General features: G+C 43.4%; 1 protein-coding gene across 1 annotated transcript; it reads right to left on the bottom strand.

Moving 5' to 3' along the window:
• Window positions 1-4,935: 4,935 nt before the first annotated feature.
• Window positions 4,936-107,547, bottom strand: PYGM (glycogen phosphorylase, muscle associated). Its single transcript, XM_073658348.1, has 20 exons — window positions 107,129-107,547; window positions 99,691-99,792; window positions 99,529-99,607; window positions 96,794-96,897; window positions 90,414-90,545; window positions 89,688-89,799; window positions 38,994-39,076; window positions 36,094-36,237; window positions 35,915-36,007; window positions 25,399-25,545; window positions 24,796-24,959; window positions 24,599-24,713; window positions 21,032-21,133; window positions 16,484-16,631; window positions 15,875-15,933; window positions 13,473-13,614; window positions 10,898-11,105; window positions 9,316-9,450; window positions 9,093-9,159; window positions 4,936-5,506 (listed from the first exon to the last, which is right to left on the bottom strand). Exons 1-20 carry the CDS (start codon window positions 107,369-107,371, stop codon window positions 5,354-5,356), a joined length of 2,532 nt encoding a protein of 843 aa, XP_073514449.1. The 5' UTR covers window positions 107,372-107,547; the 3' UTR covers window positions 4,936-5,353.
• Between the last annotated feature and the right edge of the window lie 36,632 nt (window positions 107,548-144,179).

Here is a 144,179-nt window from a genome sequence, read left to right on the forward strand (position 1 = left end):
GTGTTCTGGCCGCATCCGAGAAATTATGTCCAGTGGCAGTAACAGCTGATCGATGGTGGTGACGGGTGTTGCACCCCAATCATTCAGATATTGATGGGCTATCCTAAGGATAGACCATCAATAAAAAAGTAATGGCCCACTTTTTTAAACTTTCTCAGTAGCACATCGGCACTGGTTATCTGTGATTCTTCTGCTACCAATAATTTTTGAGCCCAAATGTTTGTGCACCCAAACTTTCCCTCTCCTTGTCCAACACATGGGATCTTAGCCTCATTTTATGCATCTCTTATTGCAAATGGTTGATCCTGTGTTATCTACTGTTTGTAGAGGTGATATCAGTCATTGTACAGGAGGGAGAGTAGGTGAGCTGTGACATCACCTATTGTCAATTGTGGATTCTGTGTTATCAGCTGTATATAGAGGTGATATCAGTCATTGTACAGGAGGGGGAGGAGGTGAGCTGTGATATCACCTATTGTGAATTGTAGATCCTGTGTTATCTACTGTATATAGAGGTGTTATCAGTCACTGTCCTTGAGGAGGAGGTGAGCTGTGACATCACCTATTGTGAATGGTGGACCTGTGTTATCTACTGTATATAGAGGTGTTATCCGTCATTGTACAGGAGGAGGAGGTGAGCTGTGATATCACCTACTGTGAATTGTGGATCCTGTGTTATCTACTGTATATAGAGATGTTATCAGTCATTGTACAGGAGGGGGAGGAGGTGAGCTGTGACATCACCTATTGTTAATTGTGAATCCTGTGTTATCAGCTGTATATAGAGGTGTTATCAGTCATTGTACAGGAGAAGGAGGTGAGCTGTGACATCACCTATTGTGAATGGTGGATCCTGTGTTATCTACTGTATATAGAGGTGTTATCAATCATTGTACAGGAGAAGGAGGTGAGCTGTGATATCACCTATTGTGAATGGTGGATCCTGTGTTATATACTGTATATAGAGGTGTTATCAGTCATTGTAGAGGAGGAGGAGGTGCGCTGTGACATCACCTATTGTGAATGGTGGATCATGTGTTTTCTACAGTATATGGAGGTGTTATCAGTCATTGTACAGGAGGAGGAAGTGAGCTGTGACATCACCTATTGTGAATGGTGGATCCTGTGTTATCTACTGTATATAGAGGTGTTATCAGTCACTGTCCTTGAGGAGGAGGTGAGCTGTGACATCACCTATTGTGAATGGTGGACCTGTGTTATCTACTGTATATAGAGGTGTTATCCGTCATTGTACAGGAGGAGGAGGTGAGCTGTGATATCACCTATTGTGAATGGTGGATCCTGTGTTATCTACTGTATATAGAGATGTTATCAGTCATTGTACAGGAGGGGGAGGAGGTGAGCTGTGACATCACCTATTGTTAATTGTGAATCCTGTGTTATCAGCTGTATATAGAGGTGTTATCAGTCATTGTACAGGAGAAGGAGGTGAGCTGTGACATCACCTATTGTGAATGGTGGATCCTGTGTTATCTACTGTATATAGAGGTGTTATCAATCATTGTACAGGAGAAGGAGGTGAGCTGTGATATCACCTATTGTGAATGGTGGATCCTGTGTTATATACTGTATATAGAGGTGTTATCAGTCATTGTAGAGGAGGAGGAGGTGCGCTGTGACATCACCTATTGTGAATGGTGGATCATGTGTTTTCTACAGTATATGGAGGTGTTATCAGTCATTGTACAGGAGGAGGAAGTGAGCTGTGACATCACCTATTGTGAATGGTGGATCCTGTGTTATCTACTGTATATAGAGGTGTTATCAGTCATTGTACAGGAGGAGAAGGTGAGCTGTGATATCACCTATTGTGAATGGTGGATCCTGTGTTATCTACTGTATATAGAGGTGTTATCAGTCATTGTACAGGAGGAGGAGGTGACCTGTGATATCTATTGTGAATGGTGGATCCTGTGTTATCTACTGTATATAGAGGTGTTATCAGTCATTGTCCAGGAGGAGGAGGTGAGCTGTGATATCTATTGTGAATGGTGGATCCTGTGTTATCTACTGTATATAGAGATGTTACTTTTTAGTCTAATCCTGTGTGTGATGAAAATGATACTGCTGTACTGAATAGAAAGTGTGAGTCTAGTGTAAGACCTAGTGGCCTGTGTGACCATTACAGGATTTTTTTATTTCTTTTACGTAGATAGTGGTCCGGAAAATTTAAAAAAAAAACATCAAAACTTTTTTTTAAAATTACCTTTAGCATAAAAACCTGAGTTAAAGAATGTCATTTTCTGCCGACACATTCCTTTTATCAGTCTTTTCCGGACCTTCAGAAAATGGATATTTCATCATGTCTGTCTGTGACTGACTGATGAAATAATGTTATGTTCTCTCGTGCGCTCTCACCTGTAGAAACCTTGTATATGTCTCAATTTTTCTTTTCCCCATTTCTGAGCTGTTGCTGCCATCCTCATCTAGAAGGAATGTCTTATATATTTGTGATGCCATCTTTCTTGCCATAGTTAAAGGGTTAGTACCCAGTTGGTAAGATAGAGAATGAATGGAGCAGAGGTGCGGATATTTGACCTCTTCTCAGGATCAGTCGGAATCCCAGCGGTCAGACTTACCCCTTTAAGACAACCCCTTTAATAACAGTCCCACCTTTTGTTCACTGGATAGTGTGATAAAGACTATTTTTAATGATTTCCATATTTCCTTACATTTCCAACAAACTTAATTGGTATTGACAGGCGCAGACTGACTGTTCTAATTGTTGCAGGGATCAATACAGTCATCGACTGATGAACTTGCTGTATTTTCAGTGCCTCTTACTGGGTCTGATTCAGGCTCCGAGTGGCCATTTTTTCTATCATATATTGTTTTCCACATAATATTGTCACTTCTGACTGCTGACCCTCTTCTTATCCACTTGACAATCGGGAAAAATGCAATAAAATGACAAAAGAAAGATTTCTTACCTACAGAAACTCTCCCACGGCTCCGGTGTTCCCCGACGGTCTTTGTTTACTTGGCTGCAACCAAGAAGTTACATCGACATCCATAACAACCTCAGCCAATCACTGGCCTCATCTGTCACATCTCTGAAGGGGGAGCGATCATTTGTATACAGCAGACGTTATGACTGCAGCCAAATAAACAGAGACCATCGGGGTGCTCACAAAAAGTGGCGGCAAATTTAAAGAGGTTTTTGACTCCTTACTCTAATTTTTTTATAGCATAATCTGTGCTGGATTCTACTAAAAATAGACCCCAAAATGTTTTATTTAATGCTTTTACCTTCCCTTCCTCCACTTTTTCCTTCAATACCACCAGTCCGGATGTTTACATGCTCCTCTTTCTGTTCTTTTCCCTCAATGATACCCATGATGCTTAGCACTGGCCTGAAAACTAGCGCTACCACCTCCCTGCTGATATCCCTGCATCTCTCTCTGCCCACCCACTTCACTCCCCTCCTAGACTGCTTCCAAGAGTGACACAACAATGGCCAAAACAAAATTGCATCTCCTGCGCATGACCAAAAAATTTTTGGTGGTTTCTTTGGAAAGCTTAGGCTTTCAATGGACGTGACATGACAACCATCAGAACAACCGGAATAGGCTCTCAATGGTCATGACGTCAGAACCATCAGAAGAACCGGAATAAGCTCTCAATGGTCCTGACATCACAACCATTGGAAGAACTAGAACAGGCTCTCAATGGCTGTGCCGTCACTACCATCAAACGATCCAGAATAGGCTCTCAATTGTGGTGACATCATAACCATTCGAAGAACCAAAATATGCTCTCAATGGTTGTGACAACACAACCATCTGATGAACCGGAACAGGCTCTCAATACTCTTGACGTCACAACCATTGGAAGAACTGGAACAGACTCTCAATGGCCGTGCCATCACAACCATTGAAAGAACCAGAATAGGCTCTCATTAGTCTTGAGATCTTAACCATTCAAAGAACCAGAATAGGCTCTCAGTGGTTGTGACATCACAACTATCAGAAGAACCGGAATGGGCTCTCAGTGGTTGTGACATCACAACCATCGGAATAATTGGAACAGGCTCTCAATGGTCGTGCCGTCAGAACCATCGAAAGAACCAGAATAGGCTCTCAATTGTCTTGACATCACAACCATTGGAAGAACTGGAACAGGCTCTCAATGGCTGTGCTGTCACAATCATCAAAAGATCCAGAATAGGCTCTCAATGGTGGTGACATCATAACCATTTGAAAAACCAGAACAGGTTCTCAATGGTCATGACGTCACAACCATGAGAAGAACCGGAATAGGCTCTCAATGGTCTTGACAACACAACCATTGGAAGAACTGGAACAGACTCTTAATGATAGTGGCATCACAACCATTGGAGGAACCAGAATAGGCTCTGAATGGTCGTGATGTCACAACTATCGAAAGAACTGGTGCACCATCGAGTTGACATGTGAACAGAAGTTCACAAGAAATTAGCACACGATTGCATGGTGGACGCGCCAAGTGACGACACAGAGCAGAATCCTAACAATAAGTACATTCCTGTAAGGATCTCGAAGGTGGAAGTGGTTTACAAAAATTAATGACTTTATTGCATTTTCCTCATATTTTCTTGATCATGGACAGACCAGTTATCAATCATCAACATTTATCTGCGCTCCGACCTGGTATCAATGTTTTGGAAAGATGAAAACTAATGAAAGTTATTGTATGATGTTTGAGGCTCAGAAAAAAATTGGTTAATTGATGTCCTTCATGTTGACTGAAATAGAAGGAAAAAAAGAGCCAGAATCGGATATACACTTTAGTCCCAAAGGGAAGGGGAGGGCAGGTCTGTGTCAGACTGATAAGGCGAGAAAGAGAGAGGAGAAGGATGAGGGGAGTGGGCAGGAAGGAGCAGTAGAGATGGAGAGGGGTTTTTTTCCACCATGTTAGATGATTACAGACACAGGGCAGGATTATACTACAACTTTATTAAATAAGACATTTCAAACTGCTATCCAAAAATTCAATGCAAGTCATTAGCGCACCCTTACTTTATACACTGACAGTGTGTAGGTGACAGTGAGGGTCTATCTGGCTTCCGTTACCGCGCCCATTAAAAATATTATAAATAGGATATTCTTACATTTTCTTAATTTATTAGTAACTAGAAAATTCAGCTATAACCCGTCACATCCAGATGCTGAAAATCCAAAAATTAGGGTAGAGCGCGGCTGGTAATTCAGCACCAGGATCAGTAGGAGGCAGTATTCAGCTAAACTGGAAGGAAAGCTTATTTATGCTTTCCATATTTTGGGATTGGATTTGAGTAAGGGGGGATGAAAAAGAACAATATGACATTGCGGGGCATCCGATAACTGGAAGGAAGTTATTCGCGTGGAACATCGGGTGGAGGAATTTTTAAGGTGCTGGGCTCGACACCCCATATTTCCCGGGCATACTGAGTAATTGTCCTGTCACTGGAGAACTTTCCTGAGCCAGCAATGTTGTGGATCACTTTGCGAGTCCATTCTTTGGTGTTCTGCATAGGAGAGAAAAAAGAATTAACAAAAAGCTGGAAAATGAAGTGATGTATCAAAGGTTAAAGCAGATCATGCAAGTCATGAAGTATACATCCTCTAGATTAAAGACAACCTGTCATCTGATTAAAGCTGCCCAAACTACGGCCAACATAAATCAGACACTGGCTGTGCTATTACAGTCATGTATGTTTTACTCTGAAACGTTGTGTTTCAGAGAAAATGTACTCCGAAAAACAGCCAGAGACAATGCAGCTAGGATGACAAGTCTGAGGCTGGTCACTGGTGGCTTCTCCCCCGCCCTGCTCCCCTAGACTGGCAGATCTCTCCTTATACACACATGAAAAAGACCTATCAGTCTAGACTAGTGAAGCAGGGAGAATCAGCACCCTGGAAACACACAGAACTGACATCCAGCCCGTATTACTCGGAAGTAAAATCTCACATCCATCCTATATTACTGGGAGAACCGCTCCCACAAGATAAAAAGATCAAACTGCAAAATGCATATTGCTGGATCTGAAAATGTGTGCACTGGCACTTTATTTGTTGTATTTATACATTCATTCTCTTGCACTCTGCACTTTTTTTTACTACTATATTTATAGATAGAGATACCAAGAACTATGCACTTTTTCATCATTAACACGATCGGTAGGATCTTTTGTCTGATTTTGTCTCGGTCACTCTTTACTATATATTCACATCATCATTTTTGCACTGTATTCCTCCACCTTTATTTATTTTATCTTGTCTGTCGTATTGGGTTTCAATTTATGTGTCTAGTCCATTTTGTTTTCAGTAAAGATTATTTTAATATTTCATTATCGGCCTTGTGTTGGATTTGTGCAGGTGTTATTATGGTTCTTTATATTTCCAGATGACTATTGACTGTTGACTATTTACTAGCTCATAATTTATGCTATTACTGTCCTTTGTGTGTATTAAAGGGGTTGTCCAGTCAAAACCGATAAGTCTGCAGTCACTCTGTGTGACTGCAGACTTATGAATTCCCACAGTGCACACACTGTGCGCTGCAGGGATTTGCCAGTTTCAGACCTGGAAACATAGGGTATGTATGAGATATACATACCCCCGGCCAGTGGGCGCGGCCTCACTCCATACACTTGTACGGAGCCAAGGCCGCTCCCTGCCTAGTGACTCGGATGGCTAGTGGGCATGTCAGACTAGAGGGCGGTGCCTCACTCAATACAAGTGTATTGGGAGCGAGGCAGCGCACACTGGCGGGGGTTATATATAACTCATACATACTCGCTGTTACTGGGTCTGAAACCGGCGAATCCTCACAGCACACAGTGCCTGCACTGGGGAGATTCATAAGTCTGCAGTCACACAGAGTGACTGCAGACTTATCGATTTTGACCGGACAACCCATTTAACACATAAAAAGAGACCTATCAATTTAGAGGAGTGAAGCGGGGAGAATCAACACCCTTAATACACACAGAGCTAACATACAGCCTGTATTACTAGGAGGGGCAATCTCACATCCAGCCTGTATTACTGGGAGAAATGCACCCACAAGATAAAAAGATGAGGCTTGGATCAAACTGCAAATTGCAAATCAGTGGGTTTGAAAATGGATAAAGGAATGAAGATTGCGGACAGAAACCTAGTGCAAATTTATTAACTAAATGTAACCACTAACATAAATATATATATATACAGTTAGGTCCATATATATTTGGACAGAGACAACATTTTTCTAATTTTGGTTCTAGACATTACCACAATGAATTTTAAACAAAACAATTCAGATGCAGTTGAAGTTCAGACTTTCAGCTTTCATTTGAGGGTATCCACATTAAAATTGGGTGAAGGGTTTAGGAGTTTCAGTTCCTTAACATGTGCCACCCTGTTTTTAAAGGGACCAAAAGTAATTGGACAGATTAAATAATTGTAAATAAAATGTTCATTTCTACTACTTGGTTGAAAACCCTTTGTTGGCAATGACTGCCTGAAGTCTTGAACTCATGGACATCACCAGACGCTGTGTTTCCTTCTTTTTGATGCTCTGCCAGGCCTTCACTGCGGTGGTTTTCAGTTGCTGTTTGTTTGTGGGCCTTTCTGTCTGAAGTTTAGTCTTTAACAAGTGAAATGCATGCTCAATTGGGTTGAGATCAGGTGACTGACTTGGCCATTCAAGAATATTCCACTTTTTTGCTTTAATAAACTCCTGGGTTGCTTTGGCTTTATGTTTTGGGTCATTGTCCATCTGTAGTATGAAACGACGACCAATCAGTTTGGCTGCGTTTGGCTGGATCTGAGCACACAGTATGGCTCTGAATACATCAGAATTCATTCGGCTCCTTCTGTCCTGTGTCACATCATCAATAAACACTAGTGACCCAGTGCCACTGGCAGTCATGCATGCCCAAGCCATCACACTGCCTCCGCCGTGTTTTACAGATGATGTGGTATGCTTTGGATCATGAGCTGTACCATGCCTTCGCCATACTTTTCTCTTTCCATCATTCTGGTAGAGGTTGATCTTGGTTTCATTGTCCAAAGAATGTTCTTCCAGAACTGTGCTGGCTTTTTTAGATGTTTTTTTAGCAAAGTCCAGTCTAGCCTTTTTATTCTTGATGCTTATGAGTGGCTTGCACCGTGCAGTGAACCCTCTGTATTTACTTTCATGCAGTCTTCTCTTTATGGTAGATTTGGATATTGATACGCCTACCTACTGGAGAGTGTTGTTCACTTGGTTGGCTGTTGTGAAGGGGTTTCTCTTCACCATGGAGATTATTCTGCGATCATCCACCACTGTTGTCTTCCGTGGTCACCCAGGTCTTTTTGCATTGATGAGTTCACCAGTGCTTTCTTTCTTTCTCAGGATGTACCAAACTGTAGATTTTGCCATTCCTAATATTGTAGCAATTTCTCGAATGTTTTTTTTTCTGTTTTTGCAGCTTAAGGATGGCTTGTTTCACCTGCACGGAGAGCTCCTTTGACCGCATGTTTACTTCACAGCAAAACCTTCCAAATGCAAGCACCGCACCTCAAATCAACGCCAGGCCTTTTATCTGCTTAATTGAGAATGACATAACGAAGGGATTGCCCACACCTGTCCATGAAATAGCCTTGGAGTCAATTGTCCAATTACTTTTGGTCCCTTTAAAAATAGGGTAGCACATGTTAAGGAGCTGAAACTCCTAAACCCTTCATCCAATTTTAATGTGGATACCCTCAAATGAAAGCTGAAAGTCTGAACTTCAACTGCATCTGAATTGTTTTGTTTAAAATTCATTGTGGCAATGTCTAGAACCAAAATTAGAGAAATGTTGTCTCTGTCTAAATATATATGGACCTAACTGTATATATATATAATTCCATTGCCTTTTAACAGGATTAGTGTCTGGGTTATCTCTGATATCACAACTTTGATGATGTCCAGATACATTTGCATTCGTGGCCAGCTTTCCCTACGACAAGCTCCTTTAACAGCGATAGGATTTCATTGCTCCCGTACTGCTGCAGGGCGCGTATGGAAGCATATCCATCTATGTGTCATCCCGTTATCTCTGTGCAATGTGTGTCACTGTGACAGTCTGGACCATGACAGTTCACCTTGTAAAGAGCGCTGACAGATTCTTGACTTCTGATATAATCTTCATAATCTGCAAACACTTTGAACCTGAAAAGAATAAGCGAATATTTGTGAGCAAGGAGTTAGGAGAAAGCTGGAAGAACGAGCGGAGGGTAAAGGAATAAAACCTGAAGAGCAGGAAAGACAAGAGGAAAATATGAAGTGTGAGAGAAGAGACAGAGCGAAAGAAAGAAAAATTGGTACCTGTCATGATTCATCAACATGTTGACAATGTCCTTGAAGAGGTCAGGTTGTTTTGGGGAGAAATATCCTGAATTAAGCTGATCAATCACTTGCCTGAGCTCAGGAATCCTCTCATAATACGACCGGGCATTGTAGCTGCGCAGAAATCACAGACAACATCTTAGAGTTATAAGAAGCATTTAAGAAGAAATTCAGGACCGCCTATAAAAATGCACAGTGAACCCAATGCAAATTTCCAGCTTAACCTCTTTTATAGCCAATTTTAGTTTTTGCGTTTTTAATTTTTCCTCCCCCTTCTTCCAAGAGGCATAGCATTTTTTTATTTTTTCCATAGACATAAGCAGTAAGAAAGCTTCTTTTTTTGGAGAATAAGTTGAATGACACCATTCAATTTGCAATATATTGTACGGAAAAATATGAAAAAAATTAGGTATAATGGTAAAAAAAAAAATGCAATTCCGCCAATTTTTGTGGGGTTTCGTCTTTTATAGCGCCCATTGTGCAGTAAAAAATAAGATGATTCTCCATGTGAATACGATCACGGCGATACCAAACTTATAAAGTCATTTTTTTTTACTATTTTAGTGGTTTAAAACAATTTTGAACGTCGTAAAGAAAAATTGTTTTGTGTTGCCATTTTCCGAAACCTGTAGCTTGTTTATTTCTCCATCAATGGGGCTGTACAATGGATTCTTTTTGTGTGCCCTTCTGTAGGTTTTTTGGGGTACATTCAACATTTTAATCAAATTTATTGCATTTTTGCACACAAAAAATGGTAAATTTGGCATTCAAACTTTTTTTTTTCTTTATGATGTTTACCATACGGATTAAACCAATTTTCAGACGTTGGACTTTTACAGATGCGGCAGATTCTATATATCATGCCAATTTTTTTATTTTTAAAATGTATTCTTAATTGGAGAAAAGGGGTGTGAATCAAAATTTTATGTTTTTTAATTTTTTTTTAAAAAAACTTTTTCAACTTTTTTCTTCACCGGTGTAAACACTGCTGTTCTCCTGAATCAAACATTGTTTTTCTTTTGTTCCTCTACGTTCTTAAGATATGGCCCCCTCTCTCTTTTATAGAAATCTTGTCTTTTTAGCCAACTGGGTGTGGTCCTTAAAAAAGACGCCCATAGAGGTGTTGCTGATCATGCCCACTTGGCTAAAAAGTCTAGAATTTATATACAAGCAAGAGGAGGCCATATCTCAGGAATGGAGAGGCGTAGGAACAATAGAAAAACATCGCCGGATTCAGGACAACAGGGGTGTTTACATCATGTAAAACAATTTACATATTCATGGCAAGCGACTGGTGCGGTAGAAATTTAAAGAACTCACTAATTTTTAATAGTTACTATGATTAGTTGGTGTGAATGTTAGCAATCCATAAGCAGAGGCTTGTGCTCTTATTGTAACCAATGTCTGGTACATGACCTAAGCTCTACTAAGTACTGGGAGTACTGAGATGTGTAGTGCTAGTGACCTGATGCACTATACATGGGATAGTCCAACAGTTTCTGTTATTGCTGTGACCTTCATCAGTAAAAAAAAAATAAGACTGAAAATAGTCATCTCTTACCCTTCACGGTCTACACGTTCCACATCAGGTACTCTCATGCCGAAGATGAAGAGGTTGTCTTCTCCAGCTTCTTCAGCCATTTCCACATTGGCTCCATCCATAGTGCCGATAGTCAGAGCACCATTTAGCATAAACTTCATGTTTCCGGTGCCGGACGCCTCAGTGCCAGCAGTTGAGATTTGCTCAGAAAGGTCGGCAGCCGGAACCACTGAGAAGAAGCAAACAAGAAACCCAGCAAGTTATTCTCGGAGAATCTAAACCCCTTCATCAGAAGTATCGATTGGTCAAAGCCTAGATGATGGTACTGAACGACAGAAGGGGTTATTAATCATTGGGAAAAAAGTTATTTTTGTAAGTTTTTGCACTAAAATTTTTGCCAGTCGGTCATCTGAACAATTGTGGAACTGTTTTCTTTAAAGGAAACTTATCAGGTTGTCCTGTACTAACAGTTTTTTAGCCTCTTAAACATTTTTTTGTGCTCTCGTATCACTCCGGCCACCTGGAACACGTAAAAAAATGACTTTATAGATGCCCCATGCCACAAGTAAATCATTGGTGAGTGCTATGATGGATGAGCATGGGCCTATGCGTGTGATTAATGCTGATGAAGTCCTCAACCTCATCCAAATCTAGCAGTAAATCTTGCGTGATCGCCGTTTACCTTGAGGCCGGCGCATGCACATTTTACACTGTTTGGAATCAGCGGTGAATTAAATCTTAGCACAAGCTTTACAACGAGATGTGGATGATCTGGGGGACATCGCCAATATTAATCACAGGCAAAGGAGCTGGATTATCAGGCTGGTGAGAAGTGCCGAGGATGATGTAGGCTCACGTGCACCTGCGCATGCGCCAGCCTTTTGTTGAATGGTGATAGTGCAAGATTTACAGCTAGATGTAGATGATGTGGTAGACATCGTCCACATCAGCCACAGATATCAGGTTGGCAGGAGGTGTTGAGGACGATCTAGGCCCATGTGCACCCGCGCATGTGCCTAACCTTTAAGTGAATGGTGAAAGCTCAAGGTTTACATCTAGATGTGGACAATGTAGGGGACACCATTAACACCAATCACAGGCAAAGGAGCAGGATTATCAGGGTGTGCGAGGTGCCGAGGATGATACAGGCTTACATGCGCCTACTTATGTACCAGCACTTAGGGTGATGGTGGTAGTGCAAGATTTATAGATAGATGTGGATGATATAAGGGACATCATCAACATCAATCATGGACGTCAGGTTGGCAGGAGATGCCAAGGATGATTTAGGCTCACATGAACCAAACCTTTAGGTGAAGGATGATAACTCAAGGTTTACAGCTAGATGTGGATGATGTAGGGAACATCATCCATGTCTAGCTGTAAGGCGATGTGGATTATGTCTTCCACAGGTCAGGTTGACAGGAGATGCCGAGGATGGGCCAGGCCAGCTCATTGGACCACATAGCAATGATTTACATACGGCGCAGGACATAAATTAAGTAATTTTTTATGAAATCTTGAATAGGGGATCCCGTTTTGAGATCTACATTTTAGAAAGAATATTGGAAACTTGGAGTCGGTTCAAAGGCGGCAACTAGATTAATACATGGGATGGAGGCCTCTCCTATGATGAGAGGTTGGAAAAGTTTGATGAAAGGGAAAATCAGCTCACCTGAAGGTTAGGGGTCCTTTCACATTGCGTTCATCCCCATGCTCAGTGGTCCTGTCGAGGCTTATATCTGAACCCCCCGCAAAATGGGATTCAGGCATATGTGCCGAGAGGACCATTGACTATAATGGTGCTGACATAGTCAATGTATGCTCAGTCGTGCATCATTTTGAGTGTATAGGTCCACTGGAGGCGGACACTCAGACGTAGCAGACTGCATCTGAGTGTCCGCCTCTAGTAGGCACACGTTGACTTTGCCGGCACCATTATAGTCTATAAATGCCAAATCCAGTTTTACGGGAGGTTCGGACGTAAGCCCCGACGGGACCAATGTGGGACACAGCACAGTGTGAAATTACTCTAAATATACCAAATGCATGGAAAACTTGTAGTACTGCAAGGTCCAGAAGTAAACAAAAATATCCAGCGAAAAGGAATCCTAAAAAATTCACTTTTATTTAAAAAATATTAAACCCAGAAAAATCCATCCAACATAAGGGAAAAGCGGACACGTTTCAGACACAATCCTTTGCCATTGGTTTAGAAAAGTTGGACTTATTTAGCTTGGAAAAAAAACTCTCATTTCCATGTGTGGTTAATACAAAGATCTAGTACATCCAGGAACCTTACAAAACACCAGGGACATTCATTACGTGTGGTAAAAAAGGAGAATCCGGCAGCTAATTAAGAAAGGGTTCTCTACAGTTAGAGTAGTAACACTGGAATGCTGTAATGGCAGATACTATATCAGCACATGGATACCTGGTGGAGAAAGGCTGAACTTGATGGACCTTTTGTCTTTTTACTACCTATGGAACTACACATGGAATAGCATAAGGAACCTGAGGACTGGTTCCCGTTAATTTAAAGTGCATCGTCATGGGAGGACGAAAGCATGTATATGCTCTAGCACTGCAAACGCACCTTTCTCTGCAAGTGAAACACGATAGTTCTCCAAGAATATAAGTTTGAGCCTGTCTCCCACCGCGGGGTCATTGTTGATGACGTCTCCCACAGATGTGATCAATTTGATGATCATCTTGGCCATATGATACCCAGGAGCAGCCTATCAATGAATGACAGAGAGACCAATGATACAAGAAAGAAGAAAGGAAAACTGAGAACGTGAAGGAGGGAGGGAGAGAGAATAAATAAGACAGTGATGGATGAAAGGGGATACACTGCATGAAAGTAAGAGCGTAAACAGAGAGATGGATAGAGATAATAAATGTACACATCTGTAATTGTGTTGCTCTTTGCATTATCATATGTCGACATCTTTAGCCCTCGTGTTGCTAAATATTAAGTCAATTAATAACAAGTGACAAACTCTCTGCTGTAGCACTTGCATATGGAGAACATAAAACATCCTCGTTGTATCACAGTATTTACACTCATGTATAATGTGCGGAATGGATTTCCTGGCTCTGAAATGAAGGAGCATTGGAAATCCAAAAAGATTCTCGTGACCACATGACAGTAAAAAAAAAAAGAGACATAATTGCTTTCATGTAGATTAGAAATTCCTGATGAGATAATATAATCACAAAATGATATCATAATATATATTTAATTTAAAGGGCCGATTTAATTTTCTTGATATCAAGTATTTTACACTGTGGAAAGGATTTACCGACCTACAGCTTAAATCAGGTTTTTATATTAAGTGTATTTTTTTATTATTATTTTCATTTTTCATCACTATCTACATCAATAAAAAAAAACTTGCAACGTTCACACTGACCACTAGAACTTATATCAGACTATTACTTCCTGTTCTTCACATTGATTTTAGCAGCAATAGACTGACTCAGAGCCTACTTCTTAGTATACGAGCTACATCTAAGCATGCTGTAATCTGAGCAAATGTCATTGTGTAGAGAGGGGGAGGAGGTGAGCTGTGACATCATCTATTGTGAATGGTGGATCCTGTGTTATCTACTGTATATAGAGGTGTTATCAGTCATTGTACAGGGGGAGGAGGTAAGCTGTGACATCATCTATTGTGAATGGTGGATCCTGTGTTATCTACTGTATATAGAGGTGTTATCAGTCATTGTACAGGAGGAGGAGGTGAGCTGTGACATCACCTATTGTGAATGGTGGATCCTGTGTTATCTACTGTATATAGAGGTGTTATCAGTCATTGTACAGGAGGAGGAGGAGGTGAGCTGTGACATCACCTATTGTGAATGGTGGATCCTGTGTTATATACTGTATATAGAGGTGTTATCAGCCATTGTACAGGAGGAGGAGGTGAGCTGTGACATCAGCTATTATGAACGGTAAATCCTGTGTTATCAGTCATTGTACAGAAGGGGGAAGAGGAGAGCTGTGATATCACCTATTGTGAATTGTGGATCCTGTGTTATCTACTGTATATAGAGGTGTTATCAGCCATTGTACAGAGGTGGAGGAGGTGAAATGTGATATTGCCTATTGTGGATCGTGGATCCAGTGTTATCTACTGTATACAGAGGTGTTATCAGCCATTGTACAGAGGTGGAGGAGGTGAGCTGTGATATTGCCTATTGTGGATGGTGGGTCCTGTGTTATCCACTGTATATAGAGGTTTTATCAGTCATTGTACAGGAGGAGGAGGTGAGCTGTGATATCACCTATTGTAAATGGTGGATCCTGTGTTATCCACTGTATATATAGGTGTTACCTCTCCTGCTCTGATGATAATGAGATTGCTGAGAAGTATTCTGTACAGAATAGGAAGCATGAGCCTAATATTAAGTTTAGTGGGAGGCAGAAAGAATGCAATATTTCTGATTTTTTTTTATATAGATAGTGATATAAAAAAATGAAAACAACAATATCAAAAAATGTTAACTCCTTAATGAACTGTGATGTAAAAATATTCGTCGATGGCCACGTGAGGGTGTATGGCAGAGACTATGAAGCTGAGGTTGCTCCATACTGAGCAGATACTGCCTGTGACAGCAGCGTTTAAATGGAGCAGTTACCGGTGCACTGTCCCTCACTGACCTCCCAATAGTTTACCATGGCATCCACTGAATGATACCATAAGGCCACGTTCACACGTTCAGTATTTGGTCAGTATTTTACATCAGTATTTGTAAGCCAAAACCAGGAGTGGAACAATCAGAGGAAAAGTATAATAGAAACACGTCACCACTTCTGAATTTATCACCCACTCCTGGCTTTGGCTTATAAATACTGATGTGAAATACTGACCAAATACTGAAGGTGGGAACATGGCCGAAAAAAAACAGCCAAGATATGAGACTGTTCACCCACTGCCTGCGGGAGCATTGCACCCACTGCATTACCGTAAGCTACAACCTGGGAGTACTCACCTTTCCTCCAATCATCACTGTCCTGGGTACCCACTGCTTGCTTGGATCCTTCTTTATGCCTAGAAGATTGATAAATCCCCATCATTTCCATTCCATAAACCAAATTTCTTAAAATTTCAGTAGGTCACAAGTTGCCGTTTTTTTGCTCCATATTCTTCAAAAAAGGTGCAAGCAATTCATGAATTTTGCGTAAAATAAATAATGCTTTTTATTTTTGTCTTTACCCTTTTCCTTAACTTTTTAAGTGTCAAAAGTTGCATCTTCCACCAAAATTTTGCAAAATTTGCATAGAGTCTAAAATGACTCCATGGGTGACCTGGAGTACATTTGGAGAAAAATATTGCTTCTTTTTAAAAAAATTTAATTGATGAATATCTTAACCACAGTACACAATGATGAACAAGGCAAACACATATAAAAAAAAGACTTTAAAAAGGGCGCAAATTAAGAGAATAAGGTGCAAATGATAACCAGGCGAAAACTAGACCAAAAACGTGGAACCAACCCCATGCGTTTTCTATCTCTTGGGCCAATTATAAGTGAAAACCAGCAAGAGTTTCACTAATGTGCACCTGTATGCCAGAGCACCATCCACATATATTTACTCACGGTTGTATAAGGTGATCACGTGCAGGCAGTTCAGCAGCTGCCGCTTGTATTCATGGATTCTCTTCACGTGGACATCAAACATCGAGTTTGGATTAATCTTCACTTTGTATTCATTCTCCAAGTACCGTGCAAACTTCAGCTTGTTTTCCTGCACGAGAGAGATCGCGAGTCTTATGGGGTTGGGGGATTAGAGATATTCTTCGCAGACATCACTTTTAAATTGTATAACCCCAAACGTCTGTACGTTTCACTCTCTGTTCACTCTACAACAAGGCTGTAATGAAAGCTGATGCCAGAAACTTCACCGGCAAAGGCAGAATGTGTTAATCACCGTGTTATGGCTTCACAATGATTTTGTCAATTTTCTCTGATTCGGGAAAAGTGGCTCATTAAAATACCTGAGAAAAAAAATGATTAACCGTGCTAACGCTGGAAAGTTCTTAAAAGTAGAGTGCAATTTTTTGATACCCACAAAAAAGTATGGAAAATAGGTTTGTGTGATCCAGTGGCCCAGAGGTTGTGATCACAATATGTAAGGCTACGTTCACACGACAGTATTTTCGGTCGGAGTGTTTCCCATGGAAAAATCGGACTTTACACGGACTGCACTCGGATCAATGTAATTCAACAGAGCAGTTCAGATGACCGGTCTTTTACATGGACTGAATGTTCGAGTAAAAAAAATAGCAGCATGCACTAGTTTCCTCCATACTTTGGGTCAATTACACGTGAAAACCCACAATAGCTTCACTAATGTGCACCTGTACACTGGAGCTCCCTTCATATATATTTATTTAGAAATACACTACAATAAAGCTGGCCATTCATGAAATAGCATGTTTGACCTGGTGCGTTTTCTTTCACTTGGTTCAATTACATGTGAAAACCCACAATAGCTTCACTAATGTGCACCTGTACGATGAAGCTCCCTCCATATAAATTTACTTAGAAATACACTACAATAAATCTGGTCATAAATGAGATAGCATGTTTGGCCTGGAGCATTTTCTTTCACTTGGACCAATTACACTTGAAAACCCACAATAGCTTCACTAATGTGCACCTGTACGGTGGAGCTCTCTCCATATATATTTACTTAGAAATACACTACAATAAAGCTGGCCATTCATAAGATAGCTTGTTTGGCCTGGCGATTTTCTTTCACTTGGACCAATTACACCTGAAAACTGACAATAGCTTCACTAATGTGCACCTGTACGGTGGAGCTCCCTCCATATATATTTACTTATAAATACACTACAATAAAGCTGGCGATACATGAGATAGCATGTTTGGCCCGATGCATTTTCTTTCACTTGGACCAATTACACATGAAAACCCACAATAGCTTCAGTAATGTGCACCTGTACGGTGGAGCTCCCTCCATATAAATTTACTTAGAAATACACTACAATAAATCTGTTCATACATGAGATAGCATGTTTGGTCCAGGGCATTTTCTTTCACTTGGACCAATTACACTTGAAAACCCACAATAGCTTCACTAATGTGCACCTGTACACTGGAGCTCCCTCCATATATATTTACTTAGAAATACACTACAATACAGCTGGCCATTCATAAGATAGCTTGTTTGGTCCGGCGATTTTTCTTTCACGTGGACCAATTACACGTGAAAACTGACAATAGCTTCAATATGGACAATATGCTGGAGCTTCCTCCATATATATTTAATTAGAAATACACTACAATAAAGCTCAGACAGGTATCTCTCCTGACTCCTCTTAAGGACTCGTTCACACATATCGTATTTTCATCCGAACTTCAGATAAAAAAGTCAATGCAAGTCTATGGGTCCATGAAAAAAATTGACGGCACTCGGATGATATCTGAGTGTGATCCCATTTTCACGGACTGTCAGAAAGGAGACGGTGTAAATTTTTTTTTCCTCCACGTACAAGAAAAACTTATGCCACTCAGACTAAACACTGATCAAAATAAACAGTCTGTTTTTCTCATACGTGAGAAAATTGGATGTGTGAATGAGCCCTTAGGCTCACTGAGCGTTCCTGTGTTTTCATCAGAAAGTAAGAAATATTTAGCGCCCAGACACAAATTTCAACTGCTCGTTCCTTCTCTCCTTCGACATCATCTGTCAACAGAGAGCACTATTTCTGCACCTATAAAGTAAAATACGTTAATTGCATTTTTTTGAACGTACGCAGTGTAAAAACCTGACCAAAAACTCATTGTGGGAACGTAGCCTTACACACTGCGATAAAACGCCAAATGCATAATTTCCCATATTCACAACAGACTGATCTACAGTGCTGGCCAAAAGTATTGGCACCCCTGCAATTCTGTCAGATAATACTCAGTTTCTTCCTGAAAATGATTGCAATCACAAATTCTTTGGTATTATTCTCTTCATTTAATTTGTCTTCAATGAAAAAAACACAAAAAGAATTGTCCTAAAGCCAAATTGGATATAATTCCACACCAAACCTAAAAAAGGGGGTGAACAAAAGTATTGGCACCCTTTGAAAAATCATGTGATGCTTCTCTAATTCGTGTAATTAACAGCACCTGTAACTTACCTGTGGCACCTAACAGGTGTTGGCAATAACTAAATCACACTTGCAGCCAGTTAACATGGATTAAAGTTGACTCAACCTCTGTCCTTTGTCCTTGTGTGTACCACATTGAGCATAGAGAAAAGAAAGAAGACCAAAGAACTGTCTGAGGACTTGAGAAACCAAATTGTGAGGAAGCATGAGCAATCTCAAGGCTACAAGTCCATCTCCAAAGACCTGAATGTTCCTGTGTCTTCCGTGCGCAGTGTCATCAAGAAGTTTAAAGCCCATGGCACTGTGGCTAACCTCCCTAGATGTGGACGGAAAAGAAAAATTGACGAGAGATTTCAACGCAAGATTGTGCGGATGGTGGATAAAGAACCTCGACTAACATCCAAACAAGTTCAAGCTGCCCCGCAGTCCGAGGGTACGGTACAACAGTGTCAACCCGTACTATCCGTCGACGTCTGAATGAAAAGGGACTGTATGGTAGGATACCCAGGAAGACCCCACTTCTTACCCCGAGACATAAAAAAGCCAGGCTGGAGTTTGCCAAAACTTACCTGAGAAAGCCTAAAACGTTTTGGAAAAATGTTCTCTGGTCATATGAGACAAAAGTAGAGCTTTTTGGGAAAAAGCATCAACATAGAGTGTGCAGGAAAAAAAAAGAGGCATTCAAAGAAAAGAACACGGTCCCTACAGTCAAACATGGCAGAGGTTCCCTGATGTTTTGGGGTTGCTTTGCTGCCTCTGGCACTGGACTGCTTGACCGTGTGCATGGCATTATGAAGTCTGAAGACTACCAACAAATTTTGCAGCATAATGTAGGGCCCAGTGTGAGAAAGCTGGGTCTCCCTCAGAGGTCATGGGTCTTCCAGCAGGACAATGACCCAAAACACACTTCCAAAAGCACTATAAAATGGTTTGAGAGAAAGCACTGGAGACTTCTAAGGTGGCCAGCAATGAGTCCAGACCTAAATCCCATAGAACACCTGCGAAGAGATCTCAAAATGGCAGTTTGGAGAAGACACCCTTCAAATATCAGGGACCTGGAGCAGTTTGACAAAGAAGAATGGTCTACAATTCCAGCAGAGCATTGTAAGAAACTCATTGATGGTTACCGGAAGTGGTTGTTCGCAGTTATTTTGGCTAAAGGTTGTGCAACCAAGTATTAGGCTGAGGGTGCCAATACTTTTGTCCGGCCCTTTTTTGGAGTTTTGTGTGAAATGATCAATGATTTGATTTTTGCTTCATTCTCTTTTGTGTTTTTTCCTTGCAAGCAAATTATATATACTGTATACACTATACATAGGGTATATACATATAGGCCTGTGTAACATTGAGGCCGTGTTTGCATGTAACGGAAAAGCTACATTTTTTTCTGCTTTTTTTTTATCTGCTTTTATTTTTTGCAGGTGTCAGCACCAAAATACACAATAATAATCCTCTGCATTTTTGGTGCAGATTTGAAGCAGCGATCTTTTAATGTGTTTTTTTTAGTACAGAAAAGCTTTGATTTTGCACTTAAAAATGCGACTGCATTTTTTTCCATGCGTTTTTCAGGGTCCTCACAAAAGTGAGAGAAAAAAAACTGCTCCAAAAACACTCAACGACGTTTTTAGTTCTCATGAAATCACATCCACTTTTCATGGATAGATAAAAGCAGCAGACTTTTTGCAAAAAAAAAAAAAGAGGAGAGGAAAAAAATTGCTGTATTTACGCTACGTGGGAATATGGATTTATGTCTGTAAGCTCTGGAGTCTAAGGGGTAAAGTTTCTCCTTGTGGAGAGTGCCATGCCGACCCTGGCATGTCAGAGTGAGGAGACTTTTAGGCCATTCATGCTCCTTTGGGAAATTAAATATGCAAATTGTCCCTCCAAAGAGGAAGAGGACTAGAACTCTAGCGCCATCTGTTGGTGTGTAATATCAAGGAATTGGACAGTTTGTCAAGGATCACAGAAGTGTGAGTGCTCGTATTGTGATTATTGCCGACTGTTTTTATTTTTTACCAACCTGCTTGACTTTCGCAACATCTCTGATGAAAGCATCATCGTTGACAAAGTTCAGCAGCTTCTTCAGCAGGTCGAGATTAGTGATATAATCCTCTCCAATGCGCTGGAAAAAGAAAGGTGATCGGAATAAATACCAGCATTACACATGATATTATTACATGGTATCTGCACACAGGACATATATCCGGGAGATATTGGATTTTTGCAGAATTTTTCTTAGCAGAAACAGAGCAGAACCTCCACATTTTTGAAGAGTTTTTGAGATTTTGAAAACCACTCGAAAATCTCCGTGTGCATTTAGCCAATCCATCCCAATTTTCCAGATGTTGTAGGTGAGATTTTACAAAGAAAAAAAAATATATATATATATCTATATCTATATGGATATAGATATATACACATGTGGTTAAAATTGTTGGTACCCCTCGTTTAATGAAATAAAAACCCACAATGGTCACAGAAATAACTTGAATCTGACAAAAGTAATAATAATAAATTAAAAATCTATGAAAATGAAGAAATGAAAGTCAGTCATTGCTTTTCAACCCTGCTTCCACAGAATTAAAAAAAAAATTTAACTCATGAAATAGGTCTGGACAGAAATGATGGTACCACTGAAAATAATGTGACAAAAGGGACATGTTTAATCAAGTTGTGTCCACTCTATTAGCATCACATGTGTCTACAATCTTGTAATCAGTCAGTGGGCCTGTATATAGGGCTACAGATACTCACTGTGCTGCTTGGTGCCATGGTATGTACCACACTCAACATGGACCAGAGGTAGCAAAGGAAAGAGTTGTCTCAGGAGATTAGAAAGAAAATTATAGACAAGCATGTTAAAGGTAAAGGTTATAAGACCATCTCCAAGCAGCTTGATGTTCCTGTGACTACAGTTGCACATATTATTCTGAAATGTAAGATCCATGAGACTGTAGCCAACCTCCCTGGATGTGGCCTCAGGAGGAAAATTGATGACACATCAAAGAGACGAATGGTAACAAAAGAGCCCATGAAAACTTCTAAAGAGATTAAAGGTGAACTTCAAGCTCAAGGAACATCAGTGTCAGAACGCACCATCCGTCGTTGTTTGATCCAAAATGGACTTCATGGGGGACGACCCATTGTTGAAAAAAAATCATAAAAAAGCCAGACTGGAATTTGCCAAACTACAAGCCACAGATCTTCTGGAAGAATGCCCTATGGACTGATGAGACAAAAATGGCAGTTTTTGGCAAGGCAGATCAGCTCTATGTTCACAAATGGGAAAATGAAGCATATCAAGAAAAGAACACTGTCCCTACTGTGAAACATGGTGGAGGCTCTGTTATGTTCTGGGGCAGCTTTGCTGCATTCGGCACAGGGTGTCTTGAATCTGTGCAGGGTACAATGAAATCTCAAGACTATCAAGGGATTCTAGAGAGAAATGTGCTGCCCAGTGTCGGAAAGCTTGGTCTCAGTCGCAGGTCATGGGTCTTGCAACAGGATAATGACCCAAAACACACAGCTAAAAACACCCAAGAATGGCTAAGAGGAAAACATTGGACTATTCTGAAGTGGCCTTCTATGAGCCCTGACCTAAATCCTATTGAGCATCTTTGGAAAGAGCTGAAACATGCCATCTGGAAAAGGCAACCTTCAAACACGAGACAACTGGAGCAGGTTCCTCATGAGGAGTGGGCCAAAATACCTGTCGAGAGGTGCAGAAGTCTCATTGACAGTTACAGGAATCGTTTGATTGCAGTAATTGCCTCAAAAGGTTGTTCAACAAAATATTAAGTTAAGAAGAACCATCATTTCTGTCCAGGCTGATTTCATGAGTTTCATTTTTTTGAAAAATTCTGTGGAAGCAGAAAAGCAATGTCTGACTTTCATTTGTTCATTTTCAAAGATTTTTAATTTATTATTACTTTTGTCAGATTCAAGTTATTTCTGTGACCATTGTGGGTTTTTCTTTCATTAAACGAGGGGTACCAACAATTTTGACCACGCGCTGAAGTGGGATTTGAAATCTGCAGCATAGCAATGTATAGAGCAGATTTCACTGCTGATTTCCCCAATGGACATGCAAAGTTTTTTGCCGTATGTTTTGTAATGTGGATCTGCTCTAAAATCCACATTAAATACTTTTTTTTACAATAAGCTTCCTATTGATTTCAATGGGAAATCCATATGTCTGTTCACAGAGTTTTGAAAACTGTACCAAGGGATACAGTGACAGTGACGCCGGTGCCCATAGGGGTCACGTGTCACAACAACAGCACGGGAGCCCCGGGAAGAGCGAGTGCTGACACTGCGGGAACGGCGCCGGCGCGGGAGGTGAATGTAACCTTTTTTATTTTATCGGTGCCAAACATTTAGATCAAGAAGGGATTGTCCTAGTAGTGGACAACTCCTTTAAGTATAGAGAGTGGGCAGATTCCCAGTGGAACCAGCCCGAAGAATTAACATGTCACTTCTTTAACCACTTCAGGGTTTCCAAACCACAGGTTGATGTTCTGCTACATCATGTGGTCAACAGGTCAACAAGTTTTCAACTTTGGTAAAGTAGACGTTTAGGACCTTTTATCCTGCGAAAATAAAATGTCAGATGAGGACAGAAGCTTTTTAGTGAAAAGTGGGTATAGGATGAGGCCATAGTCATCTGGACTGTTACGATTCCTCCGCTCAGTGAGTGATTGCTTTGCTGTCCTGTGGAAACTGGGTCATGCTGAGTTGTCAGTGTTTTGATTGACAGCTCAGCTGTCCAATCGTGTGATGGGGGTGCTGAGATGTCGGTGCTTTGATTGACAGCTCGGTTGTCCAATCTGGAACTGGGAGGTGCGGTTCTTTCTCCAGGTGTTCTCTGTTCTGGAGATTACCCTGGCTATTTAACTGAGCTGTCTTCTAGTGATGAGTGAGCATGCTCGTTGCACGAGATTTACGAGCATGCTCGGGCGAGCACCTATTATTTTCAGCGTGCTCGGGCGTTAAGTTTTCGTCACTCCATGAACATGAATTGCGACTGTTTAACAGCTTTAATACATGTGAGGAATGCCTGTTTTTCCAGCATTCCTCACATGTATTAAAGCTGTCAAACAGTCACAAATCATGTTCACAGAGCGACGAAAACTTAACCCCCGAGCACGCTGAAGATAATAGGTGCTCGCCCGAGCATGCTCGTAAATCTCGTGCAACGAGCATGCTCACTCATCACTACTGTCTTCCTCTGATCCCTGCCAGACATAGTTTGTGCTTCCTGGTGAGTGTTTGCCTGATTCTGCTGTTCTGAGTTCTGATCTTCTGCTGCCTGACCCTTGGACCGTGTTCTGACTATCCCTTTGTCTTGTCCCTTTGCTTTGATCCTCTTTCTCCTGGTATTTTGACCCCGGACTGTGACCTGACTTATGCCTTTGTCTTTTCCCTTGGTTTTCTACATGCTCTCTTGGGACTGACCCCGGATCGTGTGTCTTCTCTGCCTCACGGTCTGTCCGTGAGCAGTGACTAGCATTGCATGGATGTTGTATGCCCATTAGATGACTCCTTGGCGCACATGTGGTTGCACAGAATACTCCCTCACACTCCTTACCTCTGCAATGACTTCGGCCAGGCCTGGGTTACAAAGAACCAACCAGCGCCTGGGAGTGATCCCGTTAGTCTTGTTCTGGAACTTATGAGGATCCATTTCGTAGAAATCATGAAAGCTGAAAGCATAAAAGACTAAAGTGAAAACGAAAAAGTCGATTAATGAGGGAAACATGTCGTGCGCCCGGCACGCATACTCACACGGTGTCTTTTATGATATCGGAGTGAATCTGAGCGACGCCATTTACTGCATGTGACCCCACAATGCACAAATGAGCCATGTTAATCCGCTTTACCGAGCCCTCTTCAACGAGGGACATCCTGCGCATGCGGTCTATGTCTCCAGGAAACAAGGAAGAGACTCGCTGCAGCGGAAAGGACAAGAGAAGTGTTAGGTGTGAATGTAGCAGGACAAAAAAAAAACGAAAGTGGGGCAGAAAAGAGAGGGGTGGTCTGGTGACAACTTATTGATTGGTGATGGTCCAACTGCTGGGGCACTTTTATCTACTAGAATGGAGCAGCACTGCACATGCTCCATTTATTCCCTATATTGGTGAACTTGGCTTTTTCTGGCAGCCTTCTAGGGAATGAATGAAGCAGCAGTCAGGTGTGCAACTCTATTTTGTAACAAAGATAAAAATTATTCGTTCTGCCAATCGGAGCGAGTCCCGGCATTTGGACCTTCACCAATCAATGATTGGATAAGTGATTACTTGTTTTTACCGGACAACCCCTTTAAGTAAAAAACTATATATATGGTAGCATTCAAAATACGTTCTATACATATTTCAAATAAGATCGTACATTGAGGTGTCTCAGATTAATTTCATAGATGATATCCAAGTGTCTTGGGAGCAAATTCTGCAGCAGATGAACCGGCCAGCGCTCTAAAGCCTCGGGCAGCACCGTGTGGTTGGTATAAGCGCAGGTCCGGACAGTCAGGTCCCAGGCCTAAAGTACACAAGGGAAGAAGAGAATTCTGTTTAGTATCATCACATGAACATTAATGATTCTCAGTGGCAAAATATTTGAAGGCAAATGCAGATTTTCCACCCGGATGTGCGTGCAGAAAATCCACAGCATCAGACAGTCCCGGATAAGTAAGTGAGATTTACAAATCTCGTCAACAAGTTATGGATTTTTTTTTCCCATGTGTGTAAACTGATCTTTTGGATATCGAAATCCACAGGATGTGAATTCTTTCATTATTTTGCAAAGCATAGGGTGGAATATGCAAAAAAATCTATGACCAAATATGTGCATGCAAATTTAAATTTAAATTTGATATATACATATATAAATATAATTTACTTATGCTTCTATATAAAAATACACTGCGTAGTTTTGTTAAATGAATGATGAAATGTTGCCTGTACATAGTCAACCAAGTGTATTGTGCCAAATACTGCTCATGTAGGAGAGAGGGGCCCACTGGGTATTCACCCGTTCTCCTGTGGACCAGTCCAAGCCTGTTTGTATCCCTGCAAATTGGTAGCTAAAGAAAGAGTTAAGTGAGAATCCTTCAATGAGCTCATATTGATGGGCAGTTTGCTGCTATTCTGTCTTTGGGCTCGTTCATACAATCATATAACCGCTCCATGTGCTATCTGTGAACGTTTTTACATACGGACCGAAGATCGACATGTAAGAAATCACAGCATGTACTACTTTGATCCATTTTTTTTAATCAGACTCGCCCATTATAAGTCAATGAGTTCTCAAAAGAGGGATCACATATGGGCTACCATCCATATGTCAAGTGTTATTCACAGATCTATCGTAATTATTAACATAGGAAACTGTATTTAGCCTTTTATCATGGTTTAAGGTGTTGATATAAAAAATGAATGAAATACAAAGCAAGAAACTGATAAATGTATGACAATGGGGATGAAAATATATAATTTTTCACACTCTCATCTGAACTCAGATCCACTAAATTGATTCCTGATAAAAGACCACATCAGTGTTAAGCTGAACTTTGATCTGGTCATAAATCGCAGAGAAGCTCACAAAAAAATAGATAGTGTTACAAACTCTCCATCAGCAAGAGCTCACTAACTAATTCTCAGTTAACTCATTCTGCCATCAGATATGTGCAAGGGAACAAACTGTCCATATACTTTAAATCCTGGTTGCCAACCAAGTAGTTTGATTATAAACAAAGTGTGAATAAGGTGCTACATGCAAACTGTTTAGGTCCGGTAGGTTCTTTTCTTGGTATCTCTGTAATCAGATTCTTGCAGTGGTATTATTTCAGCTTTATTTAGCCGTATTATTTTGGCAATATATTGTGGGGTGGAAGTACAAGGAGCAGGTAAGGCTATGTTCACACGTTGCATTTTTGCAATGTTTTTTAATGCAAATATAAAGCTGCTTTTTTTCAGCACCCGCAAAAGTTACGAAATTTGAGAAATTCATTTTAACACATCGTGTATTGGAAAATGGGAGAAAAATTCTAAGCGGGTAGAAATTGTGAGAGAGAAAAAAAATGCAATTCTGACATTGTTTTATGGGAATTATTTTTATGGTGTACATTGTGTAGTAAAAGTGACCTGGCAATATGATTCTCCTCATCAATACAATTACGACAATACCAAACCTGTCCAGTTTTTTTTTATTTTAGTGTTGAAAAAAATCAGAAGTTTGCAAAAAAAAAAAATTGGGGGGGTTGTGTCGCCATTTTCCGAGACGGGTAACATTTTTATTTTTTGGTCGATGTGTAGCGCCCCGAGGGTTCGGTCGCTACAGGGGTATTGCACCTCAACCAGAGGTGTGATATCCCACTCCCAGGTAAGGATGGTGTGTGGACCCGGACTCAGTTAGCTGCATACAGCACACACACCCCATTTCCGGGGGACAGCTCAACAGTGCTCCCATTAGTACAGTAATGCAGGCACGACAGAACATGTCCCTGGCTAGAGTGGGGAGGGGGGAGGAAAACCCAGTGATGTAGGAGCAGGAGGGGACGGTTTCTGGGCATAGGTAGGAGCCCATTGGTTGCAAGTCACCTGGGTTCATACACAGAGAGAGAGGTATAAAAGGTGGGCACCATCTTAGTTCAGGGCAGAGAGTGCAGAGAGTTGGAGAAGAGAAGGAGTTCAGCCAGAGAGGGCTGACAGGGAGCTGTGGCTCAGTCTGGGCCCAGCTCCACGAGGCAGGCCTGGAGTGGAGGCCAGAGCCAGAGGAGAGGAACGGAAACAGAAAGGAACAGAAAGGAAAGTAAGAAGGAACAGAACACCAAGAGAGGCCCAGAGACACGGAAGCAGAAGGAACCCTAAGGACCCAGGAGATTGCGGGTTACGGGTTGGCAGGACAGGGTACCGGATCCCAAGTTGGTGGAGGCGACTAATCCTCAGCCAAGGACCGGCGGTCGTGACCATTTACTGGTGCGACCCCTCACTACAGCTACTAGAAAGGCACACCACATAGAGTCAGGGAAGTGGGCACCCAGCCTCCCAAGAGAAGACCCGAGGCAGCTGGACAGAAGTAGTGTCACTGGTGGGGCACGGCTGACGAAAGGATAGAAGGGAGTCCTGAGCCACACTCCGGAATTACCTGGGGGTTGACCGAGCCCCCTGCCTGGTGGATGCAGCACGGCTCGGGCGGTCCTACCTGCGCATAAGTGACCTGGATGAGAACTGTGAGTAAAGAACTTGAACTGCAATACCTTGTCTCTGTGCTTTCTCACCGCATACAGCACTACTAGTGCTGGGACGCCCGCACCATCACCCCCACCATCTACTACAATGCCCTGGGGCTGCACTCCTCCCGTGGGGAGTTATACGACCTCAGCTGCATACACAATCAGCCCCAGAGGTCTGCCTTGTAGCGGCGGTTCGCACTGACCGCAATCCACGGGTGGCGTAGTTAGACATTAAACCACAAAAACCCCATAAATAGACTGCCACTGGTTTGACCACCCTGAGCCACGGGACCGGGTCGCCGCCACGGTGACTACAACCCCCAGCGTCCACAAAAAGGGCCCGGCTCTGGGTTCCCCACTTGGCCCAGGGGGCGCGTCAACTTTTGGCGTAGTCAGCAGGAGCGTTACCAACCCGCCACAAAAGGGTATTGCACGCCTGAAGAGAAAGAGACTGTTTAATCGAAATTGACTGTGTTGAAAAATGGCGCCCGCCCAAGCAGAACGGACGCCATAATGTGCGCGCCAAAAGACAGCAGGAAGCCACCTCCCATTGTGGGCCAGGTCCCAGAATGGTGCCAAAGAAGGAGCCCGCCCCCAACAGCCATGAGTGCGGCTGTAGAGATGTCCATCAACGTGGGGGGGCTGCCCCTGAAAGTGATTGTCAGCAGATGGCCCCAGGACCACCCCCAATGGGGGCGGACAGGAAAGAAAACTGTGGGGCAGGGTGCGGTCTGGATCAGTCTGGACAGGCCGCACCCGGGAATGGAAGGAGCACCGCACACCCTGGCCCATAGTCTGCTGCAGGCTGAGCCACCATGCAGCCTAACAGAGTTGCTGGCACAGCTTCCCAGAGACCCGGAGCGTGCGCAAGCCGCGCTAGAAGACCTGGACCGGAGGATGGTCCGGGCGCAGCGGGACGTGATCGCCGGGTGGAAGGAGGAGTTGGCCTGGCAAGCCGTGACCCGACCGCAGGAGGCGCTACCACCGCCCAGCCGCACGCCTGCCTCCGAGGGCGGTGAAGGTGGACCGGAGTCCGGCGACGACGCCACGGAGGAGACAGCAGCAACCGAGGCAGGTAACGGGGACGTCACCACCCCCAGCCCTGAAACCGCGAGCATACCTCAGCCTCCCGTTCCAAGGCCCGAAGCCCCGGGAACCGCACCTGTCGCCATGCCTCCGCCGCTACTAGCTAGGCCTCAGGCTGCAAGCACTGCTGTCGTGCCCCGCCCCGCGCCGTGCCCTTTAACCCCGGGCGCTGCTCCTCCACCGGGGCCCCCTGCCATACTGCCCCTGGGCGCGGATCTATTCGCCCAGCACACCGGCCCGGACGGACTGCCCCTGGTATGGCCGGCCGACCTGATCAGCAGCCGCCAATGGAGAGACCAGCCCCCGCGCGAACCCCTGATACCAGCTCCGGAGCCCAGAGAGATAAGCCATCCCTCACTGGAGGACGCCCAGTTCGAGTGGGACCCCACTGGAGAAAACCTGATGGGGTTCACCAAGGAAACCCGGGCGGACGCAGCCCGTCGACTGGAGTCCTGCCGCCAACAGCTGGTGACATTTGAGAGGGAGCGGCGGGAGCGACGTGTCAGGGAGGAGCGGCTCCAAACACGGAGTGCGGAGCAGAAGAGAAGAGCCCGACAGAAACCCCGAGCTGCCAGCGGTCCCAGAGTCACCGGGACCGTGGTGAAGTTTCAGATGGATCGCGGTTGGGGCTTCATCAAGGACCCTGAAACCACAGACGACGTCTTTGTGACCTGCAGGGACGTCGAGAGCCACCTGCCAGAGGGACATTGCGGACGAGATTTATACCCTGGCGACGTGGTCACCTACACCCGGCACGAGGGTGCAAAAGGATTGTACGCCCTCCACGTCCATAGAGTGGTAGGAGAGGAGGAGCAGTACCACTCGGACCCCGAGTACCCAGAGGGCCAGGACGGGCCTGAAGACTACCCGGAAGAAGGTGCGCAAGGAGGACACCGCTACTGAAAAGTGGCAGCGCACAAAAGTATATAGTTACCCGTCAGGGTATAAGAACTGATGTTTGAAAGTTATCCCCTATATCCCTAACCTGGCTGGGGACGGAGAACAGCCATCCCTTTTCCCTAATCTGGCTGGGGACTGAGAACAGCCATCCCCTTCCCTACCTGGCCGAGGACTGAGAGCGGCCGCCCCTGTAAATAGTTGCGCTTCCTAAAGCGCCCCCTACTGGTTTTATAAAAAGACTGCAACGTCTCCCTCAAGACAAATTTACTGGACTGTTGCACCTTTAAGAAGAAAGAACACCTGGTCGCAAGTTGGACCGCGGCCAGTACCCAAGAATATGTTTTACTTAAGAATGTTTTATACTGAAAAGTTTTATATGCTGCTAAAAGAGTTTTATGGTATTTTATATGTGTTAAGAAAGTCTTGTAATATTTGTTAAAAGAGAAAAGTGTACCAGTAACGTTAAAGGAGAAAAGTGCTTCCCATAAAGGGATGGGTTAAATGGTTATTGTCTTATATGCGAATGCATTCTAAAAATTTTGTATGTTTCTGAATTGTCTTTGCTCTTTTCCAGCCCGAGGACGTGCTGTGGTTTACCAGGGGGGAATGTAGCGCCCCGAGGGTTCGGTCGCTACAGAGGTATTGCACCTCAACCAGAGGTGTGATATCCCACTCCCGGGTAAGGATGGTGTGTGGACCGGGACTCAGTTAGCTGCATGCATCACACACACCCCATTTCCGGGGAACAGCTCAACGGTGCTCCCATTAGTACATTAGTGTATGGGCTCATACACAGAGAGGGAGGTATAAAAGGTGGGCACCATCTTAGTTCAGGGCAGAGAGTGCAGAGAGTTGGAGAAGAGAAGGAGTTCAGCCAGAGAGGGCTGACAGGGAGCTGTGGCTCAGTCTGGGCCCAGCTCCACGAGGCAGGCCTGGAGTGGAGGCCAGAGCCAGAGGAGAGGAACGGAAACAGAAAGGAACAGAAAGGAAAGTAAGAAGGAACAGAACACCAAGAGGGGCCCAGAGACACGGAAGCAGAAGGAACCCTAAGGACCCAAGAGATTGCGGGTGACGGGTTGGCAGGACAGGGTACCGGATCCCAAGTTGGTGGAGGCGACTAATCCTCAGCCAAGGACCGGCGGTCGTGACCATTTACTGGTGCGACCCCTCACTACACCTACTAGAAAGGCACACCACATAGGGTCAGGGAAGTGGACACCCAGCCTCCCAAGAGAAGACCCGAGGCAGCAGGACAGAAGTAGTGTCACTGGGGGGGCACGGCTAACGAAAGGATAGAAGGGAGTCCTGAGCCACACTCCGGAATTACCTGGGGATTAACCGAGCCCCCTGCCTGGTGGATGCAGCACGGCTCGGGCGGTCCTACCTGCGCATAAGTGACCTGGATGAGAACTGTGAGTAAAGAACTTGAACTGCAATACCTTGTCTCTGTGCTTTCTCACCGCATACAGCACTACTAGTGCTGGGACGCTCGCACCATCACCCCCACCATCTACTACACTGCCCTGGGGCTGCACTCCTCCCGTGGGGACTTACACGATCTCAGCTACATACACCATCAACCCCAGCGGTCTGCCTTGCAGCGGCGGTTCGCACTGACCGCAATCCACGGGTGGCGTAGTCGGACATTAAACCACAAAAACCCCATAAATAGACTGCCACTGGTTTGACCACCCTGAGCCACGGGACCGGGTCGCCGCCACGGTGACTACAACCCCCAGCATCCACAAAAAGGGCCCGGTTCCGGGTTCCCCACTCGACCCAGGGGGCGCGTCAGCTGCATATAGTAAAAATCACAGTCTCCTTTGAAACCCGACCATAGGCTGGGTTTCAAAGGAGCTCCGTAATGACAAGCATGGGGGTCTTCAGCAGACCCACGGCTGTCATAGCAATCCATCGTCAACTCCCGATCACTTCACAGGCACATGGAATGATGAGTCCCCATGCCAGTGTGTGTTAAATACCTTGGGGTGCTGGCTGTAAAACACAGCCATCACCTGTTGGGTATGGGCGCTCCATACATTTGCTTCTGTACATGTACAGCACAAGTCATAAAGGGGTTAAAAATATACTGTAGACAAATTAGACTTATGATCTGCAGCAAAACTTTCTTTTTGTAAGTAGATTTTTTTTTACTGCCAAGAGAGCAAGTTTTGCCTGCAGGAAAAAAAAACACAGCAAAAGAGCAACATAGTGAACAAAGCCTAAACCTCATCTCATAGCCCAGAGCAATTTCCAACAAATGGGTTCAGAGAACAAGTCCCGAAAACGGATCTGTACAACTTTTATACAACTTTTATACTAATATAATAGGACTTTTGTGGTGAACTCAAAATCTTACCAATAGTATAAGGACCGGTAATAGTGCAGAGACGAGATACGGTGGACTATAATGACTTTTCACTGACACCCAGAGAAAAATTATTATTTCTCAATAAATCGTCCATGTACGGCGCATGTCATAAAGGGGTTAAACATGTACTGTAGGCAAACAAATGACACATATGATCTGTTTTTTATAAGTAGCATTTTTACTGCCAAGAGAGCAAGTTTTGGTGGCAGGAAAAAAAAAAAACACAGCAAAAAAGCAACATGGTGACCAAAGCCTAAACCTCATCTCGTAGCCCAGAGCAATTTCCAACAAATGGGTTCAGAGAACAAGTCCTGAAAACAGATCTGTACAACTTTTATACAACTTTTATACTGATATAATAGAAAGGACTTTTGTGGTGAATTCAAAATCTTACCAATAGTATGACGACCGGTAATAGTGCAGAGACGAGATACAGGGACTATAATAGTGCAGAGACGAGATACAGGGACTATAATAGTGCAGAGATGAGATACAGGGACTATAATAGTGCAGAGACGAGATACAGGGACTATAATAGTGCAGAGACGAGATACAGGGACTATAAAAGTGCAGAGATGAGATACAGGGACTATAATAGTGCAGAGTACAGGGACTATAATGGCTTTTCACTGATGCCCGGTGAAAAATTATTATTATTTCTCAATAAACCAACTAATTAACGTTGGTGATGGCCACCGTAGATCCGCCATGACGCGCGCTGCCTTTCCTCCCGCGTCTTCGCTCGTAGACTATACACACTGTTACTAAACGCGGTGATTACTTATAAAGGGATCATTTACAACCATCTGTTTAAAGGAACGGAGTGAATGATATTAAATGCTGCTGATTACTTCTGTGAATTGCAGCCAGTCTTTGGATTCTCAGATCCCATATGAACTGTCACAAGATATTTCGGTTATGAATGTCTCTGCTTATTACTCGGCGTACTTGATTTGATTAATGTAAGGACGGGAGTTATGGAGAGAGCACGCTGCGGAAGAAAGATCTACCGAGATGGGAAAGACAGCAGGTAGCTAATGATGACAAAGGACGATCGGCAGATAAAAGACAAAAGAAGAGAAAATGTATGGCCGAATAAATGACGATTCTGGAGAGGTATAGCGGTTATATGACACGGAAGGGTTGGGCGCTTTTATCGGCACGCAGAAACCCTGCAACGTTCAGCCGTCATATTAAAGATTCGGTTGGGCTTAATATATTTTCACCTAGCGGCGTCATTCAGCCCTGCTTACCATAAGCGTTCAGATAAATCAATATTCTATATTAGGTCTCATTTTTCTTTTTCACGCTATCCAATAGTCTACTCTTAAAGGGACAGTGACAATAGTCATTACAACTCTGCAGACCAGAATATGTTAAAGATACTGGTTATCAAAGATTTTATTTAGTTATTTTTCCATAAATCAATACTAATACGTAAAAATAAGAAACTATGACTTTCATAAAACTGAGATAGGAGATGACAGTTAATGCTCATCTGTGGAGAGGGAAAAAGTATGCACATCCTGCTGCACAGCAAGGAACAGGGTCAAGGGTCCTTGCTCCAAAGCAATTGTCCCAGAGGTCTCACAAAGCAAAAATCTTTAAAAAAAATGAAACTGGTTAATGTTAAGTAAATGTTAACGAAGTACTAGTTTTTTTCCGTGTATTAATATTTATTTACTTAATGCAGTTTGCATACGCATTTTCTTTTATTCTAGGCTTTGTATGTTGATGACCACAACGGATTTATGTGCACCTGTATATTGCACTTGTACTAGCTGATGGGTCACCCTTGTTTTTGGTTTTACTGAGATAAGAGGTGACAGTTGGTGCTCAAAGTTTTATGGAATGTGCAATAGAATGTCTGTGTCTGCCTCCAGCTCCTCCCCCTCTCCATAGGATTTTAAAAGTACCAACTGTCACCTCCTATCTCAGTAATGGGAAAATCTGTCCTCAGCGAATATACATTATACCCATGAATTGAGAATGAAGATCAGTGCAAGAAAAGAAGCTGATACCTCTGATAAGATATATTACAAAGTTTTTCATTTTCATGTGCCCTATTGATTTATGAAATAAAAATTAAAATGAGGGTGACTTTTTTGGCAATGCACGTCTATGGAGAGGGAAAAAGCATGTACAGCAAGGAATGGGGATCAAGGGCTCCTTATCCTAAGCAATTGTCCCAGAGGTTTCACACAACGCAAAGATCTTCAAAAAGGATTAAAATGGTACTTTCTATTGATAACACCACAGTGGCTCAGTAGTTAGCATTGTATTGTGGCTCAGTGGTTAGCACTGCTACTTTGCAGCTCTGGGGTCCTGGGTTCAAATCCCATAAAGGTCAACATCTGCAAAGAGTTTGTATGTTCTTCCCGTGTTTGCGTGGGTTTCCTCCGGGTTCTCCGGTTTTCTCTTACACTCCATAGACATACTGATAGGGAATCTAGATTGTGAGCCCCAATGAGGACAGTGATGATGATGCTTGTAAACTGTTGTGGAATATGGCTATATAAGTGAGTATAAATAAATGAATTACATACCCCGGGTTATAGTTGTACACAAGAATAACCCAAAATCTGAAATCTACATAAACTGTACACAAACATATGGCAAATGCCAGACTCCGAAGTTTTGTAATGAATAATTAGTGTAAAATCTCCTTGTCAGAGCATTTCTGGAGACGATGATTTATCTCTGTTGTTTCAATTGTCTCTGCACCCATAGATATGGGAGAGGTGATTAATATGACCAAATAATATAGAGGTGACAGTAAAGGCTGAAGCTAGAATAAGTGGCGTGATGAAACAAAAGGGGATCGATTCATTATTACATTTGCGCTGTTTTTTGCCTATTTTTAATTTGCATCTTATTTTTCTTTTATTTTCCACCTTTTTTAGCATCTATTTTATGTTCTTGTCTATTTTTTATATTCGTCGTTGCCGGCGAGTTTTAGGGTAATGTCTATTTTTTATGTTTGTCGTTGCTGGTGAGTTTCGGGGTTTACAGATGTTTTCGGCTGATTTATCAATTACAACATTTTAAAAAGTTTCAACATTTTTTACACAAATGTGCTCCAGGTTTTATGTAGTTCAGAAAAAAAAAATTGTGCAAATGTTGCAACATTTTAGACTTCTCGTACTAAAAAGTCACAAAAAATGGTTAAAGACGAAAAGAAAGAACTTTTTTTTTTGCACCAAAATACGTACGCCATTTTGATGCAAAAAAAAGGCAACGTACACAAGACAAGAAAAGAAAAGTGAATTAAAAAAAAAAAATCAAAAAATGATAAATCAGGCCCGATATTTCATTACCTTATCCCAATCCAGCTTTTCAACATCCACGAACAATCGCATAAGTTCAGGGATGGCCAGAGATGGGTGAGTGTCGTTAAGTTGAATGGCCACCTAAAAAAATAAATAAAATAAAAAAACAGTAAAAAATGAAGTTGGAGATTACTGAAAAAGACAAACGCAGGAGTAAAGAAGTTTACCTTATCGGGAAATGCTTCAAAGGATGTGCGGACTGCATCGCGGCACCCAAATTTAGAGGATTTAAAGCGCCTGATGATATCCTGAAGGGTAGCGGCCACCACAAAATATTCCTGCTTGAGACGCAATTCTTTACCTTCAAAGAACTAGAAAAAGAAGAGCTTGAGAGCAATAGAAATTTAGAGAGAAAAAAATGTAATCTTAGCAAAAGAGCTATAGAATCCAATCTAATCCCAGTGGTATATGTGCAGTGATTATGTGGAGTAGCGGCACAAGATTATTATGCATCAGCCATGACCCTTAAAACATTTTTTTTCAGCAAAGTTAATATCGTCTTCATAAAATGCTAATCTAACCAAAATTTCCAGGTTGGGGTTAATGCACGTGTTCTTTCATGGAGAATGCTGCAAAATAATCCATGCAGAGATGTTTTTCCAAAAGAAATGTTCTGTTAAATCTGTGCTGAGCTCTGCATACTAAAACATAATTCTGCAAACTTCTTCACTAATATAAACTTCTGTAAAGCTTAAAGGTAAGGTCGGTCTTTGCAATCTTTTTAGGTGTTCCAATAATGCACATAAGAAGAAAAATAAAGCAATTTTTCAAATACTCTTCCTCAAAAAAAAATTGCTTTCTATTGTCCCTCCACAGCTCCTGTAAAGACTCTGAATTTCCATGGTAACAGACTACAAACAAAACCAGTGTAGTCTGATCTATCAAAGAAACTATCTGCTCCTTACTTATTACCAACCTATATACTGGAGGTCCGCATGGAATAGGGAACAATACCAATAAAGTATAGAATATTAATTGTGAAGATGTATATAAATCTTAAAGCTAGGAATGTAGATAGAATAATTCTGAATTTAATGAATAGCGAGAAAAAGTCCATTTATAGTGAATATTAAAAAATGTTTAATTTTCCTTGCAAAGCAATTTAAAGTATGTAGAGATACAGTATGATCTCTGGAAACTATAGATTATTGTTGATCAGTTACTTATTTGCTGACCGGCAGTGTAATTGCCTGTGTCGACAGGCAGACTGCGATTCCTATACATACGGAAACGATTAGTAATAGATTGTTCAGTGCAAGTATGCTGTCATTGTTCTCGGCAGCACAAATCCTGTTTACACAGGATGATGCGCTGCTGAGAATGATGATCTTTCGTGCAAAACAAAAAAAGTCATTTCACCCGACAAACGAGCTTATTGTTCATTTGTCAAGTGATTAGCAGCCTGTTTACACTTCCCGATTATTGGGAAAAGAGCGTTCCTAGGAATGATTGTCATAAACTATCATTCCAAGGAACACTCCTTTCTCGATAATTCAGCAGTGTAAACAGAACGCTAATCACCCGACGAATGAGCAATACACTTGTTCGTCGGGTGAAATTATTTTTTTGCTTTGTTGAGTGATTAGTGGCCTGGCTCAAATCTACTTTCAAGGTGCGTTAACACTATATGGTTGTCATAAACTAGCATTGCTTGGAACGCTCATTTTCCAATAATCTGGCAGTGTAAACAGGCCGCTAATCACTCAACAAACAAGCAACAAACTCGTTCGTCGGGTGAAATGATTATTTGGTTTGCTGAGTGATTAGCAGCCTGGTGCAAATCTAATTTCGAGATGCGTTTACACTGTAAGATTGTCATAAACCATCATTCCTACAAACACTCGTTTCCCAATAATACAGCAGTGTAAACAGGCTGCTAACCACCCAACAAACAAGCAATGCGCTCGTTCGTAGTGTGAAATGATTTTTTTTGTTTGTTGAGTGATTGGTGGCCTGGTGCAAATCAAATTTTAAGGAGTGTTTACACTGTAATGTTGTCATAAACTAGCATTCTTAGGAATACTCATTTCCCGATAATCTGTCAGTGTAAACAGGAAACAGGATGCTAATCACCTGACAATACACTCGTTCTTCGGGTGAAATGATTTTTTGCTTTGCACAAAAGATCATTGTTCTATTGTTCTCAGCAGTGCATCGTCCTGTGTAAACAGAACTTGTGCTGTCGAGAACAATGGCAGCTTATGTGCACTGAATGACCTGCTATAAAGTCTTGTGACCTGTGTAAACGACAGCAAAAAATTAAAACCTTACTGAGTTCCATCGCTGGAAAATTTAAAAAGTTATATGTCTCATAAAATGGCGACACAATTTTTTTTTCCCATCTCTTACATAAAAGACAAAAAAAAAATATTCATGTTCGGTATCGCCAGAATTGTACTGACCTGGGAAATCATAACACCAGACCACTTTTACTAAACAATGAAACTCCATAAAAAAAATGGTGGAATAGTGGGCGGAGTGGTGGGAATTTTGCCATTTTACTGCACTTGGAATTTTTTCCCATTTTCTGGTACATTGTAAGGAGAAATGAATAATGTCATACATAAAAAAACCAAATGGCTATGGTAAAGGAAAAAATTAAACATTTATAACTCTTGGAAGAAGGAAAAAATGGAAGGGCAAAAATGAAAAATCGCCCGATCGTGACGGGGCTCAGGGGTTAAGCAAGTCAACCTATTTTAATTGGATTTCCATCAGTTGTAAATGTTCATGTCGTTATCAGGGATACTTATACGATCCTTGGGAATGCCCCAAAGAGCTAGTAATGGTCACTACAACGTAATGGCCGCTCTTCACCGTGAGCGCAGCGATATACTACTCTGCCTTCGAGCAGATAGAATCTCTGTTGCAGGCATGTCGTCCTCTGGGGAGTTTAGCTGATATATGCAGTAATGATCATTGCTAGAAGAAATTGTTTCTTCCAGGTAGATACCCATGAGAAAAATACAGTGACTGCAATACATTTGTATATAAAGGGTTTACACAAACTCGTCCTGGATATTTATTATTGCATACAGAATCAGCGTCACGGATAATTGCTACTCACATTATCATTTGGATAGAGGACACGTGAGATGTTCTCGGCAAGGTTACGATCTAACACAGCCTGGATGTAGCCACCCACATTGACTGAGGAGTGAAGAATTATAGGTAAGAATTGGGACTTAACACATTGTATCAATTTCAGGGTAAAAGTTCTGAAAGATGGAATCCATGGGAGAGGAAATGTAGGAAGAAAGTAAGAGCGCCAGCAAGAAATGTAGAAATATGAAGAAATAAGAAAAATAAAATTTGATTTAAAGAGGTAATTTTCTAATGACATATTCCCTTTTTATGTGAATGTGTCATTAGAAAATGACCTATTTAAATCAAATTTTATTTTTCTTATTTCTTCATATATATATTTGTTTTGTTTTAAATCACTATATAAAAAACAAAAAACAAATCTTGTAATTTTCGTATTGGCCCCTAGACTTAATATTAGACCCCTACTTCCTGTTCTTCACATGGACATTTGCAACAATAGGCTGACTCAGACCCTATTTGTTTGTACAGGAGTAAAAATTGTGCATGATCTAATCAGGGTCACTATACATGAGGGGGAGGAGGTGAGATGTGACATCACCTATTGTCAATGGTGGATCCTGTGTTATCTGCTGTATATAGAGGTGTTATCAGTCTTTGGACAGGAGAAGGAGGTGAGCTGTGACATCACCTATTGTGAATGGTGGGTTCTGTGTTATCTACTGTATATATAGGTGTTATCAGTCATTCTACAGGAGGAGGAGGAGGTGACCTGTGACACCACTTATTGTGAAAGGTCGATCCTGTGTTATCTACTGTATACAGAGGTGTTATCAGTCATTGTACAGGAGGGGGAGGTGAGCTGTGACATCACCTATTGTGAATAGTGAATCCTGTGTTATCTACTGTATATAGAGGTGTTATCAGTCATTGTACAGGAGGAGAAGGAGGTGAGCTGTGACATCTATTGTGAATAGTGGATCCTGTGCTATCTACTGTATATAGAGGTGCTATCAGTCATTGTACAGGAGGAGAAGGAAGTGAGCTGTGACATCTATTGTGAATAGTGGATCCAGTGTTATCTACTGTATATAGAGGTGTTGTCAGTCATTGTACAGGAGGAGGAGGAGGTGAGCTGTGACATTACGTATTGTGAATAGTGGATCCTGTGTTATCTACTTTATATAGAAATGTTATCAGTCATTAGACAGGAGGGGGAGGTGAGCTGTGACACCTATTGTGAATGGTGGATCCTGTGTTATCTACTGTATATAGACGTGTTATCAGTCATTGTACAGGAGGAGAAGGAGGTGAGCTGTGACATCTATTGTGAATAGTGGATCCTGTGTTATCTACTGTATATAGAGGTGTTATCAGTCATTGTACAGGAGGAGGAGGTGAGCTGTGGCATCACCTATTGTGAATGGTGGATCCTGTGTTATCTACTGTATATAGAGGTGTTAACAGCCATTGTACAGGAGGGGAGGAGGTGAGCTGTGATATCACCTATTGTGAATGGTGGATCATGTGTTATCTACTGTATCTAGAGGTGTTATCAGTCATTGTACAGGAGGAGAAGGAGGTGAGCTGTGACATCACCTATTGTGAATGGTGGATCATGTGTTATCTACTATATATAGAGGTGTTATCAGTCATTGTACAGGAGGAGGAGGTGAGCTGTGACATCATCTATTGTGAATGGTGAATCCTCTGTTATCTATTGTATATAGAGGTGTTATCAGTCATTGTACAGGAGCAGGGGGAGGTGAGCTGTGACACCACTTATTGTGAATGGTTGATACTGTGTTATCTAATGTATATAGAGGTGTTATCAGCCATTGTACAGGAGGAGGTGAGCTGTGACATCTATTGTGAATGGTGGATCCTGTGTTATCTACTGTATATAGAGGTTTTATCAGTCATTGTACAGGAGGAGAAGGATGTGAGCTGTGACATCTATTGTGAATGGTGCATCCTGTGTTATCTACTGTATATAGAGGTGTTATCAGTCATTGTACAAGAGGAGGAGGTGAGCTGTGACATCACGTATTGTGAATAGTGGATCCTGTGTTATCTACTTTATATAGAGATGTTATCAGTCATTGTACAGGAGGGGGAGGTGAGCTGTGACATCACCTATTGTGAATGGTGGATCCTGTGTTATCTACTGTATATAGAGATGTTATCAGTCATTGTACAGGAGGGGTAGGTGAGCTGTGACATCACCTATTGTGAATGGTGGATCATGTGTTATCTACTGTATATAGAGGTGTTATCAGTCATTGTACAGGAGGAGAAGGAGGTGAGCTGTGACATCACCTATTGTGAATGGTGGATCATGTGTTATCTACTATATATAGAGGTGTTATCAGTCATTGTACAGGAGGAGGAGGTGAGCTGTGACATCATCTATTGTGAATGGTGAATCCTCTGTTATCTATTGTATATAGAGGTGTTATCAGTCATTGTACAGGAGCAGGGGGAGGTGAGCTGTGACACCACTTATTGTGAATGGTTGATACTGTGTTATCTAATGTATATAGAGGTGTTATCAGCCATTGTACAGGAGGAGGTGAGCTGTGACATCTATTGTGAATGGTGGATCCTGTGTTATCTACTGTATATAGAGGTTTTATCAGTCATTGTACAGGAGGAGAAGGATGTGAGCTGTGACATCTATTGTGAATGGTGTATCCTGTGTTATCTACTGTATATAGAGGTGTTATCAGTCATTGTACAAGAGGAGGAGGTGAGCTGTGACATCACGTATTGTGAATAGTGGATCCTGTGTTATCTACTTTATATAGAGATGTTATCAGTCATTGTACAGGAGGGGGAGGTGAGCTGTGACATCACCTATTGTGAATGGTGGATCCTGTGTTATCTACTGTATATAGAGATGTTATCAGTCATTGTACAGGAGGGGTAGGTGAGCTGTGACATCACCTATTGTGAATGGTGGATCCTGTGTTATCTACTGTATATAGAGGTGTTATCAGTCATTGTACAGGAGGGGGAGGTGAGCTATGACATCACCTATTGTGAATGGTGGATCCTGTGTTATCTACTGTATATAGAGATGTTATCAGTCATTGTACAGGAGAGGGAGGTGACCTGTGACATCACCTATTGTGAATAGTGGATCCTGTGTTATCTTCTGTATATAGAGGTGTTACCTGTCATTGTACAGGAGGAGAAGGAGGTGAGCTGTAACATCTATTGTGAATGGTGGATCCTGTGTTATTTACTGTATATAGAGGTGTTATCAGTCATTGTACAGGAGGAGGAGGTGAGCTGTGATATCACCTATTGTGAATTGTGGGTTCTGTGTTATCTACAGTATATAGAGATGTTATCAGTCATTGTACAGGACGGGGAGGTGAGCTGTGACATCACCTATTGTGAATGGTGGATCCTGTGTTATCTACTGTAAATAGAGGTGTTATCAGTCATTGTACAGGAGGAGAAGGAGGTGAGCTGTGACATCACCTATTGTGAATGGTGGATCCTGTTATCTACTTTATATAGAGGTGTTATCAGTCATTATACAGGAGAAGGAGGTGAGCTGTGACATCACCTATTGTGAATGGTGGATCCTGTGTTATCTACTGTATATAGAGGTGTTATCAGTCATTATATAGGAGAAGGAGGTGAGCTGTGACATCTATTGTGAATGGTGGATCCTGTGTTATCTACTGTATATAGAGGTGTTATCAGTCATTGTACAGGAGGAGGTGAGCTGTGATATCACCTATTGTGAATGGTGGATCCTGTGTTATCTACTGTATATAGAGGTGTTATCAGTCATTGTACAGGAGGAGGTGAGCTGTGATATCACCTATTGTGAATGGTGGATCCTGTTATCTACTGTATATAGAGGTGTTATCAGTCATTGTACAGGAGGAGGAGGTGAGATGTGGCATCTATTGTGAATGGTGGATCCTGTGTTATCTACTGTATATAGAGGTGTTATCAGTCATTGTACAGGAGGAGGAGGTGAGCTGTGACATCACCTATTGTGAATGGTGGATCCTGTGTTATCTACTGTATATAGAGGTGTTATCAGTCATTGTACAGGAGGGGGAGGTGAGCTGTGACATCACCTTTTGTGAATAGTGAATCCTGTGTTATCTACTGTATATAGACGTGTTATCAGTCATTGTAGAGGAGGAGAAGGAGGTGAGCTGTGACATCTATTGTGAATAGTGGATCCTGTGCTATCTACTGTATATAGAGGTGCTATCAGTCATTGTACAGGAGGAGAAGGAAGTGAGCTGTGACATCTATTGTGAATAGTGGATCCAGTGTTATCTACTGTATATAGAGGTGTTGTCAGTCATTGTACAGGAGGAGGAGGAGGTGAGCTGTGACATCACGTATTGTGAATAGTGGATCCTGTGTTATCTACTTTATATAGAAATGTTATCAGTCATTAGACAGGAGGGGGAGGTGAGCTGTGACATCACCTATTGTGAATGGTGGATCCTGTGTTATCTACTGTATATAGACGTGTTATCAGTCATTGTACAGGAGGAGAAGGGGGTGAGCTGTGACATCTATTGTGAATAGTGGATCCTGTGTTATCTACTGTATATAGAGGTGTCATCAGTCATTGTACAGGAGGAGGAGGTGAGCTGTGGCATCACCTATTGTGAACGGTGGATCCTGTGTTATCTATTGTATATAGAGGTGTTATCAGCCATTGTACAGGAGGGGAGGAGGTGAGCTGTGACATCACTTATTGTGAATGGTGGATCATGTGTTATCTACTGTATATAGAGGTGTTATCAGTCATTGTACAGGAGGAGAAGGAGGTGAACTGTGACATCACCTATTGTGAATGGTGGATCATGTGTTATCTACTGTATATAGAGGTGTTATCAGTCATTGTACAGGAGGAGGAGATGAGCTGTGACATCATCTATTGTGAATGGTGAATCCTCTGTTATCTATTGTATATAGAGGTGTTATCAGTCATTGTACAGGAGCAGGGGGAGGTGAGCTGTGACACCACTTATTGTGAATGGTTGATACTGTGTTATCTACTGTATATAGAGGTGTTATCAGCCATTGTACAGGAGGAGGTGAGCTGTGACATCTATTGTGAATGGTGGATCCTGTGTTATCTACTGTATATAGAGGTGTTATCATTCATTGTACAGGAGGAGAAGGATGTGAGCTGTGACATCTATTGTGAATCGTGCATCCAGTGTTATCTACTGTATATAGAGGTGTTATCAGTCATTGTACAGGAGGAGGAGGAGGTGAGCTGTGACATCACGTATTGTGAATAGTGGATCCTGTGTTATCTACTTTATATAGAAATGTTATCAGTCATTAGACAGGAGGGGGAGGTGAGCTGTGACATCACCTATTGTGAATGGTGGATCCTGTGTTATCTACTGTATATAGATGTGTTATCAGTCATTGTACAGGAGGAGAAGGAGGTGAGCTGTGACATCTATTGTGAATAGTGGATCCTGTGTTATCTACTGTATATAGAGGTGTTATCAGTCATTGTACAGGAGGAGGAGGTGAGCTGTGGCATCACCTATTGTGAATGGTGGATCCTGTGTTATCTACTGTATATAGAGGTGTTATCAGCCATTGTATAGGAGGGGAGGAGGTGAGCTGTGACATCACCTATTGTGAATGGTGGATCATGTGTTATCTACTGTATATAGAGGTGTTATCAGTCATTGTACAGGAGGAGAAGGAGGTGAGCTGTGACATCACCTATTGTGAATGGTGGATCATGTGTTATCTACTGTATATAGAGGTGTTATCAGTCATTGTACAGGAGGAGGAGGTGAGCTGTGACATCATCTATTGTGAATGGTGAATCCTCTGTTATCTATTGTATATAGAGGTGTTATCAGTCATTGTACAGGAGCAGGGGGAGGTGAGCTGTAACACCACTTATTGTGAATGGTTGATACTGTGTTATCTACTGTATATAGAGGTGTTATCAGCCATTGTACAGGAGGAGGTGAGCTGTGACATCTATTGTGAATGGTGGATCCTGTGTTATCTACTGTATATAGAGGTGTTATCAGTCATTGTACAGGAGGAGAAGGATGTGAGCTGTGACATCTATTGTGAATGGTGCATCCTGTGTTATCTACTGTATATAGAGGTGTTATCAGTCATTGTACAAGAGGAGGAGGTGAGCTGTGACATCACGTATTGTGAATAGTGGATCCTGTGTTATCTACTTTATATAGAGATGTTATCAGTCATTGTACAGGAGGGGGAGGTGAGCTGTGACATCACCTATTGTGAATGGTGGATCCTGTGTTATCTACTGTATATAGAGATGTTATCAGTCATTGTACAGGAGGGGTAGGTGAGCTGTGACATCACCTATTGTGAATGGTGGATCCTGTGTTATCTACTGTATATAGAGGTGTTATCAGTCATTGTACAGGAGGGGGAGGTGAGCTATGACATCACCTATTGTGAATGGTGGATCCTGTGTTATCTACTGTATATAGAGATGTTATCAGTCATTGTACAGGAGAGGGAGGTGACCTGTGACATCACCTATTGTGAATAGTGGATCCTGTGTTATCTTCTGTATATAGAGGTGTTACCTGTCATTGTACAGGAGGAGAAGGAGGTGAGCTGTAACATCTATTGTGAATGGTGGATCCTGTGTTATTTATGTTAGAACCTTGCTGTTAGGTTTTTTTTCCTTTGCTGGTCACATGACCTTGTTGGCCTATTTAATCCTGCTCCGCCCTTCTGGCTTTGCTGGACTTCATTGTAGTCTGATCTATCAAAGAAACTATCTGCTCCTTACTTATTACCAACCTATATACTGGAGGTCCGCATGGAATAGGGAACAATACCAATAAAGTATAGAATATTAATTGTGAAGATGTATATAAATCTTAAAGCTAGGAATGTAGATAGAATAATTCTGAATTTAATGAATAGCGAGAAAAAGTCCATTTATAGTGAATATTAAAAAATGTTTAATTTTCCTTGCAAAGCAATTTAAAGTATGTAGAGATACAGTATGATCTCTGGAAACTATAGATGATTGTTGATCAGTTACTTATTTGTGACATCTATTGTGAATAGTGGATCCTGTGTTATCTACTGTATATAGAGGTGTTATCAGTCATTGTACAGGAGGAGGAGGTGAGCTATGACATCACCTATTGTGAATGGTGGATCCTGTGTTATCTACTGTATATAGAGATGTTATCAGTCATTGTACAGGAGAGGGAGGTGACCTGTGACATCACCTATTGTGAATAGTGGATCCTGTGTTATCTTCTGTATATAGAGGTGTTACCTGTCATTGTACAGGAGGAGAAGGAGGTGAGCTGTAACATCTATTGTGAATGGTGGATCCTGTGTTATTTACTGTATATAGAGGTGTTATCAGTCATTGTACAGGAGGAGGAGGTGAGCTGTGATATCACCTATTGTGAATTGTGGGTTCTGTGTTATCTACAGTATATAGAGATGTTATCAGTCATTGTACAGGACGGGGAGGTGAGCTGTGATATCACCTATTGTGAATGGTGGATCCTGTGTTATCTACTGTAAATAGAGGTGTTATCAGTCATTGTACAGGAGGAGAAGGAGGTGAGCTGTGACATCACCTATTGTGAATGGTGGATCCTGTTATCTACTTTATATAGAGGTGTTATCAGTCATTATACAGGAGAAGGAGATGAGCTGTGACATCACCTATTGTGAATGGTGGATCCTGTGTTATCTACTGTATATAGAGGTGTTATCAGTCATTATATAGGAGAAGGAGGTGAGCTGTGACATCTATTGTGAATGGTGGATCCTGTGTTATCTACTGTATATAGAGGTGTTATCAGTCATTGTACAGGAGGAGGTGAGCTGTGATATCACCTATTGTGAATGGTGGATCCTGTGTTATCTACTGTATATAGAGGTGTTATCAGTCATTGTACAGGAGGAGGTGAGCTGTGATATCACCTATTGTGAATGGTGGATCCTGTTATCTACTGTATATAGAGGTGTTATCAGTCATTGTACAGGAGGAGGAGGTGAGATGTGGCATCTATTGTGAATGGTGGATCCTGTGTTATCTACTGTATATAGAGGTGTTATCAGTCATTGTACAGGAGGAGGAGGTGAGCTGTGACATCACCTATTGTGAATGGTGGATCCTGTGTTATCTACTGTATATAGAGGTGTTATCAGTCATTGTACAGGAGGGGGAGGTGAGCTGTGACATCACCTATTGTGAATAGTGAATCCTGTGTTATCTACTGTATATAGACGTGTTATCAGTCATTGTAGAGGAGGAGAAGGAGGTGAGCTGTGACATCTATTGTGAATAGTGGATCCTGTGCTATCTACTGTATATAGAGGTGCTATCAGTCATTGTACAGGAGGAGAAGGAAGTGAGCTGTGACATCTATTGTGAATAGTGGATCCAGTGTTATCTACTGTATATAGAGGTGTTGTCAGTCATTGTACAGGAGGAGGAGGAGGTGAGCTGTGACATCACGTATTGTGAATAGTGGATCCTGTGTTATCTACTTTATATAGAAATGTTATCAGTCATTAGACAGGAGGGGGAGGTGAGCTGTGACATCACCTATTGTGAATGGTGGATCCTGTGTTATCTACTGTATATAGACGTGTTATCAGTCATTGTACAGGAGGAGAAGGAGGTGAGCTGTGACATCTATTGTGAATAGTGGATCCTGTGTTATCTACTGTATATAGAGGTGTTATCAGTCATTGTACAGGAGGAGGAGGTGAGCTGTGGCATCACCTATTGTGAACGGTGGATCCTGTGTTATCTATTGTATATAGAGGTGTTATCAGCCATTGTACAGGAGGGGAGGAGGTGAGCTGTGACATCACTTATTGTGAATGGTGGATCATGTGTTATCTACTGTATATAGAGGTGTTATCAGTCATTGTACAGGAGGAGAAGGAGGTGAACTGTGACATCACCTATTGTGAATGGTGGATCATGTGTTATCTACTGTATATAGAGGTGTTATCAGTCATTGTACATGAGGAGGAGATGAGCTGTGACATCATCTATTGTGAATGGTGAATCCTCTGTTATCTATTGTATATAGAGGTGTTATCAGTCATTGTACAGGAGCAGGGGGAGGTGAGCTGTGACACCACTTATTGTGAATGGTTGATACTGTGTTATCTACTGTATATAGAGGTGTTATCAGCCATTGTACAGGAGGAGGTGAGCTGTGACATCTATTGTGAATGGTGGATCCTGTGTTATCTACTGTATATAGAGGTGTTATCAGTCATTGTACAGGAGGAGAAGGATGTGAGCTGTGACATCTATTGTGAATCGTGCATCCAGTGTTATCTACTGTATATAGAGGTGTTATCAGTCATTGTACAGGAGGAGGAGGAGGTGAGCTGTGACATCACGTATTGTGAATAGTGGATCCTGTGTTATCTACTTTATATAGAAATGTTATCAGTCATTAGACAGGAGGGGGAGGTGAGCTGTGACATCACCTATTGTGAATGGTGGATCCTGTGTTATCTACAGTATATAGATGTGTTATCAGTCATTGTACAGGAGGAGAAGGAGGTGAGCTGTGACATCTATTGTGAATAGTGGATCCTGTGTTATCTACTGTATATAGAGGTGTTATCAGTCATTGTACAGGAGGAGGAGGTGAGCTGTGGCATCACCTATTGTGAATGGTGGATCCTGTGTTATCTACTGTATATAGAGGTGTTATCAGCCATTGTATAGGAGGGGAGGAGGTGAGCTGTGACATCACCTATTGTGAATGGTGGATCATGTGTTATCTACTGTATATAGAGGTGTTATCAGTCATTGTACAGGAGGAGAAGGAGGTGAGCTGTGACATCACCTATTGTGAATGGTGGATCATGTGTTATCTACTGTATATAGAGGTGTTATCAGTCATTGTACAGGAGGAGGAGGTGAGCTGTGACATCATCTATTGTGAATGGTGAATCCTCTGTTATCTATTGTATATAGCGGTGTTATCAGTCATTGTACAGGAGCAGGGGGAGGTGAGCTGTGACACCACTTATTGTGAATGGTTGATACTGTGTTATCTACTGTATATAGAGGTGTTATCAGCCATTGTACAGGAGGAGGTGAGCTGTGACATCTATTGTGAATGGTGGATCCTGTGTTATCTACTGTATATAGAGGTGTTATCAGTCATTGTACAGGAGGAGAAGGATGTGAGCTGTGACATCTATTGTGAATGGTGCATCCTGTGTTATCTACTGTATATAGAGGTGTTATCAGTCATTGTACAAGAGGAGGAGGTGAGCTGTGACATCACGTATTGTGAATAGTGGATCCTGTGTTATCTACTTTATATAGAGATGTTATCAGTCATTGTACAGGAGGGGGAGGTGAGCTGTGACATCACCTATTGTGAATGGTGGATCCTGTGTTATCTACTGTATATAGAGATGTTATCAGTCATTGTACAGGAGGGGTAGGTGAGCTGTGACATCACCTATTGTGAATGGTGGATCCTGTGTTATCTACTGTATATAGAGGTGTTATCAGTCATTGTACAGGAGGGGGAGGTGAGCTATGACATCACCTATTGTGAATGGTGGATCCTGTGTTATCTACTGTATATAGAGATGTTATCAGTCATTGTACAGGAGAGGGAGGTGACCTGTGACATCACCTATTGTGAATAGTGGATCCTGTGTTATCTTCTGTATATAGAGGTGTTACCTGTCATTGTACAGGAGGAGAAGGAGGTGAGCTGTAACATCTATTGTGAATGGTGGATCCTGTGTTATTTATGTTAGAACCTTGCTGTTAGGTTTTTTTTCCTTTGCTGGTCACATGACCTTGTTGGCCTATTTAATCCTGCTCCGCCCTTCTGGCTTTGCTGGACTTCATTGTATATCTACTTTCTAGCTAGCCTGTGCTCTGTATCTAGCTCTGTTAGTTTGCTTGGTCTACGGACCTCTATGTTCTATCTATTTTGTTTGTTCGTCTGTCTGCTACTATTTCTGTTAGGAGGTGTCCCATATTCCTCCCAGTCCTTAGTACTTGTAGGGATTCTCTCCCCACATCTATAGGTCTCCGTACAGACTAGATTAGGACTTTAGCAGGTCTGATCGCAGGATCAGGTTCCCTGTTACATCGTAGGGATTCAGCTGAGTCCTATAGTAGGGACAGATCTCCTCTCTTTCCTTAGCTTTGGTAGCAGAACATAACAATAAGTCCAGCCTGCAAATTCTCTAAGGAAAGATTTTTTTTTTTTTTTTTTTGTTCCATCATGGTGTCGGTTCAGGATTTGGCTAAACACCTGCAGGGACTCTCTCTGGAAGTGGCCGAGCTCCGTCAGCACGTGAGTAACTGTCCTGGAGCATATTTCTTGGAGCCTAAGGTATATTTGCCGGATTTATTTTTTGGTGAACATCGAGAATTTTTTTCATTTAAAAATGCTTGCTTATTGTATTTTCGTTTGAGACCCAAGTCCTCTGGGGATGAATCCCAGCGCGTAGGGTTCATAATGTCACTTTTGCGCAAAGAGCCTCAGGAGTGGGCCTTTTCTTTGCAACCTAGTGATACATGCTTCAGATCAGTGGATAGTTTTTTTTCTGCTTTAGGATTATTATATGATGATCCTGACCGTGTGGCATCAGCTGAGACTGAGTTGAGACGTTTAAAACAAGGATCAGGTAATGTGGAAAAATATTGTACTCATTTTCGTCGTTGGTCCACTCAAACAGGGTGGAACGATTCTGCTCTGAAAAGTCTATTTCTTGCTGGGCTCAGTGAAAGGGTTAAAGACCTGCTAATTGCTTATCCTACACCTGAGGATTTGCAACAGGCTATGCAATTAGCTATACGGGTGGATAGAAGACTGCGTGCTAGGGTTAATGAGAGCAAATCCTCTGCTATGTCAGTTTCTGGTTATGATAATGTGTGTACTAACAGTGGTGAACCGATGGAGATTGGATCGGTGGCACCTCGCTCTCAAGAAAAAGACCGTCGTTTTTCGGAAGGCTTGTGTTTCTATTGCAGAAAATCTAAAGACTACTTTGATAGGAAACGACAGGAGATTTTGTTCGCTGTTGGTGACATGGTTTGGTTGTCCTCTAGGAATCTGCGGTTGAGGATTCCTTCTAAGAAATTGGGTCCCAAGTTTGTAGGGCCCTTTAAGGTGCTTCAGGTTGTCAACCAATCTGCTGTTAGGTTGGAGGTTCCTACCTCCTGGAGAATTAATCCGTCTTTCATGTCTCTCTGTTAAAAAAAGCTGTTGTGTCGGATGGTGACGCCTCTGCCTCTGTTCCTTCGGTGGTGGAGGACGGGGAATATGAAATTTCTCGCATCCTTGACTCTAGACGGTATAGAGGTAGTTTGCAGTATCTTGTGGCCTGGAAAGGTTTCGGACCCGAGGATAACTCTTGGGTGAGGTCAGATGATGTTTCCGCGTCCAGACTTATCAGAGCGTTTCACAGGAGATTTCCTGATAAGCCTGGTCCTAGGGGATCCGGAGGATCCTCTTAGAAGGGGGGGTACTGTTAGAACCTTGCTGTTAGGTTTTTTTTCCTTTGCTGGTCACATGACCTTGTTGGCCTATTTAATCCTGCTCCGCCCTTCTGGCTTTGCTGGACTTCATTGTATATCTACTTTCTAGCTAGCCTGTGCTCTGTATCTAGCTCTGTTAGTTTGCTTGGTCTACGGACCTCTATGTTCTATCTATTTTGTTTGTTCGTCTGTCTGCTACTATTTCTGTTAGGAGGTGTCCCATATTCCTCCCAGTCCTTAGTACTTGTAGGGATTCCCTCCCCACATCTATAGGTCTCCGTACAGACTAGATTAGGACTTTAGCAGGTCTGATCGCAGGATCAGGTTCCCTGTTACATCGTAGGGATTCAGCTGAGTCCTATAGTAGGGACAGATCTCCTCTCTTTCCTTAGCTTTGGTAGCAGAACATAACAATTTACTGTATATAGAGGTGTTATCAGTCATTGTACAGGAGGAGGAGGTGAGCTGTGATATCACCTATTGTGAATTGTGGGTTCTGTGTTATCTACAGTATATAGAGGTGTTATCAGTCATTGCCCAGGAGGAGGAGGAGGTGAGCTGTGACATCACCTATTGTGAATAGTGGATCCTGTGTTATCTACTGTATATAGAGATGTTATCAGTCATTGTACAGGAGGAGAAGGAGGTGAGCTGTGACATCACCTATTGTGAATGGTGGATCCTGTGTTATCTACTGTAAATAGAGGTGTTATCAGTCATTGTACAGGAGGAGAAGGAGGTGAGCTGTGACATCACCTATTGTGAATGGTGGATCCTGTTATCTACTTTATATAGAGGTGTTATCAGTCATTATACAGGAGAAGGAGGTGAGCTGTGACATCACCTATTGTGAATGGTGGATCCTGTGTTATCTACTGTATATAGAGGTGTTATCAGTCATTATATAGGAGAAGGAGGTGAGCTGTGACATCTATTGTGAATGGTGGATCCTGTGTTATCTACTGTATATAGAGGTGTTATCAGTCATTGTACAGGAGGAGGTGAGCTGTGATATCACCTATTGTGAATGGTGGATCCTGTGTTATCTACTGTATATAAAGTTGTTATCAGTCATTGTACAGGAGGAGGTGAGCTGTGATATCACCTATTGTGAATGGTGGATACTGTTATCTACTGTATATAGAGGTGTTATCAGTCATTGTACAGGAGGAGGAGGTGAGATGTGGCATCTATTGTGAATGGTGGATCCTGTGTTATCTACTGTATATAGAGGTGTTATCAGTCATTGTACAGGAGGAGGAGGTGAGCTGTGACATCACCTATTGTGAATGGTGGATCCTGTGTTATCTACTGTATATAGAGGTGTTATCAGTCATTGTACAGGAGGGGGAGGTGAGCTGTGACATCACCTATTGTGAATAGTGAATCCTGTGTTATCTACTGTATATAGAGGTGTTATCAGTCATTGTAGAGGAGGAGAAGGAGGTGAGCTGTGACATCTATTGTGAATAGTGGATCCTGTGCTATCTACTGTATATAGAGGTGCTATCAGTCATTGTACAGGAGGAGAAGGAAGTGAGCTGTGACATCTATTGTGAATAGTGGATCCTGTGTTATCTACTTTATATAGAAATGTTATCAGTCATTAGACAGGAGGGGGAGGTGAGCTGTGACATCACCAATTGTGAATGGTGGATCCTGTGTTATCTACTGTATATAGAGGTGTTATCAGTCATTGTACAGGAGGAGAAGGAGGTGAGCTGTGACATCTATTGTGAATAGTGGATCCTGTGTTATCTACTGTATATAGAGGTGTTATCAGTCATTGTACAGGAGGAGGAGGTGAGCTGTGGCATCACCTATTGTGAATGGTGGATCCTGTGTTATCTACTGTATATAGAGGTGTTATCAGCCATTGTACAGGAGGGGAGGAGGTGAGCTGTGACATCACCTATTGTGAATGGTGGATCATGTGTTATCTACTGTATATAGAGGTGTTATCAGTCATTGTACAGGAGGAGAAGGAGGTGAGCTGTGACATCACCTATTGTGAATGGTGGATCATGTGTTATCTACTGTATATAGAGGTGTTATCAGTCATTGTACAGGAGGAGGAGATGAGCTGTGACATCATCTATTGTGAATGGTGAATCCTCTGTTATCTATTGTATATAGAGGTGTTATCAGTCATTGTACAGGAGCAGGGGGAGGTGAGCTGTGACACCACTTATTGTGAATGGTTGATACTGTGTTATCTACTGTATATAGAGGTGTTATCAGCCATTGTACAGGAGGAGGTGAGCTGTGACATCTATTGTGAATGGTGGATCCTGTGTTATCTACTGTATATAGAGGTGTTATCAGTCATTGTACAGGAGGAGAAGGATGTGAGCTGTGACATCTATTGTGAATGGTGCATCCAGTGTTATCTACTGTATATAGAGGTGTTATCAGTCATTGTACAGGAGGAGGAGGAGGTGAGCTGTGACATCACGTATTGTGAATAGTGGATCCTGTGTTATCTACTTTATATAGAAATGTTATCAGTCATTAGACAGGAGGGGGAGGTGAGCTGTGACATCACCTATTGTGAATGGTGGATCCTGTATTATCTACTGTATATAGACGTGTTATCAGTCATTGTACAGGAGGAGAAGGAGGTGAGCTGTGACATCTATTGTGAATAGTGGATCCTGTGTTATCTACTGTATATAGAGGTGTTATCAGTCATTGTACAGGAGGAGGAGGTGAGCTGTGGCATCACCTATTGTGAAAGGTGGATCCTGTGTTATCCACTGTATATAGAGGTTTTATCAGCCATTGTACAGGAGGGGAGGAGGTGAGCTGTGACATCAGCTATTGTGAATGGTGGATCATGTGTTATCTACTGTATATAGAGGTGTTATCAGTCATTGTACAGGAGGAGAAGGAGGTGAGCTGTGACATCACCTATTGTGAATGGTGGATCCTGTGTTATCTACTGTATATAGAGGTGTTATCAGTCATTGTACAGGAGGGGGAGGTGAGCTGTGACATCACCTATTGTGAGTAGTGAATCCTGTGTTATCTACTGTATATAGAGGTGTTATCAGTCATTGTAGAGGAGGAGAAGGAGGTGAGCTGTGACATCTATTGTGAATAGTGGATCCTGTGCTATCTACTGTATATAGAGGTGCTATCAGTCATTGTACAGGAGGAGAAGGAAGTGAGCTGTGACATCTATTGTGAATAGTTGATCCAGTGTTATCTACTGTATATAGAGGTGTTGTCAGTCATTGTACAGGAGGAGGAGGAGGTGAGCTGTGACATCACGTATTGTGAATAGTGGATCCTGTGTTATCTACTTTATATAGAAATGTTATCAGTCATTAGACAGGAGGGGGAGGTGAGCTGTGACATCACCAATTGTGAATGGTGGATCCTGTGTTATCTACTGTATATAGAGGTGTTATCAGTCATTGTACAGGAGGAGAAGGAGGTGAGCTGTGACATCTATTGTGAATAGTGGATCCTGTGTTATCTACTGTATATAGAGGTGTTATCAGTCATTGTACAGGAGGAGGAGGTGAGCTGTGGCATCACCTATTGTGAATGGTGGATCCTGTGTTATCTACTGTATATAGAGGTGTTATCAGCCATTGTACAGGAGGGGAGGAGGTGAGCTGTGACATCACCTATTGTGAATGGTGGATCATGTGTTATCTACTGTATATAGAGGTGTTATCAGTCATTGTACAGGAGGAGGAGATGAGCTGTGACATCATCTATTGTGAATGGTGAATCCTCTGTTATCTATTGTATATAGAGGTGTTATCAGTCATTGTACAGGAGCAGGGGGAGGTGAGCTGTGACACCACTTATTGTGAATGGTTGATACTGTGTTATCTACTGTATATAGAGGTGTTATCAGCCATTGTACAGGAGGAGGTGAGCTGTGACATCTATTGTGAATGGTGGATCCTGTGTTATCTACTGTATATAGAGGTGTTATCATTCATTGTACAGGAGGAGAAGGATGTGAGCTGTGACATCTATTGTGAATCGTGCATCCAGTGTTATCTACTGTATATAGAGGTGTTATCAGTCATTGTACAGGAGGAGGAGGAGGTGAGCTGTGACATCACGTATTGTGAATAGTGGATCCTGTGTTATCTACTTTATATAGAAATGTTATCAGTCATTAGACAGGAGGGGGAGGTGAGCTGTGACATCACCTATTGTGAATGGTGGATCCTGTGTTATCTACTGTATATAGATGTGTTATCAGTCATTGTACAGGAGGAGAAGGAGGTGAGCTGTGACATCTATTGTGAATAGTGGATCCTGTGTTATCTACTGTATATAGAGGTGTTATCAGTCATTGTACAGGAGGAGGAGGTGAGCTGTGGCATCACCTATTGTGAATGGTGGATCCTGTGTTATCTACTGTATATAGAGGTGTTATCAGCCATTGTATAGGAGGGGAGGAGGTGAGCTGTGACATCACCTATTGTGAATGGTGGATCATGTGTTATCTACTGTATATAGAGGTGTTATCAGTCATTGTACAGGAGGAGAAGGAGGTGAGCTGTGACATCACCTATTGTGAATGGTGGATCATGTGTTATCTACTGTATATAGAGGTGTTATCAGTCATTGTACAGGAGGAGGAGGTGAGCTGTGACATCATCTATTGTGAATGGTGAATCCTCTGTTATCTATTGTATATAGAGGTGTTATCAGTCATTGTACAGGAGCAGGGGGAGGTGAGCTGTAACACCACTTATTGTGAATGGTTGATACTGTGTTATCTACTGTATATAGAGGTGTTATCAGCCATTGTACAGGAGGAGGTGAGCTGTGACATCTATTGTGAATGGTGGATCCTGTGTTATCTACTGTATATAGAGGTGTTATCAGTCATTGTACAGGAGGAGAAGGATGTGAGCTGTGACATCTATTGTGAATGGTGCATCCTGTGTTATCTACTGTATATAGAGGTGTTATCAGTCATTGTACAAGAGGAGGAGGTGAGCTGTGACATCACGTATTGTGAATAGTGGATCCTGTGTTATCTACTTTATATAGAGATGTTATCAGTCATTGTACAGGAGGGGGAGGTGAGCTGTGACATCACCTACTGTGAATGGTGGATCCTGTGTTATCTACTGTATATAGAGATGTTATCAGTCATTGTACAGGAGGGGTAGGTGAGCTGTGACATCACCTATTGTGAATGGTGGATCCTGTGTTATCTACTGTATATAGAGGTGTTATCAGTCATTGTACAGGAGGGGTAGGTGAGCTATGACATCACCTATTGTGAATGGTGGATCCTGTGTTATCTACTGTATATAGAGATGTTATCAGTCATTGTACAGGAGAGGGAGGTGACCTGTGACATCACCTATTGTGAATAGTGGATCCTGTGTTATCTTCTGTATATAGAGGTGTTACCTGTCATTGTACAGGAGGAGAAGGAGGTGAGCTGTAACATCTATTGTGAATGGTGGATCCTGTGTTATTTATGTTAGAACCTTGCTGTTAGGTTTTTTTTCCTTTGCTGGTCACATGACCTTGTTGGCCTATTTAATCCTGCTCCGCCCTTCTGGCTTTGCTGGACTTCATTGTAGTCTGATCTATCAAAGAAACTATCTGCTCCTTACTTATTACCAACCTATATACTGGAGGTCCGCATGGAATAGGGAACAATACCAATAAAGTATAGAATATTAATTGTGAAGATGTATATAAATCTTAAAGCTAGGAATGTAGATAGAATAATTCTGAATTTAATGAATAGCGAGAATAAGTCCATTTATAGTGAATATTAAAAAATGTTTAATTTTCCTTGCAAAGCAATTTAAAGTATGTAGAGATAAAGTATGATCTCTGGAAACTATAGATGATTGTTGATCAGTTACTTATTTGTGACATCTATTGTGAATAGTGGATCCTGTGTTATCTACTGTATATAGAGGTGTTATCAGTCATTGTACAGGAGGAGGAGGTGAGCTATGACATCACCTATTGTGAATGGTGGATCCTGTGTTATCTACTGTATATAGAGATGTTATCAGTCATTGTACAGGAGAGGGAGGTGACCTGTGACATCACCTATTGTGAATAGTGGATCCTGTGTTATCTTCTGTATATAGAGGTGTTACCTGTCATTGTACAGGAGGAGAAGGAGGTGAGCTGTAACATCTATTGTGAATGGTGGATCCTGTGTTATTTACTGTATATAGAGGTGTTATCAGTCATTGTACAGGAGGAGGAGGTGAGCTGTGATATCACCTATTGTGAATTGTGGGTTCTGTGTTATCTACAGTATATAGAGATGTTATCAGTCATTGTACAGGACGGGGAGGTGAGCTGTGATATCACCTATTGTGAATGGTGGATCCTGTGTTATCTACTGTAAATAGAGGTGTTATCAGTCATTGTACAGGAGGAGAAGGAGGTGAGCTGTGACATCACCTATTGTGAATGGTGGATCCTGTTATCTACTTTATATAGAGGTGTTATCAGTCATTATACAGGAGAAGGAGGTGAGCTGTGACATCACCTATTGTGAATGGTGGATCCTGTGTTATCTACTGTATATAGAGGTGTTATCAGTCATTATATAGGAGAAGGAGGTGAGCTGTGACATCTATTGTGAATGGTGGATCCTGTGTTATCTACTGTATATAGAGCTGTTATCAGTCATTGTACAGGAGGAGGTGAGCTGTGATATCACCTATTGTGAATGGTGGATCCTGTGTTATCTACTGTATATAGAGGTGTTATCAGTCATTGTACAGGAGGAGGTGAGCTGTGATATCACCTATTGTGAATGGTGGATCCTGTTATCTACTGTATATAGAGGTGTTATCAGTCATTGTACAGGAGGAGGAGGTGAGATGTGGCATCTATTGTGAATGGTGGATCCTGTGTTATCTACTGTATATAGAGGTGTTATCAGTCATTGTACAGGAGGAGGAGGTGAGCTGTGACATCACCTATTGTGAATGGTGGATCCTGTGTTATCTACTGTATATAGAGGTGTTATCAGTCATTGTACAGGAGGGGGAGGTGAGCTGTGACATCACCTATTGTGAATAGTGAATCCTGTGTTATCTACTGTATATAGACGTGTTATCAGTCATTGTAGAGGAGGAGAAGGAGGTGAGCTGTGACATCTATTGTGAATAGTGGATCCTGTGCTATCTACTGTATATAGAGGTGCTATCAGTCATTGTACAGGAGGAGAAGGAAGTGAGCTGTGACATCTATTGTGAATAGTGGATCCAGTGTTATCTACTGTATATAGAGGTGTTGTCAGTCATTGTACAGGAGGAGGAGGAGGTGAGCTGTGACATCACGTATTGTGAATAGTGGATCCTGTGTTATCTACTTTATATAGAAATGTTATCAGTCATTAGACAGGAGGGGGAGGTGAGCTGTGACATCACCTATTGTGAATGGTGGATCCTGTGTTATCTACTGTATATAGACGTGTTATCAGTCATTGTACAGGAGGAGAAGGAGGTGAGCTGTGACATCTATTGTGAATAGTGGATCCTGTGTTATCTACTGTATATAGAGGTGTTATCAGTCATTGTACAGGAGGAGGAGGTGAGCTGTGGCATCACCTATTGTGAACGGTGGATCCTGTGTTATCTATTGTATATAGAGGTGTTATCAGCCATTGTACAGGAGGGGAGGAGGTGAGCTGTGACATCACTTATTGTGAATGGTGGATCATGTGTTATCTACTGTATATAGAGGTGTTATCAGTCATTGTACAGGAGGAGAAGGAGGTGAACTGTGACATCACCTATTGTGAATGGTGGATCATGTGTTATCTACTTTATATAGAGGTGTTATCAGTCATTGTACAGGAGGAGGAGATGAGCTGTGACATCATCTATTGTGAATGGTGAATCCTCTGTTATCTATTGTATATAGAGGTGTTATCAGTCATTGTACAGGAGCAGGGGGAGGTGAGCTGTGACACCACTTATTGTGAATGGTTGATACTGTGTTATCTACTGTATATAGAGGTGTTATCAGCCATTGTACAGGAGGAGGTGAGCTGTGACATCTATTGTGAATGGTGGATCCTGTGTTATCTACTGTATATAGAGGTGTTATCAGTCATTGTACAGGAGGAGAAGGATGTGAGCTGTGACATCTATTGTGAATCGTGCATCCAGTGTTATCTACTGTATATAGAGGTGTTATCAGTCATTGTACAGGAGGAGGAGGAGGTGAGCTGTGACATCACGTATTGTGAATAGTGGATCCTGTGTTATCTACTTTATATAGAAATGTTATCAGTCATTAGACAGGAGGGGGAGGTGAGCTGTGACATCACCTATTGTGAATGGTGGATCCTGTGTTATCTACAGTATATAGATGTGTTATCAGTCATTGTACAGGAGGAGAAGGAGGTGAGCTGTGACATCTATTGTGAATAGTGGATCCTGTGTTATCTACTGTATATAGAGGTGTTATCAGTCATTGTACAGGAGGAGGAGGTGAGCTGTGGCATCACCTATTGTGAATGGTGGATCCTGTGTTATCTACTGTATATAGAGGTGTTATCAGCCATTGTATAGGAGGGGAGGAGGTGAGCTGTGACATCACCTATTGTGAATGGTGGATCATGTGTTATCTACTGTATATAGAGGTGTTATCAGTCATTGTACAGGAGGAGAAGGAGGTGAGCTGTGACATCACCTATTGTGAATGGTGGATCATGTGTTATCTACTGTATATAGAGGTGTTATCAGTCATTGTACAGGAGGAGGAGGTGAGCTGTGACATCATCTATTGTGAATGGTGAATCCTCTGTTATCTATTGTATATAGAGGTGTTATCAGTCATTGTACAGGAGCAGGGGGAGGTGAGCTGTGACACCACTTATTGTGAATGGTTGATACTGTGTTATCTACTGTATATAGAGGTGTTATCAGCCATTGTACAGGAGGAGGTGAGCTGTGACATCTATTGTGAATGGTGGATCCTGTGTTATCTACTGTATATAGAGGTGTTATCAGTCATTGTACAGGAGGAGAAGGATGTGAGCTGTGACATCTATTGTGAATGGTGCATCCTGTGTTATCTACTGTATATAGAGGTGTTATCAGTCATTGTACAAGAGGAGGAGGTGAGCTGTGACATCACATATTGTGAATAGTGGATCCTGTGTTATCTACTTTATATAGAGATGTTATCAGTCATTGTACAGGAGGGGGAGGTGAGCTGTGACATCACCTGTTGTGAATGGTGGATCCTGTGTTATCTACTGTATATAGAGATGTTATCAGTCATTGTACAGGAGGGGTAGGTGAGCTGTGACATCACCTATTGTGAATGGTGGATCCTGTGTTATCTACTGTATATAGAGGTGTTATCAGTCATTGTACAGGAGGGGGAGGTGAGCTATGACATCACCTATTGTGAATGGTGGATCCTGTGTTATCTACTGTATATAGAGATGTTATCAGTCATTGTACAGGAGAGGGAGGTGACCTGTGACATCACCTATTGTGAATAGTGGATCCTGTGTTATCTTCTGTATATAGAGGTGTTACCTGTCATTGTACAGGAGGAGAAGGAGGTGAGCTGTAACATCTATTGTGAATGGTGGATCCTGTGTTATTTATGTTAGAACCTTGCTGTTAGGTTTTTTTTCCTTTGCTGGTCACATGACCTTGTTGGCCTATTTAATCCTGCTCCGCCCTTCTGGCTTTGCTGGACTTCATTGTATATCTACTTTCTAGCTAGCCTGTGCTCTGTATCTAGCTCTGTTAGTTTGCTTGGTCTACGGACCTCTATGTTCTATCTATTTTGTTTGTTCGTCTGTCTGCTACTATTTCTGTTAGGAGGTGTCCCATATTCCTCCCAGTCCTTAGTACTTGTAGGGATTCCCTCCCCACATCTATAGGTCTCCGTACAGACTAGATTAGGACTTTAGCAGGTCTGATCGCAGGATCAGGTTCCCTGTTACATCGTAGGGATTCAGCTGAGTCCTATAGTAGGGACAGATCTCCTCTCTTTCCTTAGCTTTGGTAGCAGAACATAACAGTAAGTCCAGCCTGCAAATTCTCTAAGGAAAGATTTTTTTTTTTTTTTTTTGTTCCATCATGGTGTCGGTTCAGGATTTGGCTAAACACCTGCAGGGACTCTCTCTGGAAGTGGCCGAGCTCCGTCAGCACGTGAGTAACTGTCCTGGAGCATATTTCTTGGAGCCTAAGGTATGTTTGCCGGATTTATTTTTTGGTGAACATCGAGAATTTTTTTCATTTAAAAATGCTTGCTTATTGTATTTTCGTTTGAGACCCAAGTCCTCTGGGGATGAATCCCAGCGCGTAGGGTTCATAATGTCACTTTTGCGCAAAGAGCCTCAGGAGTGGGCCTTTTCTTTGCAACCTAGTGATACATGCTTCAGATCAGTGGATAGTTTTTTTTCTGCTTTAGGATTATTATATGATGATCCTGACCGTGTGGCATCAGCTGAGACTGAGTTGAGACATTTAAAACAAGGATCAGGTAATGTGGAAAAATATTGTACTCATTTTCGTCGTTGGTCCACTCAAACAGGGTGGAACGATTCTGCTCTGAAAAGTCTATTTCTTGCTGGGCTCAGTGAAAGGGTTAAAGACCTGCTAATTGCTTATCCTACACCTGAGGATTTGCAACAGGCTATGCAATTAGCTATACGGGTGGATAGAAGACTGCGTGCTAGGGTTAATGAGAGCAAATCCTCTGCTATGTCAGTTTCTGGTTATGATAATGTGTGTACTAACAGTGGTGAACCGATGGAGATTGGATCGGTGGCACCTCGCTCTCAAGAAAAAGACCGTCGTTTTTCGGAAGGCTTGTGTTTCTATTGCAGAAAATCTAAAGACTACTTTGATAGGAAACGACAGGAGATTTTGTTCGCTGTTGGTGACATGGTTTGGTTGTCCTCTAGGAATCTGCGGTTGAGGATTCCTTCTAAGAAATTGGGTCCCAAGTTTGTAGGGCCCTTTAAGGTGCTTCAGGTTGTCAACCAATCTGCTGTTAGGTTGGAGGTTCCTACCTCCTGGAGAATTAATCCGTCTTTCATGTCTCTCTGTTAAAAAAAGCTGTTGTGTTGGATGGTGACGCCTCTGCCTCTGTTCCTTCGGTGGTGGAGGACGGGGAATATGAAATTTCTCGCATCCTTGACTCTAGACGGTATAGAGGTAGTTTGCAGTATCTTGTGGCCTGGAAAGGTTTCGGACCCGAGGATAACTCTTGGGTGAGGTCAGATGATGTTTCCGCGTCCAGACTTATCAGAGCGTTTCACAGGAGATTTCCTGATAAGCCTGGTCCTAGGGGATCCGGATGATCCTCTTAGAAGGGGGGGTACTGTTAGAACCTTGCTGTTAGGTTTTTTTTCCTTTGCTGGTCACATGACCTTGTTGGCCTATTTAATCCTGCTCCGCCCTTCTGGCTTTGCTGGACTTCATTGTATATCTACTTTCTAGCTAGCCTGTGCTCTGTATCTAGCTCTGTTAGTTTGCTTGGTCTACGGACCTCTATGTTCTATCTATTTTGTTTGTTCGTCTGTCTGCTACTATTTCTGTTAGGAGGTGTCCCATATTCCTCCCAGTCCTTAGTACTTGTAGGGATTCCCTCCCCACATCTATAGGTCTCGTACAGACTAGATTAGGACTTTAGCAGGTCTGATCGCAGGATCAGGTTCCCTGTTACATCGTAGGGATTCAGCTGAGTCCTATAGTAGGGACAGATCTCCTCTCTTTCCTTAGCTTTGGTAGCAGAACATAACAATTTACTGTATATAGAGGTGTTATCAGTCATTGTACAGGAGGAGGAGGTGAGCTGTGATATCACCTATTGTGAATTGTGGGTTCTGTGTTATCTACAGTATATAGAGGTGTTATCAGTCATTGCCCAGGAGGAGGAGGAGGTGAGCTGTGACATCACCTATTGTGAATAGTGGATCCTGTGTTATCTACTGTATATAGAGATGTTATCAGTCATTGTACAGGAGGAGAAGGAGGTGAGCTGTGACATCACCTATTGTGAATGGTGGATCCTGTGTTATCTACTGTAAATAGAGGTGTTATCAGTCATTGTACAGGAGGAGAAGGAGGTGAGCTGTGACATCACCTATTGTGAATGGTGGATCCTGTTATCTACTTTATATAGAGGTGTTATCAGTCATTATACAGGAGAAGGAGGTGAGCTGTGACATCACCTATTGTGAATGGTGGATCCTGTGTTATCTACTGTATATAGAGGTGTTATCAGTCATTATATAGGAGAAGGAGGTGAGCTGTGACATCTATTGTGAATGGTGGATCCTGTGTTATCTACTGTATATAGAGGTGTTATCAGTCATTGTACAGGAGGAGGTGAGCTGTGATATCACCTATTGTGAATGGTGGATCCTGTGTTATCTACTGTATATAAAGTTGTTATCAGTCATTGTACAGGAGGAGGTGAGCTGTGATATCACCTATTGTGAATGGTGGATACTGTTATCTACTGTATATAGAGGTGTTATCAGTCATTGTACAGGAGGAGGAGGTGAGATGTGGCATCTATTGTGAATGGTGGATCCTGTGTTATCTACTGTATATAGAGGTGTTATCAGTCATTGTACAGGAGGAGGAGGTGAGCTGTGACATCACCTATTGTGAATGGTGGATCCTGTGTTATCTACTGTATATAGAGGTGTTATCAGTCATTGTACAGGAGGGGGAGGTGAGCTGTGACATCACCTATTGTGAATAGTGAATCCTGTGTTATCTACTGTATATAGAGGTGTTATCAGTCATTGTAGAGGAGGAGAAGGAGGTGAGCTGTGACATCTATTGTGAATAGTGGATCCTGTGCTATCTACTGTATATAGAGGTGCTATCAGTCATTGTACAGGAGGAGAAGGAAGTGAGCTGTGACATCTATTGTGAATAGTGGATCCTGTGTTATCTACTTTATATAGAAATGTTATCAGTCATTAGACAGGAGGGGGAGGTGAGCTGTGACATCACCAATTGTGAATGGTGGATCCTGTGTTATCTACTGTATATAGAGGTGTTATCAGTCATTGTACAGGAGGAGAAGGAGGTGAGCTGTGACATCTATTGTGAATAGTGGATCCTGTGTTATCTACTGTATATAGAGGTGTTATCAGTCATTGTACAGGAGGAGGAGGTGAGCTGTGGCATCACCTATTGTGAATGGTGGATCCTGTGTTATCTACTGTATATAGAGGTGTTATCAGCCATTGTACAGGAGGGGAGGAGGTGAGCTGTGACATCACCTATTGTGAATGGTGGATCATGTGTTATCTACTGTATATAGAGGTGTTATCAGTCATTGTACAGGAGGAGAAGGAGGTGAGCTGTGACATCACCTATTGTGAATGGTGGATCATGTGTTATCTACTGTATATAGAGGTGTTATCAGTCATTGTACAGGAGGAGGAGATGAGCTGTGACATCATCTATTGTGAATGCTGAATCCTCTGTTATCTATTGTATATAGAGGTGTTATCAGTCATTGTACAGGAGCAGGGGGAGGTGAGCTGTGACACCACTTATTGTGAATGGTTGATACTGTGTTATCTACTGTATATAGAGGTGTTATCAGCCATTGTACAGGAGGAGGTGAGCTGTGACATCTATTGTGAATGGTGGATCCTGTGTTATCTACTGTATATAGAGGTGTTATCAGTCATTGTACAGGAGGAGAAGGATGTGAGCTGTGACATCTATTGTGAATGGTGCATCCAGTGTTATCTACTGTATATAGAGGTGTTATCAGTCATTGTACAGGAGGAGGAGGAGGTGAGCTGTGACATCACGTATTGTGAATAGTGGATCCTGTGTTATCTACTTTATATAGAAATGTTATCAGTCATTAGACAGGAGGGGGAGGTGAGCTGTGACATCACCTATTGTGAATGGTGGATCCTGTATTATCTACTGTATATAGACGTGTTATCAGTCATTGTACAGGAGGAGAAGGAGGTGAGCTGTGACATCTATTGTGAATAGTGGATCCTGTGTTATCTACTGTATATAGAGGTGTTATCAGTCATTGTACAGGAGGAGGAGGTGAGCTGTGGCATCACCTATTGTGAAAGGTGGATCCTGTGTTATCCACTGTATATAGAGGTGTTATCAGCCATTGTACAGGAGGGGAGGAGGTGAGCTGTGACATCACCTATTGTGAATGGTGGATCATGTGTTATCTACTGTATATAGAGGTGTTATCAGTCATTGTACAGGAGGAGAAGGAGGTGAGCTGTGACATCACCTATTGTGAATGGTGGATCCTGTGTTATCTACTGTATATAGAGGTGTTATCAGTCATTGTACAGGAGGGGGAGGTGAGCTGTGACATCACCTATTGTGAATAGTGAATCCTGTGTTATCTACTGTATATAGAGGTGTTATCAGTCATTGTAGAGGAGGAGAAGGAGGTGAGCTGTGACATCTATTGTGAATAGTGGATCCTGTGCTATCTACTGTATATAGAGGTGCTATCAGTCATTGTACAGGAGGAGAAGGAAGTGAGCTGTGACATCTATTGTGAATAGTTGATCCAGTGTTATCTACTGTATATAGAGGTGTTGTCAGTCATTGTACAGGAGGAGGAGGAGGTGAGCTGTGACATCACGTATTGTGAATAGTGGATCCTGTGTTATCTACTTTATATAGAAATGTTATCAGTCATTAGACAGGAGGGGGAGGTGAGCTGTGACATCACCAATTGTGAATGGTGGATCCTGTGTTATCTACTGTATATAGAGGTGTTATCAGTCATTGTACAGGAGGAGAAGGAGGTGAGCTGTGACATCTATTGTGAATAGTGGATCCTGTGTTATCTACTGTATATAGAGGTGTTATCAGTCATTGTACAGGAGGAGGAGGTGAGCTGTGGCATCACCTATTGTGAATGGTGGATCCTGTGTTATCTACTGTATATAGAGGTGTTATCAGCCATTGTACAGGAGGGGAGGAGGTGAGCTGTGACATCACCTATTGTGAATGGTGGATCATGTGTTATCTACTGTATATAGAGGTGTTATCAGTCATTGTACAGGAGGAGGAGATAAGCTGTGACATCATCTATTGTGAATGGTGAATCCTCTGTTATCTATTGTATATAGAGGTGTTATCAGTCATTGTACAGGAGCAGGGGGAGGTGAGCTGTGACACCACTTATTGTGAATGGTTGATACTGTGTTATCTACTGTATATAGAGGTGTTATCAGCCATTGTACAGGAGGAGGTGAGCTGTGACATCTATTGTGAATGGTGGATCCTGTGTTATCTACTGTATATAGAGGTGTTATCAGTCATTGTACAGGAGGAGAAGGATGTGAGCTGTGACATCTATTGTGAATGGTGCATCCAGTGTTATCTACTGTATATAGAGGTGTTATCAGTCATTGTACAGGAGGAGGAGGAGGTGAGCTGTGACATCACGTATTGTGAATAGTGGATCCTGTGTTATCTACTTTATATAGAAATGTTATCAGTCATTAGACAGGAGGGGGAGGTGAGCTGTGACATCACCTATTGTGAATGGTGGATCCTGTATTATCTACTGTATATAGACGTGTTATCAGTCATTGTACAGGAGGAGAAGGAGGTGAGCTGTGACATCTATTGTGAATAGTGGATCCTGTGTTATCTACTGTATATAGAGGTGTTATCAGTCATTGTACAGGAGGAGGAGGTGAGCTGTGGCATCACCTATTGTGAATGGTGGATCCTGTGTTATCTACTGTATATAGAGGTGTTATCAGCCATTGTACAGGAGGGGAGGAGGTGAGCTGTGACATCACCTATTGTGAATGGTGGATCATGTGTTATCTACTGTATATAGAAGTGTTATCAGTCATTGTACAGGAGGAGAAGGAGGTGAGCTGTGACATCACCTATTGTGAATGGTGGATCATGTGTTATCTACTGTATATAGAGGTGTTATCAGTCATTGTACAGGAGGAGGAGGTGAGCTGTGACGTCATCTATTGTGAATGGTGAATCCTCTGTTATCTATTGTATATAGAGGTGTTATCAGTCATTGTACAGGAGCAGGGGGAGGTGAGCTGTGACACCACTTATTGTGAATGGTTGATACTGTGTTATCTACTGTATATAGAGGTGTTATCAGCCATTGTACAGGAGGAGGTGAGCTGTGACATCTATTGTGAATGGTGGATCCTGTGTTATCTACAGTATATAGAGGTGTTATCAGTCATTGTACAGGAGGAGAAGGATGTGAGCTGTGACATCTATTGTGAATGGTGCATCCTGTGTTATCTACTGTATATAGAGGTGTTATCAGTCATTGTACAAGAGGAGGAGGTGAGCTGTGACATCACGTATTGTGAATAGTGGATCCTGTGTTATCTACTTTATATAGAGATGTTATCAGTCATTGTACAGGAGGGGGAGGTGAGCTGTGACATCACCTATTGTGAATGGTGGATCCTGTGTTATCTACTGTATATAGAGATGTTATCAGTCATTGTACAGGAGGGGTAGGTGAGCTGTGACATCACCTATTGTGAATGGTGGATCCTGTGTTATCTACTGTATATAGAGGTGTTATCAGTCATTGTACAGGAGGGGGAGGTGAGCTATGACATCACCTATTGTGAATGGTGGATCCTGTGTTATCTACTGTATATAGAGATGTTATCAGTCATTGTACAGGAGAGGGAGGTGACCTGTGACATCACCTATTGTGAATAGTGGATCCTGTGTTATCTTCTGTATATAGAGGTGTTACCTGTCATTGTACAGGAGGAGAAGGAGGTGAGCTGTAACATCTATTGTGAATGGTGGATCCTGTGTTATTTACTGTATATAGAGGTGTTATCAGTCATTGTACAGGAGGAGGAGGTGAGCTGTGATATCACCTATTGTGAATTGTGGGTTCTGTGTTATCTACAGTATATAGAGGTGTTATCAGTCATTGCCCAGGAGGACGAGGAGGTGAGCTGTGACATCACCTATTGTGAATAGTGGATCCTGTGTTATCTACTGTATATAGAGATGTTATCAGTCATTGTACAGGACGGGGAGGTGAGCTGTGACATCACCTATTGTGAATGGTGGATCCTGTGTTATCTACTGTAAATAGAGGTGTTATCAGTCATTGTACAGGAGGAGAAGGAGGTGAGCTGTGACATCACCTATTGTGAATGGTGGATCCTGTTATCTACTTTATATAGAGGTGTTATCAGTCATTATACAGGAGAAGGAGGTGAGCTGTGACATCACCTATTGTGAATGGTGGATCCTGTGTTATCTACTGTATATAGAGGTGTTATCAGTCATTATATAGGAGAAGGAGGTGAGCTGTGACATCTATTGTGAATGGTGGATCCTGTGTTATCTACTGTATATAGAGGTGTTATCAGTCATTGTACAGGAGGAGGTGAGCTGTGATATCACCTATTGTGAATGGTGGATCGTGTGTTATCTACTGTATATAGAGGTGTTATCAGTCATTGTACAGGAGGAGGTGAGCTGTGATATCACCTATTGTGAATGGTGGATCCTGTTATCTACTGTATATAGAGGTGTTATCAGTCATTGTACAGGAGGAGGAGGTGAGATGTGGCATCTATTGTGAATGGTGGATCCTGTGTTATCTACTGTATATAGAGGTGTTATCAGTCATTGTACAGGAGGAGGAGGTGAGCTGTGACATCACCTATTGTGAATGGTGGATCCTGTGTTATCTACTGTATATAGAGGTGTTATCAGTCATTGTACAGGAGGGGGAGGTGAGCTGTGACATCACCTATTGTGAATAGTGAATCCTGTGTTATCTACTGTATATAGAGGTGTTATCAGTCATTGTAGAGGAGGAGAAGGAGGTGAGCTGTGACATCTATTGTGAATAGTGGATCCTGTGCTATCTACTGTATATAGAGGTGCTATCAGTCATTGTACAGGAGGAGAAGGAAGTGAGCTGTGACATCTATTGTGAATAGTGGATCCTGTGTTATCTACTTTATATAGAAATGTTATCAGTCATTAGACAGGAGGGGGAGGTGAGCTGTGACATCACCAATTGTGAATGGTGGATCCTGTGTTATCTACTGTATATAGAGGTGTTATCAGTCATTGTACAGGAGGAGAAGGAGGTGAGCTGTGACATCTATTGTGAATAATGGATCCTGTGTTATCTACTGTATATAGAGGTGTTATCAGTCATTGTACAGGAGGAGGAGGTGAGCTGTGGCATCACCTATTGTGAATGGTGGATCCTGTGTTATCTACTGTATATAGAGGTGTTATCAGCCATTGTACAGGAGGGGAGGAGGTGAGCTGTGACATCACCTATTGTGAATGGTGGATCATGTGTTATCTACTGTATATAGAGGTGTTATCAGTCATTGTACAGGAGGAGAAGGAGGTGAGCTGTGACATCACCTATTGTGAATGGTGGATCATGAGTTATCTACTGTATATAGAGGTGTTATCAGTCATTGTACAGGAGGAGGAGGTGAGCTGTGACATCATCTATTGTGAATGGTGAATCCTCTGTTATCTATTGTATATAGAGGTGTTATCAGTCATTGTACAGGAGCAGGGGGAGGTGAGCTGTGACACCACTTATTGTGAATGGTTGATACTGTGTTATCTACTGTATATAGAGGTGTTATCAGTCATTGTACAGGAGGAGGAGGTGAGCTGTGACATCACCTATTGTGAATGGTGGATTCTGTGTTATCTACTGTATATAGAGTTGTTATCAGTCATTGTACAGGAGGGGAGGAGGTGAGCTGTGACATCACCTATTGTGAATGGTGGATCATGTGTTATCTACTGTATATAGAGGTGTTATCAGTCATTGTACAGGAGGAGAAGGAAGTGAGCTGTGACATCTATTGTGAATAGTGGATCCAGTGTTATTTACTGTATATAGAGGTGTTGTCAGTCATTGTACAGGAGGAGGAGGAGGTGAGCTGTGACATCACGTATTGTGAATGGTTGATACTGTGTTATCTACTGTATATAGAGGTGTTATCAGCCATTGTACAGGAGGAGGTGAGCTGTGACTTCTATTGTGAATGGTGGATCCTGTGTTATCTACTGTATATAGACGTGTTATCAGTCATTGTACAGGAGGAGAAGGATGTGAGCTGTGACATCTATTGTGAATGGTGCATACAGTGTTATCTACTGTATATAGAGGTGTTATCAGTCATTGTACAGGAGGAGGAGGTGAGCTGTGGCATCACCTATTGTGAATGGTGGATCCTGTGTTATCTATTGTATATAGAGGTGTTATCAGCCATTGTACAGGAGGGGAGGAGGTGAGCTGTGACATCACCTATTGTGAATGGTGGATCATGTGTTATCTACTGTATATAGAGGTGTTATCAGTCATTGTACAGGAGGAGGAGATGAGCTGTGACATCATCTATTGTGAATGGTGAATCCTCTGTTATCTATTGTATATAGAGGTGTTATCAGTCATTGTACAGGAGCAGGGGGAGGTGAGCTGTGACACCACTTATTGTGAATGGTTGATACTGTGTTATCTACTGTATATAGAGGTGTTATCAGCCATTGTACAGGAGGAAGTGAGCTGTGACATCTATTGTGAATGGTGGATCCTGTGTTATCTACTGTATATAGAGGTGTTATCAGTCATTGTACAGGAGGAGAAGGATGTGAGCTGTGACATCTATTGTGAATGGTGCATCCAGTGTTATCTACTGTATATAGAGGTGTTATCAGTCATTGTACAGGAGGAGGAGGAGGTGAGCTGTGGCATCACCTATTGTGAATGGTGGATCCTGTGTTATCTACTGTATATAGAGGTGTTAACAGCCATTGTACAGGAGGGGAGGAGGTGAGCTGTGACATCACCTATTGTGAATGGTGGATCATGTGTTATCTACTGTATATAGAGGTGTTATCAGTCATTGTACAGGAGGAGAAGGAGGTGAGCTGTGACATCACCTATTGTGAATGGTGGATCATGTGTTATCTACTGTATATAGAGGTGTTATCAGTCATTGTACAGGAGGAGGAGGTGAGCTGTGACATCATCTATTGTGAATGGTGAATCCTCTGTTATCTATTGTATATAGAGGTGTTATCAGTCATTGTACAGGAGCAGGGGGAGGTGAGCTGTGACACCACTTATTGTGAATGGTTCATACTGTGTTATCTACTGTATATAGAGGTGTTATCAGCCATTGTACAGGAGGAGGTGAGCTGTGAAATCTATTGTGAATGGTGGATCCTGTGTTATCTACTGTATATAGAGGTGTTATCAGTCATTGTACAGGAGGAGAAGGATGTGAGCTGTGACATCTATTGTGAATGGTGCATCCTGTGTTATCTACTGTATATAGAGGTGTTATCAGTCATTGTACAAGAGGAGGAGGTGAGCTGTGACATCACGTATTGTGAATAGTGGATCCTGTGTTATCTACTTTATATAGAGATGTTATCAGTCATTGTACAGGAAGGGGAGGTGAGCTGTGACATCACCTATTGTGAATGGTGGATCCTGTGTTATCTACTGTATATAGAGATGTTATCAGTCATTGTACAGGAGGGGTAGGTGAGCTGTGACATCACCTATTGTGAATGGTGGATCCTGTGTTATCTACTGTATATAGAGGTGTTATCAGTCATTATATAGGAGAAGTAGGTGAGCTGTGACATCTATTGTGAATGGTGGATCCTGTGTTATCTACTGTATATAGAGGTGTTATCAGTCATTGTACAGGAGGAGGTGAGCTGTGATATCACCTATTGTGAATTGTGGATCCTGTTATCTACTGTATATAGAGGTGTTATCAGTCATTGTACAGGAGGAGGAGGTGAGATGTGGCATCTATTGTGAATGGTGGATCCTGTGTTATCTACTGTATATAGAGGTGTTATCAGTCATTGTACAGGAGGAGGAGGTGAGCTGTGACATCACCTATTGTGAATGGTGGATCCTGTGTTATCTACTGTATATAGAGGTGTTATCAGTCATTGTACAGGAGGGGGAGGTGAGCTGTGACATCACCTATTGTGAATAGTGGATCCTGTGTTATCTTCTGTATATAGAGGTGTTACCTGTCATTGTACAGGAGGAGAAGGAGGTGAGCTGTAACATCTATTGTGAATGGTGGATCCTGTGTTATTTACTGTATATAGAGGTGTTATCAGTCATTGTACAGGAGGAGGAGGTGAGCTGTGATATCACCTATTGTGAATTGTGGGTTCTGTGTTATCTACAGTATATAGAGGTGTTATCAGTCATTGCCCAGGAGGAGGAGGAGGTGAGCTGTGACATCACCTATTGTGAATAGTGGATCCTGTGTTATCTACTGTATATAGAGATGTTATCAGTCATTGTACAGGACGGGGAGGTGAGCTGTGACATCACCTATTGTGAATGGTGGATCCTGTGTTATCTACTGTAAATAGAGGTGTTATCAGTCATTGTACAGGAGGAGAAGGAGGTGAGCTGTGACATCACCTATTGTGAATGGTGGATCCTGTTATCTACTTTATATAGAGGTGTTATCAGTCATTATACAGGAGAAGGAGGTGAGCTGTGACATCACCTATTGTGAATGGTGGATCCTGTGTTATCTACTGTATATAGAGGTGTTATCAGTCATTATATAGGAGAAGGAGGTGAGCTGTGACATCTATTGTGAATGGTGGATCCTGTGTTATCTACTGTATATAGAGGTGTTATCAGTCATTGTACAGGAGGAGGTGAGCTGTGATATCACCTATTGTGAATGGTGGATCCTGTGTTATCTACTATATATAGAGGTGTTATCAGTCATTGTACAGGAGGAGGTGAGCTGTGATATCACCTATTGTGAATGGTGGATCCTGTTATCTACTGTATATAGAGGTGTTATCAGTCATTGTACAGGAGGAGGAGGTGAGATGTGGCATCTATTGTGAATGGTGGATCCTGTGTTATCTACTGTATATAGAGGTGTTATCAGTCATTGTACAGGAGGAGGAGGTGAGCTGTGACATCACCTATTGTGAATGGTGGATCCTGTGTTATCTACTGTATATAGAGGTGTTATCAGTCATTGTACAGGAGGGGGAGGTGAGCTGTGACATCACCTATTGTGAATAGTGAATCCTGTGTTATCTACTGTATATAGAGGTGTTATCAGTCATTGTAGAGGAGGAAAAGGAGGTGAGCTGTGACATCTATTGTGAATAGTGGATCCTGTGCTATCTACTGTATATAGAGGTGCTATCAGTCATTGTACAGGAGGAGAAGGAAGTGAGCTGTGACATCTATTGTGAATAGTGGATCCAGTGTTATCTACTGTATATAGAGGTGTTGTCAGTCATTGTACAGGAGGAGGAGGAGGTGAGCTGTGACATCACGTATTGTGAATAGTGGATTCTGTGTTATCTACTTTATATAGAAATGTTATCAGTCATTAGACAGGAGGGGGAGGTGAGCTGTGACATCACCAATTGTGAATGGTGGATCCTGTGTTATCTACTGAATATAGAGGTGTTATCAGTCATTGTACAGGAGGAGGAGGTGAGATGTGGCATCTGTTGTGAATGGTGGATCCTGTGTTATCTACTGTATATAGAGGTGTTATCAGTCATTGTACAGGAGGAGGAGGTGAGCTGTGACATCACCTATTGTGAATGGTGGATCCTGTGTTATCTACTGTATATAGAGGTGTTATCAGTCATTGTACAGGAGGGGGAGGTGAGCTGTGACATCACCTATTGTGAATAGTGAATCCTGTGTTATCTACTGTATATAGAGGTGTTATCAGTTATTGTAGAGGAGGAGAAGGAGGTGAGCTGTGACATCTATTGTGAATAGTGGATCCTGTGCTATCTACTGTATATAGAGGTGCTATCAGTCATTGTACAGGAGGAGAAGGAAGTGAGCTGTGACATCTATTGTGAATAGTGGATCCTGTGTTATCTACTTTATATAGAAATGTTATCAGTCATTAGACAGGAGGGGGAGGTGAGCTGTGACATCACCAATTGTGAATGGTGGATCCTGTGTTATCTACTGTATATAGAGGTGTTATCAGTCATTGTACAGGAGGAGAAGGAGGTGAGCTGTGACATCTATTGTGAATAGTGGATCCTGTGTTATCTACTGTATATAGAGGTGTTATCAGTCATTGTACAGTAGGAGGAGGTGAGCTGTGGCATCACCTATTGTGAATGGTGGATCCTGTGTTATCTACTGTATATAGAGGTGTTATCAGCCATTGTACAGGAGGGGAGGAGGTGAGCTGTGACATCACCTATTGTGAATGGTGGATCATGTGTTATCTACTGTATATAGAGGTGTTATCAGTCATTGTACAGGAGGAGAAGGAGGTGAGCTGTGACATCACCTATTGTGAATGGTGGATCATGTGTTATCTACTGTATATAGAGGTGTTATCAGTCATTGTACAGGAGGAGGAGGTGAGCTGTGACATCATCTATTGTGAATGGTGAATCCTCTGTTATCTATTGTATATAGAGGTGTTATCAGTCATTGTACAGGAGCAGGGGGAGGTGAGCTGTGACACCACTTATTGTGAATGTTTGATACTGTGTTATCTACTGTATATAGAGGTGTTATCAGTCATTGTACAGGAGGAGGAGGTGAGCTGTGACATCACCTATTGTGAATGGTGGATCCTGTGTTATCTACTGTATACAGAGGTGTTATCAGTCATTGTACAGGAGGGGGAGGTGAGCTGTGACATCACCTATTGTGAATAGTGAATCCTGTGTTATCTACTGTATATAGAGGTGTTATCAGTCATTGTACAGGAGGAGAAGGAGGTGAGCTGTGACATCTATTGTGAATAGTGGATCCTGTGCTATCTACTGTATATAGAGGTGCTATCAGTCATTGTACAGGAGGAGAAGGAAGTGAGCTGTGACATCTATTGTGAATAGTGGATCCAGTGTTATCTACTGTATATAGAGGTGTTGTCAGTCATTGTACAGGAAGAGGAGGAGGTGAGCTGTGACATCACGTATTGTGAATAGTGGATCCTGTGTTATCTACTTTATATAGAAATGTTATCAGTCATTAGACAGGAGGGGGAGGTGAGCTGTGACATCACCTATTGTGAATGGTGGATCCTGTGTTATCTACTGTATATAGACGTGTTATCAGTCATTGTACAGGAGGAGAAGGAGGTGAGCTGTGACATCTATTGTGAATAGTGGATCCTGTGTTATCTACTGTATATAGAGGTGTTATCAGTCATTGTACAGGAGGAGGAGGTGAGCTGTGGCATCACCTATTGTGAATGGTGGATCCTGTGTTATCTATTGTATATAGAGGTGTTATCAGCCATTGTACAGGAGGGGAGGAGGTGAGCTGTGACATCACCTATTGTGAATGGTGGATCATGTGTTATCTACTGTATATAGAGGTGTTATCAGTCATTGTACAGTAGCAGGGGGAGGTGAGCTGTGACACCACTTATTGTGAATGGTTGATACTGTGTTATCTACTGTATATAGAGGTGTTATCAGCCATTGTACAGGAGGAGGTGAGCTGTGACATCTATTGTGAATGGTGGATCCTGTGTTATCTACTGTATATAGAGGTGTTATCAGTCATTGTACAGGAGGAGAAGGATGTGAGCTGTGACATCTATTGTGAATGGTGCATCCAGTGTTATCTACTGTATATAGAGGTGTTATCAGTCATTGTACAGGAGGAGGAGGAGGTGAGCTGTGACATCACGTATTGTGAATAGTGGATCCTGTGTTATCTACTTTATATAGAAATGTTATCAGTCATTAGACAGGAGGGGGAGGTGAGCTGTGACATCACCTATTGTGAATGGTGGATCCTGTGTTATCTACTGTATATAGACGTGTTATCAGTCATTGTACAGGAGGAGAAGGAGGTGAGCTGTGACATCTATTGTGAATAGTGGATCCTGTGTTATCTACTGTATATAGAGGTGTTATCAGTCATTGTACAGGAGGAGGAGGTGAGCTGTGGCATCACCTATTGTGAATGGTGGATCCTGTGTTATCTACTGTATATAGAGGTGTTATCAGCCATTGTACAGGAGGGGAGGAGGTGAGCTGTGACATCACCTATTGTGAATGGTGGATCATGTGTTATCTACTGTATATAGAAGTGTTATCAGTCATTGTACAGGAGGAGAAGGAGGTGAGCTGTGACATCACCTATTGTGAATGGTGGATCATGTGTTATCTACTGTATATAGAGGTGTTATCAGTCATTGTACAGGAGGAGGAGGTGAGCTGTGACATCATCTATTGTGAATGGTGAATCCTCTGTTATCTATTGTATATAGAGGTGTTATCAGTCATTGTACAGGAGCAGGGGGAGGTGAGCTGTGACACCACTTATTGTGAATGGTTGATACTGTGTTATCTACTGTATATAGAGGTGTTATCAGCCATTGTACAGGAGGAGGTGAGCTGTGACATCTATTGTGAATGGTGGATCCTGTGTTATCTACTGTATATAGAGGTGTTATCAGTCATTGTACAGGAGGAGAAGGAAGTGAGCTGTGACATCTATTGTGAATAGTGGATCCAGTGTTATCTACTGTATATAGAGGTGTTGTCAGTCATTGTACAGGAGGAGGAGGAGGTGAGCTGTGACATCACGTATTGTGAATAGTGGATCCTGTGTTATCTACTTTATATAGAAATGTTATCAGTCATTAGACAGGAGGGGGAGGTGAGCTGTGACATCACCTATTGTGAATGGTGGATCCTGTGTTATCTACTGTATATAGACGTGTTATCAGTCATTGTACAGGAGGAGAAGGAGGTGAGCTGTGACATCTATTGTGAATAGTGGATCCTGTGTTATCTACTGTATATAGAGGTGTTATCAGTCATTGTACAGGAGGAGGAGGTGAGCTGTGGCATCACCTATTGTGAATGGTGGATCTTGTGTTATCTATTGTATATAGAGGTGTTATCAGCCATTGTACAGGAGGGTAGGAGGTGAGCTGTGACATCACCTATTGTGAATGGTGGATCATGTGTTATCTACTGTATATAGAGGTGTTATCAGTCATTGTACAGGAGGAGAAGGAGGTGAGCTGTGACATCACCTATTGTGAATGGTGGATCATGTGTTATCTACTGTATATAGAGGTGTTATCAGTCATTGTACAGGAGGAGGAGATGAGCTGTGACATCATCTATTGTGAATGGTGAATCCTCTGTTATCTATTGTATATAGAGGTGTTATCAGTCATTGTACAGGAGCAGGGGGAGGTGAGCTGTGACACCACTTATTGTGAATGGTTGATACTGTGTTATCTACTGTATATAGAGGTGTTATCAGCCATTGTACAGGAGGAGGTGAGCTGTGACATCTATTGTGAATGGTGGATCCTGTGTTATCTACTGTACATAGAGGTGTTATCAGTCATTGTACAGGAGGAGAAGGATGGGAGCTGTGACATCTATTGTGAATGGTGCATCCTGTGTTATCTACTGTATATAGAGGTGTTATCAGTCATTGTACAAGAGGAGGAGGTGAGCTGTGACATCACGTATTGTGAATAGTGGATCCTGTGTTATCTACTTTATATAGAGATGTTATCAGTCATTGTACAGGAGGGGGAGGTGAGCTGTGACATCACCTATTGTGAATGGTGGATCCTGTGTTATCTACTGTATATAGAGATGTTATCAGTCATTGTACAGGAGGGGTAGGTGAGCTGTGACATCACCTATTGTGAATAGTGGATCCTGTGTTATCTACTGTATATAGAGGTGTTATCAGTCATTGTACAGGAGGGGGAGGTGAGCTATGACATCACCTATTGTGAATAGTGGATCCTGTGTTATCTACTGTATATAGAGGTGTTACCTGTCATTGTACAGGAGGAGAAGGAGGTGAGCTGTAACATCTATTGTGAATGGTGGATCTTGTGTTATTTACTGTATATAGAGGTGTTATCAGTCATTGTACAGGAGGAGGAGGTGAGCTGTGATATCACCTATTGTGAATTGTGGGTTCTGTGTTATCTACAGTATATAGAGGTGTTATCAGTCATTGCCCAGGAGGAGGAGGAGGTGAGCTGTGACATCACCTATTGTGAATAGTGGATCCTGTGTTATCTACTGTATATAGAGATGTTATCAGTCATTGTACAGGACGGGGAGGTGAGCTGTGACATCACCTATTGTGAATGGTGGATCCTGTGTTATCTACTTTAAATAGAGGTGTTATCAGTCATTGTACAGGAGGAGAAGGAGGTGAGCTGTGACATCACCTATTGTGAATGGTGGATCCTGTTATCTACTTTATATAGAGGTGTTATCAGTCATTATACAGGAGAAGGAGGTGAGCTGTGACATCACCTATTGTGAATGGTGGATCCTGTGTTATCTACTGTATATAGAGGTGTTATCAGTCATTATATAGGAGAAGGAGGTGAGCTGTGACATCTATTGTGAATGGTGGATCCTGTGTTATCTACTGTATATAGAGGTGTTATCAGTCATTGTACAGGAGGAGGTGAGCTGTGATATCACCTATTGTGAATGGTGGATCCTGTGTTATCTACTGTATATAGAGGTGTTATCAGTCATTGTACAGGAGGAGGAGGTGAGATGTGGCATCTATTGTGAATGGTGGATCCTGTGTTATCTACTGTATATAGAGGTGTTATCAGTCATTGTACAGGAGGAGGAGGTGAGCTGTGACATCACCTATTGTGAATGGTGGATCCTGTGTTATCTACTGTATATAGAGGTGTTATCAGTCATTGTACAGGAGGGGGAGGTGAGCTGTAACATCACCTATTGTGAATAGTGAATCCTGTGTTATCTACTGTATATAGAGGTGTTATCAGTCATTGTAGAGGAGGAGAAGGAGGTGAGCTGTGACATCTATTGTGAATAGTGGATCCTGTGCTATCTACTGTATATAGAGGTGCTATCAGTCATTGTACAGGAGGAGAAGGAAGTGAGCTGTGACATCTATTGTGAATAGTGGATCCAGTGTTATCTACTGTATATAGAGGTGATGTCAGTCATTGTACAGGAGGAGGAGGAGGTGAGCTGTGACATCACGTATTGTGAATAGTGGATTCTGTGTTATCTACTTTATATAGAAATGTTATCAGTCATTAGAGAGGAGGGGGAGGTGAGCTGTGACATCACCAATTGTGAATGGTGGATCCTGTGTTATCTACTGTATATAGAGGTGTTATCAGTCATTGTACAGGAGGAGAAGGAGGTGAGCTGTGACATCTATTGTGAATAGTGGATCCTGTGTTATCTACTGTATATAGAGGTGTTATCAGTCATTGTACAGGAGGAGGAGGTGAGCTGTCGCATCACCTATTGTGAATGGTGGATCCTGTGTTATCTACTGTATATAGAGGTGTTATCAGCCATTGTACAGGAGGGGAGGAGGTGAGCTGTGACATCACCTATTGTGAATGGTGGATCATGTGTTATCTATTGTATATAGAGGTGTTATCAGTCATTGTACAGGAGCAGGGGGAGGTGAGCTGTGACACCACTTATTGTGAATGGTTGATACTGTGTTATCTACTGTATATAGAGGTGTTATCAGTCATTGTACAGGAGGAGGAGGTGAGCTGTGACATCACCTATTGTGAATGGTGGATCCTGTGTTATCTACTGTATATAGAGGTGTTATCAGTCATTGTACAGGAGGGGGAGGTGAGCTGTGACATCACCTATTGTGAATAGTGAATCCTGTGTTATCTACTGTATATAGAGGTGTTATCAGTCATTGTAGAGGAGGAGAAGGAGGTGAGCTGTGACATCTATTGTGAATAGTGGATCCTGTGCTACCTACTGTATATAGAGGTGCTATCAGTCATTGTACAGGAGGAGAAGGAAGTGAGCTGTGACATCTATTGTGAATAGTGGATCCAGTGTTATCTACTGTATATAGAGGTGTTGTCAGTCATTGTACAGGAGGAGGAGGAGGTGAGCTGTGACATCACGTATTGTGAATAGTGGATCCTGTGTTATCTACTTTATATAGAAATGTTATCAGTCATTAGACAGGATGGGGAGGTGAGCTGTGACATCACCTATTGTGAATGATGGATCCTGTGTTATCTACTGTATATAGACGTGTTATCAGTCATTGTACAGGAGGAGAAGGAGGTGAGCTGTGACATCTATTGTGAATAGTGGATCCTGTGTTATCTACTGTATATAGAGGTGTTATCAGTCATTGTACAGGAGGAGGAGGTGAGCTGTGGCATCACCTATTGTGAATGGTGGATCCTGTGTTATCTACTGTATATAGAGGTGTTATCAGCCATTGTACAGGAGGGGAGGAGGTGAGCTGTGACATCACCTATTGTGAATGGTGGATCATGTGTTATCTACTGTATATAGAGGTGTTATCAGTCATTGTACAGGAGGAGAAGGAGGTGAGCTGTGACATCACCTATTGTGAATGGTGGATCATGTGTTATCTACTGTATATAGAGGTGTTATCAGTCATTGTACAGGAGGAGGAGATGAGCTGTGACATCATCTATTGTGAATGGTGAATCCTCTGTTATCTATTGTATATAGAGGTGTTATCAGTCATTGTACAGGAGCAGGGGGAGGTGAGCTGTGACACCACTTATTGTGAATGGTTGATACTGTGTTATCTACTGTATATAGAGGTGTTATCAGCCATTGTACAGGAGGAGGTGAGCTGTGACATCTATTGTGAATGGTGGATCCTGTGTTATCTACTGCATATAGAGGTGTTATCAGTCATTGTACAGGAGGAGAAGGATGTGAGCTGTGACATCTATTGTGAATGGTGCATCCAGTGTTATCTACTGTATATAGAGGTGTTATCAGTCATTGTACAGGAGGAGGAGGAGGTGAGCTGTGACATCACGTATTGTGAATAGTGGATCCTGTGTTATCTACTTTATATAGAAATGTTATCAGTCATTAGACAGGAGGGGGAGGTGAGCTGTGACATCACCTATTGTGAATGGTGGATCCTGTGTTATCTACTGTATATAGACGTGTTATCAGTCATTGTTCAGGAGGAGAAGGAGGTGAGCTGTGACATCTATTGTGAATAGTGGATCCTGTGTTATCTACTGTATATAGAGGTGTTATCAGTCATTGTACAGGAGGAGGAGGTGAGCTGTGGCATCACCTATTGTGAATGGTGGATCCTGTGTTATCTCTGTATATAGAGGAGTTATCAGCCATTGTACAGGAGGGGAGGAGGTGAGCTGTGACATCACCTATTGTGAATGGTGGATCATGTGTTATCTACTGTATATAGAGGTGTTATCAGTCATTGTACAGGAGGAGAAGGAGGTGAGCTGTGACATCACCTATTGTGAATGGTGGATCATGTGTTATCTACTGTATATAGAGGTGTTATCAGTCATTGTACAGGAGGAGGAGGTGAGCTGTGACATCATCTATTGTGAATGGTGAATCCTCTGTTATCTATTGTATATAGAGGTGTTATCAGTCATTGTACAGGAGCAGGGGGAGGTGAGCTGTGACACCACTTATTGTGAATGGTTGATACTGTGTTATCTACTGTATATAGAGGTGTTATCAGCCATTGTACAGGAGGAGGTGAGCTGTGACATTTATTGTGAATGGTGGATCCTGTGTTATCTACTGTATATAGAGGTGTTATCAGTCATTGTACAGGAGGAGAAGGATGTGAGCTGTGACATCTATTGTGAATGGTGCATCCTGTGTTATCTACTGTATATAGAGGTGTTATCAGTCATTGTACAAGAGGAGGAGGTGAGCTGTGACATCACGTATTGTGAATAGTGGATCCTGTGTTGTCTACTTTATATAGAGATGTTATCAGTCATTGTACAGGAGGGGGAGGTGAGCTGTGACATCACCTATTGTGAATGGTGGATCCTGTGTTATCTACTGTATATAGAGATGTTATCAGTCATTGTACAGGAGGGGTAGGTGAGCTGTGACATCATCTATTGTGAATAGTGGATCCTGTGTTACCTTCTGTATATAGAGGTGTTACCTGTCATTGTACAGGAGGAGAAGGAGGTGAGCTGTAACATCTATTGTGAATGGTGGATCCTGTGTTATTTACTGTATATAGAGGTGTTATCAGTCATTGTACAGGAGGAGGAGGTGAGCTATGATATCACCTATTGTGAATTGTGGGTTCTGTGTTATCTACAGTATATAGAGGTGTTATCAGTCATTGCCCAGGAGGAGGAGGAGGTGAGCTGTGACATCACCTATTGTGAATAGTGGATCCTGTGTTATCTACTGTATATAGAGATGTTATCAGTCATTGTACAGGACGGGGAGGTGAGCTGTGACATCACCTATTGTGAATGGTGGATCCTGTGTTATCTACTGTAAATAGAGGTGTTATCAGTCATTGTACAGGAGGAGAAGGAGGTGAGCTGTGACATCACCTATTGTGAATGGTGGATCCTGTTATCTACTTTATATAGAGGTGTTTTCAGTCATTATACAGGAGAAGGAGGTGAGCTGTGACATTACCTATTGTGAATGGTGGATCCTGTGTTATTTACTGTATATAGAGGTGTTATCCGTCATTATATAAGAGAAGGAGGTGAGCTGTGACATCTATTGTGAATGGTGGATACTGTGTTATCTACTGTATATAGAGGTGTTATCAGTCATTGAACAGGAGGAGGTGAGCTGTGATATCACCTATTGTGAATGGTGGATCCTGTGTTATCTACTGTATATAGAGGTGTTATCAGTCATTGTACAGGAGGAGGTGAGCTGTGATATCACCTATTGTGAATGGTGGATCCTGTTATCTACTGTATATAGAGGTGTTATCAGTCATTGTACAGGAGGAGGAGGTGAGATGAGGCATCTATTGTAAATGGTGGATCCTGTGTTATCTACTGTATATAGAGGTGTTATCAGTCATTGTACAGGAGGGGGAGGTGAGCTGTGACATCACCTATTGTGAATGGTGGATCCTGTGTTATCTACTGTATATAGAGGTGTTATCAGTCATTGTACAGGAGGGGGAGGTGAGCTGTGACATCACCTATTGTGAATAGTGAATCCTGTGTTATCTACTGTATATAGAGGTGTTATCAGTCATTGTAGAGGAGGAGAAGGAGGTGAGCTGTGACATCTATTGTGAATAGTGGATCCTGTGCTATCTACTGTATATAGAGGTGCTATCAGTCATTGTACAGGAGGAGAAGGAAGTGAGCTGTGACATCTATTGTGAATAGTGGATCCAGTGTTATCTACTGTATATAGAGGTGTTATCAGTCATTGTACAGGAGGAGGAGGAGGTGAGCTGTGACATCACGTATTGTGAATAGTGGATCCTGTGTTATCTACTTTATATAGAAATGTTATCAGTCATTAGACAGGAGGGGGAGGTGAGCTGTGACATCACCAATTGTGAATGGTGGATCCTGTGTTATCTACTGTATATAAAGGTGTTATCAGTCATTGTATAGGAGAAGGAGGTGAGCTGTGACATCTATTGTGAATAGTGGATCCTGTGTTATCTACTGTATATAGAGGTGTTATCAGTCATTGTACAGGAGGAGGAGGTGAGCTGTGGCATCACCTATTGTGAATGGTGGATCCTGTGTTATCTACTGTATATAGAGGTGTTATCAGCCATTGTACAGGAGGGGAGGAGGTGAGCTGTGACATCACCTATTGTGAATGGTGGATCATGTGTTATCTACTGTATATAGAGGTGTTATCAGTCATTGTACAGGAGGAGAAGGAGGTGAGCTGTGACATCACCTATTGTGAATGGTGGATCATGTGTTATCTACTGCATATAGAGGTGTTATCAGTCATTGTACAGGAGGAGGAGATGAGCTGTGACATCATCTATTGTGAATGGTGAATCCTCTGTTATCTATTGTATATAGAGGTGTTATCAGTCATTGTACAGGAGCAGGGGGAGGTGAGCTGTGACACCACTTATTGTGAATGGTTGATACTGTGTTATCTACTGTATATAGAGGTGTTATCAGCCATTGTACAGGAGGAGGTGAGCTGTGACATCTATTGTGAATGGTGGATCCTGTGTTATCTACTGTATATAGAGGTGTTATCAGTCATTGTACAGGAGGAGAAGGATGTGAGCTGTGACATCTATTGTGAATGGTGCATCCAGTGTTATCTACTGTATATAGAGGTGTTATCAGTCATTGTACAGGAGGAGGAGGAGGTGAGCTGTGACATCACGTATTGTGAATAGTGGATCCTGTGTTATCTACTTTATATAGAAATGTTATCAGTCATTAGACAGGAGGGGGAGGTGAGCTATGACATCACCTATTGTGAATGGTGGATCCTGTGTTATCTACTGTATATAGAGGTGTTATCAGTCATTGTACAGGAGGGGGAGGTGAGCTATGACATCACCTATTGTGAATGGTGGATCCTGTGTTATCTACTGTATATAGAGATGTTATCAGTCATTGTACAGGAGAGGGAGGTGACCTGTGACATCATCTATTGTGAATAGTGGATCCTGTGTTATCTTCTGTATATAGAGGTGTTACCTGTCATTGTACAGGAGGAGAAGGAGGTGAGCTGTAACATCTATTGTGAATGGTGGATCCTGTGTTATTTACTGTATATAGAGGTGTTATCAGTCATTGTACAGGAGGAGGAGGTGAGCTGTGATATCACCTATTGTGAATTGTGGGTTCTGTGTTATCTACAGTATATAGAGGTGTTATCAGTCATTGCCCAGGAGGAGGAGGAGGTGAGCTGTGACATCACCTATTGTGAATGGTGGATCCTGTGTTATCTACTGTAAATAGAGGTGTTATCAGTCATTGTACAGGAGGAGAAGGAGGTGAGCTGTGACATCACCTATTGTGAATGGTGGATCCTGTTATCTACTTTATATAGAGGTGTTATCAGTCATTATACAGGAGAAGGAGGTGAGCTGTGACATCACCTATTGTGAATGGTGGATCCTGTGTTATTTACTGTATATAGAGGTGTTAATCGTCATTATATAGGAGAAGGAGGTGAGCTGTGACATCTATTGTGAATGGTGGATCCTGTGTTATCTACTGTATATAGAGGTGTTATCAGTCATTGTACAGGAGGAGGTGAGCTGTGATATCACCTATTGTGAATGGTGGATCCTGTGTTATCTACTGTATATAGAGGTGTTATCAGTCATTGTACAGGAGGAGGTGAGCTGTGATATCACCTATTGTGAATGGTGGATCCTGTTATCTACTGTATATAGAGGTGTTATCAGTCATTGTACAGGAGGAGGAGGTGAGATGAGGCATCTATTGTGAATGGTGGATCCTGTGTTATCTACTGTATATAGAGGTGTTATCAGTCATTGTACAGGAGGAGGAGGTGAGCTGTGACATCACCTATTGTGAATGGTGGATCCTGTGTTATCTACTGTATATAGAGGTGTTATCAGTCATTGTACAGGAGGGGGAGGTGAGCTGTGACATCACCTATTGTGAATAGTGAATCCTGTGTTATCTACTGTATATAGAGGTGTTATCAGTCATTGTAGAATTGGAGAAGGAGGTGAGCTGTGACATCTATTGTGAATAGTGGATCCTGTGCTATCTACTGTATATAGAGGTGCTATCAGTCATTGTACAGGAGGAGAAGGAAGTGAGCTGTGACATCTATTGTGAATAGTGGATCCAGTGTTATCTACTGTATATAGAGGTGTTGTCAGTCATTGTACAGGAGGAGGAGGAGGTGAGCTGTGACATCACGTATTGTGAATAGTGGATCCTGTGTTATCTACTTTATATAGAAATGTTATCAGTCATTAGACAGGAGGGGGAGGTGAGCTGTGACATCACCAATTGTGAATGGTGGATCCTGTGTTATCTACTGTATATAGAGGTGTTATCAGTCATTGTATAGGAGAAGGAGGTGAGCTGTGACATCTATTGTGAATAGTGGATCCAGTGTTATCTACTGTATATAGAGGTGTTGTCAGTCATTGTACAGGAGGAGGAGGAGGTGAGCTGTGACATCACGTATTGTGAATAGTGGATCCTGTGTTATCTACTTTATATAGAAATGTTATCAGTCATTAGACAGGAGGGGGAGGTGAGCTGTGACATCACCAATTGTGAATGGTGGATCCTGTGTTATCTACTGTATATAGAGGTGTTATCAGTCATTGTATAGGAGAAGGAGGTGAGCTGTGACATCTATTGTGAATAGTGGATCCTGTGTTATCTACTGTATATAGAGGTGTTATCAGTCATTGTACAGGAGGAGGAGGTGAGCTGTGGCATCACCTATTGTGAATGGTGGATCCTGTGTTATCTACTGTATATAGAGGTGTTATCAGCCATTGTACAGGAGGGGAGGAGGTTAGCTGTGACATCACCTATTGTGAATGGTGGATCATGTGTTATCTACTGTATATAGAGGTGTTATCAGTCATTGTACAGGAGGAGAAGGAGGTGAGCTGTGACATCACCTATTGTGAATGGTGGATCATGTGTTATCTACTGTATATAGAGGTGTTATCAGTCATTGTACAGGAGGAGGAGGTGAGCTGTGACATCATCTATTGTGAATGGTGAATCCTCTGTTATCTATTGTATATAGAGGTGTTATCAGTCATTGTACATTAGCAGGGGGAGGTGAGCTGTGACACCACTTATTGTGAATGGTTGATACTGTGTTATCTACTGTATATAGAGGTGTTATCAGCCATTGTACAGGAGGAGGTGAGCTGTGACATCTATTGTGAATGGTGGATCCTGTGTTATCTACTGTAAATAGAGGTGTTATCAGTCATTGTACAGGAGGAGAAGGATGTGAGCTGTGACATCTATTGTGAATGGTGCATCCTGTGTTATCTACTGTATATAGAGGTGTTATCAGTCATTGTACAGGAGGAGGAGGTGAGCTGTGACATCACGTATTGTGAATAGTGGATCCTGTGTTATCTACTTTATATAGAGATGTTATCAGTCATTGTACAGGAGGGGGAGGTGAGCTGTGACATCACCTGTTGTGAATGGTGGATCCTGTGTTATCTACTGTATATAGAGATGTTATCAGTCATTGTACAGGAGGGGTAGGTGAGCTGTGACATCACCTATTGTGAATGGTGGATCCTGTGTTATCTACTGTATATAGAGGTGTTATCAGTCATTGTACAGGAGGGAGAGGTGAGCTATGACATCACCTATTGTGAATGGTGGATCCTGTGTTATCTACTGTATATAGAGATGTTATCAGTCATTGTACAGGAGGGGGAGGTGACCTGTGACATCACCTATTGTGAATAGTGGATCCTGTGTTATCTTCTGTATATAGAGGTGTTACCTGTCATTGTACAGGAGGAGAAGGAGGTGAGCTGTAACATCTATTGTGAATGGTGGATCCTGTGTTATTTACTGTATATAGAGGTGTTATCAGTCATTGTACAGGAGGAGCAGGTGAGCTGTGATATCACCTATTGTGAATTGTGGGTTCTGTGTTATCTACAGTATATAGAGGTGTTATCAGTCATTGCCCAGGAGGAGGAGGAGGTGAGCTGTGACATCACCTATTGTGAATAGTGGATCCTGTGTTATCTACTGTATATAGAGATGTTATCAGTCATTGTACAGGAGGGGAGGTGAGCTGTGACATCACCTATTGTGAATGGTGGATCCTGTGTTATCTACTGTATATAGAGGTGTTATCAGTCATTGTACAGGAGGAGAAGGAGGTGAGCTGTGACATCACCTATTGTGAATGGTGGATCCTGTTATCTACTTTATATAGAGGTGTTATCAGTCATTATACAGGAGAAGGAGGTGAGCTGTGACATCACCTATTGTGAATGGTGGATCCTGTGTTATCTACTGTATATAGAGGTGTTATCAGTCATTGTACAGGAGGGGGAGGTGAGCTATGACATCACCTATTGTGAATGGTGGATCCTGTGTTATCTACTGTATATAGAGATGTTATCAGTCATTGTACAGGAGGGGGAGGTGACCTGTGACATCACCTATTGTGAATAGTGGATCCTGTGTTATCTTCTGTATATAGAGGTGTTACCTGTCATTGTACAGGAGGAGAAGGAGGTGAGCTGTAACATCTATTGTGAATGGTGGATCCTGTGTTATTTACTGTATATAGAGGTGTTATCAGTCATTGTACAGGAGGAGGAGGTGAGCTGTGATATCACCTATTGTGAATTGTGGGTTCTGTGTTATCTACAGTATATAGAGGTGTTATCAGTCATTGCCCAGGAGGAGGAGGAGGTGAGCTGTGATATCACCTATTGTGAATGGTGGATCCTGTGTTATCATCTGTATATAGAGGTGTTATCAGTCATTGTACAGGAGAGGGAGGTGAGCTGTGACATCTATTGTGAATGGTGGATCCTGTGTTATCTACTGTATGTAGAGGAGTTATCAGTCATTGTACTGGAGGAGGTGAGCTGTGATATCACCTCTTGCGAATGGTGGATCCTGTTATCTACTGTATATAGAGGTGTTATCAGTCATTGTACAGGAGGAGGAGGTGAGATGTGGCATCTATTGTTAATGGTGGATCCTGTGTTATCTACTGTATATAGAGGTGTTATCAGTCATTGTACAGGAGGAGGAGGTGAGCTGTGACATCACCTATTGTGAATGGTGGATCCTGTGTTATCTACTGTATAAAGAGGTGTTATCAGTCATTGTACAGGAGGGGGAGGTGAGCTGTGACATCTATTGTGAATGGTGGATCCTGTGTTATCTACTGTATATAGAGGTGTTATCAGTCATTGTACAGGAGGAGGAGGTGTGCTGTGACACCACCTATTATGAATGGTGGATCCTGTGTTATCTGTTGTATATAGAGGTGTTATCAGCCATTGTACAGGAGGGGGAGGTGAGCTGTGACATCACCTATTGTGAATGGTGGATCCTGTGTTATCTACTGTATATAGAGGTGTTATCAGTCATTGTACAGGAGGAGAAGGAGGTGAGCTGTGACATCACCTATTGTGAATGGTGGATCCTGTGTTATCTACATTATATAGAGGTGTTATCTGTCACACATGTAGATGGCACACATGGTTCGTGGACCCACTGTGCCACAGGGCCGGGCTTGCAGAGGAGGGGCATAGCTAAGTGGCTAGAGTACAGGGAGGGCAAAGGAAGCGAGTACCTAGTGGTCTACACCTCACAGTTCCCTCTAGTTTCTATACACTGCCATACACAAGGCATAGAAGTGGTGACAAAGTGATCATTTGTAATAAAATACTCACAGTCCTTCAAGTTGAATTCATTGGGGGCTTTTGCTGACCACAGTCTCATGGTGTTACATGTGTTATTTTTATACCCTGGAACAGGGGTATCATATGGAAGAGCAAGAACAACCTGTAAGAAAAAAAAACAAGAGAAAAAAATGAATAAAAATAATATATCATAGAAGAGTAATAGAAATACATAATAAACCAAAAAATAAAAATAAATAAACTATAACTCCCTATACATTTTCTCTGGGAGATAAGTTGCCGGCAGAGGCGACTGCCAGCGGCTTACTCCACTTTACCCATCGAGAACACATGCCCATTCAGCTGAGCCTGCTATATACTGTATTTGTGTAGGGAAGATGTCGGCTGATTGCGATTTAAGGTGTATGGGCATTTTTAGTGTTTAGAGGTCATGTAGTCAAAAGGTGCCCCGCAAGAGAAGTTCTTATGAGTGAAAAAGAGAAGAAGCAGAAAAATGTTCAATCTGAAAAATTCAGAATGTGAAAAATTGAAGGACAACTAGGATTTTGATTTCCATGTTTTGTGAGATAGGAATTGATCTTAAAATTCTAACTTTAAAACTCAGATGGAAAACATCCAGAAAGGATTGTAGAGTCCTCGTGACGTGGATTTAAACATCGATTTATTCATGTATGCAGTTTGCATTGTAAAGTCTAGTGACCGATCCTCTTTAATTCCCAATATTGTTAAAATAGGACTGAAATTCATTTTCCTCACCTGGGTATCCACCCACTCTACACCTTGTGGGGTGTGTTGAACTTTACCAAAGAAGTGTACAGGAATCATGTACTCTGGTCGAGCCTTTTCCCATGGGTTTCCATACCTCAACCAGTCATCAGCCTCTTCCACCTGTAATAAATGAAGGCACTGGTGATAATAACACTTTTTGTACTTGGAGCTGGCATTTGCACACTGGCACACAAAGTTGGCATCAATAGCAAATACAGTATAAGATCTATATAAATTAAAAAGCTGGAAACTAAGACCAATTCCCGGTCACATCCAGATATGTCTGTCTCGCATAATACGTGTAGCTACCGGAAGCCATGCAAATTTAGAGACCAACCATCCTGGAAGACAATGACTTTGGGCGCCCACACATCTTAGATATTTGTATATAAAAAAAACAAAAAAAAAACACAAGATGTAGGCACCTTCAAAAATGCGTCGATAATGGATAATCTAGATAGTGATAGTAATAGTTGGATGGTAGGAGCTCACTCCAATTCCCGTATGCTCTCTAATTGGAGAGGAGGCTACTGCTGCTCTTCCTGGAATTTTCACCTTCACGATGGTGCGGTCTTCTAGGGTCAGAATAAATGGTGGAACGAAGTCCAGTTCAAACTTCTTTTTTAATTCCAGTTTTCGGCTCCGGTTTGGAGTCTTCATCAGGCAGTGAGATATATACATAAAGGTGTAAAGATCATCAGTCTTGTTTTCCATTTTGTACATGTCTCACTGCCTGATGAAGATTACGAACTGGAGACAGAACCAGCTTGCTGTGATTGAACGTACCTACGATTTAGAAAGAAGTTTTTCTGTAATTCATACATCTAAGATCGCTGTCTGACAAATACTCATTTGGTCAACAAGATTAACTTGAAAGAGGCCCTGAATATTCGGTAATAAGTCTTGTTAGGATGAGGCAATCTAACCGAAATGCGCAACGTTCTCCTCGGTATATGGAGCTTTGAACAAGACAGGATGACCTCTCGTCGGAACGATGAGGTAGGCACCAGACTGCTGTTGAGATGCTTAACCTCCATTTGTGACTTCCGGGTGCATACTGAAATACCTTTCAGAGAACGCTCTAGTTGGCCAACTGGGCTTTGTGTCCTCTATCAAGAGCGGAGTCTGGAGAACAAAAGGGATGGTGCATTTGAAATAAATCTACCCAATCCTTATCTTCTACCTCATTTGTCAGCAAGGAGTCAAGGAGGTCCTTATACACATCAGAAGATCACCTAAATTGGTGGATTCGGCCAACTTTAATCTACTGTGTATAGGTGTCTTTATTTCCAGTCTTATTGAAACATTTCCTCCAAGAGACTTTTTTTTTATCAAATTATGTGCCTGACTTTTACAAAAACACAAGTACAAGTTTAGTAGTGTGAGCACACTTCAACTTTTTGATGCACCTTGTCGAATTTAGACCTTTTTATTATGTGCTCACTCAAAAGGAGGGCATGGCTTAATTTTTGAGGGGGTGGCTTAGCTTAAAGTGGCATGGCTTAAATGGTGCCAATATTTAAACAAAATTAGTCTAAAAGCAAACTAACTAAGAGGTGGTGTAAAGTTGGACAATGTGCCAAATGTATTATTCAGAAGGAGATCTTAAGAAACGCAGATGAATAGTTGCCTTTTCAGACCCTACGCTATTGCTTTCTAATGCCACGGAGAGTCTCTATGCATTAGAATCAGGATACATTTAGCAGGCATTCATTTATTCAGCTGCTTCATTACTGGAATATCACAGCCTTTAATTTCCAGAGTCCTTAATTGACATTACAGAAAGAATGAATGTTTTTTTTTTCATGTTATGACGAGACCACAATACTTAGTGATTCAGATCGGATCTGATATCCACCCACAAAGCAGATTTTAGTAGGAAAATCTAGAGAAATAAAAATCACTGAATACAAAAAACCTGAAACTTAGTGTTTCTAGAATCCCAGGCTGATTCATCATTGCACAATAAAGCACATTCATAAACCATTTTTGCTAGATTTTAAATGGTAAGAGACATATAACCCAGAGCCGGTGCATAGGCAAAAGGAATCCCCGCAGCTCTGGACCTTGGAGCCGCGGATGATCCATGTGCCATAATATGAAATCATGGCCATACAGAGGTAGAGCAGAACCTTGTAGACTTCTGTACTTCAAACAATCTCTTTCTACAATCAACAACCTTTTTCTTAGTTCTATTTTTTGTTTGAAAAAATGGGTCGTCCACTTTATCGTTGCAAACTTTATCTATTTTCAACAATTTTATTGGGGACAAGATTTTGTGCCACTTACTGATCTACAAGTATTACAGGTTCTCTGCCCATATCCTTTTTTTTTTAATCAAATGTGTTTGGAACAAAGTGAACAATCCCTTAAATTGACATTAAATAAGATTTACAGGTCCTACAAGGGTCATTACTTAGCTTTTCTAGCAGCAGAAAGAGAACTTAAAGGGATTGTATGTGCACAAGGCGCGCTGTCAGGATTCTACCGTGCTGAGAGGGTGAGGTCATGTGACCGCAAGTATGTGATTTGCATACTTCCGGCCACATTCCGACTAGACGTGTCCATCTTCGCTCAATACACTCATATTGAGTGAGGCTGTGCATGTCTAGTTGGCATGTAACTGCATGTATGCAAATCACATACTTGCAGTCACATGCCTGCCTACTCCCGGCACTGGACAATCCTAAAGGCGTGTACTGTGCCTGCTGTGAGGATTCATAAGTCTGCAGTCACACAGTGACTGCAGACTTCAACCCCAAGCCTGGCCAACCCCTTTAATGTTTCTAATAACTTGGTTTTTTTTTAATTTTAGGGGTGAAATGCTTTATAACCATCTTTAGCTCTACTTTTTAATTTCTGTAGGTAGAAATAAAAGTTTTTTTTTAAACTGTAGTGATAGAGACATAATATCTCACTGTTAGGGCGCAGTCAGACGGTGGAATAAATCAGACCGAGATTGGAACACAATGCTCAGGCTGGCTGGCAGCTCTCCCAACCTGAACGTTACAACTTCATATACAGTATTTCTATGCAGCTGTCATGTCGGGTGGGTAGAGCCGACGGCCAGTCTGAGCATTGTGTTACGATCTCGGTCCGATTTATACGGCCGTCTGACTTCGCCCTTAGACGGTTACCTATCATGAAAATGGCATCCTGTCTCTTGCTGCTGGAGAATGAGACGCTGGTAGTGGCGCCATGTTTGGATCCCTCTATTCACTTCTACTAGAGTTCCCAAAAATAGTCAAGAGCACGTGTGACCCGCATCTGTCAGACATTTATGGCATATCCTGTGGCTATGCAATTAATGTGTGAAATGGAAATACTCTTATCTAATATAATGTTCTCTTTTGGAATGTCTCCATGCTTCACTAGTAAAATTAAGAAGGCAATGCTATACCTTAAAGTCACTTATAGGCTAGCACTAGATGGCAACGTTGGCCGCAAGACAGGACTCTCGGCAAAAAATCGATCTGTGCAGCTGTCACAATGCAGCGACCCCCAATGTATCATGGCCATGATACGCAAATTGCAAAAACTCAGGACTAGTTGGAGTTTTTAAAACTTGCTTATGGCGGTCGTGGTACCCTAGGGGTCACAATGCAGCCCCATTCATCGGCATTGCGCTACAATGTAGCAGCTGACCCTGTCTTACATTGGTGTGGGTTGACTATAATGTTTCTGTGAATAAATGGATCCAAATTATTCCCAAAATGCATAACTGTATTTAATGCTGAGAACGCTTCTTACATATATAAATTATATATTACGTTTCGTATATGTAGATCTAGCATAAAGCACAAGATAATAGCTTTTTTTATATATAAATTGTAGTGGACAAGTAAAAAAAAATGATTGTCAATGGTTACTATGGTTTCAGTGCCGATGTGCACCTTGGGGGACATTTCTGCAAACTGCTTCATAAAAAAAAGGAATATTATAATCCAATAATCCATAGCAACCAATGGAATTCCCACTTTAATTTTCCTAGAAAGGCTTAAGAAACAAAAGCAGATTTGTAAACTGTTTCCATTGATAACAGTCTTTTTTTTTTTTAACTGTGCACCAATTCTCAAGGATGTTCTCAATGTATTACTGCTAATTTACCCTGCGGTATATTTGTTAAGCTGGGATCGATAAATCTTCCTCCGGCCAATCTCATGATCTCGTAGACTCTGCTGCAAAAGTCAAATTACATTTGGAGATCCAGGTCTACTGATTTTACAGCAGAACTATGCAGCCATTAAATAATCTAAAAAATACTTGCTAGAGGAGGAAGGTGGACTCTTGCCGGTTAGGCTGTTGCTATTATTATGTTGGGCTCACTACCCCTATAATTTTGCAATGTTATTTTGCATTGTATTCATTTCTAGGCCACAGCATTGCCAAAGTAAGATGAGGACCTGTGAGATTTGTGTGCTTCCAGCCCTCACATGGACACATGTTCAGTGTCTAGATTTTAATTTTCTGTTCATTTCCAGCAATGCATTCAGTGTGTGTGCTGGATGCTCTTGAGTAGTGCTGAGTCGTTCTAATGCCGCAACAGTATAGGAATAAAAGTCTGGTGCCATAGAGAAGCTGGGCAGAGAATGAGTGATAGAGGTTATTTAGGGGTTGGCTTCTCTTCTCTTCAGTCTGTGTCAGTTGCAGAGTGTCTGTGTCAGTTGTAGAGTGTGTGTGTCAGTTGCAGAGTGGCTGTGTCAGTTGCAGAGTGGCTGTGTCAGTTGCAGAGGGCCTGTGTCAGTTGCAGAGGGCATGTGTCAGTTGCAGAGGGCATGTGTCAGTTGCAGAGGGTGTGTGTCAGTTGCAGAGTGCGTGTGTCGGTTGCAGAGGGTTTGTGTTGGTTGCAGAGGGTGTGTGTCAATTGCAGAGGTTGTGTGTCGGATGCAGAGGGCGTGTGTCAAATGCAGAGGTCGTGTGTAGGTTGCAGAGGGCGTGTGTCAGTTGTAGAGTGCCTGTGTCAGTTGCAGAGTGCGTGTGTCAGTTGCAGAGGTCGTGTGTCAGTTGCAGAGGGCGTGTGTCAGTTGTAGAGTGCCTGTGTCAGCTGCAGAGTGCGTGTGTCAGTTGCAGAGTGCGTGTGTCAGTTGCAGAGGTCGTGTGTCAGTTGCAGAGGGCATGTGTCGGTTGCAGAGGGCGTTTGTCAGTTGAAGAGGGCGTGTGTCAGTTGCAGAGAGTCTGTTTGGTGAGCAGGAGCTATAGTGCTGAATAGTGACTGGCAGATGAGTAGTGGAAACATCTGCAGCTTTCTGTGCCAAGGCAGGTTGCAAAGAGGAGATTGTCTCTGTGACTTGTTTTGGGTGTAGAAGGACGTATATTATACAGAGACATGAGGTAAATGTCACCGCAAGGGCTCGTGCAATCATCAAACATCGACTTGAACTTGGACCAATGTTAGTCTATGGGGCAGATTCCATCTGAGACAAAAATTGCAGCATGTTCGATTTGCATCCGATATTCGGATCGCACTCAGCCATACAAGTCAATGAGCGCGTGGAAAAAATCGGACTGCACTCGGATGACATCTGAGTACAGTCCGATTTTCACAGACTGATAGAATGGAGACGATGGAGACATTTATTTTTCCATCTTCTCCTCATCCGAGAAAATTAGATTGCACTCTGATGACACTCTGATCGGAAGAGAGAAAATACGGTGGTGTGGCCCTAGCCTAAGCCCATGATTTTTCCCATTTGCTCAACCGTTTGTAAGCAACTGGCCATCCATCCAAAAGAATGATTATTAACCAGGAAGTTGTTGAAAATGTAATGCACCATGTTGGATTCTTCTGCAGATAGTTAATCACTTATGCCAGAAATGGCCAATTAATTGGAATCTGTCAGCAGGTGTTTGATACCTCATCTAAAAGCAGCATGATGTAGCCAAAGAGAAGCTGAATCCAATGAGGTATCACTTAGTTTATTGTGTGCAGCAGTTGTGACACAACCAAAGCTCTTAGATTTGGAAATGCAGCAGAGCTGAGAAAGCTAGCCCCGCCTACACCAGGCTCTGTATGTATATTGACTATAGACAGTGAGGTGCTTATCAGAGTCGGACTAGCAACCATGATAGTCACCAGGTGATAAAACCTTCATTGTAAGTAAACAGCAGCACACAGCCTGATAAGTGACGCATCATTGAAATCTGTGCTTTAACCCCTACCTCATGCTGTCCTCAGATTAGATAGCAAAAACCTGCTGACAGATTCCCTTTAACATATTAAAATAACATGATTGGAAGACATCCTACCTGCTCCGCTATCTTCCAATTATGGGACAGAAAAATGGAATTCCTAACGCAGATGGGATCAGAGACCTGGTAGAATAAATAACTGTCTAGGTTTATTGCAAACATCTAGGTATCTCACAAACCTGCCAGCCATTTACTATCTTCTGGTTGAAGATTCCAAACTCATATCGGATTCCATAACCGTATGCCGCCAGTCCAAGGGTGGCCATGGAGTCCAGAAAACAAGCTGAGAAAAATATGGATAGTACATTAATAATTCAGAAGAAATATCTCCAATGATAAATATGTTCACGATGCAGATTCTCGAAAGCCGTGACGGTAAGAGATCCTGATGTCACTATTATGTTTATTAAGAGTCGCGATTTACTTCTGTCTGGTAAGGAAACATCAGGGATTTGGGCTCAGCCACTGGACGTGTATGAGTAATCCATGATTTGCTATTTGTTCTGCTAGAAAACTATGAGAGCAGCACCCTAATATGGGGAAGCTCCTGGAGAGCTAGAGGCTTTAATGGGGTATTCTCATCTCATAAAGTGATGGCATATTGCTAGTGACGCGCCCCTGGGCCTGTGTCGCGCTGCGTTGCGCACGCGGGAGCTTACCCGGAGCCGGATCTCTTGAGGGTTGTAGTCTCGTGGCGGTGATCCGGTCCGTGCCCAGGGAGTCAAACTGAGCGGCGATGTATCAGCGGTAGATGTTGGACAACTACGCCACCCGTTGAGTACAGCTAAGGAGCTGCTGCTGCAGGGCAGACCGCTGAGGCCGGTGGTAGGATTGTGCAGCGTGATAGTATAACCCCCAACGGGAGGGGTATGGCCTCAGGGCAGCCGACGTGGATGATGGGGGTAGCAGGAACCACTCAGAGACGATGCGTGTAGTTCAGGGTCTTTACTGGTGACAAAGATAGACCCTCCCGGAGTACTTGCTAGCGATCGGGGCCTGGTCAGTCCTTGAGCAGATGGGATCTCCCCTGGCCAGGCGGAGTTGTAGGCCTCCCAAACTGACTGTACTCTTCTGGCTACCTTGCTAGAGGCGGGTAAAAGTAGCCCACGTCCCTGAGTGTACCGTGTGGTGCTCATCCGTATGGCCGGTGACTCGGGGCCTTCTAGTAGCTTCCGCTCCACGACGGCGGTGCTGGTCCCACGCGTGTGACCGTGCCTTCGGGTTTCTGGGCCAGAGGACCTGCAATCCCCTGCCGGTCGGTTTCTGCTGCTGGATAGGAGTTAGTCCCCACAGCCTCGGACTCCGGGTCCGGTGATAACTTCTCAGTCAGGGCGAGCTCTGCAGCTGCCAGCCCCTGACTCCTTGTAACACTGCTCCCACAGAGCTCCTGTTGTTTCTTCCTATATTTGCTTCTTTTCTCTGCTTCTTCTCTACTCACTAACCCTGCCTCAGCCCTAGGTTCATATAGGGGAAGTTCTTCCCCTCCCAGGACTGGGCAGGAGGTGTGGCATGCATAGGATCCCTGACCAAGAGACCTCCCACCTGCTCTCAGACATAACATGGCTGTTACTGTGGAAACCAGACCCCTGGGGTGCCACACTAGTATAGGCCAATACTTTAAGATTGGTGGGATCCAACATAGTGGAAAGGTTTTGAGTGTATAATCGTGTATCAATAATCATTCACAGCAAAAGAAAGAAAATTTTATTGAGGAGTCTGAGGACACATTCACGTATCGAATTGCCAGACTCTGCACCAAAATCAGAGTCAGACTACAGTCCGTATTCTAAACAATGAGATTTTTGCAGCCCTGTTTACATACAACAGAAAATTTCTAGGCAGATTTCTAGCATGTGCTACCTATTTTGAATGGAAGAGCAGAGGATTGGCTCCATTAGTAGTACATTTTGTGCAGAGCTGTGTGTTACAAACCTGTCCCGAATCCAGGCTTTGCTTCTCTCCCCCTGGTTTGCTTAACTCTGTTGTGCTCACGTTGACCTTTGCAGATGGCCCAGCAAGATCCCATGTGATCATCTGCCTGGGCCTATATAAGGCTCACCAAGACACACACCTGTAAGCTGGTATTAAGACTTTAAGTGCTCTGGAGTCATGTCTGCCCACAGTCTACATGACCTCTGCTACCTGTTCCTGGTTTACTGTCCACCTGCGGTCTCCAGGACCTCTTCTACCTGTTCCCGGTCTCATGTCCACCTGCGGTCTCCAGGACTTCTACTACCTGTTCCCGGTCTCCTGTCCACCTGCGATCTCCAGGACCTCTTCTACCTGTTCCCGGTCTCATGTCCACCTTCGGTCTCCAGGACTTCTACTACCTGTTCCCCGTCTCCTGTCCACCTGCGGTCTCCAGGACTTCTACTACGTGTGCCCGGTCTCCTGTCCACCTGCGGTCTCCATGACCTCTACTCCCTGTTCCCAGTCTCCTGTCCGCCTGCAGTTTCCAGGACCTCTGCTCAGTGCTCCTGATCTCCTTTCCGCCTGCAGTCTCCAGTACCTCTTCTACCTGTTTCCAGTCTCCTGTCTGCCTGCGGTCTCTAGGACCTCTGCTACCTGTTCCTGATCAGCTGTCCACTTTCCAGTCTCCAAGACTTCTGCTACCTGTTCCTGGTCTCCAGTTCCCCTGCAGTCTCAAGGAAATCTGCTACCTGTTCCTGGTTTCTGGTCCTCCTGCGGTCTCCAGAAACTCTGCTACCTGTTTCCCGCGTGCCTCACCTGCCTGCTGCACTGACGCCCGTGGCCCTGTGCCCACAAGGACTTTGGGCTTGGTGGATCCACCTCAGCAAGTGAGACTAACACTATTACAGAAATCCAAGGATAACCCTCCAGTTTTCTGTTGCGAAAATACATGTTGGCTTTTACATAGGTGTGTGAACATACCCTAATAATCTGTCCTACTCACCTGCCAGTCTTCCCAGACCACCATTTCCAAGACCTGCATCTTCCTCAATTTCCTCAAGCTCCTCCATGTCCAGTCCCAGCTAAACAGAAATTGGAGAACACCATTATATCTCCATCATGTTAGCATGCGGAGTATTCAGATTGCTTTCATCATGATCGGTACCTGATATGTAGCCTCATCACAGGCATTTTGAAGACCCAAATTTACCATGGTATTCTGGAGAGTACGACCCATATAAAACTCCAGGGAGAGGTAGTAAATTCTCTGCAAAACAAAATGCAATGTAAAAAGTCGTGAAAAACATTCTACTTATTCTGATGGTTAGAATAGTGCGCTACCCTATCCAGTATAAAAAATGGCTAACTTGACTGAATTGTAACTAGACATGAGTAGATCGTTCTGTGAAGGATCGAGTTTGAGTTGAATTTCCTGAAATTCTCTGTTCACAGTGAATTCAAACACTTTATGATTCAATTCGCAATTCACAAAAAAAAATGCTGGCCACCATTTTGGTAACCACCATTTAGGATCGGCGATTGGTAAAAAAAAATAAACAAAAATAATTCAACTCACCTTTCCTGTCCACCCCACTGCTCACTCCCCACTAGTCTTATTATTTTTACAGTCACGCACCGCATCTCAGGCCTCTGCACTATGGGCCAGGACTTCCTTCCAGAGGCAATCTGGAATTCCTCGTCCATGGGGGTATCATAAGATTGTGCTGTGTGTCACGACCTTACAATGCAAAAGTGACTGGCTGGAAGTCCTGGCTTATCATGAAGAGGACGGAGATACGGTGTCCAACAACAAACGGAAGAAGATCAGATGGCTGACAGTGAGCAGCAGGAGAGGTGAGTGGTGACTGGGTGTGTATTCGTTTTTTTTGTTTTCCACATTTTACATTTATTATGCTTTGGGGTCTATAGAGACCCCAGAGCATAATTAGGAATGTTCAATTTGTGGCAAATTTATTTCCTTAGAATTGAATCTTCTGGGAAAATTTGGCAAAGCCAAATACCAACTGATCCACTCATCAATAATTGTAACTCATAGGATGTGTGCAGATGTTTGTTGGGTCATGTACTTTTTCCCCTGCCTCGGGCTAACCAATCATAAACAGGCAACAACATACAGGGGAAAAAAATGAACACACCCTCCACTTCCAAATATCATCTCATGGCAGTCAGTGTGTGGGTAAGGTGAGAGCTTACAGCTCTGTGAGATGAGATCTGAAAGTGTTTGTAACGATACATATCTCAGCTCAAGAGAGGAAGTCGTGTTCTTTTCTCCCTTCTGTGTTACTGACTGCTTATGGTTGGTCAACTTCATGCAGGGGAACAATTACACACCCCCAGAGACAAATCTCTGGTAACACCTAGATGAACTATAACATAAATTATAACCTAAATAGTGATGAGTGAGTATGTTTTGTTAACCCTTTCGACGAGCATGCTCAGGTGCTCGCCGAGTATCTTCAGCGTGCTCAGGTGTTATGTTTCGGTCACTCCGTGCTCATGATTTGCGACTGTTTTTGACAGCTTTAATACATGTGAGGAATGCCTAAGAAACAGGCATTCCTCACATGTATTAACGCTGTCAAACAGTCGCAAATCATGAGCACGGAGTGACCGAAACATAACACCCAAGCACGCTGAAGGTACTTGGAAAACACTCGAGCATGCTCGTAAATCTCGAGTAATGAGCATGCTCGCTCATCACTAAACCTAAACTTTACAAGCTAATATCTCTCCAACAGAGAGGAGAAATTAAAAAATAAAAACTATGTTTTATTCAGCTCTGCAGCTACTATTCCATGGTGTTGCCAGTTTAATATGCTCAGACTGATAAAAGGTTCTTTTAAGCCCTGGATATGCCTATAAAATATAGAGGTATTTAGGGACACCTTTAGTTAAAAAGGATATGTCCAAAACGGAGAATTTGGCTTCCGTTCCAGTCCATTTGGAATCCATTTTTGTCCCGTTTACATGGTGTCCTTTGTATTCAGTGCTGCAAATTTAGTAATAATTTTATACCAGGAATATCAGACAAACAACACAATGCAACCATGTAAGAAAAAAGATTCTCCGGGGTTGATATTTCATAGGAAATTCAAGTATTTACTAAAACACATTTCAGGAGAGCTGCCAGATCCTCTTTAACTATGTATAACCTTTAATGAACGAGCTTGAGGCATGGGTGAGATAAGATCCCGTCATTAAGATCTCTTTACTGCTAATAAAGCACATGCACGGCACGAAACGGGAGAAAAACAAAACCGTTCTAAACGTAGGATCAAAACTTATTCCGGTGCTTGAAATGACAGTATAACGTATGAAGGAGCACGTCATGGAGCCCGGGTCTAGCGTTCTCTACTGAGATCTCTAAAGCGATGTCTGTAAACGTAGCATCGACAGACAGCATAAATTGTTTTGTTCGGATAAACCTCTGCCTGGCTTATGCAGTCATTGCCTAATCCCGGCTCCCTGTTTGTCATCACACACAAAGCTCTGATCAAACTGGAGTGTGAAAAGGATGAATTACCCTGACAAGTGATTTTAAGACTTAAGACTTGCTTGGTATATTCAAGCTTCGAAAAAAAAACTCTTCACAGATTCACTTAATTCAGTCAAAGCAAATCTGGGGATCTGAGGCCTATGTGACTAACTATGATTGGAGTACTCGTCTTAGTTACGTCTATACAGATTTTTTTTTCTTAAAAATGGCAAACAACATGATGAGGTGACCCAGCATCTAATACATTTCCTTACTGAAAAATACAGGACTGATTAGTAAGATGAAAAATTTCACAACTTCAAACTATTAAATATCAAAATCATCGATGCGGTAAAATTTTTATTCTAACACAATGGAGCTGATTTTCTAAAGCGGTCTTAACTTTTAGACTAGGCAGTAGAGTTGATCAGAACTATTCTTGGTCCAGTGGCCACTTTGGAAGTCCATGAGCCCTGCGAACCTTAATCTACCTTCTGGCATGCCAGGGCCTCTTCTGACTAGTAGACTTGGCGGGATGCCATCGTTGCGGTGTGATGCCCGCATGACGTCACAATGGGCTGGGGATACCAGAAGTCGAGCAGGGGGATTCACAGGGCTCTGATCCAGCGGCCATGGACTTCTGACTTTTTCAAATTTTTATTTACAACTCTACTAGTCAGTCTGAAAATGTGACAAATTTATCAAAATGACTCATGCTGTTTAAAGAGGTTGTCCACTACTTGGACAACCTCTTCTCAATCCCTATGTTTCCTCCTTGTAAAACTAAACTCCGCTCCGGAGCCAGCGCTGTTCCAGCAGTTTCGGCACTGGCTCTCCCGGGGATCGCATCACATTGATATGCCACGCGGTACCTGTGGCCATCCGGAAGAAGTCAGAGCTGCAGCTCTCTCACTTCCTCCGGATGTGTGTGATTCTTCCAAAGGCCGGGGAGAGTGAAACGGCTATAAAGCTATAATGCTGCAGATTTTTTCAACATCTCCCTGGCAGGAGAAACGCATGCGGATTTTACATGCGTTTTTCCTGCCAGGTAGAAGCGTTTTTGCATGCATTTCCGCATGCGGGTTATCAAGCGCTTTTCCAAGCGATTTTAGCATCACTTGGAAAAGTGCTTGACTACTTGGTCACACTTTATAAATCCATGCAAAAGGCATGGATTTATATAGTGAGACCAAGTAACAGTTAAAAAAAAGAATAAAAATGGTAAAAAATTAAAAATAAACATATACTTACCTTCCGATGGCCCCCGGTGTTTTCTCCAATACGTCTGGTCTGCTCTGCGTCTCGCAGTGGTCTGAAAGGACCTGTGGTGATGTCACTTAGTCATGTGACAAGTCACATGACTAAATTACGTCACCGCAGGTCCTTTTAAACCATCACGAGACGTACAACAGACTGGACGTAGCGGAGAAAACACAGGGGACCATTGGAAGGTAAGTATATGTTTATTTTTTATTTTAAATTCTTTTTTTAAAAGGTAATATGGTACCTGGGTCTGGAGGAGAGTCTCCTCTTCTCGAGACCCGGGTACCATCCGCGCATTGAACCGTATGGTATCCGTATGGGCACATGTGCCCATGCAGATATTATGCAATTCAATGCAAGTCAATGGCTTCAATTACGCTGCATGTCCACAAAATTAATGGACATGCTGCGTATTTTTCCGCAATGATAATCCGCAGCGGAAATTTCCGCAGCATGTGCACAGCACATGTGGATTATCATTGGGGACCATGGGGCAAGTATTGCCAAGCATTTTTTAAGCGTTTTTGCTGCAGAAATTCTGCTGCAAAAACGCTTGAAAAATGTATAGTGGGCACACAGCCTAAGTGTTATAAGTGAGTATATGAGTTTTAATATTTTTCCAAGGGGAAAGTTATGAATTGAGAAGGGGTTGTCCGAGTAGTGGTCAACCCCTTTATTTAACTTAGTGCCTCATTAGACTGTCTAGTTGGGTCCGTTTACATTACTCAACCAGGGGTTGTTTAACATCCAGTTTTCACAGACAGCTCGCACTTCCGATGCACAATGAACGATCTGTAATAGAGCATAGGCTGCCATTGTTCTCGGCAGCACAGGTACTGCTCACACAGGTGCTGCCGAATAAGATGATCTTTTATGCAGCACAAAAGATAATTTCTCCCAACAAACAAGCGTTTTGCTTGTTTGATGGATCGGCATTCTGTTTAGACTACATGATTATGTGGAAACGAGCGTTCTTAGAATAACCGTGCAGTGTTACAGAGACGATGTGTTGCTGAGAACAATGACCTTTTCTGCAGCACAAATAATCATTTCACCTGGCGAACAAGCGTTCTCATTTGTTGAGTGATCGTCATCCTGTTTAAACTGCATGATATTGGGGAAACAAGCGTTCCTACGATAATCATACAGTGTAAATTGACCTTACAATTGCAACATCCAATTAGTTGGTTTTCTTTGGTTTGCTAAGTTACACCAAATTGTAGCACAATTTTTGACATGTGAGATTTCAATTTACACAATGTCAATTTCCCTGCACGCTATCCGATGGGTCCGACACCTTTGTTGCACATGGCAAAAAAGTGTATAAGACCTCATTCAGATGTCCACTTTTATTTTGCATATAATAGAAACATTTTTCATCATTGTGCCACATTTTGGTCTGTATGTCCGTCTTTACCATTTTTCTAATAAAAAAAAAAAATCCAAGTGATGGCTTATTTAATACTATCCCATTTGATTCATTAGGTTATGTATCCAAGATGAGCTTTTAGTAAGTTTTTGATGTTAGGTTACTTGCACTTTTTTTCGAAAATACGCAACGTAAAAAAACAAAACAAATACTCATTGTTGGAACTTAGCCTTACATCATTCAAAAGGGAATATATAAATAAATAAATAAATATATATATTTCTTAATACTGGTAAATGTTTCTGTGTCTTGCTATTGCTGTTGCATACATGTGATGGCGCCCTCTGGTGTTTGATTCACTCTTACAATGTGTACAGTGGACAAACACTGGGGGGCGCCATAGCAAGTTGTCTACACAGGAGGATTATTGTGGGACAAGAATAATAGTAAAGTAATAATATAAACCATACAGTATATATAAATTTTATTTTAAATATATATTCACCATATATTATAATAATTTATTCAATTCATCATTCTTTTTCACTATCCTTTATTGAAAAAAAATAAACAAAAATCTCAAAAATAAGGCGATCCAAGAGTGTCCTGCAGGGAAAGTCAGAGATCAGATGTAATCTGTACGGACACTGCAACAAGTGTGGACTTTTCCAGCAGCGCCACCACAGGAGGACTCATCAGCTGCCATATAATGTACAAATGTGCTGGGGTCCTAAATACAGGGAGAGCTAAATGAATGAACAAGAATGCCCCATAATAGGTTTTCCTTAATTATAAGGATATTATAAGTTGCTGTGGAGTTCTGTGCCCACATGACAAAACAGGAAAAATGTGTTACTGAAGTCTAAAAATCGTTGATATTTTATGACTTCAGAACAAGTTGACCTACAGCACATACATCACTTCTGCTGCATATAGGATTATTTTGATTAATTATTTACATAATATTGACAATAATAGGCCTATAATCTACTATTGGTTTGGATATTTACAGTACAAAATTGGAGAATTGCAAATTGCTTAGTTTTCTAACATATCTTGATTATCTGAAAAGTTCCTTCTAATACCAGGATTAGATGCCCCATGAAGAACATATACTCCATGGTGGTTCCTGGATATTGAAGGTGGTCTACTGTTTGCAATGTGGCCCACAGGATACACACAAAGGCAAGCTGCAGAGACTTAAAGGGTTTGCACCAAGTTTTAGGGCGCAGTCAGACGGCCATAAAACAAAGACGACAATCGCGTCGTAGTGTATGGACTGGCCGGCAGATCTCTCGATCCAAGCGTGACAGCATGCATTTCTATGCAGCTGTCGCGCTCCGGTCAGGAGAACTGCCAGCCAGTCCGAGAATTGTCGTCCGTGTTATATGGCCGTCTGACTGCGCCCTTAAAGTTATATCCTATCTGCATCTTCACGATCGCCAGGGTCCATCCACCAGGATCTCCACTGGTTCTGAGAACAGAATGGAGTGGTGGTTGAGCATGGGCACCTTCACTACATTCAATCGCCATGAGACTGTCGGGGATAGCCTGGAGCTGTACTCAGCTTTTTCTGGCAGTCCTATATAGAATAAATCGAGCGGTGCTGCGCATGCTCAACCAACGCTCTATTCGGACAGGCTCTGTTCCCAGGACCAGTGGGGGTCCCAGAAGTTGGACCCCTTGCAATTGTGAAGTTGTTGATTAAAACTTGGCTCAATTCCTTTAAGGCACATGTCCAAGGGCAGATTTCTCAAGCACAGCTAGTCGATATGACTCGATTAAAGAACCCATTACACAGGCTGATGCAAACTATATAGGGACGAAAAAACATTAATACAATGGTTTGGATGCGTTTGCATATTTTCGGCAGCAAATTCCCTGTCTATACGGGAGATGTGCTGCCGAAAACACTGAACAATTATGCACAATCCTATTTAAAGAGCATCTATCACGAGGTCAGAAGTTACTTGTATTTTATTCTCACTGCTCTCCCAAGTATGCAGTTGCGTTTTTTTTTTAAGATCTGCTGTTTGGTTCCAAAGTTATGGGCCTTTTTTTTACCAAGGGGTGTGGCTCACATGAGAATAATCCATAAAATCCTAAAGACACACCCCCAAAGAATCCTATGAAACATGCCCTCTTGGTTAAGACAATCAAATGTAGCACTTAGTAAAAAGAACCTTATCTGTGGAACCGTTTGGCTGATTTAAAAAAGACAAAAAATTAATTAATCAGGGGAGCAACGGGAATAAGATAAAAGCAAAAAATGGCCACTTTTGACCTAGCCATAGTTCCTCTTTAAAAGTATGTTTAGCCTTTTTTTTGTTATTTTGAAGGTAACAAGTAAAAAATATGTGCCCCAAGTGATCATGAATTAAAGGTCTTAAAGGAGCACACAAAGTTTTTACAAGAGCCAAACTACAGACATCTTGCATCTTTTTGCCGGATGTCTTAAGGTGTTTGACAACTCACCTTTGGGTCATGTTCATAGTAGTGCTGTTGTGTTCGGATCCACCGACCCACCAGGTGATCACGGACCGTGTGCCCGAGGGCAAAGTAGTAGTCACGGGGATTGGCCACATTACGATCTTTCACGAGGGTGAAGTGTAAGTGACGGTTAAAGTTCTTCTTCAGGTCAGAAACATTTTCTGCTCCTGCCAAACCCCGGACACTGATCTGCTTTCTCTTCTCCTGGTCAGTAAGGGGTCTAGACATGGTAAAGGGGAAAAACAAAGTGAAAAGGAAAAAAAAAAGAAGAGAAATAAAAGAAAAGGAGCAAAGTTGGAATGGTGCTGGTGCAGAGGGAGAGTGGAGGTGACAAGACTTCGGAGTGCCGCACTGACTCAACTCATCTCTTCCAAAAAGCACACCCTTAGCCAACCCCTCCTACAATACCAAATAGCCAAAGGGCTGGACCACAGGAGGCAGGGTATACAGAAGGTTAAGAGGTGGTGGGAGGAAAGTGGATTGGGTATACATGGAAGGTTAGCCAAATGTGCTCGTTCCACTAATGCATTTTACATTCTTGACATGATCTTGTAAAGGTGAAGGTTACGGAAAGTGTTAGCGTCTACATTCAGGTACCAGGTGCACCGTGAGAGCAGAGCAAGGCAGCGAGACAGAGGAGGAAAGAGGCTGAACACTAGTTCCAATAGTTTTCTAGCAGGGGGAAACACATGGGTTAATTTGGATATGGGAGATCGTATTTAGTCTGTCCCTCTGGTGTTTAAATATAGTGGTGACCTTCAGCTGGTAGGATATATGTGTTACAGGGCAGAGAGCAGGGGTGACACAGAAGACAGCCCCATGTAACTCTCAGTTGTCCAGGAATATATGCAAAAATCTACTTACAGAAGTACTTAAATGAGACCATAATTAAAGGGAACCTGTCTTAAAGAAAATGCAGGCACCATGTTATAGAGCAGATGGAGCTGAGCAGATTGATATATAGTTTTGTGAGAAAAGATTCAGTATAACCTGTTTTTTTCATCATTTAAACCTTTGCTTTTTCTGGGATTTTTGCAGTCCAGTTCGCGGTCCTATCTCTGACTGACAGCTAACTACGTATGCACACTGCAAAAACACTAGTGCACACCCTCATCATCTCCCGCCTTGACTACTGCAACCTCCTGCTCTGTGGCCTCCCTTCCAACACTCTCGCACCCCTCCAATCCATCCTAAACTCTGCTGCCCGACTAATCCACCTGTCCCCCCGCTATTCCCCGGCCTCCTCTCTGTCAATCTCTTCACTGGCTCCCCATTGCCCAGAGACTCCAGTTCAAAACCCTAACTATGGCATACAAAGCCATCCACAACCTGTCTCCTCCATATATCTCTGACCTACTCTCCCGCTACATACCTGCACGCAACCTCTGATCCTCACAAGATCTCCTTCTCTACTCCCCTCTTATCTCCTCCTCCCACAATCGCATACAAGATTTCTCCCGTGCTTCCCCTCTACTCTGGAACTCTCTACCCCAACACATCAGACTCTCGTCGACCGTGGAAACCTTCAAAATGAGCCTGAAGACCCACCTCTTCCGACAAGCCTACAACCTGCAGTAACCACCACTCCACAAATAATGCTGCACGACCAGCTCTACCCTCACCTACTGTATCCTCACCCATCCCTTGTAGACTGTGAGCCCTCGCGGGCAGAGTCCTCGCTCCTCCTGTACCAGTCGCCGTCACATTGTGTTCAAGATTATTGTAATTGTTCTTGTACAGTATGTATACCCCTTCTTCACATGTAAAGTGCCATGGAATAAATGGCGCTATAATAATAAATAATAATAATAATATAAGACATATTTTCAGTTGCTTCACACTTTTTTGTTAAGTATATAATTCCACATGTGTTAATTCATAGTTTTGATGCCTTCAGTGTGAATGTACAATTTTCATAGTCATGAAAATACAGAAAAATCTTTAAATGAGAAGGTGTGTCCAAACTTTTGGTCTGTACTGTACATGACATCTATATGTGCATGCAGGTCATAGAAAGCTGAATAAAATGATACCTTCATATCTGCAATATGACTTATTATTCCAGAGAAATCAGCATTTTTCTTAATATGTAAATGAGCTGTTAAGATCTGTGGGAGGGACATAGATCTCCCTGAGAATCTGCCTCCAGAGATTAAGTTAAAGAGGTTGTCCACTAATTTTTCACTGATGACCTAGCCTTAGGATAGGATATTAATGTCTCATCGACCTGGGTCAGACACCCGGCACCCCCGCTGATCTGCTGTTACCGGTGGCGGACACTGGCCAGAAACACTCACTTGTGGAGTTGGCCGTTTTCTGATAGTGGCCCCCGCAGGGTACTACACATCCACCTCCTACTTATTTTAATAGGAGGCGGATGTGTAGTACCCTGCCACGGCCACTACATGAAGACGGAGCAGCTCCGCAAGTGAGTACTTCCGGACAGCAGCCACCGCCACCAAGAAAAGCTGATCGGCGGGGGTGCGGGATGTCGGACCCCGGTTGATAAAACGTTTATGACCTATCCTAAGGATATGTCATCAATCAAAAAGTAATGGACAACCTCTTTAAATGAAAGGCGTCATGTCTCACACTGGTAAAGCAACCTTTTATTTAAAATAAGCTCTGGAGGCAGATTCTAAGGGAACCATAACTTTTTTTTCCATCAATATAACTGTATGAGGCCTTGTTTTTTTGTGGGACTTGTTATTATTTTAAATGACTCCATTTATTTTACTATATCGTGTACTAAAAAATGAGGGGAAAAATTCCAAGTCGGGTGCAATTGTGAAAAAAAATATAATTCTAGTATTATCAGGTTTTATTTTTATAGTGTTCATGGTACAGTAAAAATGGCCTTGGCAACATAACTCTCCAGATCAATATGAGTACGGCGATACCAAAGTTATATTTTTTTTTATAATTTAGGAGTGAAAAAAAATATATATTTGTGTCGCCATTTTCTGAGAATATCACAGTATTGTAGCATATAGTATAAATTACGGTCTCTTTTGAAGCACAGGATATAGCTGAGTTTTAGAAGTACCAAGATAGCAGCCACACAAGCCTTCAGCAAGCTCGAGCTAGTGCGGTCACCAATTTTCTCCCTGCAGTCGAGTTGCGGGAGACCAATGGGAGCTGGTGATAACATGCACCAGCGTTAGTGCTTTTTAAATGCTGCAGTCAGTCATTGGCAGCTCTGTTCACTGCTGTTACAGACAGATGCTGGCTGTGTATTTCATCTTCTGGGTACGTTGCGGCCTCACCTTCTGAGCCCGCTTCATACATGCGTATTCTGTCTCATACAGTTATTTTTGCTTGAAGGGGGTTAATGGTTGGAATTTTGGGTACATACGTTGTTTCATTCACTTTTTTAAACAATGCCATTTTGTTGGGGTTTTTTTGCTTTACGACATTTACCATATATATAAAATAACATTTGATTTTGATAGCTCGAACGTTTATAGACGGGGTAAAGGTTTTTTTTTGTTTTGCTTTGTTTTACTGTATTTTAAAATAGGAAAAGGAAGATGGGTGATGATTAAAATGTTTGGGGTTTTTTTACTTTTATTTTCGATTTCACTGTAATTTTTTTTTAGCCTTCCTATGGAACTTACATATCCGTTGCCATCCCCTTTATGGCAGTCCATGTTTGTCATGCAGAAGGAAAGTGTTAAAAAAATGCTCAGCTTTTAAAATAACATTAACCATTAATCTGCCAAGTAGCCAAACGGTTAATTAGAGAGGTACAGTATCACCCCTGTATCCAGCGAACCCAGCGTTGACTGGGTTTGTACTTCTGCCAACAGCATCAACCTAGGTCATCATGTAACTTTCCTCCAATGAGATCCGAGCACGATCAATACCTTTAATTGCAATGCAGTAAATAATTTGTTTGCTTCCCATCTTATCAATGTGTGGCACCCCAGGGGTCTGGTTTCCACAGTAACAGCAATGTTATGTCTGAGAGCAGGTGGGAGGTCTCTTGGTCAGGAATCCTATGCATGCCACACCTCCTGCCCAGTCCTGGGAGGGGAAGAACTTCCCCTATATAAACCTGGGGCTGAGGCAGGGTTAGAGAGTTGAGAGGGAGAGTTCAGCCAGGAGGGCTGACAGGGAGCTGTGGCTCCGGCTGGGCCCAGCTCCTGGGCCATGCCAGAAGTAGAGAAGAGAAGCAGCATAGGAAGAAACAACAGGAGCTCTGTGGGAGCAGTGTTACAAGGAGTCAGGGGCTGGCAGCTGCAGAGCTCGCCCTGACTGAGAAGATTTCTTACCGGACCCGGAGTCCGAGGCTGTGGGGACTAACTCCTACCCAGCAGCAGAATCCGTCAGGCAGGGGATTTCAGGTCCTCTGGCCAAGAAACCCGAAGGCACGGTCACACGCATGGGACCAGCACCGCCGTCGTGGAGCGGAAGCTACTAGAAGGCCCCGAGTCACCGGCCATACGGGTGAGCACCACACGGTACACTCAGGGACGTGGGCTACTTATACCCGCTTCTAGCAAGGTAGCCAGAAGAGTATCGTTAGTTTGGGAGGCCTACAACTCCGCCTGGCCAGGGGAGATCCCATCTGCTCAAGGACTGACCAGGCCCCAACCGCTAGCCAGTACTCCGGGAGGGTCTATCTTTGTCACCAGTAAAGACCCTGAACTACACCGCATCGTCTCTGAGTGGTTCCTGCTACCCCCATCATCCATGTCGGCTGCCCTGAGGCCATACCCCTCCCGTTGGGGGTTATACCATCCACGCTGCACCATCCTTCCACCGGCCTCAGCGGTCTGCCCTGCAGCGGCAGCTCAATAGCTGCATTCAACGGGTGGCGTAGTCGTCCATCATCTACCGCTGATACAGCGCCACTTAGTCTGACTCCCTGGGCACGGACCGGATCACCGCCACGAGACTACAACCCTCAAGAGATCCGGCTCCGGGTAAGCTCCCGCGTGCGCGATGCCGCGCGACGAAGGCCCAGGGGTGCGTCAACTTCATTTGTAGTTCTCCATACTACATCATTCTTCACCCTCTTTTTTTTTTAACAAATTCTAGATTTAATGCAAAGGTAAAGGTTGCAGTGACCGACTTGGTATGCAGAGCATTTGGTTTCCCAAAGGTCAATGAGAGGAGAAAAGTGACACCTTGCATGGGAGGGAGCAAAAGAAATGCTAAGAGAGAGGAGGAGAAAAGGACATTGCAACGTGCCATCATGCATTTTAAGAAGAGCCACCATGTATACAGTGGAATTACAGGAGAAGACAAAAAGCAATAGTTTCTGAAAAACTTTTACAAATTTATTTTTCAGTTCCAGACGGCAGCATTGTGAGTGTAGCCGGCGTACATGACATGACAGCTGCTCTGACCTATGTGGCACAGACTATAAATACTCCTCAAGGATGGACGTGAGAGATTGGGGAGGTCTATGAGTGACAGGTGAAGCTGCACTAACGAAAGGTCAGAGGTGATTTCTGGGACAAAACAACGAGCCGCCATCAAGACGTGTTTTCTGGATCATCTGAAGGGAAACTGTCAGCTCCTAGTGAAAATATATGACAATGCTTTCTCAGCAAGATATTGTGATCTAAAAATATAGATAAAAACACATGTAACACAACAACCTAATTTAAACAATAAGTCATTTTCTAATGACCAATTCCCTTTAGTAATTGGCAAGCTGCATATTGCAGTCTAATTGCAGGATTTTCTTTCCCCTGCTAATCTGCCTCCTACACTTCCTCCGGTGTCACTATTGAGATTACAACTTTTTTTTTTTCAAAATTACATTCCTAAAAAAAAGTCTTTAAATAGGGTCAAAACTTCATTTTATTTCATTTATTTATTTAACAGTCTTCGGCTCGGTCTTAAGCCATAACGACTTGATGGATGAACGATCTGTAGGAAGATTGATCTTGTGCAAGCCTAGATAGGTCCACCAGGGTCTTCTCCATTATCTTGATAGTATTTTCGCCTTGTTCCTTCTATTTTTCCCAACATGATGTCCTTCTCCATTGATTGCTCTCTTCGTATGATGTGTCCAAAGTAGGCAAGTCGTAGCTTGGTGATTCTTAGAGCCTTTACAATGTGGCCATGATTCAAAGCCAAAAGACTTATTTTTTTCCACATTGCCTACTGCTATGAATCAAAATGTACCCCTTACAAGTGGAAGTCTTTCTCATGTAAGAATCTACTTTTTCTTATATGCTCTTGCTCTCAAATGGCAAAGTACTGTTTTCATGTTTTGCTTTCCCAAAAAGTAATCCAACTTAGGATAGATTACCCATGTTTTCTCATTTTCCACCTCAAAGTCGGGGCGGACCTACCGCCGATGCAGCCGGTGCAACTGCACCGGGGCCCGGCGGTGCAGGGGGTCCTTAATAGTGAGGGCAATCTGGCCTGCTTCATGGAGCCCCAGGCTCCAGGGGGCCCATGGCCAGATTGCCCTCATCATATGCGACGGGCAGGGAGCGATCCCTCCAGCTCCGCTGCTGACAGGAGAAAAATAGCAGCGGAGCTGGAGGGATTGGTCCTCACCTCTGCTTACTGCCCTGTGCTTTCTCCGTGACACAGGCCCGCGCTGCTTGATGACGTCATGATGCAGCGCGCGCCTGGGTCAGAGCAAAAGTTTCCGGCAACGAGGAGGATTCTGCTGCAGGGGAGCGGGCTGAGAGGTAAGTTGTGTTTTTTATTTATTTATTTATTTTTTATACTGAAACACTGGGAAGAGAAACAGGAGAATGAGGGGAGGTGGGGGAGAGCAATGATGGGGCTGGGGAGAGCAATGATGGGGATGGAGAGAGCAATGATGGGGCTGGGGAAAGCAATGATGAGGATGGGGAGAGCAACGATGGGGCTGGGGAGAGTAACAATGGGGATGGGGAGAGCAATGATGGGGAGAGCAATGATGAGGATGGGGAGAGCAATGATGGGGATGGTGGGGATGGGGAGAGCAATGATGAAGATGGTGAGGATGGGGAGAGCAATGATGGGGCTGGAGAGAGCAATGACAGGGGTGGTGTGGGGAGAGCAATCATGGGGTGCTGGGAGAGGGCAATGACTGGGCTTGCTGGGAGAGCAATGATGGGGGTGCTGGGAGACAGCAATGATGGGGGTGCTGGGAGAGAGCAATGATGGGGATGGCGGGGATAGGGAGAGAAATGATGAGGCTGGGGAGAGCAATGACGGGAGTTGCTGGGAGAGAGCAATGATGGGGGTGCTGGGAGAGAGCAATGATGGGGTTGCTGGGAGAGAGCAATGATGGGGGTGCTGGGAGAGAGCAATGATGGGGGTTTCACTTTGCTTGTACTGTAAAGCCTTGTATAATTTCCGCGTGCACATAGCCTTACAGTTAATTGGGGAGAGTCACAGAGACTGAATAATTTATATTATTGGCCAGGGGAGATTATAGTTAATGGGGGGGGCACAGTGCTGCTTATCACTTTATATTTTGATTACTAAGTGGCTAATAGTATATTAATGGGGGGGTACATATCTGTATTCAGGGACGCAGTGCGGGGGAGACACATGTATGTATACAATATATGTGACCTTGTTATTTTCTAGGCTGGAGATCATCGTGACAAGACGAGTCGTGGCTGGGAGATGTCGACATGAAGGTCTGACCAGATGGAGAAGAAGCAGCAGAAACCGACTCTGATCAGATGAGACTTCAGCAGTAAGTGCCTGGATATAAATATTATTCCTTATCTGCACTGTGTGACTTGGAGTGATAATGTTATCTGTAAAATCCCTTAGGCCACATTCTCACATTTGTGTGAAATGTCCGTGACGCGCCCCCTGGGCCTGTGTTGTGCAGGGAATACCCGGAGCCGGATCGCTGGGGGTTGTAGTCTCCGTGGTGGTCAATTCAGTGGCAGTCTTATTAGTGAGATAATAGTCCGACTACGCCACCCGTGGATTGCGGTCAGTGGGGACAGCCGCTGCAAGGCAGACCACTGAGGCCGGTGTTGTGTGTGCAGCTAAGAATGGGATGACTCCCCACGGGAGGAGTATAGCCTCAGGGCAGTTAGTGTGGATGATGGGAGTGATGGTGCACGAGCGCAGCAGGAATAACTCAGAGTCCGTGCAGTGCAGTTCAGGGTCTTCACTGATGTTATAAATAGTGTTGAGCCACCCCCGTAGTGTTCGGGTTCGGTTCGGTTCGTCGAACACCGGGATGTTCGAGGAACTGTTTGTCGAACTGTTCGTCGAACACCTTAGAACACCGTCGAACACCGTTAAAACCAATGGCAGGCAAACAAAAACACATAGATACACATAGAAAACACCTGAAAAGGTGTCCAAAAGCTGACAAACTGCTCAGAAGACACTCTCTTTAAAAAAGCCGGCCGGCAAATTCAGCAGCGGCATACACCGGTACCCGACAATTTAGACAAGAAGGAATAGAGCATCACACATAGATTAGATAGATAGAAACATGTCAGTCACACATATAAGAAGCACAGTGACAGTGTTGGTTACTGCACTTGTCATTTAGTGTAAAGGATTTATTAAAAAAAATATTAGTGTTTTCATGCACCGTCTCTTTAAAAAAGCCGGCCGGCAATTCAGCATCTGTACCCGACAATTTAGAACAGAAAGAATAGAGCTTCACACATAGATTAGATAGATAGAAACATGTCAGTCACATATCTAATAAGTACAGTGATAGTGTTGCTTACTGTACTTGTCATTTAGTGTAAAGGATTTATTTAAAAAAATAATAGTGTTTTCATGCACTGTCTCTTTAAAAAAGCCGGCCGGCAATTCAGCAGCGGTACCCGACAATTTAGAACAGAAAGATAGAGCATCACACATAGATTAGATAGATAGAAACATGTCAGTCACATATATATGAAGTACAGTGATAGTGTTGGTTACTGTACTTGTCATTTAGTATTAAAATAAAGGATTTATTATTAAAAAAATTGGCGTGGGGTTCCCCTTAATTTTAGGCTCTAGCGGAGGTTAAGCAGACGGCTGGGGCAGATGTTTGAAGCCTAGGAAGGGGGTAATACCCACGGAGCTTCCCAGGCTACTAATATCAGCCCCCAGCTGAATACATAGCCTTTACTAGCTATTAAAATGGGGGACCCCCCAAAAAAAATGACGTGGGGTCCCCCCTAATTTAATAGCTAGCAAAGGCTAGGCAGACAGCTGGGGGCTGATATTAATAGCCCAGGAAGGGAGCCATGAATATTGGCCCCCTCCCAGGCTAGAAACACCAGCCGTCAGCCGCCCCAGAAATGGCGCATTCATAGGATGCGCCAATTCTGGCACTTAGCCTCGCTCTTCCACGCTGCCCTGGTGCGGTGGCAGGGGGTAATAGGGTTGGGGTTGATGTCAGCTTATAATGCCAGCTGACATCAAGCCCAGGTTAGTAATGGAGAGGCGTCTATAAGACACCCCCATTACTAACCCCATAGTCAAAGTTAAAAAAAACACAAACACCCAGAATAAAGTCCTTTAATTGAAATAAAGACACAATCCTTTATTGTTCTAAATTAAACCATACTTACCATCACGCCCATTCCAGCTGAAGCCAACGATCTCCTGCAATAAAAGAAAAATAATAAAGCAACCTCATCCTTACCTTTCCATGGTTCCCGCGACAGCTTCAGCTCTGCTACATCGAGATGACAGGCTGGACCGCAGCAGAACGCTGCCATCCAGCCTGTCATCCCGCAGACACTGAGAAGCGCAGGCTTGCTTGCGCTGCTCAGCGTCTCTCTGTGACGACATCCAGATGAGCCGAGTTCATGTCCAATGAACTCGGCTCACCTCATGCACGTCACTGACAGCGTGGGAAAATTCTCACGCTGAAGCGCTGATTGCAGGAGAATTTTCCCACGCTGTCAGTGACGTGCAGGAGGTGAGCTGAGTTCATTGGACATGAGCTCACCTCATGCACATCACTGACAGCGTGGGAGAATTCTCCTGCACTCAGCACTTCAGCGTGAGAATTTTCCCACGCTGTCAGTGACGTGCATGAGGTGAGCCGAGTTCATTGGACATGACCTCGGCTCATCTGGATGCCGTCACAGCGAGACAGTGAGGAGCGCAAGCATGCCTGCGCTTCTCAGTGTCTGCGGGATGACAGACTGGATGGCAGCGTTCTGCTGCGGTCCAGCCAGTCATCTCGATGTAGCAGAGCTGAAGCTGTCGTGGGAACCATGGAAAGGTAAGGATGAGGTTGGTTTATTATTTTTCTTTTATTGCAGGAGATCGTTGGCTTCAGCTGGAATGGGTGTGATGGTAAGTATGGTTTAATTTAGAACAATAAAGAATTGTGTCTTTATTTCAATTAAAGGACTTTATTCTGGGTGTTGTGTTTTTTTTAAATACTTTACTAGAAATTCATGGCGGTCATGTCTAATACTGGCGTGACCCCATGAATTTTGGGCTTGGGGCCAGCTGATAATACCAAGCTGGCCCTAACCCCTTTATTACCCAGTGAGCCACCGCACCAGGGCCCTGGATGAGTTGGGTACAGCGCCAGAAGATGGCGCTTCTATGAACGCGCCATTTTCCGGGGTGGCTGCGGACTGCAATTTGTAGCGGGGGGGGGCCCAGAAAGCTTGGGCCTCCCTGCGCTGCAGATTCCAGCCCCCAGCTGCCTAGTTGTACCTGGCTGGACACAAAAATAGGGCGAAGCCCCACGTACTTTTTTTTTAATTATTTCATGAAATTCATGAAATAATTAAGAAAAAAAGGCCTTCCCTATATTGTTGTGTCCGGCCAGGTACAAATAGGCAGCTGGTGGATGGGGGCAGCCCGTTCCTGCCTGCTGTACCTGGCTGGACACAAATATAGTGCGAAGCCCCACTTCAATTTTTTTTAATTATTTCAGGAAATTCATGAAATAATTTAAAAAAAATTGACGTGGGGCTTCGCACTATATTTGTGTCCAGCCAGGTACAGCAGGCAGGAACGGGCTGCCCCCAACCACCAGCTGCCTATTTGTACCTGGCCGGACACAACAATATAGGGAAGCCCTTTTTTTCTTAATTATTTCATGAAATAATTTAAAGAAAATTGACGTGGGGCTTCGCCCTGTTTTTGTGTCCAGCCAGGTACAACTAGGCAGCTGGGGGCTGGAATCCGCAGCGCAGGGAGGCCCAAGCTTTCTGGGCCACCCCCGCTGCAAATTGCAGTCCGCAGCCACCCCGGAAAATGGCGCGTTCATAGAAGCGCCATCTTCTGGCGCTGTACCCAACTCATCCAGGGCCCTGATGCGGTGGCTCACTGGGTAATAAAGGGGTTAGGGCCAGCTTGGCATTATCAGCTGGCCCTAAGCCCGAAATTCATGGGGTCACGCCAATATTAGACATGACCACCATGAATTTCTAGTAAAGTATTTAAAAAAAACACAACACCCAGAAAAAAGTCCTTTAATTGAAATAAACACACAATTCTTTATTGTTCTAAATTAAACCATACTTACCATCACGCCCATTCCAGCTGAAGCCAACGATCTCCTGAAATAAAAGAAAAATAATAAGGCAACATCATCCTTACCTTTCCATGGTTCCCATGACAGCTTCAGCTCTGCTACATCGAGATGACAGGCTGGACCGCAGCAGAAAGCTGCCATCCAGCCTGTCATCCCGCAGACACTGAGAAGCGCAGGCTTGCTTGCGCTCCACAGTGTCTCTCTGTGAGGGCATCCAGATGAGCCGAGTTAATGTCCAATGAACTCGGCTCACCTCATGCACGTCACTGACAGCGTGGGAAAATTCTCCTGCACTCAGCGCTTCAGCGTGGGAGAATTCTCACACTGAAGCGCTGAGTGCAGGAGAATTCTCCCACGCTGTCAGTGACGTGCAGGAGGTGAGCTGAGTTCATTGGACATGAGCTCACCTTATGCACGTCACTGACAGCGTGGGAGAATTCTCCTGCACTCACAGCTTCAGCGTGAGAATTTTCCCACGCTGTCAGTGACGTGCATGAGGTGAGCCGAGTTCATTGGACATGAACTCGGCTCATCTGGATGTCGTCACAGAGAGACGCTGAGCAGCGCAAGCAAGCTTGCGCTTCTCAGTGTCTGCGGGATGAGAGGCTGGATGGCAGCGTTCTGCTGCGGTCCAGCCTGTCATCTCGATGTAGTAGAGCTGAAGCTGTCGTGGGAACCATGGAAAGGTAAGGATGAGGTTGCTTTATTATTTTTCTTTTATTGCAGGAGATCGTTGGCTTCAGCTGGAATGGGCGTGACGGTAAGTATGGTTTAATTTAGAACAATAAAGGATTGTGTCTTTATTTCAATTAAAGGACTTTATTCTGGGTGTTTGTGTTTTTTTTAACTTTGACTATGGGGTTAGTAATGGGGGTGTCTTATAGACACCTCTCCATTACTAACCTGGGCTTGATGTCAGCTGGCATTATAAGCTGACATCAACCCCAACCCTATTACCCCCTGCCACCGCACCAGGGCAGCGTGGAAGAGCGAGGCTAAGTGCCAGAATTGGCGCATCCTATGAATGCGCCATTTCTGGGGCGGCTGACGGCTGGTGTTTCTAGCCTGGGAGGGGGCCAATATTCATGGCTCCCTTCCTGGGCTATTAATATCAGCCCCCAGCTGTCTGCCTAGCCTTTGCTAGCTATTAAATTAGGGGGGACCCCACGTCATTTTTTTGGGGGGTCCCCCATTTTAATAGCTAGTAAAGGCTATGTATTCAGCTGGGGGCTGATATTAGTAGCCTGGGAAGCTCCGTGGGTAGTACCCCCTTCCCAGGCTTCAAACATCTGCCCCAGCCGTCTGCTTAACCTCCGCTAGAGACTAAAATTAAGGGGAACCCCACGCCAATTTTTTTAATAATAAATCCTTTATTTTAATACTAAATGACAAGTACAGTAACCAACACTATCACTGTACTTCATATATATGTGACTGACATGTTTCTATCTATCTAATCTATGTGTGAAGCTCTATTCTGTCTGTTATAAATTGTCGGGTACCGCTGCTGAATTGCCGGCCGGCTTTTTTAAAGAGACGGTGCATGAAAACACTATTATTTTTTTTGATAAATCCTTTACGCTAAATGACAAGTACAGTAAGCAGCACTTTCACTGTACTTCGTATATATGTGGCTGACATGTTTCTATCTATCTAATCTATGTGTGAAGCTCTATTCTTTCGGTTCTAAATTGTCGGGTACAGGTGTATGCCGCTGCTGAATTGCCGGCTTTTCATGTTTCACTGTTGGCACTGTTCCCATCGATTTGGGCAATTACTGTAATGCCACAACCACCATGGCTGTGGCATTACAGTGAGTGGCAGACAATCCCTGCATGATTGGTGCTCTAAATAGCGCCAGACATGCAGGACACTCTTTTGGTGCACGAACAGTTATCGAACATAACCTCGAACAGCCGAATTTTTTGCAAATCGTTCGGGTTCGTCGAACAACTCGAACACCGCCCAAAACAGCTCGAATTTGAGATTGGCGAACAGTTCTAGTCGAACACCGCTCATCTCTAGTTATAAAGCAGACCCTCCCGGGAGTACTGGCTAGCAGTAGAGGCCTGGTCAGTCTGAGAGCTAGCAGGATCTCCCCTGGCCAGGTGGAGTTGTAGGCCTCCCCGTCTATCTGTATTCTTTCCTGGCTACCTTGCTGTGTGCGGGTAGAAGTAGCCCACGTCCCTGAGTATACCGTGTAGTGCTCACCCGTACGGCCGGTGACTTGGGGCCTTCTGTTAGCCTCCGCTTCACGATGGCGGTGCTGGTCCCTTGCTTGTGACCGTGCCTCCGGGCTTCTATGACCAGAGGACCTGGAATCCCCTGCCGGTTGGATTCTGCTGCTGGACCTGAATGTCCCCACAGCCTCGGACTCCGTGTCCGGTCTTAATGTCTTCAGCCAGGGCGTGCTATCTAGCTTCCAACCCCTGGCACTCGCTCCTGCTCCTACAGAGCTCCTTGCTGACACTTTCCCTGTGTCTGGAACTGTCTCCAGGCTCTGACTCCCAGACTCTGACTGACCTAATCCCGCCCCAGACCCAGTTTATAAGGGCAGATTCCTCCCCTCCCAGGTCTGGGTGGGCGGTGTTGCATGCTTAGGGCTCCTGACCAGAGAAACCTCCCACTTGCTCTCAGACGTAATATTTCTATTACTGTGGTAACCAGACCCCTGGGGTGCCACATCCGTGTGCTGCCATATTTTTTTATCGGATGGTCCATGGACTCGTAGAGTTTTATAGATCCATTCATACATCCATGAAAATCACAGATCTGAGAATGAGATCTGTGAAGTTCAGAGAATGTCCTATTCTGATCCGATTTTGAGGATCAGAATAGGATATGCTCAATGAGTCTGTAAAAGCGGTCAGCACACCGACACTGCACACAGATGCAGGAATGTAGCCGTATTATGTATAGTACAGTCCCTTAGTATATACTGTAGTGTACTCACTTATTATGTATAGCGCCATCCTTAGTTATATAGTTTCATCTTTTATTATGTATAACACCCTCCTTTATTACTTACCATCCTCTCTAGTTATATATGGGTGCCGTCTCTTATTATATAGCTTCCTCTGCTGTTATGTACAGTGCTGTCCCTTACATAGCGTTTTCTTGTTATTTTTGTCAGTCACAGCGCCCTCTCTTTATTACATAGTCATCTCTTGTTAGATATAAAATGACTGCTGATGGAGCAGCCGGTGACCAGAAGACCAGTCCATCAGCTCCTCCGTCAGAAAAGAAGCTTTCCCATGCTCCATCAGCCGTCATTGCATTATATATCTAACAAGAGATGACGTTATGTAATAAAGACAGGGGGCTATAGATAATCCAATATGTAAGGGATGGTGCTGTACATAACAAGAGAGGGCACTGTGTAATAAGGGACGGCAATATACATAATAAAGGAGGCTATGTAAGAGGTATATATGTGTGTGTGGCTATATATATATCTGTAGCTTTGTCGCCATAAAAGGTGGGGGCCCAGACACATTTCTTGCACAGGGACCCCAAGCAGTCAATGTCCACCCCTGCCTCAAAGGTATCCTATGCCTTAGGCCACGGCCCCACTATCAGTATTTTGTCAGTATTTTTTCTCAGGAGTGGGAGCCAAAACCAGGAGTGGGTGATAAATGCAGAATTGGTGACTTGTTTCTATTATACCTTTTCTCTGATTGTTCCTCACCTGGTTTTGGCTCCCACTCCTGAGAAAAAATACTGACCGAATATTGATCAACTACTGATACTGGGGCCGTGGCCTAAAAAAAATAAACACATTTTGTTTTAGGGACCTTTTTGTTACCTGTCCCAACTCAGACACAGGCCTTTGCTTCCTTCCTACTAGTCCACATCAGATTACTGTGGCAATCCAGCAAACACCTCTGACATCATTGCCCTAGACTTTTTAAGGCCAGCTCAGGCCGCCATGTGCCACTTGAGTATTCAGAAAGCATAGCTTTCAGCTACAATATGTGCTACATGAGTTTGCTTCATCATCCACTTCACTCAGCTCTCTAATCATCTGTCCAGCCATCTACTGCCTGTTATTCAACAATCTGCAACTACTTCATAGCTTAGTATTGTGAATCCTGGCGCTTTTGCACTTTCACCTCTCAGACCAGATTCATCGCAGCTAATACTGGTCCAGTTTACACCAATGTTTTTGCAAGCTAGGTACTTGATTATTATTCATCTCTACTATTGCAGTGAGTAATCACACCACTGCAAACAAGTAACCAGTTTGCCTATTCATCACTGCTATCCTGCAGCAACCATCTGCTTTCTGCATTTTCCTGATTGTATGTTTCTGCAATTAACCATCTGTCTGCTGTAAGTTCCTGATTGCATAAGTCTCTGCCATTAACCATCTGTCTGCTACAAGTTCCTGATTGCATATATCTCTGCTATTAACCATTTGCCTACTGAAGTACATACGTTGGAGCTTCTGGGTATTCATACTTTGTAGATTTTACCTGTTTATTTATATGTACTGTGATGTATTTGTTGGGGTGTTTACATATAATTATTTATTTCACCAATCCACTTGGATCTATATTACACATATTTGTTCATAACCCTGCTGCTATACTTATATTGTACTATTTTATATATATTAGGGATAACACCATTTGATTATTAGACCCACTTCCTATACGTCCCTTCCCTGTGATTTCCCTGTGTTGGATCTGGTCCCCTCTCTATGTATTTTTATCTCCTCTGCTAATATGCAGTTTTTCATATATTTGTGTACTAATAAAAAATATATTTTTTTTGGATTATTCTAGTGTGTATTCACTTTTTTGGTAGGCCTTATATAACTGAAACATGTTGTTAGGTCTTTTTTTCTTCATATATGTAAAAATGTATTTCTATCAGTGTTTTGCTTCACATTTTCAATATTATTTGGTCATTTCTTACCATCAGTGTCTGATCAGTTTTCCTTGTATGCAAAATAACTGATGGACGTTCCTGAAGCTTCTCCGAACAGTCAGTGAAAAATGGACAGCACTAGGGTGCAACTAGGATGCCATCAGTGTTATGAACTGCTACAAGCACTAAGGAAAGATAGGAAAACTGTCCCTACAATAGGACTAAGCTGATTCCCTACGATGCAGCGGGGGACCTGTTCCTTGTGAACAGACCCGTCTAAGTCCTCGGCTAGTCTGAACGCAGACCTATAGATATAAGGGAGGGGTCCCTACAAGAACTAAGGACTGGGATATAGTTGGATACCTCCTAGCAGAAATTGTAGCAGAGCAAAGACAAACAAACAAAAAGTACTAGTGGTCCAAAGACCAAGCAAACACAGAGTTAGGTACAAGGCACCTGGCTAGCTTAAGAGTAAATGTAACACTGAAGTCCAGCAAGGCCAGAAGGGTGGAGCTGGATTATATAGGCAGAAAGTCATGTGACCAACAAAATAGAAAAAGAACTAACAGGAGGGTTCTAACAGTACCCCCTCTTCTATGAGAATCCTCCGGCTCCCCCAGGCCCAGGTCTATCAGGAAACCTCCTGTGAGACGCTCCGACAAGTCTAGGAGCAGAGACATCATCCGCCTTTACCCAGGAGTTATCCTCGGGACCGAAACCTTTCCAAGCGACGAGATACTGCAATCTCCCTCTATGCCATCTAGAATTAAGAATGCGAGAAATTTCATATTCACCGTCTTCCACCACCGGAGGAACAGAGACAGTGGCGTCCCTATCCGAAACCTCAGCTTTTCTCAATAAGGAAACATGAAACACCGGATTAATCTTCCAGGAGGTGGGAACCTCCAACCTAACAGAAGATTGGTTAACTACCTGAAGTACCTTAAACAGCCCTACAAATTTCGGGCCCAATTTCTTAGAAGGAATCCTCAACTGCAGATTATTAGAGGACAACCAAACCATGTCACCAACCGTAAACAAAACCTCTTGACGTTTCCTGTCAAAGTACCTCTTAGATTTTTCGTTAGCCTCTTGAAGGTTACAACGTACATCAGTCCAAACTCTCTCCAAATCACCGGAAAAATTCTCCTCCTCCGGCACAGCCGATACCAATTTGGAGAATGACCCAAACGACGGATGTCTCCCAGTTCAACATAAAAAAGGAGAACACCCAGCAGAAGAGGATTCATGGTTGTTAAGAGCAAATTCAGCAAGTGGCAGAAACTCAGACCACCCCTCCTGATTGTCAGCCACAAAACAACGCAAAAACTGTTCAACATCCTGGTTCTTTCTTTCTGTCTGTCCATTAGACTCAGGATGATATCCAGATGAAAACGACAAATGAACTCCCAACCTGTCACAAAAGGCACGCCAAAAACGAACCACGAACTGAGGTCCCCTATCGGAAACAATGTGGGTAGGAACGCCATGGAGTCTGACAATTTCCTTAACAAAAGCCTTAGCGAGTGTCTTAGCGCAGGGCAGTTTGATGAAAGGAACCAAGTGACACATCTTGCTAAAACGGTCCACGACCACCCAGATGACAGTGAAACCCTCAGAGGCAGGAAGGTCAGTAATAAAATCCATAGCAAGATGTGTCCAAGGCGCACTAGGAACCTCCAGAGGGCAAAGCAACCCCGCAGCAGGAGCATGTGAAGACTTAGATCTAGCACACACAGTACATTGACGCACCCACTTAATGACTTCCTTCTGCCACCCAGGCCACCAAAAACTGCGACCTACAAGTCTATTAGTCTCAGAAATTCCTGGATGACCTGCCAACCGAGATTCGTGACACTCAACAAACAAATCTCTCCTAAAGGTCCTAGGCACAAACAACCTCCCATGGGGAGTGTTAGACGGGGCATCCTCCTGGGCTTTCAGAATCCCATCTTCCAAAACGGAGTCCAATGCTGCTATCACAACACCTTCCTGTAAAATGCTCTCCTCCTCCTCGGTACCAACCATGGGAGAAAAGCTGCGAGATAAAGCATCAGCTTTTACATTCTTGGTACCCGGGATGTAAGTAACAGAAAAATTAAACCGCGAAAAAAAAAGTGCCCACCTAGCCTGACGGGCATTCAAGAGCTTGGCAGCATCAAGATAGATCAAATTCTTATGATCAGTGAAAACCTGAATGGGAAATTTAGCACCTTCCAAAAGATGACGCCAATGTTCAAATGCGAGTTTAATAGCCAGCAATTCCCGATTACCAACATCGTAATTAAGTTCGGTCTCAGAAAATTTTTTTGAAAAAAAGGCACAGGGATCTACTCCATCCTTGTTTTCCTGAGACAAAACAGCCCCGACCCCCACCGAAGAAGCATCAACCTCGACCAAAAAAGGCTTGGTATCATCAGGCTGCATAAGGATGGGGGCAGAACTGAACCTCTCCTTGAGATACACAAAAGCTTCAATGGCCTCCGTAGTCCACTGAACCGTATTCGCACCTTTCCTGGTGAGATCGGTCAGCGGCTTAACAATTATAGAAAAATTCTTAATGAATTTTCTGTAATAATTGGCGAAACCCAAAAATCTCTGTATCGATTTCAAACCAATAGGCCTAGGCCATTCCTGCACCGCCTGAACCTTCACCGGGTCCATCTCAAAGCCCTCGCTGGAGATAATGTAGCCCAAAAAACTAATTCTCTGCACCGCGAACTCACATTTCTCCAACTTAGCAAAAAGCGAATTGTCACTTAACAACTGCAATACCTCACGTATGCTCTGCCAATGAGACTCCAGATCCGGCGAATAAATCAAAATGTCATCCAAATACACCACCACATTCTTACCAATCAACGGTCTTAGGATGTCATTAATAAGGTTCTGAAAAAACGCTGGTGCATTGGTAAGACCAAAAGGCATAACCAGATTCTCAAAATGACCCACCGGAGTGTTAAAAGCAGTTTTCCATTCATCACCTTCCATCATACGTAACAAATTGTATGCCCCCCGGAGATCAATTTTAGAGAACCACTTGGCCCCCACTAACTGGTTGAACAAGTCAGGAATTAATGGCAGTGGGTAGGAATTGCGTACGGTAATTTTATTAATTTCGCGAAAGTCCAGACATGGACGTAAACCGCCGTCCGTTTTTTTTACAAAAAAAAATCCAACAGCCACCGGAGACTTAGAAGGTCTAATGTGACCGGCGGCCAAGCTTGTCTGTATGTATTCCTCCAAGACCTTTCTCTCAGGGATAGTCAGATTAAATAAGCGACTCTTGGGAAGAGTAGCTCCAGGAACAAACTGTTAGAACCTTGCTCTTAGTTTTTTTTCCTTTGCTGGTCACATGACCTTGTTGGCCTATTTAATCCTGCTCCGCCCTTCTGGCTTTGCTGGACTTCATTGTATATCTACTTTCTAGCTAGCCTGTGCTCTGTGTCTTGCTCTGTTAGTTTGCTTGGTCTACTGACCTCTATGTTCTATATATTTTGTTTGTTCGTCTGTCTGCTACTATTTCTGTTAGGAGGTGTCCCATATTCCTCCCAGTCCTTAGTACTTGTAGGGATTCCTTCCTCACATCTATAGGTCTCCGTACAGACTAGCTTAGGACTTTAGCAGGTCTGATCGCAGGATCAGGTTCCCTGTTACATCGTAGGGATTAAGCTGAGTTCTATCGTAGGGACAGATCTCCTCTCTTTCCTTAGCTCTGGTAGCAGAACATAACAGTAAGTCCAGCCAGCAAATTCTCTAAGGAAAGATTTTTCTGTTCCATCATGGTGTCGGTTCAGGATTTGGTTCATCGCCTGCAGGGACTCTCTCTGGAGGTGGCCGAGCTCCGTCAGCACGTGAGTAACTGTCCTGGAGCACATTTCTTGGAGCCTAAGGTATGTTTGCCGGATTTATTTTTTGGTGAACACCGAGAATTTTTTTTCATTCAAAAATGCTTGCTTATTGTATTTTCGTTTGAGACCTAAGTCCTCTGGGGATGAATCCCAGCGCGTAGGGTTCATAATGTCACTTTTGCGCAAAGAGCCTCAGGAGTGGGCCTTTTCTTTGCAACCTAGTGATACATGCTTCAGATCAGTGGATAGTTTTTTTTCTGCTTTGGGACTATTATATGATGATCCTGACCGTGTCGCATCAGCTGAGACTGAGTTGAGACGTTTAAAACAAGGATCAGGTAATGTGGAAAAATATTGTACTCATTTCCGTCGTTGATCTACTCAAACAGGGTGGAACGATTCTGCTCTGAAAAGTCTATTTCTTGCTGGGCTCAGTGAAAGGGTTAAAGACCTGCTAATTGCTTATCCTACACCTGAAGATTTGCAACAGGCTATGCAATTAGCTATACGGGTGGATAGAAGACTGCGTGCAAGGGTTAATGAGAGCAAATCCTCTGCTATGTCAGTTTCTGGTTATGAGAATGTGTGTACTAACAGTGGTGAACCGATGGAGAATGGATCGGTGGCACCTCGCTCTCAAGAAAAAGACCGTCGATTTTTTGAAGGCTTGTGTTTCTATTGCGGAAAATCTGGTCATTTGATTAAAGGCTGTGAACTTCGTATGAAGAAAGAAAAAAAAAATGGTCAGTCATGCCCGTATTGCCTGTTTAAATTCCAAGGGTGTATTTTTAGCTGCTTCCACGATTGCTCAGGAAAAATTAATGGAATTTCGGGTGTTTGTCGATTGTGGATCTACTCTGAATGTTATTGATGGGGGATTCGTGGAAAGACTCAATTTAAAACCTGAACCTTTATCATCCCCCATTGCTGTGGTTTCTGTGGATGGTTCCCCTTTGAAGAATATTACTCTCAAGGTCTGTGAATTTCCTCTCACTATTAATGGTGTTCACCATGAGAAATTGGATTTGGTAGTGTTGAATAACTTGCCTTCTCCAGTAATATTGGGATTGCCCTGGTTAAAATTTCACAATCCTGTACTGGATTGGTCTACCAGTGAAATTAAATCCTGCAGCCATAAATGTTATGACAAGTGTTGTAATGGGCGTATTGCAGCTTTGGATAGGGGAGAATTGCCTGTTCCTATTCAGGATTTTTGGAGAGTTTTTTCTGAGAAGGAATCGCAGGTTTTGCCTCCCCATAGAGACTATGATTGTTCTATTGAATTTGTCCCTGGAGCGACTCTTCCTAAAAGTCGTTTATTTAACCTTACTATTCCTGAGAGGAAGGCTTTGGAGGAATACATACAGACAAGTTTGGCCGCCGGTCACATTAGGCCCTCTAAGTCTCCTGTGGCGGTTGGATTTTTTTTTGTAAAAAAAAAGGACGGCGGTTTACGTCCTTGTCTGGATTTTCGTGAGATTAACAAAATTACTGTACGCAATCCTTACCCACTGCCATTGATTCCTGATCTGTTTAACCAGTTAATGGGGGCCAAGTGGTTCTCTAAAATTGACCTTAAGGGGGCATACAATCTGTTGCGCATGAAGGAGGGTGACGAATGGAAGACTGCTTTTAACACTCCTGTGGGTCATTTTGAGAATCTGGTTATGCCTTTTGGTCTTACTAATGCTCCTGCATTTTTTCAGAATCTGATTAATGACATCCTTAGACCTTTGATCGGTAAAAATGTGGTTGTGTATTTGGATGACATTTTGATTTATTCGCCGGATCTGGAGTCTCATTGGCGGAGCGTGCGTGAGGTATTACAGTTATTAATGGACAATTCGCTTTTTGCTAAGCTGGAGAAATGTGAGTTCGCTGTACAGAGAATTAGTTTTTTGGGCTACATTATCTCCAGCAAAGGTTTTGAGATGGATCCGGTTAAGGTTCAGGCTGTGCAGGAATGTCCTAGGCCTATTGGTTTGAAATCGATACAGAGGTTTTTGGGTTTCGCCAATTACTATAGAAAATTCATAAAAAAATTTTCTCGTATTGTTAAACCCCTGACTGATCTCACCAGGAAAGGTGCTGATGCGGTTCAGTGGTCTTCTGAGGCCATTGAAGCTTTTGTGTATCTCAAGGAGAGGTTCACCTCTGCTCCCATTCTTATGCAGCCTGATGTTACTAGGCCGTTTTTGGTTGAGGTTGATGCTTCCTCTGTGGGGGTTGGCGCAGTATTGTCTCAGGATAACGGGGATGGATTACATCCCTGTGCCTTTTTTTCAAAAAAATTTTCGGAGACTGAACTGAATTACGATATTGGTAATCGGGAATTATTGGCTATTAAACTCGCATTTGAACACTGGCGCCACTTCTTGGAAGGTGCGGAATTTCCCGTTCAGGTTCTTACGGATCATAAAAATCTGATATATCTTGATGCTGCCAAGCGCCTGAATGCCCGTCAGGCTAGGTGGGCACTGTTTTTCTCGCGGTTTAATTTCTCCGTTACTTACATCCCTGGTACTAAGAATGTTAAGGCGGATGCCTTGTCTCGCAGTTTTTCTCCCATAGTCGGTGCTGAGAAAGAGGAGAACATTTTACAAGAAGGTGTTGTGATAGCTGCTTTGGACTCCGTTTTGGAAAATGAGATTCTTAAAGCACAGGAGAATGCCCCTTCTAACACTCCTCATGGGAGGTTGTTTGTGCCTGGGACCTTTAGGAGAGATTTGTTTGTTGAGTGTCACGAATCTCGGTTGGCAGGTCATCCCGGAATCTCTGAGACCAAGAGACTGGTGGGTCGCAGTTTTTGGTGGCCTGGATGGCAGAAGGAAGTCATTAAGTGGGTGCGTCAATGTACTATATGTGCTAGATCTAAGTCCTCACATACTCCTGCTGCGGGGTTGCTTTGTCCTTTGGAGGTTCCCAGTGCTCCTTGGACACATTTGGCTATGGACTTTATAACTGACCTTCCCCCCTCTGAGGGTTTTACTGTCATCTGGGTGGTCGTGGACCGTTTTAGCAAGATGTGTCACTTGGTTCCTTTCGTCAAACTGCCCTGCGCTAAAACTCTCGCTAAGGCCTTTGTCAAGGAAATTGTCAGACTTCATGGCGTTCCTACTGACATTGTTTCTGATAGGGGTCCTCAGTTCGTGGCTCGTTTTTGGCGTGCCTTTTGTGATAGGTTGGGAGTTCATTTGTCGTTCTCGTCCGGATATCATCCTGAATCTAATGGCCAGACAGAAAGGAAAAACCAGGATGTTGAGCAGTTCTTGCGTTGTTTTGTGGCAGACAATCAAGAGGGGTGGTCTGAGTTTCTGCCACTTGCTGAATTTGCTCTGAACAATCATACATCTTCTTCTGCTGGTTGTTCGCCATTTTTTTGTTGTTCTGGGAGACATCCGTCGTATGGGTCATTCTCCAAGTTGGGATCTGCCGTGCCTGAGGAGGAGAATTTTTCCGGTGATTTGGAGAGAGTTTGGACGGATGTGCGTGGTAATCTTCAGGAGGCCAACAGAAAATCTAAAGACTACTTTGATAGGAAACGACAGGAGGTTTTGTTCGCTGTTGGTGACATGGTTTGGTTGTCCTCTAGGAATCTGCGGTTGAGGATTCCTTCAAAGAAATTGGGTCCCAAGTTTGTAGGGCCCTTTAAGGTGCTTCAGGTTGTCAACCAATCTGCTGTTAGGTTGGAGGTTCCTACCTCCTGGAGAATTAATCCGGTATTTCATGTCTCTCTGTTGAAAAAAGCTGTTGTATCGGATTGTGACGCCTCTGCCTCTGTTCCTCCGGTGGTGGAGGACAGGGAATATGAAATTTCTCGCATCCTTAACTCTAGACGGTATAGAGGTAGTTTGCAGTATCTTGTGGCCTGGAAAGGTTTCGGTCCCGAGGATAACTCTTGGGTGAGGTCGGATGATGTTTCCGCGTCCAGACTTATCAGAGCGTTTCACAGGAGATTTCCTGATAAGCCTGGTCCTAGGGGATCCGGAGGATCCTCTTAGAAGGGGGGGTACTGTTAGAACCTTGCTCTTAGTTTTTTTTCCTTTGCTGGTCACATGACCTTGTTGGCCTATTTAATCCTGCTCCGCCCTTCTGGCTTTGCTGGACTTCATTGTATATCTACTTTCTAGCTAGCCTGTGCTCTGTGTCTTGCTCTGTTAGTTTGCTTGGTCTACTGACCTCTATGTTCTATATATTTTGTTTGTTCGTCTGTCTGCTACTATTTCTGTTAGGAGGTGTCCCATATTCCTCCCAGTCCTTAGTACTTGTAGGGATTCCTTCCTCACATCTATAGGTTTCCGTACAGACTAGCTTAGGACTTTAGCAGGTCTGATCGCAGGATCAGGTTCCCTGTTACATCGTAGGGATTAAGCTGAGTTCTATCGTAGGGACAGATCTCCTCTCTTTCCTTAGCTCTGGTAGCAGAACATAACACAAACTCAATGGTGCAATCATAGTCCCTATGAGGAGGCAAAACTTGCGACTCCTCCTCAGAAAAAACCTTCCAAAAATCCTGAATAGGTACAGGTAATTCCCCTCTTTCCACAGCAGCAATGCGACCGTTAGGACATTTATCATGAGACTTAGGACTCCAAGACTTAATTTCATGGGTAGACCAGTCCAGTACAGGATTGTGCAATTTTAACCAAGGTAACCCCAAAACCACTGGAGAAGGCAAATTATTTAATACTGCCAAATCCAAATTCTCTTGGTGAATACCATTAATGGTGAGGGGAAATTCAAAAACCTTGTGAGTAATACATTTCAAGGGAGAGGCATCAACAGCAACCACAGAAATAGGAGATGGCAAAAGTTTGGATTCTAATTTAAATTTTTTCCAAAAATCCCTTATCAATCACATTGAGTGTAGAACCACAATCCACAAATACCCGAAATTCAATCAACTCCTCCTGGAATGAGGTGCTCCCAGAAAGAAATACTCCCTTTGAGTTTAAACAAGCTATACGGGCGTAACTGACCTCTTTTTTTTTTTCTTTGCTCAAACGAAGCACACAGTTCTTAATAAAGTGGTCAGATTTACCGCAATAAAAGCATATTCCCTTAGCAAACCTGCGGTCTTTTTCCTGAGAGTGGGGTGACATCGCCCCAATCTCCATCGGTTCTCCACCTTCCGAGCAGACCCTCTGAAAACTAGGAGCTGCCATAGCAGTAGATTTCTCTTCATTAATCCTAGCACGCAGTCTCCTGTCCACACGTATAGCTAATTGCATTGCCTCCTGCAAGGTTCCATGTTTTGGGAAGGCAATCAGCAGATCCTTAACCCTTTCACCTAGACCAGCAAGAAACAGACATTTTAATGCTGAGTCATTCCATTCCACTTCGGCCGACCATCTTCTGAAGTATGTACAATAATTTTCCACATCACCTGATCCCTGCTTCAAACGTCTTAATTCCGTTTCAGCAGATGAGAGTCGATCAGGATCATCATACAACAACCCCATAGCAGAAAAAAAATCTTCCACAGATCTAAAACATGGATCATTAGGTTGTAGAGAAAAGGCCCATCCCTGTGGTTCTTTGCGCAAAAGTGACATTATAAACCCAATGCGCTGTGATTCATTCCCCGAGGATCTGGGTCTTAAACGAAAATATAATAAACAAGCGTTTTTAAAGGAAAAAAAATCTTGCTGTTTACCATAAAAAAAATCTGGCAGTCCTACCTTCGGTTCGACAAAATGCGCTCCAGGACAGCTACTCACGTGTTGCTGGAGCTCGGCCACCTCCAAAGACAGTCCCTGCAGACGTTGAGCCAACTCCTGAACCGACACCATGCTGATATCTGGATTACTTTCCTTAGAGTGTTTTATTTGGGGCTGGACTTACTGTTATAAACTGCTACGAGCACTAAGGAAAGATAGGAAAACTGTCCCTACAATAGGACTAAGCTGATTCCCTACGATGCAGCGGGGGACCTGTTCCTTGTGAACAGACCCGCCTAAGTCCTCGGCTAGTCTGAACGCAGACCTATAGATATAAGGGAGGGGTCCCTACAAGAACTAAGGACTGGGATATAGTTGGACACCTCCTAGCAGAAATTGTAGCAGAGCAAAGACAAACAAACAAAAAGTACTAGTGGTCCAAAGACCAAGCAAACCACAGAGTTAGGTACAAGGCACCTGGCTAGCTTAAGAGTAAATGTAACACTGAAGTCCAGCAAGGCCAGAAGGGCCGAGCTGGATTATATAGGCAGAAAGTCATGTGACCAGCAAAATAGAAAAAGAACTAACAGGAGGGTTCTAACAATCAGGTGCTGTCCGAGTTTTTCATGGACTCATACACGTTTGAATTGGATCAAAAATCTGATATTTCTCTATGTTTTTTTCTTTCGGAGGGACCCTACATCTGCAAAAATATGGACATATGAACAGCCCCATGGACTATAAAGGGTACATGGTTAACACTGTTGCTTTGCAGCGCTGAGGTCCTGGGTTCAAATCCCACCAAGGACGACATCTGCAAGGAGTTTGTATGTTCTCCCCGTGTTTGTGTGGGTTTCCTCCGGGTTCTCCGGTTTCCTTCCACACTCCAAAGACATACTGATAGGGAATGTAGATTGTGAGCCCTAATGGGGACAGTGATGATAATGTATGTGGAATTAATGGCGCTATATAAGCAAGCATAATGACTAGTAAAATGTTCTATCCATGAAAACGGTTTCACAAACTTCTCCATTTTTCTTGAGCATACAATAAAAATGGATGACGAATGGACGGTAAAAACTAACTGAAGAATCAGAAATGGATGAAAATCGGATTCATCACACTACTGTAGGATTCATCAGCGTGAGAGAACAAAAATGTCATGGAAATTTGTGCATTCACACGTCTTCATTTTACAGCCCTCAATTAGGCTACAATCCCCCTGTCCGTGGGTCTCCCGACCTGAGCCAAAAGCCTTATAGGCTTTTAGTTTGGGTCAGTAGATCCACGACATTATAGTCCAATCGTGGGCCGTAAAATGCAGTTATGCAATAGCACACTAATAAAGTGACATTTGACAGGTAGTGAAATCTTCCTGGGTCCTTAGGACAAAAATTAGTTGTAGTTAAAATACATCTTAAAACTTTTTTAAATAGTATTTTAGTTAGAATTTTTTTTTATTTTATTGTATTTTTTCTAATACAGATTAGATATTAGAGGGTGAAGGTAATCAATGAGTGGAAGAGGCTGCCACGAGAGTTCTCCTTCAATGGAAGTCTTCAAGCAGAAGCTGGACATCTGTCCTAGATGGTTTAGTGAATCCTCCATTGAGCAGGGGGTTGGACACGATGACCCTGGAGGTCCCTTCCAACTCTAACATTCTAGGATTCTATGAAAACCTGGAGGAAAAAAAAAATGTAGACATTTTCTTTGACGCAAAAATTCTCAACAAATAGTATTTAGTCTCAAAGAAGCTCAGTAAAAAAAAAAATTGCTACTGAAACAGAGAAGAAACTGTCCGCGTCATCCCTGAAGGACAATATTTCCGAACGACAGGTAACTGCCTCCCTTAAAAATAAGCCTCTGGAACTTATCTATAGGATATACTCTGGAGAAATAAAACTATTTAGTCATAGCAGATATTTTACACTTTACGAGTTTTTGTGGAAGCACCAGAACAGCCAGAGAACTGTGGCACCATGAGAGCAAATATGGCTGTCAACGGTAAACTGTGTTGCAATTCAATCCAGGTCAGACCTAGTACTTGTTACAGCCAAGGATTTTTTTTTTTATTTGCAGCCTTTTTGGCACTGAATTCCTTTAAGTCGCTCGTCCCACTATAGAAAGCACATATCACCACCTACAGGATGTTAATGTGTACTGCACAATCATATGTGGTTAGTGCATCATTTTTCAAGACATATTTTTACATTTGAACTTAGTTTTCAGTTTTTTTCTGCTCTTTGTTCAACTATTTATATTGATGCAAAATACCATGATGGTGATTAATCAGACCGGGCCACCTTCTTCTATTGCTCTATGATGCCGGTGATTAGCATTGGACTCTGACTAGGGAGCAATTTGTACAATTGTAGCTCTTCCGTAGCCGACAGGGTAACCTTTGCTCTCCATGCAAATTAACAAACCTTGGAGGCCTCTGATCCGATTGCCAGTTGTCTAATATTGGACCGCCTTTACTAGGGTCTAGAAATGAGCAAATGCAAACTTAAAAGTTCAGGGTTCATACCGGACAGTTAGTTCCAGTGCTAAACTCCAAACACGGACTTCTTCCAGAAGTCAGTTGCAATGTTCGGAGTTCCGGGGGAAGAGAGAGAAAATTTTCCAGCTCACAAGTTCGGGTCTCCATTTTTTTCAATGGGGTTCGCATTCTGGTTCAGATTCGGGCACAGTTCTGGTACCCAAACTGAACTTTGGATTAAAGATCAGGTCTGGTACCAGAACTCCAACTTCCATGGGTTCGCTCATCCCTACTAGGGTCTAACCACGGCAATCCGGGGACACCCTACTATATGTGCCATTTTAGAGATGCTCTGATCAACCCAATTGTCTAGCCATCACATTTTGGCTCTGGTCAAACGTGCTCAGATCCTCCCATTTTTCCTGCTTCTAACGCATCAACTTCAAGAACGGTCTGCTCACTTGCTGCCTGATACATCCCACCCTTTCATGCCACCGATAATTACACTTACTGTTAATTTGATTTTCCACAAACCCATGACAGCACCTGAGAGAGAGCGAGAGCGGGCTCCTGCCATATCACTGGACAGGAAGCCTAATGCAAAATAAAAAGACACCACTCACACCTCCGACAACTCCTGCACGGGTTTACAGAGTAGTCAAGTTGGTGCCATCCAAATGTATTATCATTATCCTTATTTATAGACATTCAAATTAATTATTTGTAGCATCGGCGTCTCTGCTCCCTGCCAGGCAGAGACGCCGTCCCTCTCACCTCCCCGCTCCCTGTGCGGCATCCTCCTGCGCTCCTCTTCCTGCTGCGGCTGGCGCGCGCAGCTTCCCGGGCACTGTATTTAGGGCGAGCGCGCTCCCTCTCTCTTACAGGTGCCGCGCGCGCCGTCCTAAGGAGTCCCCGGCCAATTGCCGGAGGACCTCCCATATTTAAGGCACCTCCTCCAAAATGGAGGTGCCCGAGCAATAGTTGTTGCACATGTATACTTACCTCTGCTTCAGTCCTCAGGTCCAGTTGCCAGCCTGACTACTGTTCCAGTCCGCCAGCCTGACTACTCTCCAGCCCGACAGTCAGCCTTCCGTTGTACCCGCCAGTCTGTCTATGGGCAAGCCCGCCTGCTTACCAGGAAGCACCTGCCAGTTACCTGTCTGCTACCTGCCGTGCCTGCTAGCCTGCTCACCTGGGAGCACTAGCCTGTTACCTGCCTGTTACCCGCTAGCCTACCTGGAGGCTCTGCCGTCACTTGCCGTGACCACCCGTCTGCTAACCTAGAGACTTCAGCCTGCTTGGCCGTCACTTGCCGTGACCACTTGATAGCCTACTTGGAGGCTCCAGCTGTCACTTGCCATGACCACCTGTCAGCTATCCCAGAGTCTTCTGCCTGCTTGTCGTGCCCACCCGCTATACCGGTCAGTCCCAGTCATCTGACCCGTGGGAGCCACCTGGTCTCTTACAAGGTCGTCCCCAGAGTAGCACCTGGTCCCTCTGCTCGGTCCCTCCCTGGTCACGGAGTCGTTAGCCGCCGTACGACCAGGGTCGGTCTGAGTTGATACTTAGTTATGCCCCTCTGGGTCCCTCCTTGCACCGCAGCACAGAGGTTCCACCACCCGGATCGGTAACAGTTTGCTCGGGTCATGGAACCCGGTGGCCTCCAGATCTCCGATCTGCACCAGGAAGTCTTACGTCAGATAGCTCAGCAGGAATCGGTCCTGGCCTATCTACGGTCCATTAATTCTCGTCTAGGTGCATTGTCTGACTCGTCTGTGTCTATCTCTGGCCCAGCGGCGCCTGTCCCTGCGGCACCGCAATTCAGTCCCATTATGGCACCCGGCTATGGACCTCGGCTCCTGGCACCTCCACGCTTTGCTGGCTACCCCGCTTTAGCTCGGGGTTTCATAAACCAGTGCACTCTGCACTTTGAACTCTTGGCATACCAGTTCATCTCCGACCGGGCCAAGGTGGCCTTCATCATGTCCCATCTCACTGGGGAGGCACTGGCATGGCTAAATCCCCTGTGGGAGAGAGGTGACCCCCTGGTGTCTGACCTGTCGTCTTTCCTCGCTGCTTTCCGGAAAGTCTTCGATGAACCGGGACGGAGAACCTCTTCTGCCTCCTCTCTGCTACGTCTCGCCAAAAGAGTCTCACCGTGGGCCAATATGCCATACGGTTCCGTACCCTCGCTTCTGAACTTGCCTGGGAAAACGAGGCCCTGGTGTCCGTCTTCTGGGAGGGTCTTTCTGGTCGGATTAAGGACGAGTTAGCCGGTCGGGACATTCCTACCACCCTGGATGACCTGGTGTCACTAGCTACCCGGATTGACATCCGGTTTCAAGAACGTGCTAAAGAAACTACCCGGGAGAGAAAGTTTTCCCGCCTTGCTCCTACTTTCCAGAGACCTGCCTCTCAACCAGTCACTTCCCGGGCGCACTCGCCTGAACCTATGCAGATCGACCAGACCTAGATGGTCAAATCTCGCCAAGAGTCACGCCGAGCCGAGGGGAGCTGTTTCTATTGTGGCAGTAAGGAGCACTCCATCCGTTCCTGCTCAGAGAATCCGGGAAACGCCAGTGTCTAGGACCGCTCGGAGAGGTCGTCCTAGGCAAAAGTAAGCCCTCTCCATCCCTGACTATGTCTGTCTCTATCTCCTGGGGAGAGAACCGTCATTTTGAAATCGCTCACCTGGATTCTGGAGCTGCTGGAAACCTCATTTCCCAGTCCTTGGTAGAGAGATACCGAATTCCCACCAAACCTTTGGCTGAACCATTGTCAGTTGCCTCCGTGGATGGAAGACTCCTTCCGGTGACCATCCTGCTCGTCACTCAACCCATAACCCTGCAGGTGGGAATGCTTCACTCTGAGAAGATCTCCTTCCATGTGCTGTCCAGACTCTCTCACTCCCTATTGCTAGGTCTACCCTGGCTCCAGATACATGAACCCGTGCTGAACTGGCAATCCGGTGAAGTACTCCGGTGGGGGCAGGACTGCCATAGGACCTGCCTGGTTCCGGTTCGCCCGGCTCGTCCACCACCTACCCCAGCTAATTTACCCGGTCTTCCGGCTCCTTACTGGTCCTATGCGGATGTCTTCGGTAAAAAGGAAGCAGAGACACTGCCAACCCATAGGCCATATGATTGCCCGATCGACCTGGTACCTGGCGCCACTCCACCCCATGGGCGTATTTACCCGTTGTCGGCGGCCGAGACCCGGGCCATGTCTGAATACATTGAGGAGAATCTGGCTAGGGGATTCATCCAGAAGTCTACCTCCTCTGCTGGAGCCGGATTCTTCTTTGTCAAGAAGAAGGATGGCTCGCTACGCCCCTGTATTGATTATAGAGGGCTCAATCAGATCACGGTAAAAAACAAATACCCCCTGCATCTCATCTCCGAGTTGTTTGATCGCCTTAAGGGTGCCAGGATCTTTTCCAAGCTGGATCTACGTGGAGCGTATAACCTGGTCCTTATCCGTCAAGGAGACAAGTGGAAGACGACATTCAATACCCGTGACAGTCACTATGAATACCGTGTGATGCCCTTCGGTCTCTGCAATGCTCCCGCCGTCTTCCAAGAATTGGTCAATGACATCTTCCGTGATCTTCTCTACTCCTGCGTGGTGGTATACCTGGACGATATCTTGGTCTTCTCTCCGGATCTTCCCACACACCGGAGGGATGTTCGTCAGGTCCTGCTTAGGCTCAGGCAGAACCACCTTATGCAAAATACGAGAAGTGCCTCTTCGAGCAGACCTCTCTTCCATTTCTGGGCTATGTCATCTCCCAGACAGGATTACGAATGGATCCTGAGAAGCTCTCTGCTGTCCTTAAGTGGCCCCGTCCGGAGGGGTTGAAGGCGATTCAGCGATTCCTGGGCTTCGCCAACTACTATCGTCTCTTCATCCCGCACTTCTCTTCCCGGACTGCTCCCATATCTGCGCTCATCCATAAGGGAGCAAATCCCAAGGTATGGTCGCCCAAAGATGAGGAGGCCTTCCTTTCCTTAAAGCAAGCCTTCTCCTCTGCCCCAGTACTGCACCGTCCGGACTGTAACAAACAGTTCTTCCTGGGGGTTGATGCTTCCTCCTCCGGAGCCGGAGCGGTGCTCACTCAAAAATCTTCATCCGGGAGAATGGTAACCTGCGGCTTCTTCTCCAAGCTCTTCTCCTCGTCGGAGCGCAACTGCTCCATCGGAGACCGAGAATTGTTAGCCGTTAAATTGGCGCTGGAGGAATGGCGCTACCTGCTGGAAGGGGCTCTATACCCGGTGATCATCTATACGGATCACAAAAATCTGGCATATCTCCAAAATGCCCAAAGACTCAATCCGCGTCTGGCCCGGTGGTCTTTGTTCTTCGCCCGCTTCGACTTCATCCTGCATTTCCGCCCAGTGGACAAGAATGTCAAAGCCGACGCCTTGTCCCGATCCTTCCTGTCCTCCGATCAGGAGGAGGAGCCTATGCACATTATCGACCCCTCTAAGGTGATGAAGGTGGCTCCCTTGGATCTAACTCGTCTTCCATCCGGTAAGACTTTTGTAGCGGTACCAGATCGTGAGAAGGTTCTTCACTGGGGTCATTCATCTAAACTAGCCGGCCATGCTGGCCAAAAGAAGACCTTCCTGCTTATCACCCGGCATTACTGGTGGCCTAACCTGCGCAAGGATGTGATAGACTTCGTCTCAGCCTGTTCGTCCTGTGGCCGCAACAAAGTTCCCAGACATCTACCTGCCGGTCATCTCTTGCCTCTTCCCGTACCTGATGCCCCATGGCAACATATTGCTATGGACTTTATTACAGATCTTCCTGTCTCTGCCAGTTGTACAGTCATTTGGGTGGTCGCTGACCGCTTTTCTAAAATGGTCCACTTCATTCCTCTGCCTGGTCTCCCATCTGCATCAGAGCTAGCGAAGGACTTTTTCCTCCATATCTTTCGTCTCCATGGCCTACACCTCCACATCGTGTCGGATCGAGGGGTTCAGTTCACCTCACGCTTCTGGAGAGCTACCTGTAAGCTGCTGGATGTCACCCTGGATTTCTCCTCCGCTTACCATCCACAGTCCAATGGTCAAGTGGAGCGGATCAACCAGATACTTACTAGCTACCTCCGGCACTTTGTAAATGCCCACCATACTGATTGGGTGGACCTCCTACCCTGGGCCGATTTCTCTTATAACAACCATGAGAGCGAATCCACTTCCAAGTGCCCGTTTTTTATAGTCTTTGGCCAACATCCCCGGATTCCGTTTCCCGTCTCCGCTTCTGTGGACAACCCTGCCGTGGATTCCTTGGTCAGCGAATTTTCTACCATTTGGGAGAGTACTAGGTCCGCACTTCTTCAATCCTCCGAGCGGATGAAGAGATTTGCTGACAAAAGACGTCTGGATCCGCCTCAATTCCGTCCGGGAGACAAGGTTTGGCTCTCCTCCAAACATGTGCGGCTCAAAATACCCTCCTACAAGTTGGGTCCTCGGTTCATCGGTCCTTTTGAAGTCCTTAACCAGATCAATCCGGTGACCTACAAGCTAAAACTCCCAGCCACCTTATGGATTCCCAACTCCTTCCACGTATCTCTCCTCAAACCCGTTGTCTTTAATACTTTTTCTAATAATCCAGGTTCTTCCCCCGCTCCGGATTCCGCTGAGGACATTTTTGAGGTAGAGAATATTCTGGCCACCAAAAGGGTAAGAGGGAAGACCTTTTTTTTGGTGGATTGGAAGGGGTTTGGCCCAGAGGAGAGAACTTGGGAACCCAGGGAGAACATCCATGCCCCGCTTCTCCTGGAAAATTTTTTGTCTGGCCTAAAAAAGAGGGGGCATAAAGGGGGGGTACTGTAGCATCGGCGTCTCTTCTCCCCGCCAGGCAGAGACGCCGTCCCTCTCACCTCCCCGCTCCCCGCGCGGCGTCCTCCTGCGGTCCTCTTCCTGCTGCGGCCGGCGCGCGCAGCTTCCCGGGCACTGTACTTAGGGCGCGCGCGCTCCCTCTCTCTTACAGGGGCCGCGTGCGCCGTCCTAAGGAGTCCCCGACCAATTGCCGGAGGACCTCCCATATTTAAGGCACCTCCTCCAAAATGGAGGTGTCCGAGCAATAGTTGTTGCACATGTATAGTTACCTCTGCTTCAGCCCTCAGGTCCAGTTGTCAGCCTGACTACTGTTCCAGTCCGCCAGCCTGACTACTCTCCAGCCCGACAGTCTGCCTTCCGTTGTACCCACCAGTCTGTCTATGGGCAAGCCCGCCTGCTTACCAGGAAGCACCTGCCAGTTACCTGTCTGCTACCTGCCGTGCCTGCTAGCCTGCTCACCTGGGAGCACTAGCCTGTTACCTGCCTGTTACCCGCTAGCCTACCTGGAGGCTCTGCCGTCACTTGCCGTGACCACCCATCTGCTAACCTAGAGACATCAGCCTGCTTGGCCGCCACTTGCCGTGACCACCTGATAGCCTACCTGGAGGCTCCTGCTGTCACTTGCCATGACCACCTGTCAGCTATCCCAGAGACTTCTGCCTGCTTGTCGTGCCCACCCGCTATACCGGTCAGTCCCTGTCATGTGACCCGTGGGAGCCACCTGGTCTCTTACAAGGTCGTCCCCAGAGTAGCACCTGGTTCCTCTGCTCGGTCCCTCCCTGGTCACGGAGTCGTTAGCCGCCGTACGACCAGGGTCGATCTGAGTTGATACTTAGTTATGCCCCTCTGGGTCCCTCCTTGCACCGCGGCACAGAGGTTCCACCACCCGGCCCGTAACATTATTCACACCTTGTATAGAGAAATAGAGAAAACTGCAAGCATTAAATAAAGCTATGCTCACAGGTTGCATTTTTGCAGATTTTTTATGCAAATTAAAAGCTGCATTTTACAGCACCAGCAAAACCTATGAGATTTCAGAAATCTCATGCACACACAGCTTTTTTTTTCCTGAATGAATTGGAAAACTGCGTTTTTTAATTCTTTGGCATGTCAATTTTTGTTCACCCATAAGAAGCAATGAAAAAGTCCAAAAGCTTAAAAAAACACAAACAGGCATTTTTGGTGAATAAAACCAACTTCATTAAGCATGAACTGTGGACAAATGACATGTAATCTGCACAAAAAAACAGCAAAAATTCACCAAAAAAGAAGCAAAAACACAGCAAACCTTTTTTGTAAGCAGCTTCTTTACTGCCAAGAGAGCAGATTTGAAGGGACTCAGAAAGAGGATAGGAGAGATCCAATGGCTGGATGTCCTTAAGAACAGAAATGTCCAGGAAGGATGGGAAATTTTGAAAAATCAGATTCTCAAAGCACAATTGTTAACAATCCCTAAAAGCGGGAAGAATAGGAAGCATCTAAGGAAACCAGGATGAATGAACATAGAACTTAAATACATGCTAAAAAGGTAGAAAGAAATGTTTATCAAATGGAACGAGGGAGGCATATCTAAAGAAGAATATAATACTGTCTGCAGAACCTGGAGGGCACGCATCAGATTAGCTAAAGCGGATAATGAATTAAGGCTTGCAAGAGATGTCACAAACAAGAAGAAAGGATTTAGGGGTTTGTCAAAAGTAAAAGAAAAGTCAAAGATGGCATAGGATTTTTACAGGATGAAAATGGTAAAGTGGTAAAAAATGATGTTGAGAAGACCAAACTTTTAAATTCCTATTTTACATCTGTTTTCTCTCAAAGAAAATGTAACATCAGCTGATCTTCACTGTACTATTGAATGAATAGAATAATCCACACTATCTATAAACAGAGCGATAGTGTAGGAATACTTAGCTAACATAAATGAATTTAAGTCTCCAGGTCCAGATGAATTACACCCTAGGGTACTGAAGGATATAGCAGAGGAAATTATTAAACCACTCTCCATAATCTTTGAAAATGCTTGGAGAACAGGAGAGGTCCCAGAAGACTGGAGAAGAGTGAATGTTGTCCCTATCTTCAAAAAGGGGAATAAGGTGGACCCAGGAAGTATAGGTGATGCGCCTCCTGGGCCGTGGGGTACCCGGAGCCGGGACGGTAGATGCTGGGGGTTGTAATCACCGTGGCGGCGACCCGGTCCGTGACCCAGGGCGGTCAAACCGGGGGGGGAGTAGTCTATGTGCAGTATTTATAATGTCCGACTACGCCACCTGTGGAATGCGGTTATTGGGAACCGCCGCTGCGGAGCAGTCCACTGAAGTCGATGGTGTGTGCAGCAAGGTAATGTGACTCCCCACAGGAAGAGTGTAGCTTCAGGGCAGCGTGTTTGGATGATGGTGGTTATGGTGCAGGTAGTCAGTAATGACAGGGAGTCAGATAGTGCAGTCCCAGGTCTTTTACTCACGATTGTAGCAGTTCCAGATACAGGGCCAGTGTAGGAGCCCACGGCGTCCTGTGTTCACGCAGTGAGGGGCTCGGTCGACCCTCAGGTATCTCTGGAGCATTTAGCAGGACCCCCTTCTATGTGTCCTCTCTGGCCTCTCTCCTTGTACCTCACACCTAGTGGCACCTCTGTCCAGTGTCCTCGGGCCTTGGCGGGCGACTTGTGTTCTGTCCTCTGGCCCTATGTGGTTACCTTCCTAGTGGCTGGTGTGGACAGCCTGCTGTACTTGAAGTGCTGCAGCCTCCGGTTCCCAGTTGAGCCCTGTAGTCTCTGCTGGTTGGGGGACCCCGGTTCCCCTCTTCTGGCCTGACCCCCCTACCTCCTGGCAGCGGCGGGCGTACGGGTGGCTTGCTGCACAGCCCGTACCCCTGGGGTCCCTTCTCTCCTC

This window comes from Phyllobates terribilis, unplaced genomic scaffold, assembly GCF_046119375.1.
Source record: "Phyllobates terribilis strain yellow unplaced genomic scaffold, ASM4611937v1 Scaffold_13__5_contigs__length_258822181, whole genome shotgun sequence".
NCBI classification, from domain to species: domain Eukaryota; kingdom Metazoa; phylum Chordata; class Amphibia; order Anura; family Dendrobatidae; genus Phyllobates; species Phyllobates terribilis.

Bases quoted from the DNA above. Each gene is read 5' to 3' on its own strand.
- PYGM (XM_073658348.1), bottom strand. From the start codon at position 107,371: ATGTCTAGACCCCTTACTGACCAGGAGAAGAGAAAGCAGATCAGTGTC. The intron at 39,077-89,687 runs GTGAGTATTTTA...TTCACTCCTCAG, and splicing joins TGAATTCAACTTGAAGGACT to TCAATGTGGGTGGCTACATC. The intron at 16,632-21,031 runs GTTGGTAAAAAA...TCTCTCGTGCAG, and splicing joins ATGTTGCGAAAGTCAAGCAG to GAAAACAAGCTGAAGTTTGC.